This window comes from Macaca mulatta, chromosome 15 (genome assembly GCF_049350105.2).
Source record: "Macaca mulatta isolate MMU2019108-1 chromosome 15, T2T-MMU8v2.0, whole genome shotgun sequence".
NCBI classification, from domain to species: domain Eukaryota; kingdom Metazoa; phylum Chordata; class Mammalia; order Primates; family Cercopithecidae; genus Macaca; species Macaca mulatta.
The window spans coordinates 115,202,929-115,347,107 of NC_133420.1; the positions used below are offsets into that span (position 1 = coordinate 115,202,929).

Here is a 144,179-nt window from a genome sequence, read left to right on the forward strand (position 1 = left end):
TATTCAGAATGACTGGCTATTCTGAAGATATCCACGCATCCCTCTACTTCACCAGTGTAAGTCCAGTATTTGCATCATGAAAATAAGTAATGCTCAAGGTAAAAAACAAACAAAAATTGGCATAGACTTCTTTTCTCAAAGCCAGTGTTGGGTTATAGGAAAGAATATGTTAGCAAAACCTAGTCATAAGTTATAAAGGAACCATGTTGGATGCAAAGTGTGTAATTGTCTGCCATAGGTGGTACAAGTTCCCCACTCATTCCCCACACAGTGTGTTCATGAATCATCCCACCAACAGGTTAAGGCAAGAAAGAGACCCAGGTTTAACCAGCGAATCTTTGTGGTAGGGTCCTGCTTGAAATGCTCTAGAATCGATGGAGCAAATATGAGGATCTATATCAGCAAGTGTCTCACTTAAGTGCTTAAATTTGCTGAAAATGTATCCCGTGGCTTCAGGGATGCCTGTCACTGCCTCTGGGTTGGAATCCATTCTGGTTTCCTTTATGAGACATAAATTGCCAATGTTTGCCACTTTGTATTCACAGTTGAGGTGCATGACTCCTAAGTTAAATATTTATATTTTTTGTTTCCTATGCCTTATGTATCTGAGTTTTGTTCATATCTATCTGTATTTTATATTTAGAAATATGCAGAGAGCAGAAGTAAAATATCACACATTGAGTTTCTTCTCCTACTACATGCATGTGCATGCAAAGACACATGCTTTTATTTTTATTCATTTATTTTTTTTAAGACAGAGTCTCACTCTCTTGCCTAGGCTGGAGTGCAGTCGCAGGATCTCAGCTCACTCCAACCTCCACCTTCTGGGTTCAAGCAATTCTCCTGCCTCAGCCTCCTGAGTTGCTGGGATTACAGGCGCCCACCACCATGCCCAGCTAATTATTTTATTTTTAGTGGAGAAGAGGTTTCACCATGTTAGCCAGATTGGTCTCGAACTCCCAGCCTCAGGTGATCTGCTCGCCTCGGCCTCTCAAAGTGCTGGGATTACAGGCATGAGCCACCGTGCCTAGCCTACGTGGCTTTTAATACATTTAAAATAACCTAGAAAATTTAAACGTAAGTAACATTGAATGTATTAAAGGAGAAAATAAGCCAAAAATGGAAAGGTTGAATGGGGTACCCTTTGTGCAAGGGAGGACATGGCTATTCTATCCTTTTCTCATTGGTGATGCTGGTGCTGGAGCTGGTGGTAGACAACACGGATGTGGGTTGATTCTATAACAATTTGGCTTCTGTAGTCACTTTCTTATCCTCCCACCAGTTACCTCTGAAAGTCACTGCCTAGCTAGTGTTTGCAAGGGATGAAGCAAGCAAGCATTCAATTTAGCGTAGCACATGGACAACTACACGGGGCAATTTCAAATCATCTACACTTTGATTCTCCTGACCTGTGCTGAAGAACATCATGAAACACGTTGTTTCTAATATAAGGAAGTAGTTTCAGTTGTTGTTAATTACAGCAAATGATAGATGCCCTCTTTATAAAGATTCAGAATAAATTTATTTGTTTTTAACATCAGAAACAGTAGTATTTCTTTTGAGAAATTTAAAAAATAAGCATATGATCCCAAGAGCTGTGTTCTTAAAAAGTTTTACAGCCATGTCAACCTCTGGAAAGTTCTCATCTAAATTTGCAACTCATTAATAGCAAATATATATGGTTTTTATGTTATATATTCTTGTGTTGTTTATTTCTTATTCTATTATGTGTTGCCATTTTCTTTTTTTATCTCACTTGCATTAGCAGTGAGGATTAAGCTTGGCTGTGGGGAATGGAAAACGCAAAATACCAGTAGCTTAAATAAGAGAGAAGTTTCTTTTTTTCTCGGGTAAGATTCTGAGTAGGGGTCCAAGTTTAGAATGGCAGCTCCAGGATTATTAGGAACCCAGACCTCTTACGTGTTGCACTGCCATCCTCAATACCCAGCTTTCAACTCATGGTACAAGATGGGCTGCTGTGGCTCCAGTTATCATGTCCATCATCCAGCCAGTAGGAAGGAGAATGGGAGAGAAGAGGGTCACAATTAATCCTCCTTTTAAGGGATGCTGTCTAGAAGTTGCACATGCAACTGACATTTACATCCCATTGACCAGACCTTAGTCACCTGAGTACACCTAGCTATGAGAACAGCTGGGAAAGATGGTCAACCATGTATTTTGGCTGAAAACGAGCAGTCTCAATACTGCAGAGGAAATGGAGATGGGCTATTAGGAGACAAGTAGCAGGCTGTGCTATATCAATTGGTAATTCAGATTATTTTATGGATCTTTGCAAATCACTTTAAATTCTGTCCACACTGGGGGAAGGGTGGTTATAAGTAAATGAATGAATAAATGAGTTTAAATTCCTTAGGAGGAGGATGGATCCTGTTACTGCTTCTGTTTTACGTGAGTCTGCAGAATCTCAGAACAGGCTCTCTGATGCAATGGAGTTATTGAACAGTTTTTGTAGATCACAATTTGAGATTCCCAGATCACTTGGTCTCCAAAAAGACAGTGGCAGTGAGCTTGAGCTGCTTTCTTTAGCTCTGAAACTCTAATGAGCAATATACATACACCTGAGCTGAATCTGCAGAGGAAGATAAACTTTCCTTGGTTTGAAGTAAATTTTTGTCAATATAATATCTTAATACTGCCTCTCTCATCCAATCAGGCTGGCAGTTACGTAAGTCTTCGATTTAAAAATGGGGAAAATGATTTCTCTTTCTTTCTTTCTTTCTTTCTTTCTTTCTTTCTTTCTTTCTTTCTTTCTTTCTTTCTTTCCTTTCTTTCCTTTCTTTCCTTTCTTTCCTTTCTTTCTTTCTTTCGAGACAGAGTTTCACTCTTGTTGCCCAGACTGGAGTGCAATGGCGTGATCTCGGCTCACTGCAACCTTTGCCTCCTGGGTTCAAGCGATTCTCCTGCCTCAGCCTACCAAGTAGCTGGGATTACAGGCATGTGCCATCACACCTGGCTAATTTTGTATTTTTAGTAGAGACGGGGTTTCTCCATGTTAGTCAGGCTGGTCTTGAACTCCTGACCTTGGGTGATCTGCCTGCCTTGGCCTCCCAAAGTGCTGGGATTACAGGCATGAGCCACCGTGCCTGGCCGATCTCTTCAGTATACACATTTTGTTTGGCAGACAAACACCTCTCAAAGAATGGGACTCTTGAGGTGCCTTGGGGATGGAGGGACATGACAAAAGATATGGGGCAGTGAAAAGTTTGGGTGCTACTGACTAGAGTTATTTTGCTCGGAGATTTTAAAGTTAGATAGCTAGACTAGAGCAGTACTTGTCACACATCAGTTAGCCTAGGAATGTAGTTAAAACTGCAGATGCCTGGGCTCCACCCCCCAGATATTCTGATTCAACAGATGGCTTGGGAACAGCATTTTGACAAATATTGAACTAGCGGATGCTGATTGCCCAAAGTTGAACAACATTTCAAAGGAGTAAACCTTCCTTTGACAAAAGAATATGAACAAGTCATTAAAAAATACAGGGTTTGGTTTAGATACTTTATTTGTCTAGGATGCTGAAATGTCCGGCATTTCTGTTCTCCCCCAACAATCTCTCATGAAGCTGGGCCTGCAGACCCATTGCACACAATTGAATGTGAACTTACAGGTTAATGATTTGATGAGGGGCTTTTAGCACTTTCTGGCAGCTCTGGTCACCTGATATGCCAGGCACCAATGGGCATGGAGAAAACATCCTTAGTTTCCTCCTCACCATGGCAACCAGTGCATCCTGATCCCTGTCTGTCAGTTTCCAGGCTAGCGACTCTACGGTCACCTGTGTCATAGCAACAGGAGAAAACTGCAGTTGACTTTCGCTTTCCAAATGTCTTGGAAACGGGGCTTTCAATTCTAAACCCTAACTTCCACTCCGCGGTTTCCTGGGTACGAAGCTGTTTGGACTCTGGGAGTTGGTGGCTTGAGAGAAACAGGAGGGAGGGGAGATTCTGGGACATTAGTATATTGATGGCAGGTGTGCGTAAATTGGAGCTGTCAGTTGGACCAGCAGGAAATAAGAAGTATGAATCTTAGGGGAAGGGAATGAATCACATTCACAAAGACAGCTTGAAAAATTGGCGAGGAGGCAAATGACAAGTTCTCCACTCTATATGAAATATCAAGATTCAAGGAAAATCAATCATCCTTTACCTTTAGGCGTTTTGGGGGTTATGACGAAATTAGGACTAGAGGGAGTAAGCAATGGAAGCCTTTAATTTTTCCTAATATTTTACCGTAACAAATTTCAAACATACAGCAAATTTGAAGGCAATTTATAGTGTAAATTTAGATTCTGTCATTAACATTTTACCTGACTTATCACTTATTGTTTATCGTTGTTGTATATTCATCTATCCTTCTATCAATACACCTTAGTTTTGGAAGTAGCTTTGATTTTAATATTCTGATTTTTCTTTCTTTCCCTCCCTCCCTCCCTCCCTCCCTCCCTCCCTCCCTCCCTTCCTTCCTTCCTTCCTTCCTTCCTTCCTTTCGTTTTAGTGTTTATTACCCTCCTTTTGTCTTCATCCACCCAAAGCCATAATCTTTAATGATTACAACAAAGAACATGATAGTGATAACAAAAATTTGTTAAAGCTACATTTGCTGAACATATACTATATGACAAGCACAGTACTAGCTACTTATATTATTATCTCAATATTTGTCAGAATAGGAGATATAATTATCCCTCTTTTGATAATAAGGAAGCAGAATCTCAGAGATGAGTGGCTAAACCAGGATTCAAACCCAGTCTTGTCTGGTAATTTGCTTTGGCAAACAAATTTCAGGGGATTAATGGCCCTAGGAATTTCATTTCAAAGTAGGTTAGTGAAAAACTCACTAAAACCACCTCAAACCTATTATGGAGATCATTGATAAAATCATTTTCTGCCTTTAGTTTATGTAAAGGAGCCTTTAGTTCAGAGTGGAATGAAAAGGCTAATCTTTGAACCATGATTATCTGTGAACACTCTGGGTATCTGCATTTCTTTGTACGAGAGTGAAGTAGGCAAAAATTTCCTCCTTTTTGTTGTCATTGCAGAAACTTATTGAACTCTTCTATGGGCCAAACATTACACATTCATTTAATTCTTTCTTTCTTTCTCTTTCTTTCTTTCTTTCTTTCTTTCTTTCTTTCTTTCTTTCTTTCTTTCTTTCTTTCTTTCTTTCTTTCTCTCTCTCTCTCTCTCTCTCTCTCTCTCATTCTTTCTTTCTTTCTTTCTCTTTCTTTTTTTTTTTTTTTTGGAGACGGAGTTTTGCTCTTTTTGCCCAGGCTGGAGTGCAATGGCACGATCTCAGCTCACCACAACCTCTGCCTCCTGGGTTTAAGCGATTCTCCTGCTTCAGCCTCCTGAATAGCTGGGATTACAGGCATGCGCCACCACGGCTGGCTAACTTTTGTATTTTTAGTAGAGATGGGGTTTCTCCATGTTGGTCAGGCTGGTCTTGAACTCCCGACCTCAGGTGATCTGTCCGCCTTGGCCTCCCAAAGTCCTGGGATTACAGGCGTGAGCTGCCATGCCTGGCCTCATTTAATTCTTAAGGCTAGTTCTCTGAGGCAGATATTATAATCTTCATTTTAAAGATCAAACAGTTAATGTTCACTGGAGCAAACAGACAGACCAATAGAACAGAGCAGAAAGTCCGCATAATCCCAATACAGGGGACTTTATGATAAAAGGGATGACAGTCATCCCTTGGTATTCCTGGGGGATTGGTTCCAGGATCCCCTCAGATACCAAAACCCTAGGATGCCATAAAATGGGATAGTATTTGCATGTAATGTAGGCACATCCTCCTGTAAATCATCTCTAGATTACTTATAATACCTAATACAATGTAAATGCTATGTAAATAGTTGTTGTAGTGTATCATTTAGGGAACAATGACAAGAAAAAAAGTCTGTACATGTTCAGTACAGACATAACCATTGCAGGCCTAGCTACATTTTCTATTCAAGGTTGGATCCAAGGATGCATAATCTATGGATACTGAGGCCAGCTGTACCAGTATTCAATAAGTGATATTGGGACAACCATCTAGGAAAAAATGTAAAAAAAAAAAAAAAAAAAAAAATCTGAAGCCATATCTCACACCATTTAGGAGGACAAATCCCAAATGAATCAAAGACAAATACAAGTGAAGCCACAAAAGTTCTACTAGAAAAGATGAGAAAATTTCTTTATGACTTTAGAGTGGGGATGGCTTTCCTATGACACCAACTCTAGAAGCCATAATAAAAGAGATTGATATATTTAAGTATGGAATTTTTTTTGTTTGAGTCAGAGTCTTGCTGTGTCTCCCAGGCTAGAGTGCAGTGGTGGGGTCATGGCTCACTGCAACCTCCACCTCCCAGGCTCTAGCCATCCTCCCATCTCAGCCTCCTGAGTAGCTGGCACTATAGGCGCATGCCACCACACCTGGCTATTTTTTTTGTAGAGATGGATGGTCTCAAACTCCTGGGCTCAAGCGATCCTCCCACCTCTGCCTCCCAAAGTGCTAGGATTACAGGTGTAAGCCACTGCTCCTGGCCTAAGTATATAAATTTACTTTACATGTGGAAACTTCTTCATGGCAAAAAAAAAAAACACAAAAAAGTAAAAGTACAGATGGCGATATGGAGAAAATATGTGCAATTCATGCCACAGATAAAGTGTTGTGCTTCCTAACAGATAAATAGCACCTATTAATGTCTGAGGAAAAGACAACCTTACCAATGCAGAAATGAATAAGGGTAGCAATAGACTGTTCAAAGAAGAGGACATGCAAATGGCTCTTAAACATACAAAAAGATGCCCAACCTTATTAAACAAGAGAAATGTAAATTAAAACAACACTGGGGTACCATTTCCTTCGCATTTTATAAACTAAAAGTTGAGTTAAATACTGCACTGTGTATGGTTGGTGGAAATATCAATTAGTCAAATCTTCATGGAGGACAATCTATTTCAAAATTACAAATGTACACGCACTAAGTTTCAGAAGTTCCATTTCTAGCAATTTCTCCCTTATAGGAGAAAATTTTGCCTACTTCACTCTCGTGCAATATTCTCGTATAGTCACACCTGTGGGAAGCGACATAGGTAGAGGGTATAAAGTGCAGCATTTTGTTGTTGTTGTTGTTGTTGTTGTTTTGTAAAATATGGGACGCTAAATAAATAGAAGACTATTAAATAAATTATAATAGAGGCATGTGATGTATACAAAAGAATGAAGAAAGTTTCTATGTAGTGATTTGGAAAAAGCCCTAGGATACGTTAAGCAAAAAAAAAAAAAAAAACATTAAAAAAAAAAAGAGCAAGGAACAGAACCATGTATAGAGTATGCTGCTGTCTGTGAACCATGAGTATAGCGAGTTTACCCTCCTCCCCACAAAGGAGAATCTGTGGTTGCCCCTGTGGGTAAGCTGATGGTGTAGGACACACAGTTCTGGATTCTGCTTTTGCTGGTGAAATTGCTGGCTATCCTCTGACTGGGTAAACAAACCCAGTTCCTCAGAGATCAACACAGTGCTCACCCCTCCCCAGCTGTCAGCCTTGTATCCAACTGTACTGGTACCATAATTTTTGATTCTCTGAGGGCTGGGACTTCTCTTTTCTTCCTGGACTCAGGGCAAGGATGGTTGGGCAAACTTACTTTTGTCTTATTCATACCCGATGTATCTGTGTTGTCAGTGTAAAAGTCCACTGAAGACATAAACTGTTTATAGTTCCAACACTTAAACTAGAAAATTCATCTTTAATCCAGTGAAGATAACCTGGTATGTCATTTGCCAAAGGTTGTTACTAATACAAAGAGGTTGTCAGTGGTGAGTGTATGAAATCACACATAAGCCCAGGCTTGCTGACTTGTTTCAACTACCTTCTTTTTATTGGATTTGATTTAAGTGGACAGATATCACTGGATGTCTTTGTTGTGTACAGCGTCAATGACTTTCTTCCTTGCTAGCAGAATCTGAGCTTTTGATTACTAGAAGTAGACTGACTTTATATTGGAAATATGTTATCTATTCCATGACTGATTATTTGGTTTTGTCCAGAGGCCTGGCACAAGGTATGAAACATGCTGTTGGCAGACAAATCTCTATGTGTCTCTGTACTTTTTGTGTTTTGCAAGAAAAAAAAATCACTAGTCATGAATTTGTGCAAATATTTGACTACATTTATTGCCCGTTTGTTAATAATCATAAAATATAGGAAATATCCATGATGGCCAATCATAGGGGATAAGTTAAATTATGGTACCTCATATAATGGACTGCCCTTCAGTTATTTTAAAATGATGATGTAAAAGAATATTTAACGTGGGAAAATGTTCTTGACATATTAAGGGGGAGAGGGGAAAAGCTTCCTCAAAATAAATCACAACAGTGTGATCTCTTTTAAAAAGTGTTACACATACACGCGCGCACACACACACAGACATCGAATGGCGATACATCATGGATTATTAGCACTCGACATATTTTTTGTAATGGGACATGGGTAAAGTTCTGATTTTCTTCTTAAGATTATGAATTTTTCTACAAAAATATGATTACGTTTGCAATGAAGCATTTTGCAAAAGCTATTATAAAAAGAGGAAGAGATAAAATGCCTTCCTGAGTGCCTCTACTAATCTAGTTCGCGGGACAACACAGGATATTACGGAGTCACCTCCAGATTCCAAATCTCTGCCTTTGTCCTCTCAGGCCCATGCAGACTCCCAGCCAGTTGCTGGGGAGACTATCCGGATCTGAGCGTTTCCTTGCTATTCAGTTCTGGCCGCTGTTGTGCTCATACACCTCAGCAGAGGCACAGGTAAAAACCTTTAATCTGATTAAAATTTCCCTCAAGCATATTCCTGGTATTGCTGGTAAGAGGAAGGAGAACGCATTTCAGAAATTAATTTCATCCTCATGTCATCTGAAAGGCCAAAAAAAAGCAACTCCTCCACCCATTTTAAATGCAATTTTGATTGGATTCTTTCTGAATACTTCAGTAGCTTCTGAGAAACAAAACAAAACAGCGTTCCTGAGCGTCCAGCTGCAGCCTCCTGCGAGCACATCATGTTCCGCACGTCTCGCTGGTTCGAGGACGCCTCGTCTGTTGCTATGGAAACAGAGTAGTCAAATCAGACTGCGACGGAGGACTCTCCCGAGTCCCCGAGAACAAATTGTTTCCTTCTGTTTGGTTCCATTTGGTTTAAGTAGCGGCGGAGACCCTCGCTTTCTGGATAAACTATTTTCCCGGGCCGGACACTGATAAATGGACGGTTAAAGACAGCAAATAATCCTCAACTCTAGATGTCCTTGTCAAAACGGGCTGCGGGATTGAGTTTTGATGGGTGAATTCTAATGAGAATTAGGGTCTTTGTTTCGCACAAGTGCTTTCAAGAACCGGCCAGCCTTTTCCATAAATGGGATTACATTTATTGTAGCCACTGAATAACAAAATTTTCAGCCCACAGACGCTTCTGTAACTTGCACGCTGCTTGAGGCAAAATCGGTTTCAGAGCGAGCAGCGCGCAACGCTCACATACGTCAGGCTTTATTGGACTACTTTCAAACTTCCAAGTGTTTTTCACATTTCTTTTTCTTATGTTTTCATTCACGTTCCTGTACTTTAAACATATGAAGTCAAATGTGAATGTAACTCTTGCTTTTATTGGAGTCTAAGAAAAACCAAGTGATTCTTCTCAAAATGCAGCAACGGGCTGTTATGTGGCACAGGGCCCGGCTAATCAAATCCTATTCAACCACCAATGACCTCATGGTACTCTGGTTGCCCTGTTATTCCCTTTTGAGACTCATCACTGGTCTCCCATTTTGTGGCCTGAAGCCAACAATTTTCTCAATCCCTGTGAAGAACAGCAGATAAGTAAAGAGGCTCTGAAGATTAGGAGGGAGAGAAAGGGACATAGGAAACAAACTACCATGTGGGTAAATCACACCTGCACATCCTAATTCATATTTCCAGAGCATAAAATATTCTGAAACACCTAACAAATGTGTGGAAAATAAAAGTTCTTCAAAAACAAATATTCTGCAAAAACTAAAAGCAACCTAAATGTCCATCAAGAGTAGAATGGATATTGTGGTCTAAAATTGTGGTCTACAGTGAACTACTACTTAGCAATAAAGATAGAACGACCTACTGGATAAAACGTATACATTATGTTGGGTGAGAAAAACAAGGAACAAAAGAACATGCGTTGTATAATTCCATCTATATGAAATTCTTTCTAATCTATAGGGGAAAGAAAAGTAATCAGGCTTGCCTGGAGGGATAGGGGTGAGTTTGGGATACTAGGGAACTTTCTGAGAAAGTCAATGAGCTACATTTGACTGGGGTGATTGTTATGTGAGTGTACACATTTGTCAAGATGCATCAAACTGTTTACATAAAATCTGTGCATTTACATACATAAATTGTATCTCAATGAATAAAAAGAATGTATCTTATAGCCTTTCTCTGTGGGGTATTCTTTTACGTGTTTTACATGCAAATATATTTAATCCTCACAAAAATATGAGGGAGAAGTATATTTATTTGCATTTTACACATGGGGAAACTGAGACAGAGTGGTTACATAAATTTCCAAGGTAATGGATCTAGTGACTGGTGGGACCAAGATTTGAGACCTGGCAGTCCGGCTCCAGAGCTGGGCTTTTGGCTGCTGAATCACATTTCCATACCTGCTAGAAGTGGCAACCAGCTTGTTCTCTGTTTCCTAGAAGCGCTTTTCCAAATATGATAGCAGAACAATTGCTCATATACACAGAGAGAATCCAGCTACCCTTATTTTTGCATTTATTTATGTTGGGTATTGGGATACTTCTAATAATTCCATTTAGCTTCAACATAGTCAACACTACTAAACTATAGGCTTGCATTGCACATGATCAAGAAGGCCAATCTCCTGAACTTTGTTTGCTAATCATTGTACAACACAGTTGATGTTATAACACAAGCAAAATTATTTACCTGATTTTGCTAAGAGGAACTGGGAAATGTGAAAGTGATTCAGGCATTGGGCTAGAAAGAAGATTCATCCACTCCATTTTGATATTATAACTTACTGTATTGTTTATCATATAGAGAGGAAAATTCACAGGGACATCAAAATATTAACTGTGACCGACTATAGGAAATGAGATTAAGATGAGAGGAAGATTTTCAGTCTCTCAGTTTGCAATGTTTACGACAAGTATGCATTTTTAATGAGATTCTATAAGTTAGACAGTCAACTGTTCTTGCTTGTGTGAAGGTTAGCTATTTTGTAGTCCTCATTCATTCACTCATTCGTTTGTTAAACAAATATTTACTGAATGTCTACTGAATGCCAGGTACTAGGTACTGAAGAGACATAAGAACTAGTATTCTAGAGGTTAGACATATGGACAAATCATCATGGAATGAGATAGGCACCCTGCAGTTGTAAGGATTTAGTTTAGACCAAGGAATACTGCCCCAACTCTGTTCTTGTCCATAGTGATCTGTGGGTTTGCCAGTTCTGCATGACCAGAAGGTGGAAGGAGAGATGAAGCATTTCTGAATGACCTAAGGTTTTCCTATCCTCTTATTTTATGAATATTATTGGAAGTATGGCCAGTACTTGGAAGAGGTAGGCTTTAATTCTTACATGTTAATATGGCTTGTAAGACTTCAGTTTTTTCCTAATTCTAGTTTCTCATGGCAAAGTTGTTGGTTGTCAGTGGCCAGAGGACTAAATTTAAAGGTTGTCATTTGAGTACTTTTCTCTGTTCTGTGGCTATAGGCTATCTTCCTAATACCAGCCACTGTCCTTCCATTTTGCAAAATGCATAATGGTTAGGAAGGGCTAACTTGATGTAGGTTCACTGTTTAATCTCCAGAGTTTCCTGGAATGAAAATGCAAAGTAGCCCACTAATAACCAGGTTGAAACTACTCATTCTATAACCAATGGGCAGTCACATTGCCTTTGTGATATAAAGGAAAATATCATTGTTATAACAAGGTTGTGTAGTTTTTAGTGCCAGAAAAAGAAAAGTCTATGCTTTTCTTCCTGCTTGAGCTTAAAACAAAATTAAGTAACAGGCTGTAAAGAGCAGCCTTTCTTAGGACCATATGGTTCATTAGCACCACATGGTGTACCTGTACCAGAGACAGTTATTGAGTCCTGCGCTCCTGCCTGTTTAGAATGTGAATGATTGGCTCCCCTTGCCCCACTCCAGTACAGTCAGGGCAGCTTAATCCTTCCTGGCACACTGTGTCCTTGTTGGCTTATAATACCTTCTTTATAAGCGTACTTGATTTTTGGAATTGTTCTGTAACTGGAAATCAGTCTCATTGGACAAGTGCACGTCTTAAGCTCTTCGCAGTGCCCTACCAGCCTAATTAAACTACAGAAATATGAAAGTAATCAAGTGGGAACATTTGCAAAATGAATGCCTGTTAGTAATCTGCATAGTTACAGAGACTGTCACTTAGACCTAACTGCTGGGATATGTTGACTTTACCAATGGGGAGAAAAAAAAATCAATGTTCCATATCCCATGACTCCAATCTATTTTTGGCTGAGACCCAAAGGCCTCTCCAGGGTCAGAAAATTTGTTTATAACCAGTTTCTGGATTGCGAAGAGAAATATCATTTCTGCCCCCTCCCCTTTTTTGCAAACCAATAGAGAACAACATGGAGAATAAGCAGCAGTAAAGTAAACTTCCATCTTCATTGAAACGAGAAAACACTGATATCTGGAACCATAATACTGTATACAAAAGGGGCTTTCAGGTTAGGGAAGATTACCAGTGGGAAGACACACAGGAGGCTAGGGGCTTTGGAGTTCATGGGTGGACTGGATAAAGTAGGAAGTTCTCCCAAGGAGATGTTGCAGCCCTGGCTTGAAGCAAGGTCGGGGAGCACAGACCAAGAGCAACAATCTGTCAGCAGTGAGTGGGCTCGAACAGCTGAAAAACGTAGGCACGCCGTCTTTGCCTACTATACGTATGTGGGTGAAGGAGAAACTGGGGAAAACAAGCAGCCTTCCACTTCTATGTCTGCTAAAGGGAAACAAAAGCATCACCATGTACCGGCCGGGCGCGGGGGCTCACGCCTGTAATCCCAGCACTTTGGGAGGCGGAGGAGGGCGGATCACGAGGTCAGAAGATAGAGACCATCCTAGATAACACGGTGAAACCCCGTCTCTATTAAAAATACAAAAAATTAGCCTGGCGCGGTGGCGGGCGCCTGTAGTCCCAGTTACTCGGGAGGCTGAGGCAGGAGAATGGCGTGAATCTGGGAGGCGGAGCTTGCAGTGAGCCGAGATCGTGCCACTGCACTCCAGCCTGGGCGACAGAGCGAGACTCCGTCTCAAAAAAAGAAAAAAAAATCACCATGCACCAAAAACCTCCATTAGGTTGTTTCACTGGGAGAAGGGCCACCTATAACTTTCACAGGGTATTGGTGAGGTTTCTGGAGGCAATAAGCTCAAGAGGCTTAAAACAAGCTCAAGAGGCTTAACCAGCTCATTTTGCTGGTCCTTGGCCTTTACTATCCTCCATAATATAGCTCAGGAATAATACCCACTTTCTCAGTTCAAGGATGCACAGTATTAATAAGGAATCAGCGTAGGACCTGTGCGAACATATTGCATTTATAAAGGAATGTCACACATATACACAGAGGTAGATGAAAAAACACATCAGAAAGGTCACATCAAAGCAGGTAAAAATTAAGATATTTCTCCAAAAACTAATCTGACATCTTATAATACCAGAAATATACACACACTTCAAATCTAGGAAATCATCCTATGAAACTGCTCTGACCAATATGGTAGCCACTAATACTTGAAATATGGAGTAATCGAGTAACAAAATTTTAAATTTTAAACTGCTAGTCATTTCAGTTATTGGAAAACTTTTAAGCACATTTAAACCAACATGGGTATGTAAATTTACTTTGCAAATTTAGATATTGTGAAATCTAAACATGGATTAAGTATTATCAGTAAAACTTTAGTGTCTCAACTGAGATATACAAACCAGACTGAGACTTAGTTTGATAAGAATGAAAAATATCTCACTGAAATAATATCTCCAATGTATTGGGTTAAATATATTAAAATTAATTTTACCTGTTGTTTAGTGTGGCTACGAGATCTTAAATTACATGTAACTTGCATATGTCTATCAGACACCATTGCTATAGAAAAAAAAGCACCAGCATGCAAAGTAAATGTACATGCACTGTCCAGAGTAGGAAAAAGAGAACCCCCAAACTGTAAACAAAGTAAACGCATGTCCACAGAGGAATGGTATAATACATATACATAACATTCTGTAGGGTATGATCAACTAGGACACCAAACATTGAGAATGGGGGGAAAACATGCAAATATATTTTCCTAAAATTAAGTCTGAAGACTGCAAGGGCACATTGAACTCCAAGGAAAATTGATACAAATAATGATAAATATTTTAGTATATCACACTTCAGGGATAAACAGTCCTCTGGACATTTAGGCTCCTCCTTCACCACCACAAAAAACAAAACACACAAAAAACCACAACTATTTACACATAGATTTTTCTTTTAAGTTACTCTTGTACACAAACAGAAGGAAAAATAGAAACAAAATAAATTACTTAAGGTATTTCAAAACCTTTTTCACATTCAGTGTCTGTTTCTTGACTTGGTAATTGACGTTTGTGTTTTCTCACAGCATGTGGTCTTTATGCTATTAAGAGCAGTGGTGATGGGCATTTCATTAAAGAGCACACCACCGTTGTCTCTGGAATTTTCTTCTTAGACACTGACACCCATTCTTCAAGTTTGATACTGATGCCTTCCTGGTCAGTGAAATTATCAACGCAAGGTTTTCAGAGCTCAACCAGGACTTTTTTTCCTCAACTGCTTCTTACACGGCTTTTGACTGAAGAGTAACTGCTTTGTCACCAGGAATACATTACCAAATGTGCACATGAATAGGCCTACCATTATGGCCTACAACAGGATGGCTCCTTGAAGGGAGACAAGGATGTCATATACCCTTGTGGTGTATCATATTACTTCTGCAAAATATTCACTATCCCTCCCTATGACAGAATAATTTAACTGTGGTGACTGACATCGTGCCTGTCACAGGACTTGTCTTGGCTAATGGAATGTCATGGAAATAAAGGGTATCATTTCCTAGCGGAAGATGAAAGAGCCATCACGTGGTTCCCACCTTTCTTTTCCCTCTTAAGACCAAAATGCCCCCGCTTAGAGGCTGCTCCTTTAGACTGGGTCCTGAAGCAATATGCATTACAACCAACATGGATCGTTACAAACATGTGAGTGAAAAATAAATCTGTAAGCCACTGAGGTTTTTAGGGTTGTTTGCTAGTGCAGCATAACTTATGCTTAAACTGACTGATAGAACTCTTAAGCAGAATGGATTTAAACCCTGGTTTTGGTATGGTCCACGTGTTCTCCTCAAGGACTCTTGATTTCTGCAGGACTTCCTGAGGGTAGTCAATGAGTTGGTGATTGATGACTAGTTTCCCCTTATGTGAGATTCAAGTTCAGGCTATTTCAGGTAAGCCAAGGTGTATGCAGAGTGACCTCATCTGAGATGTGCTTAAACTGAGTCACCCTGAACTACTTAGTGGACACTAAGTGGGTGTGGGTGAGTCAGAGCCCAGTTGTTGGGAGCTGCCATTTATAGCTGTATTCTGGTGAAATGCCTTGGAAACATTAAAGTCAGAAAATACCTTTGAGACTGGAAACTACACCACCTCACTTTGGGACATCACAGAAGTTCTCCGTGGGAAAGGGGCTGGTGGGGAGGGGAGGGGAGGAGGAAGATGTTGTAGCTCTGAAGGTCCACTCTTGTTTTTCTTCATTTCTTGCCATTAAAGCTGATTCCATGATGGAAGTATCAATCTGTGGGCAGTAGTTTTTTTTTTTTTTTTCTTTCCAAAGTAGAAAATTCAGCATCCGTACTTAAGAGTTCCACTGGAGAAGTGGCTGACCTCAAAATATATTAGGGATCCAACTGCAGTTAAATGTTGATGGATTCAACAATGTGCAGCAGCCCTTCAAAGAATACAGGCTGTGGTTTCCTCCTGGGAAGACTTCACCAGGACCCTTGGCAACAGTGCTGGTAGAAAGTGGAAACAAACAGTTAGATGAGCCATAGATGGCAGAAACAGTAGGTGAGCAGACAGTGACATTAAAAATAGTTCAGGGCAGGAAGCTGATTTTCTCGCCCACATTCTGGTTAGGGTGGATTAAAGGACAGAGGCACTGGGGAATTCATTTTGGCTCCTAAATTCTGGGTGTCCTCAAGAACTTTCCCTATTTCCTCCATAACAAGCAAAGATAGGATAGAATCAATCGTTATAAAACACTTGCACATTAAGGATGGCATCTTGGGTGGGAACATTGATTTTGCAAACAGAAACTGTACGGGGTAGGGGTGGCTGCCATGGGTCACTGGTGGTTTCTTGTTCACCATAGACGATCATCATGTTGTCTGGACAGTCTGGATCCCCTTGAAGGGGAGCCAGCAGAAGGCGGCAGTTAAGGGCATAAGCTTAGCAGGCAGATAGACCTGAATTTTGTATCTCACTTGTGCTTGTGCTAATTTTGCTGGAGTAGGCATAGCTTCCCTAAGCCTTAATTTTAAGGAATGCAAAAAAAAAAAAAAAAAAAAAAAAGAGAGAGAGAGAGATAGTTCCCAACGTACATAGTGGTTGCAAAGTTTAAGTGAGCTAATTCATACAAAGTGCCTAACACACAGCTGGGTGCATATTAAACGCTTGAGTAGCACTAGCTAGTGTTATAGTTGCTGGTCTTATCTGAGGAAAGTCAAAGTGAAAGGTGGTTGGAATCACTGCATAAGTTCTTACTTTTTTTTTTTTTTTGAGATGGAGTCTTGCTCTGTTGCCAGGTTGGAGTGCAGTGGCATGATCTGGGCCCACTGCAACCTCCGCCTCCCGGGTTCAAGCGATTCTCCTACCTCAGCCTCCCGAGTAGCTGGGACTACAGGCGCCCACCACCACGCCCGGCTAATTTTTTGTATGTTTAGTAGAGACGGGGTTTCACCATGTTGGCCAGGATGGTCTCGAACTCCAGACCTCGTGATCCGCCTGCCTCAGCCTCCCAAAGTGCTGGGATTACAGGCGTCAGCCACCGCGCCTGGCCACTTTTAAATAGAGTCATAAAGTTATAAAATTAAGTGGATGGGGTATTTAGGTCTGATTTGATTATTAATAATGGAGTATAAAGAAATTATAATCAAGAATACAATACCTGTTCAACAGACTTTGGCAACAAGATATCACCTTGGTTGTGTTTCCAGGGAAACTGGAGGTGAAGGCATTCTCTAAAACGTGATGGCAGTTGATGTCCACAGGAGTGCTGGAGAGTATGCCTAGAAGCAGAACAGAGTCCCATTTATTTTATTATTTGTTTATTTTTTAGTTTTATTTATGTATTTGTATATTTATTTATTTATTTTGAGACAGAGTCTTGCTCTTTTGCCCAGGCTAGAGTGCAGTGGCATGATCTCAACTCACTGCAACCTCCGCTTCCCGGGTTCAAGAGATTCAAGTGCTTCAGCCTCCCAAGTAGCTGTGATTACAGGTGCACGCCCAGCTGTTTTTTGTATTTTTAGTAGAGAGGCGGTTTCACCATGTTGGTCAGGCTGGACTCAAACTCCTGACATCAGGTGACCCACCCACCTTGGTCTCCCAATGTGCTGGGATTACAGGTGCGAGCCACTGCACCTGGCCCCATTTATTTTATTAATTAAGGAAGTCACTGAACCCTCATTCTGTTCTTAGCTTCTCCACCACACCGCACACCTTTAACTTTACAATATGCCGAAGAGCAGCTCTGACTCTCAGCTTTCCGTGGCGGTGTGTGCTGCACGTGCAAGCTGGAGGCACTGCCTGTCCTGAAAGCTGCCATTCATCCTGTGGGCACCAGGACACAAAGGACAGAGTGTAGTACCTGCGATGCAGGCTGTCATGAAGCAGGCCACGGTCCCCGCGATCAGAGCTCTCACTGCTCCCGAGGCGATGTCACGCTTTCTGGAAGGGGCCATGGATGCTGGGAAACATGGAAGGAGGGATGTGAGATCAATGTTGAAGTATTGATTAAAACCCTTAGCCTCTGAACATTGTTCTGGGGCTGGGCTCAGGTCAGCTGGCTTTTTTTTTTTTTTCTTTAACTTAACTGGGAAATTCAAGATTCAAGAACCTCGTAATAAACTCCACATACAGAGAAATTCTCTGCTGTGGGAAGAAGGGAAGAGGCTTGTTTGCCAAAAGGCTCAAAGGCTTTCATTCTCCACAGAAGAAACACCTCCTATGTTTCATCCAAAGGGCTGTTCATTGAGGGCATGGCAAGGCAAATGAGTGGCAGGAGGGATGACTAAGGAGATGATGTGTAACTCAACTGTCACCATCTACTTCTATGCCCATGGCAGACACCACTAAGAAATCACAGCCTTCTCCCACTGGACTTCCGATGGCTCTCAGAATCCTTCTCCAGGTGCCCATCATAAATATATTGGCGTCGGCATGCAAGGTGAAGCCTACAGGTCACCCCTGGGCTGGGAGAAGCACCTGTATGTTTGAGAAAATTCTTCCTGAGGTCAGCTTGGATGTGCATGGGAAAACTATATTGCAGAGTAGAGATTAAAAAAAAAAAAAGGACCCCAGAGGACTCATGATTGTTGAAAAGGCCCTTTTCTTCTCCTGACATGAATAACATTACAGAGCAAAATGGAGATCCAAGTATGTCTATGTCACATCTGTGTTGTTGAAGAATGTTCTTTTCACTTACTGAGTCCGCCGATCACAATTCCTAGGGACCCGATATTGGCAAAACCACAGAGAGCGTAAGTGGCGATTGTCTCAGAACGAATCTGTAAGCAAGCATAAACACATATGTATACACAGTCTGATCTGGCTTAATAAATCTGACATCCGACTGGGCTTCATTTTGACCATAAATTCAATATTGACAAATAAATGCACAGTCCATGGTATCAAATGCCCATTACTTCCTAGACCCCTTTTACCATCTCCACTTGAATTTTGTGGGAAAATGGAAGGGGACTGTGTGGACTCAGTGACTCTCTACAAAAGGCTTACAATTGGTAGCCTTGGCTTCTACAAATGCTGCTTTCTGGTCAATAATGCCTTCTAATATTCCATATGACCTGGCCATCTGCTACAGTGTGCCAGGGTCAGGACTAGTAGCTGGAGATACAAAATTGGTCCCAGAAAATATTCACATTACATTTACTTGACAAAGGACGTGTTCAGACTATATAAAGAACTGTTAACTCAATAAGATGATAAACAGCCAAGGAAAAATGAATAGAGATTTGGATACTTCACAAAAGCTCTGCAAATAACCAAAAAGTACATGAAAAGATGTTCAACATCATTGATCACCGGGGAAATGCAAAATAAAGCCACAATGAGATACTACTATACTTCCACTAAAGTAAAAAAACTGACAATACAAAGTGTTGACAAGGATATGAAGTGACTAGATCTCTTAGATATTGCTGGTGGGAATGTAAAATGACACAGTCTGTTTGTGAAACAGTATGGAAGTTTCTTCTTAACATGCGCTGCCTGAATGACCCAGCAATTTTTCTAGGAGAAACAAAAACACTCACCACAAAAAGATTGTACATAAATACTTATGGCAGCTTTATTAAATAGCCTCATGCTGGCAACAACTTTAATGTCATTCAGTAGGCAAATGGATAAACAATTGTGGATACCCATAAAATGAAATGCTGCTTTGCAATAAAAAGGAAATACATCCAACAACATGAAAGCTAAGTGAGCACATGTATATGAAATTCAGGGCCGGGTGCAGTGGCTCACGCCTGTAATCCCAGCACTTTGGGAGGTTGATGTGGGTAGATCATTTGAGGTCAGGAGTTCAAGACCATCCTGGCCAACATGGTGAAACTCTGCCTCTACTAAAAATAAATAAATAAATAAATAAATAAATAAATAAATAAATAAATAAGCCAGGCATGATGGTGTGTGCCTGTAATCCCAGCTACTTGGGAGGCTGAGCCAGGAGAATTGCTTGAACCCAGGAGGCAGAGGTTGCAGTGAGCTGAGATTGCACCATTGCACTATAGCCTGGGTGACAGAGTGAGACTCCATCTCAATAACAATAATAATAATAATAAATCCTAGAATAAGCAAAAATAATTTACAGTGAAAGAATGGATATTGGTTGCCTGGGACTAGGTCTTTGGGTGGGGATGGGAGTGGAGTTGTTGACTACAAATGGCCATGAGGAAAACTTTTTTTTTAAAGGTGTGATAGAGATACTCTGTATGTTGAATATGGTTGTGGTTACATAGGTGACATCAAAACTGAGTCCTTAATTTGGTATTTAAGTTATAATTCAGTGGAAAGGATATAATTTAAAAATAATTATGTTAATCAAAAGGAAATTTTTAGCTATCACAGGAGCTTCCTGATAGTCGGGCCATGGTGTGTGTACTGCAGCTCTGACCACTCCTTGGGAATGTCAGGACGCCCAGCTGGAAGTAGGAGAAGGAACATCCTTTTCACGGGGCAGTCAGAGGATGGAAGATGAATTCATGAAAGCATGGGTGTGGCCCTGTGACTCAAGAGATACTGCTTAGGCCAATTTTTTCTCAGTTTGAGGACTGATTCAAACTGAGGCTCAGAAGATCCCATCTACTCTATTGTTCCCCAGAGGCATACCCAGTCTGACAAAGGTACCCACGTGACTAAAGCAATAATTTTCCAATATCCTCAAAACTCTATGATTTTGTTCAAAGAATAAACCGAGCAATTCTACACTCATTCAAGACTCAAGTGGCCATGGTAAGATTTTTGTTGATTCCAAGGCCCCTCTTCTCTCTCATGGTTTCTGAGAACTCTCCTTTGTTGATATTTTCCATCAGCGTGCATATAGCCAGCAGGAAAAAAAAACATTTCAAGTAGGTATGCAGTCCACCGTTCCTGGAAAAGCTGTCCTTGTTCCCCACTTTTTTCTAGTGCTTTTCATTTAGTTCAGCTGGCTTCAAAACCAGGCATGCTTATTAAGAGATTGTGGGGAGAAAGATAAGGGGCTTGAAACTCCTCTTTCCCCTTTCCTGGGATAAGTGGGAAGGGGACACACAGATGTGGCCACGATGGGTTTTAGAAAAGGAAAAGGAGGCTGGGATAATTCCACGCTGACTTTGCCCACAAATGTGCAAGATGATGTGATGAAAAGAGATGCACCGTACTAGGAAAATATTAATAACACACCTTACAGCTCTCCTTGTGTCTGCACAGGATGCCATACATACAGGATGGTCATTATAGCACTATCTCTGATAGTGAAAAAACAGATAACTGCTTATCAGAATGGGACTAGTTAAGATGAATTATGGTGTGCAATACAATAGAATACTATGTCACAGGCGCTGATATGGAAAGGTACCTGAGACACGTTATTAAGTGCAAAGGACAAGGTTAAAAACAGTGAGTATATGTTACAGGGAGAAGAGCTCCAGAGAAAGAAGAAGGTTGCCTTACTTTTTCCTTTATCTTTTTTTGGACCTTTTGAATTTTATACTACGGTATGTGTTACATGTAAACAAATGAATAAAAACAGACATAGTATTGTCTTTAGGAAGGAGAAAGTGATGGAATAAAGGGCTCATCCTGGGGCATGGGGGTAGTATTCCTCTTATCTCAGATGGAGGTCAGCATGGGCATAATTCAGTGGATATCACTGGTGTTTTGCCTCACGGACCCACATAATACGTTCTGTTCTGTGGCACCTCTTCGAGGAGACTGTTGGGATGCCCTCCTCCACTTCTAGGTTGTGAGCAAAAATTGCTGAAACTCATCTGCATTTTGTTGATTGCAAATCAGAAATTTGGAGAAGCAAAATGCCTTTCCCATCGTGACTCAACAATAGCGGAGGCCACTGAGCTCCTCTTTCCAAATGTTCTCTCTGTGCCTGCCTTTGGTTGGGCTCACCCCTAAACTCAATCAGCTCTACTGTTCTGTCACTACCCTCGTAATAACCTTTCCACACAACTGCTTCGTGCTGCCAGAACACAGAGCCCGGCCTGCTCATTAACAAAACGATTCTTTCCTGGCAACTGGCAACTGGGGATAGAAAACATTTCACTTAATTTAGCCTATTGTTTACTTTTGGCAGGGAAACAAACTGGTTTTGGTGGCATCTAAACAATGAGAATAATTGGCCAAGCTTTACTGGGAGGTTAGTTGAAGAATGAACATGCGAGAACAGGGAAATCTGCAGAGCCCCCACTCATGTCAGAGGTGTGGGTCAAAATGCCCTAGCTGTAAAATATAAATCAGTGCTCCCCCCGGAGTGGGCTTTTACATTGGTGTGCTATGTGGGAGTCAATCTGCAGGCTTGTTCTTTGGGAGGCCGGGAAGGATGGTAGTGTTGTTTGTGGGTGAGCAGACTCAGAACCTTAGGCAGGCTACTTTTCCTCCCCTTTCGTTTTTAAACCAAGTACATGCCTGGAACATTAATTCCAAATGGATTGTTTCAATGAGTACTAGGGATGCTCAGGAATGTTAACCATTTCCTTAAGAGTTTCCATGAGTGACAATTCTGTTGTCCGGGGGAGAAAGTTGCAAACTCAACTACAAACATGACCTCACCTGAGTTCCTCATCCCACCAAAGCCCAGACAGATGTGAATGTCTCCTTGCAGGCTACTGACCTGAAGTCCTGATGTAATTATGGTGCTTGTCTCAAGGCTTTCAGATCACAGACTGAGTCTTTTCTCTCCCTGATCCACGTGGAGAGCAGTAATGATGCTACACTCTCTCTCAAGGATGTCCAAGCATGATGTTACTTTTAGACGGTTTCTCAGAGCTCACAGAATCCCTTAAGTTCAAAGGGAGAGGTCTTTATGATCACTAGACTGTCAGCCACTAGACTATGAGGGCAGGGGCCCCATGACTTGCTGAATGCTATGGCCTCAGTACTCAGCACATTGCACATAAAACATTTTTTATGTTTTATTCAACAAATTTTGGTTGATTGATTGCAGTCCCAGCTCATGTGACTCTGGGTCTGTGTCCACAGTCCTCAAAAGTAAATGATCACAATGGCAATGATTAGCTATGTCTACACACTCATACACATACACTCTCTCTGATTAATTCAACATAACTGAAAATTAGGAAGTTCTATGTACGTTATGAGCTCCATGAGCCATAGATTTTAGGTTGTTTTTCCCTCTGATCTATCCCAGGTGCCTGGCATAGTGCTTGACGCACAGAGTCATAAGTAATAGATGAATGCAGGTATGTGATGAAGAAATGTACCGAGAAATTAAAATAGTTACTCACTGATATATATTGCTGCACACCATTCACAAATTTGGGTCCACCTTCTTTCCTCAAGTGGATCCATTTTGAGAGGTGCTCGTAAGCCACAAATTCATTGAAGAAGGTCTTATAACCTATGAGTCTGGCAACCATAAAGCTGTCCTGCCATTCCACTCCCATTATGAAGGAAAAGGGCATGAAGATGTAGGAGCAGATTAGCTACAGAAACCAAAAGTAGACACTTGATTAGAACAGTGATTTGCTTTCAGTTCTGCCTCCTCGGTGATAACACTGTTCCTGATCCCTGTGTCTCCTTTAGGCACAGAAATTCCTTCTTCCCTTGCCCATCTTTACCCATCAGAAATCAGAACTAGAAATCGGTCATTTGAAGTAAGCTGGATTCTTGGGGAAGGGGCCAGGAGAGACTGACGGTCGTTGCGGGGAAGGAGGGTGATAGGAGACAGAGAAAAGGTGGGTGGGAAGTTGGGAGATGCATGAGAAGCTTTTATAGCATGGAAGAGTCCACTGAGGTTGTCAGGGTGGGCTGTTTACAAACCTATTTTATTTTTAAACAAAGATAGGCAGAAACAAAACAGAGGGCAGGGGTGTGATATGATTATACCTCAAAACTCAGCTGTGGGTAGTCAAACATATTTCCAAACCAGGACAAGGCTGAATTCATAAAAGACAGCAGGGCCAGGAAGGCAATCAAATTCACAGCAATGTTGGCCACCAGGGAGATGGAGGAGGAAGCTCCTTGTGTTGCAGCTTCTAGAAGATTCCCTGAATCGCTTTATCAAGAAATAGCAATTCTAGAATTACCAAAGGGTTGTTAGGGGATGGACACCATTGGTGCAGAAGTAGCACAATCAGAGCTTAGACAAGAGACAAACTATCAGGCCCCTGCCTTGCTCAAAGTACTCACCTGAATCCCATGACATCATGAAGTGGGCATATGGGTATTTAACCATGTTTGTTCTTGTTTTTAAAGAGATAGGGTCTTGTTCTGTTTCTCAGGCTGGAGTAAAGTGATGTGATCATAGCTCATTGGAGCCTCCAACTCCTAGGCTCAAGTGATCCTCCTTCCTCAGCCTCCCGAATAGCTGGGACTACAGGTGTGTGCCACCATGCTTGGCTAATTTTTTTTTTTTTTTAAGAGACGGGGTCATGCTACATGGCACGGGCTGGTCTTAAACTGCTGGGCTTAAGCGATCCTCTTACCTTAGCCTCCAGAGTCTGGGTAACTTACATTACTTTTAAAATTTGGGAACATTTATAATAAAAACTTGGAAAATGATAAAAATATTACAAGTTTAAAAATGATTTTTATTACAAGTAGCTGCCAGAGAATAGTTATAAAATATAAATGCTATAAAAACTAATGATTCAAAAACAACAATAAATCAATGATTCAAGGAAGGCTGTAAATGCATCACCTCATTTAGAGATGGAGTGCCACCATCACTTTGAATCCGCCTGTGTACTCTTCTTTGATCCCATCCTCCCCTCTAATCTCAGAGGTACCTGTCTTCCTAAAATTCACTCATCATCCCCTTTCTTTACCATTTTCCTACATGTCTGTATCCCTAAAAAATATATTGTGTGTCCGGGTACAGTGGCTCACACCCTATAATCCCAGCACTTTGGGAGGCCGATGCAGGTGGATTTCTTGAGCCCAGGAGTTTGAGACCAGTCTGGGCAACATGGCAAAATGCTGTCTCTACAAAAAGTACAAAAATTAGCTGGGTATGGTGGTGCATGCCTGTAGTCCCTGCTACTCAAGGGGCTGAGGTGGGAGGATCATTTGAGCTCAGCCTGGGTGACAGAGTGAGACCCTGTCAATAAAACAAAAAAACAAAAAAACCCAAAAACAACAACAACAAAAGAAACACACACAAAAACATTGTGCAAGTCTGCACACTGAGTAACTTTATAAGTGGAATTATGCTATATTCTTTGGCGGCTTGCTTTTTCACTCATGGTTGACTTTATCTACATACAAGTAAGGGTGAATTTCGGACACATGTTGGTTGCTGATGAATTCTGTTATTTAAGGAAATACTCTTGAACATCCTAAATTCCTTAGTCTTTTCCACTCTGTTTTTCTTTCTTTTTCACAGAGCAAAATAAAAGGAACCAGCTTTCTTATAAGAGGAACCTCCAGAAATGGTCATCCTATGACTGTCTAAACCAAGGCTCCATAAACACTCTGCTATATTTACAAAGAAATATCTTCACAACAAACAGATATGGAAATGTATTGACATTAGGTATTTAGAGAGGTTGATGTCAAGTATTAAACAAGATTTTGGCCAGGACCCGGCGCTTTGGGAGGCTGAGGCAGGAGGATCCCTTGAGCCCAGGAGCTGGAGATCAGCCTGGGCAACATAGTGAGACCCCTGTTTCTAAAAAACTTAAAAAATTGGCTGAGTGTGGTGGCACATTCCTGTAGTATCAGCTACTTAAGAGGCTGAGGTGGGAGGATAACTTGAGCCTGGGAGGTCGAGGCTGCAGTGAGCTGTGTTCATACCACTGCACTCCAGCTTGAGCGACAGAGCAAAACTTTAAAAAAAAGCCTTTTTTGAGCAAGTCTCAAAAAAAGGAAATAAAATAAGACTCTTTTTGGTGAAGTCTAAATAGTCTTTGGACTTACTTAAATATCGTAATTCACTGTGCTTTCCGGTTATCGAATTTTTGCTGTACATTGAATTTGGAGTCCCCCACCCCAGCTTGGGTAGTCATTAATTAGGTGAATGTGTCACACTTACCCACTTTCCATTTTCATGGCATTCTTGAGGGTTATTTTAGGTTTTTCTGTTTCAGGCCAAAAGAGTTTAGCAGCAGCCAATGACGCAGGTGCCGACATAACCGAGGCTGTTAACAAGTGGGAGGACGGAACCTGCAATTTCAGAAGAAAGAAGGCAAACCCAGGGTTAGCTTTTTTCTTGTGTTCAGAGGAAGGGTCCAAGAGCTCCGCAAGGGAAGAAACAGGGTAGGGGGTTGCTGCTATGACAGAAGACAATGTTTCTTTGGAGGTCTGGAAGAGCCACTCTAGCTCAGTGAGCCAAGTTGCGGGCATCGCCTTAAGAGGCTGAGGGATAAGGGAGACATTTGTGCTAACTGACCACATCCCTCGGGAGAAGCATAAAAATGAAATCTGATTGTTTCAGAAAAGAATTAATCCTATGTTGTGGAAACTTTCAAGGAAGATTCCTCAACTTCTCTGTTGCCCTTTTGAATGCTCAGACAGCCCCTAGAGAATGTATGTCATTACAATTTTTTTTTTTCTTTGAGATGGAGTCTTGCTCTATCATCCAGGCTGGAGTGCAGTGGTGCGATCTTGGCTCACTGCAACCTCCGCCTCCCCAGTCAAGTGATTCTCCTGCTTCAGCTTCTTGAGTAGCTGGGATTACAGGAGCCCACCACCACACCCAGCTAAGTTTTGTATTTTTTAGTAGAGATGGGGTTTTGCTATGTTGGCCAGGCTGGTCTTGAATTCCCAACCTCAGGTGATCCGCCCACCTTGTTCTCTCAAAGTGCTGGGATTACAGGCATGAGCCACCGCACCCAGCCTCATTACATCATTTTAGATAGGGGCTGGGGAGTGGAGAAGGGACTCGTGATTCACTTGCAGATGTGTATATTCTCCTCTCTCCATCTTCCTTTTGCTCTCCTGAGATCCTTGGTGCCTTTACACAATCTTCATTGATCTGGAGGCCCTTTAATTTGTACATGACTTCTGTTTCCTTTATCGCAGGTCGACTCGTTCCCCTTCCCGCCCCCGCTCACATGGTTTCTGGATTCTCTTCCACATATGTTCAGAATTCCAGGATCAGCACCTCCCTGCCTGTTCCTGTTCCCCCCAAAACATTTTTGAGGCAGCATTTCTGCAGTGGGGATGGCATTCCCCAGATGATCCACGCAAGCCGCTCATTCCACAGGTGTCCTTTGCTCCTTTCTTCTTGCCTCCTCCTACTAATTGGCACTCCAAGGCCTGGATGAAGGCCTAGAATGAAGCCCACTTACCTTGTAAGAAATCCTAGCCTCCTGAGTCACACAGTGACTGGGCTATATTACTCAGTTTCAATATCGGGGACTGTGCCTCTGTGTGGCTTGTAAACTCTATGGGTCGGGGTGCATGCACCAGTTATAACATTCCCTAGCCTTACACTACAGACTGCCAACTCTCAAACTTGGCTGTACATTAGAATCTGAGGAATTTTAAAAAAAATATTGATGCCTGGGTCTCATCCCAAGGAACTGTGGTTTAATTACTCAGATATGGACCTGGGCATTAGAGAATTAAAAGCTCCCAGGTGATTCTAATGTGCAGAAAAGTTTGAGAATCACTGCTCTAGACCAGGGGTCAGAAAAGTTTTTCTGTAAAGCTCCAGAAAATAATGTTGTTGGCTTTTTGGATCACAACGACTCAACTCTGTAGCACAGAAGCTGCCATAGACAAATGAATAAAAGTAGTTGCTTTCCAATAATTCATTTCCCAAAACAGGAGCAATTGGGATTCGGCCCACGGGCCGTAGTTTATTGACTCCCAGTCCAGATCACCTTGACTGAGGTAACAGTTTTTTTTTGTTTTTTTTTAACAGATTTAAATTTTCAACCAAAGCAACTTCATCATACGATTGCATTTTTCTATTTTTATTCTGCAGATAGAACTCACATTTAGACAGCAGGGATATGAAGCCCCAAAACTCCTTGGGGTCCATATGTTCAAACGCCAAAGCAACTGTGACCAACTTTTGCCATTTGGCAAAACAAAACAAAAAAACACTCTCTTGGCCTCCTTTTCCCACCAGCAATGGAAAAGAAAAAAAATAACAAGAGCAAAGAAAGAAGAGGTTGACGTTTTCATAAGTTTATTCCAAAATATTCTTACCCCAAAAGAAATGTATGCACCTAAGACGCTTCCAGCAATTGTAGAGAACCCGGCGGTCATGATGGCGTGGAGTTCAGACTTGGTGATGTAGGGTAAATATGGTCGGACCAGCAGTGGAGACTCCGTCTGGAGACAAAGAAGGGTGACCAGGTTGCTTTTTAAATCTGTGCGGGGGTGGGGCAAGGGGTGCCAATCTACTTATAATTTTATTCTTTAAAGCAGAGAGTTTCTAAGAGTGAACCCCAGACCAACTTCATAAGTGTCACCTGGAAACTCATTAGAAATGCAAATTATTTCGATTTACTAAATTAGAAACTCCAAGGGCGGGAGCTAGCAATCTGTATTTTCACAAGCTTTCCGGGTGATTCCAATGCATGCTCAAATTTGAGAACCCACACCATCGACCTGTGAGTTATTTGAACTCTAGATCAGTTTCCATATGTGGTCATGTGTAAATTTTGCAAAATTTGTGAGGCTAGACATAGAAAGCCTCCACCCAGCCTAGGAATGGATGCTGTGATGACTTGGTGCACTCCTCTAAGGGTCAACTGACTCTACCCAGTGGCCTGAACTTCTGGATGGGTGATTTCTAAGCCACTGTGGCTTCCAATCTTCCAACTTCACCTTGACAGACCCTAAACCTATTTCCTGATACCTCAGGGAAATAGAGACACAAGCATTAAAAACAAACAAACAAACAACCTCAGCAATAACAAGGACAGGTGCCTGCAGGCCCTTCTGTAATTGGGAGTCAGAGAGCCCTCTCTGATGGGTGGAAAGGAAGAAGCAGACGGACTATAGTTGGAAAGGCTTGAAACCCATTAAGGAGGACAGGCAGCCTGCGGCGTGGGGCTCTCCATAGATAATAGCTGTACTTTTAGCATATTAAGTATCAAATTGAACATCACAGAAGCTTGTGTCCAATTTTACAATTTTCTCCTCATTATCTCTAATTGTTCTATAAGATTGAATGTGTGGTGCCTCGATCTATCGACTAGGAACCCTGTGCATGAGCCCTCTTATCCTGCAGGTAGGAGCAATCAACTCAAGATGGTGCCCTAATTAGTCCTGGGAGATTTTATGACTGTAATTATAATTATTTCAACTCCTAGGGAAGGAATCGTGGGCCCCCACTCTAAAGACTATGCTCCAGGCTAGTAAGCATAGATTTTTTTTTTTTTTTTTTTGATACAGTTTTGCTCTTGTTGCCCAGGCTGGAGTGCAGTGGCATGATCTCTGCTCACTGCATACTGTACCTCCTGGGTTCAAGCGATTCTCCTGGCTCAGCCTCCTGAGTAGCTGGGATTACAGGCATGTGCCACCACGCCCAGCTAATTTTGGATTTTTAGTAGAGACAGGGTTTCTCCATGTTGGTCAGGCTGGTCTCGAACTCCCGACCTCAGGTGATCTGCCTGCCTTGGCCTCCCAAAGTGCTGGGATTACAGGCATGAGCCACTGCACTAGGCCGTAAGCATAGTCTTTAGAGTAGAGGCCCATGCTTCTTGTTGGCTTACCAACAAGAAGGTTCCGCCTGCCTGGAGCAGTTGTAAGCCTGGGATTTGGGGCTATGTGTTTTTCTGAGTGACTTGATTTTTGCTTCAAATTCAATTGCCTTGCCAGTGGTGCTGGCAAGCATTCACACCTGGTTTTCGTGGCGTGTGACTCCATTCTACCTGAAGCTGCATATCTGGAGTGATGAGGGACTTATTACAATTTCTTACTGATCCACCCCTTAGCAATGCTGCTATTTTGAGGGACACTCCTTGGCATTATAGTTATTTGCTTAAATGGGCTTCAGGCAAAAGAGCATTTCTCCATGTGATGGAATAGGGAGGTGAAAATTGCAGCCTAAAAGCTTAATTTTGATGAGAGGAGAAAAACCTGAAAGCATTTTTTTCAGGCTCAGCAAAGACAGAATATTGACCAGTTCAGACAAGCTGAGAATATGCTCAAGTGTTTACACAGTTGCATGGTTGTTGGTGGAAAGGCTGTTTGGTCTCCTCCATTGCCGCAGGCATTATAGTTTAGAATGGGAGGCTGCCTGTTCCATGTTTGCGGCTTCGAGATTTGGAAATAGTGAAATCCATCCAAGTGGAAGAGCTAACAGCCTCTGAATAGTTGACCAGAAACCTCACAATCACTAAATTCAGATTTATTGAGAATCTATATGAGAAGCTCTATGTCTATGCTTTAGTAAAATGACAACCTTCCATCCTCTTCATAATCATTCTCAAGAACCCAATTCCACAATACCATACCCAGATTGTTAAAAGGAATTTCTCTCTCTTTCTCTCGCTCTCTGCCTTCTCCCTCTGAAATCTGGACATTGCCAATACTGGGGCTTTCTTATGTTGACACCCTTCTCTCTACACTAAAATAACATTGTGCTATTTTCTAATTTGACTTTTTGGAAAGAGACGATCCATTTCAACAGATGTTTTGTTTTGTTGATATTACAACTTACTTGTCCAACAAATATATTGCCAGAAGCAACTACAGATTCAATAGGAGATGATCCTGTAGTAACTAGCATGATCCATCCAACCTAAAAGGAAGAAAGGGACAAAGTTGACAAAGAACTTTTTGTATACCCAAAACTTCAAAGTAGGGATTAAAATCCTTAAACTGGAGTAAAATGTTGAGGGCTTCAACAATTGTCAGCAGGCTAATGATGGTGCCAAAGGTAAGTTTAACTTATTGAGCCCCTAGAGCAGGCCAAGCAAATCCTCTTATTGGAGTAGTAAGTCTGAGTCATTGCATCTACTTTGAACATTATACAAATGAATTTCTATAGGTCTATTGTATACAACTAATAAATGACAATTGCTAACATGGTCATGGAAGGCTTTACTGCATTCCAGACACTGTGTTAAGCCCTTGATCCAGAAAATGCAATTAATTCTTACAATAACTCTTTGAGAGAGGTCCTATATAATTATACTCATTTTATTAAATAGGAAACCAAAGCACAGAACAGTTTAGTTGTTTTGTCAAAGGTCACCCGAATGTAGCGGGATGTATTTGAGGTTTGGTCTTTTTTACTTAATTGAAATGAACATGGTTTTTGGTTCCACTTTTGTACTGGCCTTTCAACTAGAGATGGTGGATGAGGACTTCCTGTTGCATTCTCTCTCCTTGCTTTTTAGTTTAGACAAGAGCATAGCAATTCTGAATGTTTTGGGGCTTAAACAGAAAATTATGGGCCCTGGAGTTCTTGCTGTCATTCTGAACTCTGCTGCTACCTGTATTCTGGTTCCCTCTCTCTCTTCTCTATTTTCTCTTTCTTTTTGTACGTTTTGATTTATTTATCAGGATCAAGGAGGGCTGTGGCTGTGCCCCAAGCACTGCCTGCACTGCTCTGTGCTTCGGTGAGGTGCATCCAAATTGGCTGACAGATCTCCTCGTCCTCTGATCTAACACATGAACATAGGACTCCCAGAGGCTAGGGCAGCAGGAGGGACATGAACTCTTCAGCTCTGCGTGTGTGTGCATGCATGCATGCTTATGCTAATGAAACTCTCTCAGGAGTGAAAAGCTGTTTCTCCTTTTTCCTTTAATTTCTCTAGCACCTCCAAAACAAGAAGTGTCTACTTTTGTAACCTCCTTAAGCAAGGTAGCATATAATTAAGGAGTAGCTTAAAACAGAAAAAAGCTAAGCACAGGGTGGATAACCAAGATGAAGGAACAGCATCGTTTCCCCCAGCAGTATCTGACCTCAACTCCTCAGCTAAAGAAGTAATTGCTAGAGTTTCATGAAGATATCCAGTGGTTTGCAAAGCAAAGCCCTATTAGAAGCTCCTGAGATAAAATTCCCTCTATGGACACATTTAGGATTGGGGGTTTTGAATCTAATCACTTAGGTGGTGGTGGTGGATAATGGTAGGAAGAGAAAGGCACTTCGTAAATACCTGCATAAAAGGCCTTGAGGACTTGTGTCTGAGATAATCAGCTCTACACCTGTAACCCAGTCCCTCCCAGCCCCAGTACCTTTCTAATAATCCACTGCATCAGTCCCAGGTAGTACAGCATGGACATCACCGTGCTGAAGAAAACCACGATCGGCAGGATCTGCGAGGACGGAAACAATCGTGGATTAATGATGGGTCCAGTTGCACCAGCAGGTTTTATATCAGGCCTCCTCTCTGTCTCCTTTTCTCCCTCTGAAACATCATAAAAATATGGGAAACTCCTCTTGAACTTTAATCAGGCAGCTTCCCTATCTACAGTCTTTTATTCTAATTTGTCACAGGACTTGACTTATTTCCCCTCTCTTCTATGGTGAGCTTTTTTTGCTCAAGGAATGAAGTTTGGGGGGATTTGTAATAACTAGATCAATACACTAAAGGCTGCCAGAAAATAGTCTTGTTGTTCTGATGCTAAAAAGACATGGGCTTCACCACTAGTTAGCAGAGTAACCCAAGTCAAGATACATTGTGAGCAACCTCAGAGCCTTATTCTGAGTGTGTGTAGGGATCAGGTAAGGCATGGTGGGTGCTGACACACAGTGCCTCCTACTGGATGGCAGACACACCTGACAGCAATAACTTCAGCATGTCCTGAGCATGACCCTATGGTCTAAGCATGTGTGTTTGGAGTTCTGAACTAAGGAAACTAGGAGTGACCAACCCAAAGATTCATTCCTTATCTATAAGGAATATCTGAACCCTTGGTCCATCCCGTGGAAAGCAGGCCATACAGGGGATCCAGGCCCTTTGTTTTGGGTTAAATGAAGGTTGGGAGGTGGAGGTTGCTGAGGGAGGGTGCTAAGTGAGAATGCTATATAAACTGCCTTTTACAAACGATAGCTGTTCTCCTGTCTAGCCTGCCGCCACTGGACTGCCCTGCATGTGAGTCCCCTCAATAAACCCTGTGTCTCATTTGCTGGCTCCAGGTCTTTTCTTTGGCCTCTCAAACATGGTGCCCCCCTACTGAAGTCAACAGGGATCTGTCATGACCTCTATGCAGTAAACATTCATTCTTCTAGCTTTTAAAATAATAGTGATTTTACCTATAGTTTTTCAAATTACTGAAAAGTGACTGCATTTTGGAAGCTACTTTAGTTCTGTGTTAAAGGCCTTTGTATTTTCTGGGCGGGCTCGGTGGCTCACACCTGTAATCCCGGCACCTTGGGATGCTGAGGCAGGTGGATCACCTGAGGTCAGGAGTTCAAGACCAGCCTAGACAACGTGGTGAAACCCTGTCTCTACTAAAAATACAAAAATTAGCCAGGTGTGGTGGCACACACGTGTAATCCCAGCTACTGGGGAGGCTGAGGCAGGAAGATCGCTTGAACCTGGGAGGCGGAAGTTGCAGAGCCGAGATTGCACCATTGCTCTCTAGCCTGGGTGACAGAGCAAGACTCCATCTCAAAAAAAAAAAACAAAAAAACAAAAAAAAAAAAACATTGTATTTTCCTAGATCCTATGTTCCTGACGCTCTTTGGGTGCCTTCAATATAGCCAGTGTTTCCACAGAGAGCAATTTCTATCCTGCATAGACCACACAGAGCTGTGGGCTAGGTCCTTCCTCAGCCTCATCTTACTGCACCCCTTCCCCATTGTTCCCCAGCTCACTGGCCAGAGAAAGCTGCTACCAGAGGCACAGAATGACCGAGGACAATTTGTACAGGATCCAATTTAGAAAAAATCTATTAATAATATATATTAAAAGACATTTTGTGCCAGTATTCAGAGCTCACTCACTATGAGCCTTTTATTGGCTTTAATGGGTAGGCAGTGCCTTCCTGAAAGCTTGAGGGAGTTAAACAGTCTCATCTCTGGAATGTTAGCAGAGGATTCTGTGTTGGCAGGAAAAAATAGGGGCCACTGCCCTGGAAGAGGGGAGGGGGAGGGCCTGAAAACCCCTGTGTAGTCTGGGTAGCAAGTTATTCCTTCTTTATGACCTTATTTTTTCCAATTCTGAATTCATTTCATGATATGAGCATATTTCTATCTCACTCTATAAACATTTGGCCCTTCAGAGATGGCTGAGTTATCTCAGCCCTAGAACATCAAACCAGCTAAACTGCCAGGTAGAGGCTGCTGGGGGAGGGTGCTAAGTGAACCGCTGTATAAACTGCAGGCTTTTTACAAACGTAGCGGTTCTCCTCTCCAGCCTGCCGCTAAACTGCTGGTTTGGTGTTTTAGGCTGAAAAAAGATTCAGCCTAAAAGTTGGCCTAACTGAAGCTGGGGTAATTTGGAGGTAAATTTGGAGTCTCTAGGTGAGAAAACAATTTAGAAGTGTATGAATAACAACACACCACAAGAAAAGCTGAAGGAAAACCCGAATGCATGCTTCTGACTCACTGACAAGCGTTTGTAGGGACTTCCCAGAGGAGGATGGGCTTCCTGGGGCCTGTGGGAGCCTCAAGAAGGAATTGACTGTGGCCAGCCACGGGGCCAAGCTGCCTTTGCCCTGTAAAATAATGTTCCTTCTTTCGTTAGGAGAAGGCCTATCCTCCAGTCCTGCCTCGGCAAAGGCTGTGCTGAAGGAGAGATGAGAAATGTTCAGTGCGGGGATGGCTCTAAAACAGGGGTCGATGTGGTTGACCGGCTGCCCCAGGGACTGGGACTGAGAGGCTATCCCAATACAGAGCTGGCACTGATCCTGGACCCATCAGCCATTCACTGCCACATGTCTACTTGTTGCTGGGAACATAATATTCTTTTCTCTGAAGGCCCAAGACGCTATTACCCTTTTGATTCTTCCTAAGTACCGCAGATAAAGCTACAAGCCCCACCGCCTGGTATTTGAATATGTCTAACTTCCTCTAGATGTTTCCCTTAACTCCATAGTAACAAGGTAAAATGTGTGCAGTCCACTAACTTCAGATAACATTGTCAGTGGAAAAGGGTGGTGATGTATTACACACCTCTGACCAGCCCATTAGGTATATACCTGGTTTTTGGTCAGTTAAGTTCTATGAACATCTACAAAGACTGAGAAGCTACTGAAATAGCAGCGACTACATAGAAAAAACGTTTGACTTTACCTTAAATGCAAAGAAGTGGTCTTTGTATTTCTCACCAAACACAAATGAAGCACCAGCATCTGTGTACTCCAGAAAAGTCTGAGTTAAAGAAAGAAGAAGAGATTTCATTCCAACCACATGAGTGGAAATTAGACAGTGCACAGGAACGCTAGGCTCTCAGAGGATGGACCCAGCAAATGTGTTGAATAGACTTGGGAAGTTAATGTTCTCAGCTTTGCCCCCTCTAATGAATGGCATAGTAGAAGCATATTTTTGAAATATTCCTGTATACAAATTTCCTGACATTTCTGACATTCAGTCTGATTCCAGAATGCTACAGAATGAGTTGACCATGGCAATGTGTTGGGAGCCATACATGGATTGTAGGTGGCATTAGTTAGCACTGGATGCAAAAGAAGCCTATTTCTCTGTCTGTGGAGACATCTAAGAAGTATGATAGTCCTTGGGGAGGAGGATGTGGGCAATGAATTAGGGAGTGATGATATAGGTACGGAACAGCAGTGATGTTAACAAACCAGACAGACTAACATATTCAGTATAAGCAAAACTATTTGTCTAACCCATGATGCAGAATTAAAATTTGAGACAACTCATGCAGACAGATAAACCCATTTCTGACACATCTTGAGGATTACCTCCAATGTTAAAAGCACCATAAAAGCAAGGTGTTCTTTTGAATCAAACTTACCTGAACTTGCCTGCCCAACCAATCAAAAGCTATATATCCAGGGTCAGTCCTTAGAATCAAGAGGCCAAGAAGAAACTGTAGCCCGATTCCCCATAAGACAGGTCTCCAGTAAACCTATACAGAAAGATCAAGTGATATATCTTAGAAGGAAAATTAATGCAGGCCTCAGCATAAATGTCTAATGGATCACTATTTCCTTGGACACATTCTCAGATGTGGTCTGTCACCCACCTCCTTTGGGAGGCTAAAGCTGTCATAAGCAGAGAACCCTTTGATAGAACCATACCTTAAAAAACTCAGGCCGGGCGCAGCGGCTCATACCTGTAATCCTAGCACTTTGGGAGGCCAAGGTGGGCAGATCACCTGAGCACAGGAGTTCGAGACCTGCCTGGCCAACATGGCAAAACCCCATCTCTACTAAAAATACAAAAAGAAGCCGAGCGTGGTGGTGCATGCCTATAATCCCAGCTACTCGGGTGGCTGAGGCAGGAGAATCGCTTGAACCCAGGAGGCAAAGATTGCAGTGAGCTGAGATCGCACCACTTCACTCCAGCCTGGGCAACAGAGCGAGACTCCGTCTCAAGAAAAAAACAAAAACAAACTCAGGATTGCATTCCTTCTCCCTAAAACTGAGTTTCAACTCTTCGGTCCAGGAAAGTATGTAAGTAACAATTATGTCCTGATAAATTACTTCGATAGAAACAGTAGTCTAAGAAGGACCATTAAAGGAGGCAGGATCTGGCCATCCTAGTCAAGCTGTAAGTACTGGATACTTATAATTATTTCCCCTGTCTGGAAAATGGAAAGGCAGAACATGATTTCTCTGTGTGTCTAAGGTTTGTTGATCTGACAACCTGTAAGTGAATTAAGTAAAATATTGCCCTGTCAAGAGGCTCTCATTTGATTGTAAAAGAGCCCAATAAACTCTAATGCAGACCCAGGATGTGCAGTAGGAATGGACAGTCATTTGCTTGCATCGGTGGTGCAGGGCTGAGTGGCTTCAAAAGGACTATGGCATCAGAAGCACAGACAATGGAGATGTTCCCCTCAGCAGGGCAAATAACTTAGATCATATTAGCTGACTTGGTCTCTGATTAATGTTTTTTTCCCTTGGGTCAAGCTTTTAATGGTAAAGTCTTCCAGAGTTTGCCATCATGAGTTACATATGAGAGCTTTGATGTCTCCGAATTCTTGCCCATTTCATGGGTTACCAGTGGACAGAACTAGGATAAGAGTTGAGTTCAATATTAAAAAGAAAATTGTATAAGGACAAATTTTTGGAGTATAAATGCCCAAACTGCATGGGACTTCGTCTGGGGAAATCTGGATCAAAATGCATGAATTTTCTCTGTGTTTGATGGAGGGTATGCGAGAAGAAATTAGACTTGACAGGGAGAGAACATCTCACTGGTTGTGTAACTGGAAAATTACTGAAAATGGAGCATGAGATAGTAACAAACAGTACCGTGAAAGTTCAGGAAGATAGGGCACCGTGGCCACATTAAATAATCCCATCAAGGTAAGAAAAGTACTGAACAATAGTTCAATTCTCTCACAATCAATATTTTGAGCAATTTACACATGGGGAGAAAAATAAAAAAAGAATCTAAAAGATCAGCTGGATACTTACTCTGGTTGGGTACTTGGAAAATAGAAATAACAGGACAATGTACGTTACGAGCCCACCAAAGGACACCAGCTGCTGTTGACCCAATTTGGCAGTGTCAAAGGCCAGCCAGAAAATAACTGCTAGGACCAGGGAGCTCCAGATCACCCTAAGAGAAGGGGAAGGGAGGCATTGGCATCATTTGTTGTGCTACTTGAGAATCATAATCAGGCTTAAATTTTTTTTTTTTTTTTTTTTTTTTTTTTACGAGATGGAGTCTTGCTCTGTTGCCCAGGCTGGAGTAGAGCGAAGCGATCTTGGCTCACTGCAACCTCCACTTCCCGTGTTCAAGCAATTCTCCTGCCTCAGCCTCCCCAGTAGCTGGGATTATAGGCATCTGCCACCACCCCCGGCTAATTTTTGTATTTTTAGTAGAGATGGGGTTTCACTATGTTGGCCAGGCTGGTCTTGAACTCCTGAGCTCAGGTGATCTGCCTGCCTCGGCCTCCCAAAGTGCTAGGATTACAGGTGTGAGCCACCACCCCAGCCATCAGGCTTAAATTAACAAAGAAACATAGAAACAAGATGAATACACTCTGGCACCAGTAGGTTGTGCTTTTGGAAACTGCGACAGAATCTTTTTGGTTGTGGCTATCAAGGCAAATAGCTAAAAAATTAAGTACTGGGTCTCCTTACTCTACAACTCTTGGGCCCTTCACCTGTCCAAGGATGCATGAAGGGGCCAGAGAGGAGAAAGCATGTTTGGAGAGGAACGTCTAGTGATTTCTTTGAAAGAGCTACTGGGATTCTTCACCTTCGTTTTGTGGGGTGGGTGAGGTGTTATCTGCTTCCCTTTAAGGAATAACTTGGAATATGTTATCTGCCCTTGGGGGACCTCACCAGCCGCCGAGAGGGAGATCAGACATTAGGGCGAGTTCTGGCTCCCCTGGGGAGCCCAGCAAGCCTGACAAGTCTGACTCAGGACTCACGGCTTGCACAGCAGAACCAAAAGGCCTGCTGTGTTGGGATTGCACAAGCCCAGTTTATTAGGCCAAGGATGTGTGAAGTTTCCTGGTAGATCCCATGTTAGCCTTGAGGAAGAGAAGTGGTCTGGGGTCCTGCTCAGGGGGCCACCTGAAGGGAGAGGAGGTGCCTCAGAGAGAGGCTGAGGGAAAAGCTCTGAGCAGTTGCTGCAGGACACAGGGTCCTATGGGAAAGGGTCGCTCTAACACTTCACAGGCCCTTCCTCCCAAGAAGGCCAGCTTCATATCCAGAGCAGGTAGCCAGGCTGATCCTGGCTTTGAGACTGGCAGGGGAGCAAGTAACAAGGAGAAAGGGGACACTCAGGCCCAGGCTAGGGAGGAAAGCTAGGGCACTGGGTCAAGTTCACAGTTCTCATTACTGGAGGGGACAGCATATTCTGATGTTAAAAAATGTCCATGATGCCTGTATCAAACCTACGACATACCCACAACAATTAAAAATTTAAAAAATAGGCTGGGCACAGGGCTGACACCTATAATCCCAGCACTTTGAGAGGCCAAGGCAGGAACACTGGAAGCCAGGAGTTCAAGACCAGCCTGAGCAATATGGTGAAACCCCCGCCTCTACTAAAAATACAAAAAAATTAGCTGGGTATGGCAGCACATGGGAGGCTGAGCTACTTGGGAGGCTGAGGCATGAGAATCATTTGAACCCAGGAGGCAGAGGTTACAGTGAGCCAAGATGGCGCCACTGCACTCCAGCCTGGGTGACAGAGCAAGACTCTGTCTCAAAAAAAAAAAAAAAAAAAGAAAAAAGACAAGGCTATGAACTTTGGACTATTACTAAGAGTGTTCAGAAGGGTCATGGGCTTTTGGCATTTTTGTAAAATATAGGGTAGATATCTCCCATTGAATAAAATTGGAAGAATGATGAATGAAAAAAATTGTTTTATTTTGACCATAGCCCCATGGGTCATGAAAAAAAGTGCTAGCAGTCTTCAACATCCCTAAACAATTTTAAAAGCCCTACATTTTTTATGAGTAAAAGGCATGGGAAGAAATTAGAGGAAAAGAAAACCTGATAGAAAAATTATTTGGGGCCAGGCGTGGTGGCTCATGCCTGTAATCTCAGCACTTTGAGAGGCCGAGGCAGGTGGATCATCCAAGGTCAGGAGTTTGAGACCATCCTGGCCAACAAGGTGAAACCCTATCTCTACTAAAAATAAAAGAATCAGCTGGGCGTGGTGGCGGGCAGCTGTAGTCCCAGCTATTCAGGACGCTGAGGCAGGAGAATCGCTTGAACCCGGGAGATGGAGGATGCAGTGAGAGGAGATCGCGCCACTGCACTCCAGCCTGGGCGACAAAAATGAGACTCCTTCTCAATAAATAAATAAATAAATAAATAATAAATAGATATAAAGATTTGTGTTCATCATAATAATTAAAATAGCAAAGATTTTGTAGGCAAAATAAATGGTCAACCATACAGGAACTATAATCAAATTCAAGATTGAATATGTTCTACGATCCTCATTTTGTAAATAAATTGTAAAGAGAATAGGTATAACTCGTAAAAGAAAAAACGTTGGTAAAAATGAAAGCTCTTTAAAGACACGTCATCAGCAATCTCCATCAGTTTGTACTTATAACCCAATTCTTTATTTACAGGTACTGAGATTAGATGGCATTTGTGCTGTTCCCTATCTAGTGCCAGGACAGACATTACTGATTGATCACGGTGCGCTTCCACTGACAGGTCGGAGGGAGAGCGAAGCCATCCTGTTATGACAAAACTTTCACTCTTTTCTATTTTTCTAACTACTTCCTAATACGTAGGCACAGAGATGTCTCTCGCTAATATAGCACATGGAGTGTAATATGCTCATCATCTTTTGGACAACATTTTATCATTTAATACACTTGACATTAAGGCAGTGTGTGAGGACATTTGCACAGGTTTCAAATGAGCCATTGCCTCATCTAGGCTTTGATTTCCTGTTTGTAAACTGAAGACATTGTAACAGATTACTCCCTAGGGTGTTTCTAGCTTCCATATCCCATAAACGAGGAAGTAATTTCAGAACAAATTTTTGAAATGGTGTTGGAAAAGACTCTCTCTCTTAACTGAAGTAAGAGAACCGATTGCATTTACCACTTCAGCCAGAACCAATGGCCGTTTAGAAGCCTTCTGCCAGGAGACAGCATCTCATAAATTCGCTGTTCGTATTTGGCCATCAGGTGATCCCAGACAACAAAGAAGATGGCAGCCACGGTGATCCCAAAAAGAGGAAGGGCTCTGTGAAAGTTCAGCACACAGGCCGCAATCACCATAACCAGATAACCTGTCCAGGAAGCAAAAACAGACATTGAACATCACTAACTACTGGGATACGCCTCCAGCCTCCAGCCTTCATTTGGCTCAGGTGAGGGGAAGTTTAATCAAGATATCATTGAATGCAGGAGTGCTCTTGATATGGCTACTGGCTTCTTTGATGGGGGCTTTTGATATTTTTCAAAGCAAGTCTGGAAAATTATCGCCATGAATGCTAGGAGGACAGGGTGCTAGGTCTTTTTATTCTTACAGGACCTTCTGAGTTCTTGAATCTTGATGCTCGATCATTGGGCCTCTAGGTACTGGCCATTTTTATCCCTGGCATTCAGTCTCGGCAGGTGAGCTACTATCAGAGAAAGGCTGAGTGTTGAAGCGACCACGGGCAAAGAGGTACTGATTCTTGTGGTTTGCATTTCAGATTCGGTCTAAACTGGCGTGAAGGCACAGACCTACCAACAACAGACTACTTATCTAAGTGACACAGAGTCTCTAAGGAAAAGAGGTAGGGGCAATTACCAAGGTGGCTGCTTTCGAAGAGCAGATTCTGGGATAAGAATAAGGTTTCCTATTCCTAAAGGTCTGCAGAGGTGGTCTGCAGGTTAAATCTGGCCTGCTACTTGTTTTTGCAGGTGGCAAGTACATTTGTATTTGTGTGTTTTGAGAAATAAAAATAAAGTCCTAACTCACCCAACCAACTCAACTGACCCTTTAACCAGAATTCCTTCCTAAGGAGTAAGCAGAAACCAGCTCTGGAAAACAAGAAATGGAAGGCTCATTTCTCTATCGCCTTTAGCCAATCATCTGAGGTGGTAACCAAACTCCCCCTCCCTCTTAGAGTTTTTGTTTGTTTGATACGGAGTCTCACTCTGTTGCACAGGATGGAGTGCAGTGGTGCGATCTCGGCTCACTTCAACCTCCGCCTCCCAGGTTCAAGCGATTCTCCTACCTCAGCCTCCCAAGTAGCTGGGATTGCAGGTATGTGCTACCATGCCCGGCTAATTTTGTATTTTTAGTAGAGATGGGGTTTCACCATGTTGGTCAGGCTGGTCTCGAACTCCTGACCTCAGGTGATCCACCCGCCTCGGCCTCCAAAAGTGCTGGGATTATAGACGTGAGCCACTGTGCCCGGCCTCTTTAGAATTTTGATGTGACAGCTCACCAGTTTCACAAGGCATTTCTTCCTGATAAGAGACTGCTGACCATGGAGTGGTTCTGGCCAGTCTTGGAGGATGCACAGTGAGGGTTTCTGTGTCCTTTGCTTTACCTTTTGACTTCACAGGGCTGATAACTCCACCCTCAGATCATGGTAACACTGCTATTTTTTATACACATGCTCCATAAAGAGGCATAGATCTCAGTTGTGCATGTGAATGTGTCTCCTTTCATAAATATTCATGACTCCCCCTATAGCTTATTGAATATTTATGCTTAGCCAATCCTTTCAGCATAAATTCCTGTCTTATTCTTCCCTCCCTCAAAGTACTTGTTTCTGGCTTCTGTTGGAGACTATACTTCCCAGCCTGTCAGAATAGCCACCTTGCAGGCTGCAACCCTTTATGAGAAACAGAACTTTGCTTTCCAAATGTTTGAATCTCATGATTGATTCTTCAGTTGACAGTTTGTATGTGTGTTCTAGAAATAAAGTTGTGTTGGAATACAGCCATGTCTGTCCACTTACAGATTGTTTACGGTTGCTTTGTTACTACAGTGGCAGAATGGCATGGTTTTGACCTTACGTATGAAATACTGAAAAGCCTAAAATATTATCTGGCCCAGTATTCAGAAAGCTCACCAACCCTACTGTTTCCTATTCCAACTGTCTGAGCACCGCAAAACCACTGACCTTGGCGGTGCAGCAGCCTTGGATTGATGCCTGTAGGCTTGGATGCGGGTGCTTATGTTTTACAGACAGGAGTGTTCTTTAAAATGGGCCAAGTTCAGTGTGCTGAGCTTCAAGAAAAAAAATAACAATACAACAAGACAAAAACAAAAACAAACCAAAACAAAAAACAAACAAAGTGAGCCAAGGAGTTCTTTGTTTTGGAGGGAGTAAAAACAGGAGACATTTTTGTCCTGCCTTCAGGCAAGCGGAATGGGCTAGATGGCCCTAGGCTACTCATGTCGTATTCATATAAAGAATTAATCACTTGTGTTTTCTGGATTTGTGTGAACCAATGCACCCCTCAAATCCACATGACAGTAACAAAGGCTATAAGAGTGAGGAGAGTAACTGACTCCGAAAATTAGCTTCCCGGCCGGGCACAGTGGCTCACACCTGTAATCCCAGCACTTTGGGAGACTGAGGTGGGCAGATCACAAAGTCAGGAGTTCGAGACCAGCCTTGCCAACACAGTGAAACCCTGTCTGTACTAAAAATACAAAAATTAGCCAGGCATGGTGGCAGGTGCCTGTAATTCCAGCTACTTGGGAGGCTGAGGCAGGAGAATCACTTGAACCTGGGAGGCGGAGGTTGCAGTGAGCCGAGATGGCGCCATTGCACTCCAGCCTGGGTAACAGAGCTAGGCTCCATCTCAAAAAAAGAAAGGAAGGAAGGACAGAAGGAAGGATGGAAGGAAGGCAGGCAGGCAGGAAGGAAGGCAGGCAGGCAGGCAGGCAGGCATGCAGGAAGGAAGGAAGGAAGGAAGGAAGGAAAGGAAGGAAGGAAGGAGCTTCTGGCCTCATAAATGGGGTAGGGAAGAAATTTGCAAAGGCTTCACCTATTAAGGGCTTTTTGATTACTTCTCTGCCTCCCTGGATGATTCAGTAAAGGTTTAATCTCTTCCCACCTAAAGTTAATATTTGTGGGAACCCCTGCAAAAAAGACTGTGGTATCTCTATCCCTCTTTGTTATTTACCTGCTAATAAAATGCCCCAGATGATGTGCCGAAGAGTGGTTTTGTGTTTCCTACAGAAACCACATACTGTGTCATATCTCCTTTCCAAACACCTGCAACACAAAAGCAAAAAGGCAGGGAGAAGTAAATACCAAAAACATGAAATACATTGTATGCTGAGGGTAGATTAGGCTTTGTAAACCAAGAAAGCAAACAAATACATGTGTGAGGCATATGTCTTACAAAATAGAAAGGGGAAACTCATTTCATTTTAGACTAGAGTCAGCCATGATCGTGACCATTCATTGATCACCATCACTGAATAAGTGTGCCAACCCCTGAGGGATTAGAGAGGTGCAGACAACATGCTCCTGGGAACAGAGCAGGGGAGATGGATAACTAACCAAAGCTGAAATAGTCACAGGAAGAGAGTGTTTCTGGCACACTGCAAGATCCTCTGTTAGCTTCTAACCAATGGTTATTATGTATTTGTTGTTAGAAAATAAAAAGCCAAGGAACTCTGTCATCCCTCTTGGTTTGGCAGAATCTGAACAAGTTGGTGGTGCTCTGTCCCCCATCACCATCCCCATTAGTCCAAGACTGATGGGCTTCATGGGGTGTGCTTAAAATGCAAAGTAGGATTTCCTGGATGTTAGGGCTATTAACCAATGGGTTGTCACAGCTTTCTCAGAAAGCTCTGGAAGTGTTGGACTGTCTTTATTTCCATCCAGGGCTTTGTTATGGGGTGGGTGGGTAGTGTGTGAGCAATGTGTAGGTTGTCTTCGGAGGAGGATCGTGTCCAGCAGTTCCCCAGGAGTGAGCTGGGAGGCCAGGGTGATAGTCACATGGCTCTCTTCTCCTTATCTGGGGATCGTCTTGTTCCCATGTAGATGCCTCTTTCTTTGGAGGCCTCTCCTTCTCCCACTTGAGTCTGGGTGGAAGGAACTTCTTGCATATTTCCCCATTGTCCCCTCCAGGTCACGGGACAGCACTTCTAAAAATGACCACTTCTCATCCCATATAGATGATTTCCAAACTCCAGGACCTCAAAGGACGTGGCCCCGAGCTGGGAGACCTGCACTCCCCTTGGTCAGTGCCTTCACTTTCCCGGCTTCCAGCAGTCTCGCCCGCACCTCCAGGTGAGCCACCTCCCAAGCTTTGGGGCACAGCTCAAGCTTTTGGCTTCTAAAAAGTCTTCTTGCATCTCCTCAGACAGATAGATGCCTCTGAAGTTTATTCTTACTGTCTTCTTTGATTGTGTTTATTTCAAGTAGCAGGAAATATTGGTTATTTGGTTAATAACCAGTCATTTGGTTATCTAGGCTGAATAATTTCCAACCCATTAACCCTAGTGAAACCTGAGTGCCTCTGACCACACAAGAGAATTTCTCAGTCCCCCAGGGCCAGAGACCCCTGGAGAACAGATGCCTATGAGCCATACAGCACCATGAGTAGAACCTTGGATATTAAGGATGTTCAACAGACACGTATTGGTTGATAGATGAATGAAATGGGAGTAAATATTGCTTATCTGAAACAGTATTTTATGGCTCTGAGTTGGAGATCCATTCGTGGGTTATAAAGTCCACATAGTAACCACTATTAAAATAGAAGGAGGCCAGGTATGGTGGCCTGTAATCCCAGCACTTTGAGAGGACAAAGTAGAAGGATTATTTGAGCCCAGGAGTTTAAGACCAGCCTGGGAAACACAGTGAGACCTTGTCTCTACAAAAAAAAAAAAAAAAAAAAAAAAAGCTCGGTGTGATGGCACAAACCTGTGGTCCCAGCTGCATGAGAAAATCACTTGAGCCTGAGAGGTCAAGGCTGCAGTGAGCTGTGATTGTGCCACTGCACCCCTGTATCAAAACAAAACAAAACAAAACAAAAAAAAGGGCCAGGTGCAGTGGTTCAAGCCTGTAATCTGGGAGGCCAAGGCGGGTGGATTGATTGAGGTCAGGAGTTTGAGACCAGCCTGACCAACATGGTGAAACCCCATCTCTACTAAAACTACAAAAATTAGCTGGGTGTGGTGGCACATGCCTCTAATCCCAGCTACTCGGGAGGCTGACGCAGGAGAATCACTTGAACCCGGGAGGCAGAGGTTGCAGTGAGTCAAAATTGCGCCATTGGATTCCAGCCGGGAGTCAGAGCGAGAATCCATCACAAAAAAAGAAAAAAAAAAAGACAAGAAAGAATAAAAGTATCAAAAGTATCATAGTGTATCATTCATACATAAGAATGATAGGTATCACTTCATGAAACGTTCATCATTATGTATGTGTGTGAATATGTGTACTGAGAATTAGAAACAGTGCTCTAGAAAATATTGGGTGAATAAAAGTGTAGTGAAGACATTTTTTCATGGTCTGATTTAGGAAAGGCTAATGATGTATTATTCTCAGTTGAATATATGTTAAAAAGCAGCAGCAGAGGGTGACATTTAATAGGATACATTCACATACTGCAGGTTGACTCCATCAGGTTCTTTAATTGCAGGGAATGTGTGTAGTCCATTACGGCAATCTGACTTCTGCATAAAGCAGAGTACCCACAAGTAGACACTTGGGTCATTTGGTTATCTAGGCTGAGTAATTCCCAACCTCCTGACGGCTGTTTCACTCTCATTGACATTAGTGAAACCTGAGTACCTCTGACGACCCAAGAGAATTTCTCAGTACCTCCGGGTCAGAGACTCATAAAGTAAAATGAAGGATAAAACTTTGCTATGTTTCTGATATGGTAAATATTTGGGATGATGTATATGTGACAAGAGCTGCCAACCCTAATTCTGGCCAACTCCAGAGGTATCATCTGATACATAAAAACAAAGTTCCTCCCGTAGTCCCAGCTACTTGTGAGGCTGAGGTGGGAGGATCACCTGAGCCCAGGAGGTCGAGGCTGCAGTGAGCTTGACAGATCTCACGACAGGGTCTTGCTCTGTTGCCCAGGCTGGACAGAATAGATTTAAATTAAAATATATTTCTGGCCAGGCATGGTGGCTCACACCTGTAATCCCAGCACTTTGGGAGGCTGAGGCAAGCAGACCACCTGAGGTCAGGAGTTCAAGACCAGCCTGGCCAACATGGTGAAACCCTGTCTCTACTAAAAATGCAAAAATTAGGTAGGTACGATGGTGCATGCCTGTAATCCCAGCTACTCAGGAGGCTGAGGCAGGGAGGTAGAGGTTTCATTCAGCCGAGATTGTGCCACTGTGCTCCAGCCTGGGCAACAGAGCGAGACTCCGCCTCAAAAAAAAAAATTAAAATCTATTTCTAGATTTAAAATTAGCACCACTGAACTCCAGCCTGTGCAACAGAGTGAACCCCTGCCTCTAAAAAAAGAAGAAAAATTTCCTCAGAGACATAGGAATGCAAATCAAATTTAGGAATAGAGAAGATGGACAAATACTGTAGTGTTATGACAGAGTAGCAGACAATCCTGGACTAGGAATCAGAAGCTGAAATTGTGACCTAGCTCTCTTCGTCTCCTAGCTCACTTGGGGAAGTCAGTTCTCTGAGGTTCATTTTTCTGGTCCAAAAAATACAGATACTAATCTTGTGTCTCCTACCTTACGGAGTTGGTTTTAAGAACTTGGAATACTTTGAGGCTATTACAAGGTAAGAGTAACAGTTTGTTGGGATTTAAAGTGGATTGGGTTTTGAGCAATCAATTGCTATTGATTGACATTGAGAAGATGAATTAACTGCATTCGTATGGACTGGAGCAATTAGTTGGTGATTTACACTTTTAATTAGAAGACTATCCTGGGTGAATTTAAATCTGCATATTGGGTTCCCAGAACATCAGCAGTTTGAATTGGCCACATTGATCATCTTAGAGCTTCATTAATTTTTCTGGAAAGGATGTCGGGTAGGGAGGGTAGATGGATGAGTGGTGACAATCTCTAATAAATTACAATAAATGTTAAAATTCAAATGGGAGGTCCGGCGCTGTGGCTCATGCTTGTAATCCCAACACTTTGGGAGGTCGAGGTGGGTGATCATTTGAGGTCAGGAGTTCAAGACCAGACTGGCCAACATGGTGAAACCCCGCCTCTACTAAAAATACAAAAATTAGCCAGGCATGGTGGCATGCGCCTGTAGTCCCAGCTACTCCGGAGGCTGAAACAGGAGAATCACTTGAACTTGGGAGGCGGAGGTTGCAATGAGCCTAGAGTGAGTCACTGCACTCCAGCCTGGGCGACAAAGTAAGACTCTGTCTGGGGAAAAAAAAAAAAAATCAAAGTAATAAAACCAAATGGGAGGTAGGCTTGGTTATTTCCCTGTTTTAAAGACTGTACCCTTTTTGTTGCACCTCCTCTTCATCATCCTCCATGTCTTCTTTGTTTCTTGGAGAATCCTGCTCAACTGTGCCCTGTTCTTCATCCTGGAAATCAAACATTGGAGCAGAGATGGAATAATGAGCATCCTGGGCATAATGGACCCTGGTTTCATTGCTCAGAACTCGGGCAAAGAACTTTCAATAGGTTCTTTTAAATTATTATGCAAGAAGACGGCTCCTATTATCTACTGCACAGACATTTTCTTCCCTGCTTATAATCTCACACAAAAAAAGGCAGGATCACATTGAACTCTTCCTTTCCTTCCAAACGAGCGGTTGGTATTTTCTCCTTTTCTTAAGGGAACAGGCTCATATTTGTGCTTTTCACTCCTGTCTCTCCCGTAATCATTCAACCCCAGCTCTGTTTTCAGCCAAGTGCTAAATGAAGTTAATACCAGGAGCTGCATAAATCTCCCCTAGTACTCTGCCAGCCCCGGTTTCCAAAGGACTGAGACCAAAGCTGGATTTATTTCCCCGGCAGCCCAGGGCTTGGTCTGCGAATATGAACACTAGCTTGGCACCTTCAAGAGCCGATAAACCTCCCCTTGGGAACGAGGATCCTTTTATCAGTTGGGCGAACAAGGACTGTTTCCCTTAGTCAGCTAGCCCTTGCTCTAATTAATTGAGTGTAGGATATCTCTGGTCCATTTTTTTCAGGGACCCAATCTTTCTAGGTACAGTTTGAGCTCTCAAATATCCATGACCCATCCTATTTCCAGGATGGCAGAGGATTTCCTACCTGTCTTCAGTCTCCAAGAATGTCTCAAATAATAAGCCTGGCTCTTGTAACCAATGGTACAGAAGCTGGTGGGGGAGGAAATAGATGGAGGTGGAGCAGTTTGAGTGTGCTCTAAGAAGTATAATGTCAAATCTCAGCACTTGTCTTCTGTCATATCCAATGTGGCCTTTGATTCTCTTTAACAGAAATCATAGAAATAAATCATTAGTGTGTGTCTGAGCTGAAAGGATTCTCAAAAATCCTGTAATTCCACGAGGCCAAACTCCATTTCTCTCCTGATTCAGATTACCTTTGGGCTGGACCCCAGGAACTAGGAAGGTGTGAGGATAATTGTAAGAGAGACCAGCTGAGTCCAAGCTGCAGCTTCTTTGGAGGGGCTGGGGTTGAGTCTTATTCATTTATTTCTGTCTAATTCCCAGCTTAGCCAATAGTCAATGTTTGGTAAATATTTGATTGAAATGATCATCATTATTATTGTCTTGTGGTGAAAGTACCCCAAATTACCTCCTATCTATGGTATGTCTAGCATTACTACTGTTGTCCTTTATTTTTCTGTCTTTACTCATATTTTAAAATCAACAACTACAAATCTCCCTTGGCTCCCACAATCATGGGACAACTGCCCCCTCTTTCCTTGCACAGTCAGGCCACTGGAGAGAGTGGCGTTTACTCTTTGGAGGTCACTTCCTCACCCCCTGCCCACTTCTCCACCCACTGTGATTGTGCTTCTGCTGAATGTGTCCTGCCAATGTCACCCAAGGCCCATTGCTATCAAATCCAGTAGCTACTCCTCAGCCTTCACATCCCCGTTTATAACTGTAAAATATCTAAATTTTTGTTTTTATGAAAAAATATTTTAAAAATATTTTTAAAAGAGCAGTTTCAAGTTCATAGCAACATGGAGCTGAAAGTATACAGATTTTTCATGTATTGTCTACCCACCCTCATCTTCCCTACTATCAAATGAACCTGGAGAAGTACGTTTGTTACAACTGAGGAGCCTCCATGGACACATCATCATCACCCAAAGTCTGCAGTGAGACTCCCTTGGTCTTGTACATTCTATGGATTTGGACACATGTATGATGACATGTATCCACCATTGCAGTATCAGGCATACTAGTTTCACGGCCCTAAAAATCTTCTTATAGCCGGGGGCGGTGGCTCATGCCTGTAATCCCAACACTTTGGGAGCCCGAGGCGGGTGGATCATGAGGTCAGGAGATCAAGACCATCCTGGCCAACATGGTAAAACTCTGTCTCTACTGAAAATACCAAAAAAATTAGCCGGGCGTGGTAGCGGGTGCCTGTATCCCAGCTACGCTGGAGGCTGAGGCAGGAGAATTGCCTGAACCTGGGAGGTGGAGACTACAGTGAGCCGAGATTGTGCCACTGTACTCCAGCCTGGGTGAAAGAGTGAGACTCCGTCTCAAAAAACAAAAAAAGCCCACACTTCTTATTTGTCCCCACCTCCCCCGATGCCTTGAAAGCGCTATTTACTGTCTCCATAGTTTTGCATTTTCCAGAATGTTGTACGGTTGAGATCGCACAATATGTAGCCAGTTTAGATTGGTTTCTTTCACCCAGTAATGTACATTTAAGGTTACTTCGTGTCTTTCCATGGCTTGATAGTTCATTTCTTTTTAGTGCTGAAAAACGCTGCATGTCTGGATGTACCACGTTTATTTATTCATTCACCTACTGAAGGACATTTAGGTTGCTTCCAAGTGTTGGCAATTACAAATAAAGCTGCTCTCAACATCCATGTGTGGGTTTTTATGCGGACATAAGTATTGTTTTATTTTTTTGTTTGCTGAAGAATACTTAGTGGAGTGAACATTTTTTTTACAATCAATTAAGCAAAATAGACAGTTACCAAACACTGTACTATGCATGGTGTGATTCCAATACAGATGACATATGCATGTGGGCGTATGTTTGCATTAAAAAAGGCTGTGTTCCAAAATGTTAGGCACTGACTTTTTTTCTTGAATTATGAGCCTTTTTTGGTCTTCCAGATTTTGCTACAATAAGTTTTCCAAATTGTCTGCTTTTTAAAAAGTGATTATTTTACCACGAGAAAACTCCTCACAAAATGACACACTAGTGGGCACCCTGAGTTCCTTTTTTTTTTTTTTTTGAGAGTCTCCCTCTGTCGCCCAGGCTGGAGTGCAGTGGTGTGATCTTGGCTCACTGCAACCTCCACCTACCTGATTCAAGCGATTCTCCTGCCTCAGGCTCCCAAGTAGCTGGGATTACAGGCACACGCCGCCATGCCCAGCTAATTTTTGTATTTTTAGTAGATATGAGGTTTCACCATGCTGGCCAGGCTGGTCTCGAACTCCTGACCTCAAGTGATCCACCCTCCTCAGCCTCCCAAAGTGCTGGGATTATAGGCATGAGCCACTGTGCCCGGCCCTGAATTACTTTTTAAGGGATGACCTATGTGGGTAATCTGTTCACCTTTTTTGCAATAGGAAGCCATCTTTAAATAAACTCCTGTCCAGAATTCCATATGTAAGTGAAATTAAGCAAGAGTCCCTCGGACTGGTATAAAGCTACTAAGGAATGCTAGGGGCCGATGGACACAGATTTAGAACCATAGAGACCGTTCCTCTTATTTCTGTCGTTTACCTTAAAGCTCAGGTGCTTTTGTCTAAGCCAATGCCTTTTTCCTTGAAATGGAGCTTGGAACTCCTAATAGTGAAGCGTCAGTGAAAACCTGCATACGCTTCCCATCAGGGAACTCTGAGGACAGGTGGATAGAAACAAAATCTGTTTGTTTGGGCATGTGTGTTTTCTTTACGACTGTGCCCCACACACTTTAATTACCACTTAATCTGTTCCTCTGCGTGCCAGCGGGGCGCCATGCTTTCTGTGCCCACTGTTCTCAGGTGCCTGTTGCGCAGCGGTTGCCATGGCACCAGAGTTACGCACCACAGTCTTGCCGTACCTGTTTGGTGTCTGTGTGCTCCCTGCTTTGCACAGCTCTGCTCCTTACTGAGTTCTTGTTTCCTGATGTGTTCTCGTTCTCAAGAAAGTTTTCTTCATTCTAAGAAAAAAGTACAGATTGAAAAAATAAAAAGTTACAGCCAAAAAACAGATGTTCTTTCATGAATAATACCTAGAAGAATTTGGAGGATGAGAAAAGCAAAGAATAGGTGTTCAGGTGAAGCATCTGATTCAACGAACAGCTGATAAATCCTGGGCTTGTAAAGAAACAGATGATGGGCTGGGCACAGTGGTTTGTGCTTGTAATCCCAGCACCATGGGAGGCTGAAGTGGGAGGGGAGACCAGCCTGGGCAAAATCTCAGTAAAAATATAAAAATTAGCTGGGCATGGTGTTGTGCACCTGTAATGCCAGCTACTTGGGAGGCTGAGGTGGGAGAATCGCTTGAGCCCCGGAGGTAGAGGTTGCAGTGAGCGGAGATTATGCCACTGCATTCCAGCTTGGGCGACAGAGCAAGACTCCACTTGAAAAAAAAAAAAGAAAGAAAGTAAAGAAACAGATGACTTTTGCTTTGTTTTGTTCTGATACAAAGGTGGTCCGGTGGAAGAGAGGAATGAGGACAATTGCCCTTATGTAGGCCAGATAACTTTCCAATAGGCAGAGCTGGGACTGGGGGCAGGTTTCCACTCTCCTTTCTATCACATCACACTGATTTTCACCTTATAAAATGAAATAAAATGTGGTAAACCATAGGCTGGATAACCTTATTCTTAGACGTTTGATTTATGAAATGCTGAAACGGGTTTTATTTGGTTTAAAGCAATCTCTGGGAGTAATGATCACAAGAAAAATGCCCTTTTTGGTGTGTGTGAGGCTGTCTTGATTTTACTTTAAGGAACTGAATGAGATTTGCTCTCGTAGGGCTGTCGGGACCCCTCAGCTGCTGTTTCCGGAAGTGACAGACACCGGACCTGTCTCCTGTCTCTTTTATCTTTTTGGGGTATCTAATATTTCTCCCATCTCATTTCAACTTGCCCTTTTCCAGAGTGAGGTAATGGATAAACGGTGTCAGGAAATGCCTTCTGTTAGCCCAGGTGCTATGACTGCGTCTTCAAAGACCAGGTGCATGACTTTGATTTTAACTTATATCTCTGACAGGCCCCAGGAATCCAGCAAATATTGCAATTCCGAGTTGTATTGCATTTTCCACTTACAGAAACACAAGAATGAGTAAACATGAAAAAAAGACAAAACCTTACAGCACAAGATTCATGCATCAAAGTATTGTGCCATACTTCCTCTTTTGTTACAGTTGCTTATATTCTACAGTTCTTTGCATAGAGCAGACACTAACAATTTTTTGAATTAATGACCTACAGTGATTTTAATGTTGCATTAGCACAGGAGTGTAGTACCCCTGGGTTCTTGGTATAAAAATACGGCATGGGCTGAGCATCGTGGCTCACGCCTGTAATCCCAGAACTTTGGGAGGCCAAGGCGGGCAGATCACGAGGTCAGTAGATTGAGACCATCCTGGCTAACATGGTGAAACCCCATCTCTACTAAAAATACAAAAATTAGCTGGGCGTGGTGGCATGTGCTTGTAATCCCAACTACTTGGGAAGCTGAGGCAGGCGAATTGCTTGAACCCGGGAGGTAGAGATTGCAGTGAGCTGAGATCGCACCACTCTGCACTCCAGCCTGGGCGACAGAGCGAGACTCAGTCTCAAAACAAACAAACAAAAAAGCATGAAAGGAAAAAATATACATAGTATGGGAAGATGACAGAATGTTGCTAATTGCTGAAGTTGGCTGACAGTTACCTAGAGAATCATTTTATTATTCTCCTACTTTGGTGGATGCTAAAATTTTCCTTAATAATAAGTTAAAAAAAAAAAAACCAAGCATAAGTTGGTGGAGTAACAGGACACAGGTCACTGAGGGGCTAGTCCTTAGGGTCCCTACTGAGCAGGTCACACTCTCTCAAGCCTCAACTCCCTTATTCATACAACACAGTTTGGATTTGGAGTTCTTGTGGATCCTTCCGGAATCCTGACATTTTCCGAGATTCAGCTTCTTGACGTTGATTCCTCCTGCCCCCTGGTGGCAGGATCTGAAAATTACTGGTGGAATACAGGGATGGATCCTTTGTTTTTAAAGTTAATGAAAGTGGAAGGTGTGTGTGTGTTGAGGGATAGAGTGGGCACTTCTTTAAGTGGCAACAAGGGCACCTGTGGTTTTGTTTTTCACTGTGTAATAGTCTTATTTTTGCTGCCAGCAGAGTATACGCCTTGGCCTTTTAGTATTTTCTGGAAGAACAATGCCCCCACTTGAGGATTCCCAACAGAATTAATGGGGTTATTGTGGATATTGACTGGTACCTGGAAAATGACCATTAAGACAACTGTCTTTCTACTTCTTTTCAAATTAGAGTCATGGGGCAGTGATATGGGGCCCCAGATAATGTCTTAGCCCATTGTTTCTTTCTATTTATTTAGCAACTCACATTACTAAATACCTTTGCACACTTAACACCCTACAACCATGACTGCATTCTCATGGTAAAATCTATCCCTCTGTTCAATGTGTAAGAAAGGTGAGGGAATTGTGTTGTGAGTATGTCTAGGCCGTTTACAGCTTATCACGTTTAATTTCTCCAGTTAACTTCAGTTGTTAGGTGTGCTAAACGATGAGGGTCCTGATTGAGCCCCCTTTGAAGGGACAGCCTAGTAACCAGGAGTCCATTGTGCCTGGGGTTTGTTTCCCACCATCTCTTTGATCTTGCACTTTCTATGTGGCTATTACAGGGAGCCACAGATGGACAGAGGCATTTTCATTGTCTTCCTTTCATTCACTTTCTAAACCTATGATAACTTCTAGAACACTGGAGATTTCTAAAATTACTCCCCTTTCTATTTGTGGCATCCCTTTTCAAAGAATGTTAGTTGACACATAGTCACCTAGGCAAAAGGCTACATTTCCAAGCTTCCCTTGCAACTAGGTTCTGACAGTGAAATGAAAGTAGAAAGGGTGCCCTGTGGGGGACAGCTCAGGGAATGTTCTGCCAGGGATGGCTGGCAGGTGCACTTGGTCCTTTTTGTGCTTTCCTCTGTCTTGCTGCCCAGTGTAAGGCTGATTCCAACTGAACCATGGATACAAGGGCCACATCCTCATGATGTCAAGGTGCTGAGTTGGGAGGAACGTGGGTCCCTGGAAGCCTTGAGCAGGAGGCTCACCGCAGCTCTGTACCACCCACCTCATCTTTAGTGGGATGAAACTAACTTTTCCCTTGTTACTTTTGGTTTCTGCTTTTATTTTGCACCAAATGATACAGTATTTAGCAGATAGGAGACCCTGTGTAAAACTCTTATCTGGGCCTGGTGGCTCACACCTGTAATCCCAGCACTTTGGGATGCCGAGGCAGGCGGATCATGAGGTCAGGAGTTCAAGACCGGCCTGGCCAATATGGTGACACCTCATCTCTACTAAAAATACAAGAATTAGCCAGGCGTGGTGGTGCACGCCTGTAGTCCCAGCTACTTGGGAGGCTGAGGCAGAAGAATCGTTTGAACTGGGGAGGCAGAGGTTACAGTGAGCCAAGATCTTGCCACTGCACTCCAGCCTGGGTGACAGAGTGAGACTCCGTCTCAGAACAACAACAACAAAAACTCCAAGAAGCCTGTGAGGTGGGTACCATGATCCACATTTTCACAGACGAGGAAACTGAGGCAAAGATAAGTAAATCACTTGACTTGGGTTGTATAGCCAGAAATGGCTGGGGTAGGATCTCAACCCAGACTGTCCCTCCCCAGATCATCTTGTGCCTATAGACGGGTGATTCTTTGGGCCTGGCGAAGATCACAAGACATAGTAGTCTGCCTAGGAATTAAATTCCTTTTGGAAATTAGGATTGGAAAGCCTGATTTGACCTCCAAATATTAAAAGGCAAAGGTAGAAATTATAGAAATGTTGAATTAGAGAAGCTTGTGGCCACTTTTAGCTACACCTAGGCTCTGTGGTCATTTCTCAAGCCACAGTAGTGGCCCTCCTGCCCTGTACGCTGGTTTTAAGTGGAAGATATCCTTTGAGTAACATGGGTGGGGACTCCTGCCTCTGTGGACACATCTTGTCATCATGGCTGGTTTCACGTTCTTCAGCCTCTCCCCTGCACTGTGTGTAATCACACAGCCTGGCTTCCATTTCTCAGTTCTTGTGGCAGGGGATTTTCTGCTGCAGAGGCACCACCATTGTGCTGGGAGAGCCTTTCTTCACTACAGAATTTGCTCTGGCCTGGTTGCTCTGACTGCATGAGTGGTCTTGCGCTCACTCAGTGGTCTTTCTTCTTGTGGGAATGGAGGTAGGACCTACCTAACAAAGTTGGGTGGCTCCGTCTAGTGGCACACATAGTAAGTACTCGTTGCCTATTAAGTTAATTTCATGGTTTAGTTTGCTTCTCGCTTGTTCTGGGGCGTTTACAGTCATGTTGTCCTCTGTATTTGAACTTAGACTTATCAAAATCAACATCTGTTTGGTGAATCTGATCTCTCAAAATTGTTTGGGGTCATCCCCCACCTCAACTCTTTTTTTACTCTTACCGTCTACCAATGTCAAATGTTTTAAGTCCCTTTCTCTAAATGTTATTCTTTGACTGCATGGATTTTGCCTAGGAATGACTGCATTTTCAAAGATTGTATTTTAGAAGTCTTTGATCTTTATCTATTGGTCTTGACTCACTTGGTTCATGTAACTTTCTGGCTCAAGTCTTGGGTGTGCATAATCCTTAGTGTGAGTTAATGGGCACTAGCTAGACCATTCCCCAGAGATGTTCTTGTTTCACCTGCCTGCCTGTGTGGGTTTAGAGGCCAGGTAAGGAGCAGCAGTACCTGTGGCAAGAGACACACGTGGGCAGCCTGGGGCTCACTGTTACCTCTTAATGCTGAGGGATCTTTGGATTGGGTGCAAGAAGTCAAGTCTCTGTATGTTGCTGTGAGTGGCTGTAACACTAGCAACGTCTATGGCTTCAGAACACTGTTAACATTCTCCCCCTGGGAACTTTGTGAGCCAGGAGGCAGAGGAAACCCCTATGTATGGGAATGTCAGGGAAAGGGGAGAGAGAGCGCCGTACCCGAAGGAGAAAACTTACCGGAAGATGTATAATAAGAGTTTTAAGAAAGTTTAAACATGCGAGTACTCATAGAATATGGTTTCCAGGCTGGGTGCAGTGACTCACCCCTGTAATCCCAGCACTTTGGGAGGCTGAGGAGGGTGGATCACCTGAGGTCAGGAGTTCGAGACCAGCCTGACCAATATGATGAAACCCTGTCTCTACTAAAAATACAAAAACTAGCCGGGCATGGTGGCAGGCACCTATAATCCCACTTACTCAGGAGGCTGAGACAGGAGAATCTCTTGAACCCGGGAGGCGGAGGTTGCAGTGAGCTGAGATTGTGCCATTGCACTCCAGCCTGGGCAACAAAAGTGAAACTCCATTTCAGGAAAAAAAAAAAAAAAAAAGAAGAAGAGGAAGAAAAAAGAATATGGTTTCCATGAGCTTTCTTGAAGCAATTGCTAGAGGAAGAAGCCATACAAATGATAAATGGAGAAATTATGACAAAAAGAGGGTTAGTACATTTTGAATCTATTTCATAATAAAATCTAAGACGATTCCGGGGATTATGATTCTGGAACAAATTATAAACATTATATCCTCTGCCAATGTAGAAAAAATCATTAGAAGGCTACTTGAAGGGGAAGGATAAGAAAAGGTAGGAGGTAGGATAAGCAGGCCAATTTCCTACTTCAGGTCACGCTGGACCCTCTTCCCTACTGCGACAGTTTATTACTCACTGAAATCCGTCTTCACCACTTTAACGAGTGTTCAGCTTTATTTATCTATGACATTAACCATATCAAGAATAAGACCAAAAGGCCTGAGTTAAATTGTTCCAAATGCATTGATGTATATTTTTATTTCTTCCTTAAATACAGTGTCTCCAGAGCTGGGGGCTAGTGAAAAGTCATCATGAACTGGGCATGGGTGGCTCACACCTGTAATCCCAGCACTTTGGGGGCTGAGGCAGGCAGATCACTTGGACTCAGGAGTTTGAGACCAGCTTGGGCAACATGGTGAAGCCTTGTCACTCTATTTTTTAAAATAAAAATATAAAAATTATTTTGTAAAAGGTCACAAATGCAGAATTGTCCACTCCAAGACACCATTACCCTTGCGGCTGCTGGGTGATCTTTCGCTCTTATTGTTGCTTTGATATTTGTGTTGACTGTTTGTTTGTTAATGTGTGACTATTTCAAACTGGCTCTAGTTTCCCGTTACTGTTCCTTACTGACTTAGGCTGATTTGTTTGAGCAGAGAAAGACACTGCCATAAGAACTTCCTATGCATTTGGCAGGGAGACCAGAGAAGTCTAAAGTCACCCGTGGAGAAGCTGGTCCTGAGAGCAATGTGACCACGCCTTCACTCACGACTCTGCCAGCCACGGTGCTGTGCTTCCCATGCATGATATGACTTAATCCCTGACCCCCTTGAACGCTAATATTTGTACCTTTATTAGTTTTTTATTACCCTGCAGCCAATAATTCATAGATAAGTATCCTTTCTCCATCTTCTAGCTGTACTTTTTACTTATGTTTACTCTTGAACTCATTCCAGCCTGGCTTGCACTTTTTTGAGACAGTCTTGCTCTGTTGCCCAGGCTGGAGTGCAGTGGCATGATCTTGGCTCACTGCAACCTCAACCTCCTGGGTCAAGCGATTCTCATGCCTCAGTCTCCTGAGTAGCTGGGACTACAGGCACACGCCACCACACCCTGCTCATTTTTTATTTTTTATTTTTAGTAGATACAGGATTCTGCCATGTTGGTCAGGCTGGTCTCGAACCCCTGGCCTCAAATAATCCACCTGCCTTGGCCTCCCAAAGTGCTGGGATTATAGGCATGAGCCACCATGCCTGGTCTGGCCTGCACATTTACTACTCCATGGAAATAGCCCTTGCCAAAGACAATGATTTCCACATCCCTAAATTCAGTTTTCATCATGCACCATAGATAACTTCCTCTTTAAAATGATCTGTCCCTGACTTTCATGATATCACACTTTACTAGTTTTCTCCTTCCACTTAAACTGTTCCTCCTCCCTTTCCTGTGCTGTATCAGCCTTTTATACTTAACTCTGAATGTTACATGTGCTTCCCTGGGGCTCTGTACGACAAATATTTATTGTGCACTTACTATGGGACAGACACTGCTTTGGGTGTGGGGGATTGCATACTGGTCCCTATTCTCAGGGAGTTTCGAAGAAAAGCTGTCGGCTGGGCGTGGTGGCTCACACCTGTAATCCTAGCACTTTAGGAGGCTAAGGAGGGTGGAACACTTGAGGTCAGGAGTTTGAGACCAGCCTGGCCAACATGGCGAAACCCCGTCTTTACTCGAAATACAAAAATTAGCCAGGCGTGCTGGCTCACGCCTGTAATCCCAGCGACTAGGGAGGCTGAGGAAGGAGAATCGCTTGAACCCAGGAGGCAGAGGTTGCAGTGAGCTGATATCATGCCACTGCACTTCAGCCTGGGCGACAAGAGCAAGACTCCACCTCAAAAGAAAAAAAAAAAGAAAGAAAGGAAGAAAGAAAGAAAAGCTTTCAACCATGAGTTACACAATTGATTACTTAATTATAGTTGTGATAAAAGACTACTAAAAAGTTGAAGATGCTACTTCTAGGAATTAATTGGAACAAAGTCCACTGTGTTTGAAGTTCTAAAGATGTGACCTGTTAAGTCACGGTGAACTGGAAATCTTCTCACCAGCACAACACCTTCCAGTAGATGAGAAAGAAGATGAACAAGGATATAATCTCGTTGAATCTATCAGTTGAAACCAAGATTGATCTTACTCTCATTTGCTTCTTTGATTTTTTTTTAATAGGCAAACTCCTAGTCTGTCTGAAGGGATCAACATTCAGACTGCAAGGTGATTATAGATTGTTTTTTGTTTATAAAAATGCTTTCACCAGGGGCACACTAGACCAACAGTGGGAAGTCTTTTTCCTTTAGGGTTCCTGATCCTCAAAATTTGTGAGATTAAGAAACATTATATACTTCTGGGCGTGGTGGCTCACGCCTATAATCCCAGCACTTTGGGAGGCCGAGTCACGAGTTCAGGAGTTCGAGACCAGCCTGGCAAACATGGTGAAACCCCATTTCTACTAAAAACACAAAAATTAACCGGGTGTGGTGGCGAGGGCCTGTAATCACAGCTACTCAGGAGGCTGAGGCAGGAGAATCGCTTGAACCCAAGAGGTGGAAGTTGCAGTGAGTTGAGATTGCGCCACTGCACCCCAGCCTAGGAGACAGTGCGAGACTCTGTCTGAACAACAGCAACGACAACAACAAAAAGAAAAATTATATACTACATATTATTTACAGCACAGAAAAAGATACGAAGAGGATAACAACACCTGTCTGTGAAGCAATTTGGTTAGAGTGGTCATGAAATGATTGACTTCTAAATTCAAGAGCAGGAAATATGGCTTCAGCTCTTTATTAAATTCTATTGTTAGAATAAGATAGAATAAGAAGAAAAAGAGAGGGAGAGATAAAGGTAGTGTCAAGAGACATCGGACTTCATTAATGATACCATCATCTTGGAATATCTTGAATAGTCCCTAAGCTAATTCAAAGACATGTTTTGCTTCTGCTATCATTGGTTTATGCAGCACGTATCACAACTTGGGATCTTCCTTCATGTTCAATGAAATCGAACTCAAGTCTACATTTGGAAAAAAGTTACTTTTTGGTGATTTCTAAAATCACCTTGACCATTAAGCTCTTCTTTCCAAAGAGTGCTAAGTAAATAAATGTAAATTACTCAAATCAGAAACACAGAGAATGAGGCCCAGCGCAGTGGCTGATTGATGTCTGTAATCCCAGCAATTTGGGAGGCTGAGGTGGGAGGATCATTTGAGGTCAGGAGTTCCAGACCAGCCTGGCCACCATGGAGAAACCCTGTTTTTATTAAAAATACAAAAATTAGCCCAGTGTGGTGGTGCATGCTTGTAATCCCAGCTACTTGGGAGACATGAGAATTGCTTGAGCCCAGGAGGGGGACATTGCAGTGAGCCAAGATTGTCCACTGCACTCCAGCCTGGGCAACAGAGCAAGACTCTGTCTCAAGAAAAAAAAAAAAAAAAAGGAAAAAAAAAACCGAATGAATTCACAGTATATAAAACATTTAAGAAATGCATTTGACTAAATAGGAAACAGATCAGAATGACTCAAGATGCTAGAAAAATAACTTTAGAAAGTCCTTTGATGAGACACGACAAGGAGAGCCAAGCTCTCCTGGGCTGGCAGGGACCTAAGGAATTTGAGGGTTTTTTTGTTTGTTTTTGTTTTTGAATTTATTTATTTATTTATTTTTTATTTTACTGACATGATGACAACTCAGAGCGGCATGTTGGCAACTTCCACAGGCCTCACATAAATGAATTGCAGTATTTGCTATAGGAAAAGGCAGATTTTACATCTAGGTTTCAAGATATGGTTTGGCCTGTACCAGCATCCGCAACTAAATGGTTGATTAATAGCTGATATTTGAACATTTGCTAGGCACCAGTATATTACCTTAATTTCCCAGCAATTATATGATGTGGAGTATTAGTATACCTATTTTTAGATGAGCAAACAGGTATAGAGAAATAGATGAGTTGCCTAAATGGTGGGCCTGGAAAATCCAGGCAGACTGACTGAAGCCTCTTCACCTGAAGAACCTATGTTTTGTGATTTTTATGATTCAGTACATGAATTTTTTTTTTTTTTTTTTTTTTTTTTTGAGTACAGTGGCCTGATCTCAGCTTACCACAACCTCCAACTCCTGGGTTCAAGCAATTCTCCTGCCTCAGCCTCCCTAGTAGCTGGGACTACAGGCATGTGCCACTGTGTCCAGCTAATTTTTGTATTTTTAGTAGCGATGGGGTTTCATCATGTTGGCCAGGCTTGTCTCAAACTCCTTGTGATCCCCCCACTTCGGCCTCCCAAAGTGCTGGGATTACGGTTGTGAGCCACTGTGCCCAGCCCCAGTGCTTGATTTTTAACATCCCTCATCTATCACCCTCCCTTGACCTTCCCCACTGACATCCCCCGCCCCTCCAAATCTGGCTTTTTTTAGAAGCTCATCACTTTCCTCCCTCTCCCATGTCCTCCTTAATGACAGGCTATTGATCTCTCGCCAAGGTCTAGGCCATGTAGAGTACAGTCAGTACTAGAAGCATTACAAGCTACCTCTCCTACCCACTCCTGTGCTTTCTCAATCCTTCCTCCCTTACTTCTTTCTTCCTCTTCTTTGACCTAAAGGACCTCATGCCTTGCAGGGGAACAAGGAAGTGATGATATGGGCCAACAGGAAGCCTAACATTTGCTGGCTCCTAAACATGTCACTGTGAGAACCTTTGTCTCTCTATCCCCTCCTTGCTGGAGCCAGCACATCATGTAAATAGACCTGTGCTTGCCACTTGTTTTATCTGTATGGGTCAGATCCTTGATTAAGCAATTTTTCTTTCAAACCTCCCTGGCTGCACAAATCAGGCCAGTACTCTCTAACCAACTTCCTTCTTGCAGATGTTTCTCAACTAATGGAGTCTGGTAGATGTGAAAATCAGGTTCAGTACATTAAATTAGAAAAATAAAAAAGCTTTTTGCTGGGTGCGGTGACTCATACCTGTAATCCCAGCATTTTGGGAGGCCAAGGTGGGTGGATTGCTTGCGCTTAGGAGTTCAAGACCAGCCTGGGTAACGCGGTGAGACCCTGTGTCTACTAAAAATACAAAAATTAGCCAGACATGGTGGCATGCACCTGTAGTCCCAGCTACTCAGGAGGCTGAGGTGGGAGGATTGCTTGAGCTCCAGAGGCGGAGGTTGCAGTGAGCTGAGATCACACCACTGCACTCCACCTCCAGCCTAGGTGACACAGTGAGACCCTGTCTTCAAACAAACAAACAAACAAACAAACAAACAAACAGCAGTCTTAAAAGCTAGTGAAACTGTAAAGTGATGCGATTGAAAGGCAGGGATACTGACAGGACCCATCACTAGTGACTACTAGGACCCATCACTCAGTGACTGTGCAGCTTCATAGGTTGTGCTGTTCAGAACCTTTGGTATTCTGTCAGAGTTGAGCAGGTCAGGAGAGTAAGGCAACTGGATCATTAAATAAGCAGATTTGCCTGTCTTGGCCCCTTTTGGACTATAGCTGACCTCTCCCATGGTGTAAAGCAACCTTGCCTCACATTAATGGCTTGCTTTAGGGCCATGTTTTATGGAGGAATGTTTACCATCACTTTACTTACAACCCCTTGTGAGGTTGCTGGCTAGTTTATTCTGGAATGTTCCTGAGTCCACATAATTTACAAATTTAGTTTTAAGCTTATCATTGGTTTTGGATTTGAGGGACCAAGATTTTGCAATCAATGAGGATCCCTGAGGTAAATCAGGAGAACTGGTGTCTATTCCTTTTTGCCTTTCTTTACTACTCTTTCTATCTCCCAGCTCATGCCTCTCCTACCTTTTATTTTATTTTATTTTAAATGGAGTCCTAACTTGGAATCCTACTTTCCCATTCTGGGCCTTGATTTCTCCACATAATGTAACATGAAAAAAAAATAGTGTTTGACATGGTAGCTTGGGGAATTATATCTTTAGTGCCCCACCTAGTATTTTCCTTCCATCTAGCACAGAGCAGTTGCTCAATATACTTTGTTGAATGAATGAATGAAATAATAAAAGCGTACAAAATAAATGTTCATTTGGAATATTTGGAAAATGGAGTGACTCCCTGACCGTCAAAGTAGGTGAGGTCACCTTTTGCCATGAATGGGACTTTTCACAGACTGTGCTGTGCTGGTTTGCCATTGTTTAATTAATTTTAACCAAACTAGCTTTCTGTTTCCAGCTCCTAGCGTAATGCCTGGCACAAGGTCAGAGCTCAGTAAATTTTTTGTTGAATCAATAATTGCCGTAATTTATGTCAAAGAGTTTTGGCTTTCAGAGAAAATGTAAACAAAAACAAAATTTTGAAGCAGGATATTAGAAGGAAGATTGAGAAGTCTTCAGGTGCATTTCCTGGCTTCCTGACTCACCTATTCCTGGTAATCATCCCCTTCATTACTGAAAACTGACCGGTGACTCCTTAGGCAGGTGACTCAGCATTTTGCTAAGAAATCGCTATCTCCGGCTGGGCGCAGTTAAATACCTAGTCCTTGTGTGGGGTAGAAGTAGCAGCTATTCAAAGATCCAGAATCGTGGCTTTAAGTGGAAATTGTGTTGTGCTTTTGTCTGCCTATATCTGCAATCAAGTTCCAAACTTCTGTGGAATAATACAGATTTGGAGTTCATGCTTAATCATTTCTATTCTATGTAAAATTCCAGATACCCTCACCTTTGAACTTTTTTTTTCCTAATTTGACAAATAAGAGCTCAGGAAGTATCCTGGCCCAGCTTCTCCATTCAACATCAACAGTGTCTGAATGAGATGGTTCGGCAGGGATCACCACCATCGTTTTAAAGTAATTAACTAGAGTGGAGGTTTTATCATCAGTAATAAAAAGTAAAACTGGAGACTATTGGTACCAAGGTTATCAAAAGAAAAATACAAAAACAAAACCCAGAGCTTGGGAACTAGTCTTAGTTCTATCCTAACTGAAGCAAGAGCATTTTTCTGAAACCTCCCTGCAGCCTACTCTCTGAAGGCTGGGGATATGCTTGCAGGACACATTGTCTTGTGAGCCAATTAAAGCCTGTGTCTTCATGGCTGAATCAGGGATTTTCCAATCATTCCTGACATGACATCCTTGTGGCAATCCGTCTAGGCCTACAGATGGATTAAAAAAAACCAAACCAAACAAAAAACAAGTCTTACTCTCTAGTCAATCAAAACATAACACCTCAGGCTGGGTGTGGTGGCTCACACCGGTAATCCCAGCCCTTTGGGAGGCCAGTGTGGGCAGATCACTTGAGGTCAGGAGTTTGAGACCAGCCTGGCCAACATGGTGAAACCCCATCTCTACTAAAAATACCAAAAATTTTAGCCGGGCATGGTGGTGCATGCCTGTAATCCCAGCTACTCAGGAGGCTGAGGCAGGAGAATCACTTGAACCCAGGAGGCGGAGGTTGCAGTGAGCCGAGATAGATCGCGCCACTGCACTCCAGCCTGGGTGACAGAGCAAGACTCTGTCTCAAAAAACAAAAACAAAACCCCCCTAAAAACATATCACCTCAAAAGAACTCTCTTAAAATCAAGAGGGCAAAAATAAAATAAGATAAAATAAAATTAGGAGGGCATCTCTCTTGGGACACTTATGGTAGAAATAATACAGTCCAATCTCTTTCTCCTTTCCTTTTTCTGTGACCATTAGGTGCCTCAAGTTTTTCCCCAGTTTTGGTAAAAGGCAGTAGAGATGGCTGTAATCTTGAAAACCTCAGTCCTTGTTCTACTCCTGACTGATTATCCAATGCATTCTAGTCTAGAAATGTGGCTGGTACCATTCACCACACTGACAAAACTCTCAAAATTACTTTTTCAGAACTCTGAAAAAAAAAAAAAAAAAAAAAAAAAAAAGACTTGCAGCACTCCAGAGAATGCTTTTCAAATAAAATGACTCAGAATCTCAGAACATCGTGCTTTGTGGTGTCTTAAATTATCCTAGTTCTGTTTCCCTCTCCACAGACTCATGATAGCCTCAACAACCCTGAAATCATGAAAACTAGCAGTATAGCCATTTTGAAGGGGGTAAAACGAGATTGGAGTTACCCAAAGTCCAACTCTCAGATAACTGCCATTATCTGATCTATTTTGAAGTTCCTTAGAAAATCCTCTGTGTCTTGGCTGGGTGCGGTGGCTCATGCCTGTAATCCCAGCACTTTGGGAGGCTGAGGCAGGTGAATCACCTGCGGTCAGGAGTTTGAGACCAGCCTGACCAATATGGTGAAACTCCATCTTTACAAAAAATACAAAAATTAGGCGGGTGTGGTGGCAGGCACCTGTAATCCCAGCTTCTCGGGAGGTTGAAACAGGAGAATTGTTTAAACCTGGGAGGTGGAGGTTGCAGTGAATCAAGATCATGCTACTGCACTTTAGCCTGGGTGACAGAGCGAGACTCTGTCTAAAAATGAAAAACAAAAAACAAAAAAACAAAAATTAGCCAGGCACGGTGACATGTGCCTGTAGTCCCAGGTAATCAGGAGGCTGAGGTGAGAGGATTGCTTGAGCTCCAGAGGTTGAGGGTTCAGTGAGCCACGCACGACTGCCCTACTGCACTCCAGCCTGGGTGACAGAACGAGACCCTATGTCCAACAAACAAACAAACAAACCAAAATAAAACAAAACCCCTTGATCCAAATATATGCTGTCTAAAGGAGACATACTTTGCATTCAAAGACCTAAATAAGTTGAAAGAAAAGGATGGGGAAGATACAGCATGCGAATAGTACCCAAAGAGAGCTTGAGTGGCAATAATATCAGCTGAAATAGGTTTTAAGACAACAATTGTTATTAGAGACAAAAGACATTTTAAAATGGCAAAAGGGTCAATTTATCAAAGAGCTATTTTAACATATATGTACATAATAAAAGAGCTCTAAAACACATGAAGCAAAAACTGACAGAATTCATGGGAGAAGTAGACAATTAATCAATAGCTGGCTATTTCATTACTCCATCTTCAGTAATGAATAGAACTAGAGAGATGGTCAGTAAGAAAACAGAAGAATTGAACAGTGGTATATAAACCAACTAGACCTTATAGACATATACAGAACACTCCACCAACAGAAGTAGAATACACATTCTTCTCAAGGGCACATAGAACATTCTCCAGGCTAGATCACATGTTAGGCCCAAACAAATCTTAATAAATTTAAAAATATTGAAAGATAATGTATCTTCCCCAACCATAATTTGGGGGAAACTTAGAAATTATGTGGAAATTAAGCACACTCCTAAATAACCAATGGATTAAAGAAGAAATCATAAGGGAAGTTAGAAAATAGTTTGATAAGAGTTAAAATGCAGCCTGGGTGACAGAGTGAGAGTCTGTCTTATAAAAAAAAATTAATACAAATAAAGCTCAGGGTGAGACTCTGTCTCATGAAAAATAGAAGAAGAAAGAAAAATAAAGCTGAGCACAGTGATGCATGCCTGTAGTCCCAGCTACTTGGAAGGGTGGGGTGGGTGAATTGCTTGCACCCAGGAGTTTGAGGCCAGCCTAAGCAACATAGCGTGATCCTCATCACAAATAAATAAATAAATAAGAAAAATGAAAATATACCAAAATTTATAAATATGGCTAAAGCAGTGCCTACAGGGAATTTTATAATTGTAATTGTTTATGTTATCAAGAAGTAAGATCTCAAATCAATAACCCAATCTGTTACTGTAACAAACTAGAAAAAGAACAAATGAAACCCAAAGTTAGCAGAAGGAAAGAAATAATGAAGATTATAGTGGAGACAAATGAAATAAAGACTAGAAAAACAAAAGAGAGAATCAATGAAACCAAAAGTTGGTTCTTAACTTACTTAAAAAGGGGAAAAAAGAAAGCTTAAAAAACTAATAACAAGTGAAGAGATTGAATTACTAACCATAAACTTCCCAACGAGGAAACATCCAGGAAAAAAGAAACCAAGAAAAAAAAAAAGAGAGAGAGAAGACAAATAACTAAAATCATGAATGCAAGAGGAGATGTTACTACTGATATTACAGAAATAAATGTCAAGTTGTTGCTTTAATTTTTTGGCATAAATCTGGTGGTCAGGTCCTTAAAGAGGAAGGATAACCAGATTTGTGTGTGTGTATGAACTCCAAAACCAAAAACATACAGCTTATGTGAGTGATCCAATAGAATAATCACCAGCGATAAGTAGTTACTGAGTACTTGAAATGGGACTAATATGACTAAGGACCTGAATTTAATTTTAACCAATTTAAATTTAAATTTAAAACTGAACATTAGATCCATGTATTGAAAAACACTTAAGCATGTTTGGAACAACTTGTTTATGAATCTACTTTTTACAACTATACATTTTATGAAATCTAAAAACAGATGAAGTATTTCTGATACAAATGTAGCATTAGAGTTGACATGTACTATATGTTTAAAATATACACTGGATGTTCATAGACTTGGTATGAAACAAATTTAAATTATTTCATTAATTTCAATATATGAGGTTCCATAAAATATAGTTAAAATATAGTGAAGAGTTATATCTACTTTATTTTGGATTTTTAATGGGCTTGCAGAAAAGTTTTAAATTGCTTATCTGGCTTGTGCTGTATATTAGATAGTTCTGCTTTAGCCCTCAGCAAAAATGTATCTTTACATTATTTATTATTTCCTGTTTTCTTTCCAATGCCTCAACCACTGATGAGTAAGTGGCTCCTCAGTTTTAAGGGGAACCTCTTCAGGAATGTTTGAATGAGGAAAAAATAAATCGTTATACCCTCTCTCTGAGATGCCATGGAAGTGATTTGGTTTATAATCCCCTACACTGTTTTCCCCTAAAAGTAAGTCGAGGTGTGATCATGCAAATTTGAAGAAAGAGTAGAGAATATGCTTTTTTTTTTTTTTAACCTCCTTCCCCAAAGCAAATTATTGTCATGTGTTTGTGTGTGTGTGTGTGTGTGTGTGTGTGTGTGTGTGTTTTAATTGAATCTAGGAAGCTCCAGCCAAGCACCTCTTGAGCAATGTGAAAAAGTACTCGATGTGATTCATGTTGACCTCCCAGGCTAGTGGGTTAAGGAGAAACAATATTCTTCCTCCCTACATAACATAGTTACTTCCCACCTCAGAACGTTTCTATTCAAAGTACCTGCTTGACAAGAAGTCTCCGCCCATACTCCAGCAGGTTTGGGTCCCTAATGGGACTTGCACTTACATGATCTCCCAAACTATGACCTCCATTTAACAAACTCTCCAAACCTGCTTGACTGGCTTTCTCATGGAGTAACTCAGCCTTTCCTGTGTGTTCGTGCAGAGTGAGGCCCATTTCCCCAGCCTAGTCCTCTCCCAGGACTTTCAGGACTTTGGTAAGTGGGTTCCACCCAACTGATTTCAGAGCAATCCTGGGCTCTGTGCCTCTGAGAGCACCTGTGGCAAGGCTGGTTGCTTATTTCACAGGGAGGAGGAAACTTGAGTTGGGATTCCAAGAGATGCCCTTTAATAAATGTGTTAAAACAAATTCCTGCATTTTCCTCTTAGAAATTCTCAACTGTATTTGACCTCTCTTGCTGTTAACTTCCATCTCTTTGGATTCCTCCCCATCTCCTCTGAGTTTGGAAACATCTTTCAGTTGCCCTGTTCCAAAAAGCCTCTCCCAAATATGGACACGTGGCAAAATATTTGTGGAATGGGGAAAATACATTTTTTTTAAAGCAATGTTGATCACTGAGTGGTGTTAAAAGTAAATAAAAAAAATAGTAATGCCGTCTGGGCGCGGTGGTTTACCCCTGTAATCCCAGCACTTTGGGAGGCCGAGGCGGGTGGATCACGAGGTCAGGTCAGGAGATCGAGACCATCCTGACTAACACGGTGAAACCGCGTCTCTACTTAAAAAAAAAAAAAAAAAAAAAAAAAAATTAGCCGGACTTGGTGGCGGGCGCCTATAGTACCAGCTACTCGGGAGGCTGACGCAGGAGAATGGCGTGATCCCGGGAGGCGGAGCTTGCAGTGAGCCGAGATCGCGCCACCGCACTCCAGCCTGGGTGACAGAGCGAGACCCCGTCTCAAAATAAATAAATAAATAAATAATAATAATAATAATAACAATAATGCCAAAATAAGTGGATGTTCATGTGGAAAGCAAACTTGACTCCTACCTTACACTATACCTTAAACTCAATTTCAAGGGGAATAGAGATCCTTAATGTGAATGAAAGAGTAAGCTTTTAGAAAATATCTTCAGGATTTTAGAGCATAATACGCTGTTTTTCTCAACAATGAGCAATATATACATTGTCATAATGATGTGGTGACTGCTTAGCCCCTAAATCTGGTAACTACTTTGGGACAATATGGGAGGAAAAGTGAAGACACTGATGGTGTAAGAGATAAATCCTCATCTGTCATATCAAGAAGTCACTATATAATGTATAAAACAATCAAGAAATGACTAAGTAGTTATGTGAGGAAAAAAATAGAAGACATTGCTAAAAGAGTTAAAAGTCATTGCTCTGGAGGATTAGGAGGGATGGCGCAGGGGACTGTTAGGATGCATTATAAACTGAATAGGCTTTTAAAAATGTCATGTATTAATATATGCGTTCACTTGAAAAACTAAAAAATAATAATTTGGAAAAACCCATGAAGGTAACTACCAGAAGGAAAAACTAAGAGAATGAAAAGTGCTTGCCTCTGGAAAGAACAACTGGCAGGACTGTTGTTTTCATTGTAAGACTTTTGGAGCCATTTAATTGTACTTAACCATTTTTATCTATTTCTTTAATAAAAGCAATTTCATCGTAATAAAGAGTTACACTTGTTCGAAAAAAGACTTCATGATTTTGCAGGTTGGAAAAGAGATTTTAGACAAGATGCAGGAAAGAGAAGCAATGTTTCCTAAACGGGACCATATATAATTAACTTTTGTCCTAATGTTTCCTAAATGGGACCAATATAATTAACTTTTGTTCCTCAAAATATTTCATTAGAGTAAAAGATGGCTTCACAGTGGTAGAAGATATTTACAAATCATAACTGACAAAGGGCTTGTCAATTGAGGAAAATGACAAGACAAGTCTCAATCATTTTAGCAGATTTATTTGCCAAAGTTAAGGAACTGCCTGGGAGACAGGTCTATGCCTTTCTCCAAAGATGATTTTGAGGGCTCCAAATTTAAAGGAGAAAGGGAGGGATATTGAGAAGCACACAGTTTTCACGTAAACAAAGAGGGCAAAGGAAAAATGTGGAGCATCTGCATTTTATGTAAATAATACAGACGAAATGGGGTAGGGGAGCAATCAGATATGCATTTGTATCTGGGGTGACTGCACCTGTAAAGATAAGTTATCAATTTACATTGCCATGGTGAAGTTTTAACAACTCACCAGGAATTTCCTTGTGGGCAAAACATGGGGAAGTGTGTAGCTTTTCATCTTGTAGCCATCTTATTTCGGAACCAAAAGGGGGAAACAGGTTTGTGTGACCCAGTTCCCAGCTTGACTTTTCCCTTTGGTTAAATGAGTTTGGCGTCCCAAAATTTAATTTCCTTTCATAGGCTTGTAACCAGAATATCTAAGGAACTCTTTCAAATAAAAATGGAAAAAAAATCCAGTAGAGAAGGGCAAGAAAGTTGAGCAGGTATTTAAAAAGTTGGCATCTAACAACCAATAAAAGGAAAATTTTAACTAAACTCAATGACATACTGCTACACACCCACCGGAATGGTTGACATTAAAAGGCCAGCTGAATAATGATGAGAAATGGGAATACTCACTCTGCTGATGGACATGTAAATTGGTAAAATCACTTAGGAAACCAATTTGACACTATCAGTAAAGTTGAAAGCATATGTTTATTCCAGTGGCCTAGCGATTCTGCTCCTAAGTACAACCCCAGAGTAAATTTGTTACAGATACTCCCCCTGGCATGGATAACAGTGTCCCTAGCTGCAATGTTTTTAGAAGCTCCAAAATCCCCAAACTTAATAACACAAATGTCCACTAGCAGCAAAATGTATCAGTTGTGGAATATTTACATGACAGAATCCTATGCATTAATGAAATGGGATGAGCTGCAGTTACACGCAACACCATGTGAATCTCAGATTGCTGATGGCCAGGCATGGTGGCTCACGCCTGTAATCCCAACACTTTGGGGGCCAAGGTGGGTGGATCATGTGAGGTCAGGAGTTTGAGACCATCCTGGCCAGCAGGGTGAAGCCCCGTCTCTACTAAAACTACAAGCAGAGCCTGGTGGCTCATGCCTGTATTCCCAGCTACTCAGGAGGCTGAGGCAGGAGAATTGCTTGAACTGGGGAGGCAGAGGTTGCAGTGAGACAAGATTGCGCCACTCCAGCCTGGGCAACAGAGCGAGACTCCGTCTCCAAAAAAAAAAACAACAAAAAAAAGTTTCAATATGAGCAAAGAATACATTTTGTGTGTTTCTATTACATAAAGTTCAAAACCAGGCAAAAGTACTGCTTGGGGATTCATAATTAGAAGTTAAGGTGTAAAGAAAAGCAAGGAAGTAATTGCCCCACATTTGGGTCAGTGGTCACCCCCGGTTGGGTTTACCCCAGGGAAGGGAGGCAGCAGTGATGAAATGTGTAGGGCTGGACCCTGAGGGATGGCAATATCCTGTTTCTTGACTTGAGTGACAGTTCGTCTTACAAGTTGTATATTTGTTTTTCTGTATGTTGTATTTCACAGTGAATTTTTTTTTCTTTTTACATAAAAACACCTCCCCGTAACTGCCTTCGCCTGCCCTGCCCTAGGTACTCCCCTTCCCCGCCCCTCCCTAGCACCACCACTGCACCAGAAGAGCGTTCACTCTGCTCCCATTTTTCCTAGCCTAACTCTCACTCACAACACAAACTTCTCCTCCTTCCCCAACTCTAGCGTCACCAGTAACCTCGTAGCTGGCAAGTCAAGTGAACCCATGACCTCATTCTATAGACTCCTCTGTCCTGTCGGGGTCTTTTCTGTTGACTTGTGGTTCTACTTTTCCTTGACTTCTCCAGATCACCCCTCTCCTGGTTCTGCTGCTCTTTCTCTCCCTGCAGCTCCCTGCTTCATTCTCTGACATCTCTAACTTCCCCACTCCATAAGCGCTGCTGTTTCCCAGGCTTCCCTCACAGTGGTCTTATCCATGCTCATATTGCTCATATCTATGCTAACAGCTCCCAAATGTGTGTCCTCTTCTGAGCTCCGGTTGAAGGTTGAACGTATGCCACAAGCTTCCTACTTCATCTCCTTCTTCATGAAGATGCTTGGAGTCAACTTAATTTCAACCAACAGGCCCCAAAGAGAACTCACTCTCCTTTTTGCTCTAACTTTATTCCAAGATTTTCTACCTAAATAAAGCCTTGTGCAGGCTGGACGAGGTGGCTCACACCTGTAATCCCAGCACTTTGGGAAGTCCAGGAAGAGGTGGGAAGATCTCTTGAGGTCAGCCTGGGCAACATAGCCAAACCCTGTCTCTACAAATATAAAAAAATAAAAAAACTTAGCCAGTTGTGGTGGCGTGTGCCTGTAGCCCCAGCTACTCAGGAGGCTGAGGTCGAAGGACCGCCTGAACTCAGGAGTTGGAGGCTGCAATAAACTATAATTGTGCCACTGCACTTCAGCGTGGGTGACAGAGTGAAGCCTGTCTCTATTTAAAACAATAGCAATAAATAAATAAGGGGAATCACTTCCAAGTTGACATCCCAAGCTGGAAGCATTGACTCCACACTATCCTTAAACTACTCAGCATCAAAAGCTACTATTATTATGTTCATACTATGTGCCAGGCACTGTTTTCACAAGTATGTATATACATATGTGTGTGTGTGTGTATATATATAATGTCCATCATACATACATAATATTAGCTTATTTAATTATTTCAACAATCCCAAGATAGGTACCATTATTATGCTATTTTACAGAGGAGAAAACAGAAATCGTCAGAGCCAGAGCAGCATTTACAGCCTCATCTTTACTCCTGAATTTCATTGTGGAGGGGCCACCTCATCAGTATTACTACCTCCACCCCAGTGTCTGCATCCACTGCCTTTAACCTTGTTTTGGATTATGACAGTAACTTCCCAACAGATGTCCCAGCTACACACAAATCTCTCTCCATTTGCAAGCACTTTCAATGTGACCACTAAAGTAATATTAAAAAAAAAAAAAAAAAATCAGCCTGGCGTGTTGGTTCACACCTGTAATCCCCAGCACTTTGGAAGCCTGAAGCAGGCAGATCGCTTGAGCTCAGGAGTTTGAAACCAGCCTGGGCAACATGGTGAAACCTCATTTCTACAAAAAAATACAAAAATTAGATCAGGCACCGTGGCTCACACCTGTAATTCCAGCACTTTGGGAGGCTGAGGCGGGTGGATCATTTGAGGTCAGGAGTTTGAGACCAGCCTGACCAACATTGTGAAACCCTGTTTCTACTAAAAATACAAAATATTAGCCAGGTGTGGTGGCACATGCCTGTAGTCTCAGCTACTCAGGAGGCTGAGACAGTAGAACTGCTTGAACTCAGGAGGTGGAGGTTGCAGTGAGCCAAGATCGTGCCACTGCACTCCAGCCTGGGCAACAGGGTGAGACTTCATCTCTAAAACACAAAACAAAACAAAACAAAAGCTAGCCAAGTGTTGTGGTGCATGTCTGTAGTCCTAGCTATTCAGGAGGCTGAGGTGGGAGGATTGCTTTAGCCTGGGAGGTCGAGGCTGCAGTGAGCTGAGATCATACCACAGCACTCCAGCATGGGTGACAGAGTGAGACCCTGTCTCAAAAAAAGTCACAATTTGACTGTGTAAATTCTGAGCGATTCCTTCTAAAATGCCTTAGCACACACAGAGGCCACTTGACCTGATGCCAGCCTGCCCTCTTTCCCTATACCGTGTTCCCTTCCTCCATCCCAGGCTCATGTGCTCTTCTCCTTTAGGGCTCTGAATCTGTGTACAGATAGTTCTCTCTGCTTGCGGTGCTCTGCCCACCCTGACTCCTACTGTGACCTGATCATCCTCAAATCCTCCCTCCTTTGGTGATGCTGTCACAGACTCCTCAGTTAACCCAGCTCCAACTACATATTATTTACAATGCACTTGGTGCTGGCTGGGTGTTGTGGCTCATGACTTTAATCCCAGCACTTTGGAAGTCCAAGGCAGGAGGATTGCTTGAGGCCAGGGTTTGAGACCAGCCCTGGTAAAACAAAATATAAAAAATAATAAATATAAGAATACAATGCACTTGGTGCAAACCTCCACCATTTTCCTTAACATCAATTATATTGTAATTGTATGTTTATTTCTGCCTGTCCTTCTCCTTGAGGGCAAGAAGAGCATATTATTCTTTCTTAAGTTGGTATCCCTTCTTAGAGGCGGCCATATCTAGGGGGCAGTTGATGATTCTGCTGAATAAATACATGCCTCCAAAAATTCTTGTTGAAAAGCAAGCATTGGAAGAAATAACCCAGTCACTGTTTTTAGGTGTGGGAGTCGTTGGTATGATACTCTGTTGTGTTTGAGATGCCCTGCTTAGAACCTTGAGGCCTGGGGATGCTAGCCTGTGTGTGTGTGTATGTGTGTGTGTGCATGTGTGGGTGTGTGCACACACGTGTATGTATTTTGTCCTTTCAGGCAGTTATTTTTCCTGGACTGATGGGAACATCTTGCACAAAATCAAGAGCCAGTTTGTTGACTGTTTTAAGGTTTAAAAAATATTTTAAAATAAAATAAGAAATCCTTAGATATTCTACATACACACAATACTTCAAATGCCAATCCGAATTTCTTTCATAAATAGCAAATGTCTTATTTGCAACTGCTGTTGAATGAAGTCATTTCCATCCTCAGCCATATGAGAAATAAGTTACTTATTCATAGAAAACATTTGGAGGTGCAATAAAATGAGATTTGAAAACAAAACAAAACCCCAAACATTCTTTTCTATTGTTGGTTACAAAATCCTCTCTCATGTACGAAATGTGCTCTAGCTGTGAAATCCTTTCTTGGATGTGAGATCATTTCTCTCCTATAACCCGTATCACTGACTTTGTGCTCCTGTTTAACCCTTCCCCCCGGAGTACTGGCTCCATGAAAACAGCAATTGGTGCTCACTTCTTTGAGAAACAGTCCAGATGAGAGCCTGTCCCGGTAATCCATAGACAGATGTAATCATTGTACCTGCACCAAGTCTGACAGGCACAGGCCTTTTGGGAACCCACATCAGCATTTCAAGCTATGAAGGTAATTCTACTCAGTAAAATTAGAACTTTGGTCTACCAAGGGCACTCTTAACCTCTGAAGAAGAAAAATGAATTTCTAGAACAATTCACAGACTAGGACAAGCTGAATAAGTAAGTATCCTAACTTCTTTGGAAGCCCTGGTGGTATGTGAATGCATATTTAATAATGTGAGTGAAGTAGCACATATTTTACAATCAATTAATTTTCCTTCAAGAAGATAATGTAGCCAGAGAGCTGAATGTCAAACAAGGCTAGACTCATACTTATTAACTTGGTAGGAGTTATGAAGCCTCCGATTCTCTTGAAAGACAAATTGTCTTCACTGTGTTGATTTTGAAATGTAGAAATTCAAATTTAAATCAATCCAGTGAGTAAGGATGACAGGAAATTTTACAGGACTAGGAGGAATCTTCCTTTCATTTTTCCTTCCTTTTACTGGGGCAGGTGTAAGGGGATGTTTCCCCCACAAAACAGCAGTTTTGCTAGAAGACAGTGAGCGATCACCAGTGTTGTTTGCCTTCCTCCCTGGGAGCAGCCAGTTGCTGTGACATGGACCCTCTCTATTGCAGATATCTTTTCTTGCTGCCATACTTCCTCTGACTCTATCCCATTCCATCCCTTCCATTCTCTGCAATCAGAATGGGCCCCATGCTTTATACTTTTCCCCCTCACTTAGCCCTTAGAGAAGAGATCAGGATGTGCCACCCTCCAAATGCCCCTATTTTGGCACAAGAATATTTTGAACTGAAGGCTATGAAAAAGAAAGCAGACACAGAAAGAGCTCTCTGCCCTCCCCCATCCCCCATCTTCCTAAAAGCAGCACATTTATTGCTATTTCCCTTGCACAGGTGTCCGGCTCCCTCACGCAAGGAAGAGAGCGAACCTTATCGCCAGAGACAGAGATGCCACTGAGATGAATCTGCACAAACAAATCTCGATAAAATAACCCTTATCTTCCATTAGTTCAACCCTACACCCCCAGTTTATTGCCCCTAAAAGCCTAACCCTCCTTTCCTTTGTCCAGTCATTTCACTATTTGCTGCCCTTTGTTATAATGGTGTATAAGCTCCTGAGTCTATTAGGTTTTTCCACTTCTTTTCTGTGAGATTTTATTTTATTATTTTATTTTATTTTATTTTATTTTATTTTATTTTATTTTATTTTATTTTTTTGAGACTGAGCCTCCCTCTGTTGCCCAGGCTGGAGTGCAGTGGCACGATCTAGGCTCACTGCAACCTCTGCCTCCCAGGTTCAAGCAATTCTCCTGCCTCAGCCTCCCGAGTAGCTGGGACTATAGGCGTGTGCCACCACACCCGGCTAATTTTTGTATTTTCAGTAGGGATGGGGTTTCACCATGTTGGCCAGGCTGATCTCAAATTCCTGACCTCAAATGATCAGCCCGCCTCAGCCTCCCAAAGTGCTAGGATTACAGGCATGAGGCCCCGTTGCCGGCCACATGTGAGATTTTAAATATGAATAAAATTTGTGTGCCTTTTCTCCTGCTAATCTGTTTTATGTCGGTTTAATTCGCAGGCCTCAGGCACTCAACCTAAGAGGGTAGAGGAAGTTGTTTCCTCTCCTACACTTGTGACCTGTAAATGGTAACCCAATGCCTACTCATGGAGATGAGCATCACTGTGACCATGGGACAGAGGATCAAACTGGGGCTCTGGGAAGTTACAGGAACTTGTGGGTGCTGGAGTCCGGACTCCTGTCCGAGTCCTTTTACCTCCCTCTTTCCTTTCTTGGTTAGCACCTCAAAGTTTCCTTTTGCCCATCTAGCAGACCATAAAGCCCAAGGGATTGTTCGCACTTGCTCATGCAGGCTTCCCATCTTCTGCAGAGTGCCCATGCTGAGTGTCAGCTCAGGAAAGGAACCACACCTAAAAACAGCCCTGGAAATCCCCATCCCAGGTGTTTCCGACAGGTCTCCTTCTGGGTCTCTGCGGGCACCTAGCCTTGGGCTGAGCAGCATTAATCACTCAGTGAGTTTTGGTTGATGAAGTGAGACTGATTTGCGTAATCCAGCTGCTCTGGGGCAGGTACCTGGGCCATCTGACAGGGGCTCCGGGACTTGGCTTGAGTAAAAGGAACCCTGAAGCACTACCCCAGCCAGGATCTAAATCCCCCATTCTTCCCTTCTCACTAGTTCTTTGGGAAGGTGCCCGAAGATAAATAATGTACCCTTCCTGTGAGCCAGAAGGGAAAAAAGGCAGGAGAAGAAGGCTGTCTTTTTTCTAAGTGACCATAGGGATCACAACACATCGATTGAAAGAGACTTTTCAGGTTTGTCAACCCAGAAGAGCCCAAGAAGAAAAAATAATGGGCTTAAAGTGTGCCGTTAAAAATCTTATTGTCCTGATAATCTCCCTGCTTAGGTAAGAAACTTGCCAAGGCGCTAAGGAAAGGGCAGCATTTCCACTGACTTGGCCTTAAACATAAGAGGAAAGCTCTGCTCACCTGGAAACCCGTGTTGCTGTAGCCTTCAGCTCTGGGGGCTGCCGTACTCCTCAGCTCCATGCTGTTTTTGCTGCTGGCTGGCTCTGGTCTGGAGGTCCTTTGTACCTGGGAAAAAGCACCAGTCTCTGCTGATGTCAGAAAGCCACCTGCTGTTATAGGAACTTTGGCATTGCTTGCTTCAGTTTGGAAACTTCTGCAATAACCTCCTGAATGACTAGGGCTGACACCTGGTTGGGGTGGGGCAGAGAGGCAGGCGGGTTGGCGGGGTGGAGGCATCTAGTGCTGGCCCGCCCACTTTATTACTCTTTTCCTTTATCCCTATTTTTGGCATCCTATTTGCACTCCTGGGGAGAAAACTCTTGTGGTGCACAAAACAGAAAAGGACCCTTGCCCTTCCCTTCCCTTCCCTTCCCTGACCTGCCCTTGCCCTTCCTCCCTCCTTCCCTCCCTCTCTCCCTCCCTCCCTCCTTCCTTCCTTCGTTTCTTTTTTCTTCTTCTTCTTTTTTTTTTTTTTAAATGGAGTCTTGATCTGTTGCCCAGGCTGGAGTGCAGTGACACAATCTCGGTTCACTGCAACCTCTGCCTCCCAGGTTCAAGCAATTCTCCTGCCTCAGCCTCCCAAGTAGCTGGGATTACAGGTGCATGCCACCACACCTGGCTGACTTTTGTATTTTTAGTAGAGACAGGGTTTCACCATGTTGGCCAGGCTGGTCTCGAACTCCTGACCTCAAGTGATCCACCTGCCTTGACCTGCCTAAAGTGCTGGGATTATAGGCATGAGCCACCGTGCCCAGCCAGAAAAGGACATGTTCTCTATAGTCTTTAGTGAAATCCTCTGTTTTCCTGTGGGTGGTGTTAAAGACTAGGAGTGGTGGTGGGGTGGAGGGTGGGCGAACACAGGACATAAGGTCATGCTGACCTCGGTGATGACCTACTGTATACCAGGGATGGATGGATAGATAGATACATAGACAGATAGGTAGGTAAGTAAGGGTCTTGGCTCTTCAGAACAACTCCAGATTCTATACTGAAGTACAGAAAAGTTAACAATTTGTTTAGTGTCATTTAGCTAATAAAGGGATAATGAGAATTCAAATTCAAGTTTGGTTCATTCTGAAACCTTTTATTACATCCCTGCTTCAGACTGGGCTGCTTTCAAAAATCCAGCTTACAGAAATGCAGATATGTGACAAGTAAATGAAAGGTGACCAACTATTCACCTACCAAAAGTCAATAAAAGTGCTTTGTTTTCATAAAGCAATTCACTTTGCTTTATGAAAATATTAGCTGTAGAATTCTTTTAAAATAGGGATTTTCCTCCCAGTACAATTTAAAATACTGCAAAACTGTGGACAAAAGAATGGAAAGGGCCTGGTGTGGTGGCTCACGCCTGTAATCAATCCCAGCACTTTGGGAGCCCGAGGCGGGTGGATCCCTTTAGGCCAGGAGTTTGAGACCAGCCTGGCCAACATGGCGAAACTCCATCTTTACTAAAAATACAAAAATTAGCCAGGAGTGATAACGCACACCTATAGTCCAAGCTACTCGGGAGGCTAAGGCAGGAGAATTGCTTGAACCCGGGAGACACAGATTGCAGTGAACTGAAGACACACCACTGCACTCCCATCTGGGTGACAGAGTGAGACCCTGTCAAAAAAAAAGAAAAAAAAAAAGAAAAAGAAAAAGTAAGAAAATACCAAGTATTACGAGTGGTTATTTCTTGGTTGTTAATTTTATGGGAAGTTGGTGTTTTGTTTCTCCCTTAAATGTTGTTGAGTTTTCTATAAAGAGAATGATTTACTTTTGTTATTGTTAACCTAAAGGAAAAACCTGAGACAAACTTAATGTAAGTATAGAGTTTATTTGGGCTAAGTTTGAGATTGCAACTTGGGAGCACACATTCAAGTTGCTCTGAATATACACTTAGTAGCAGTTACAAGTAGATTCTTTTGTGTGTGCATGTGTGTGTGCGTGTGTGTGTGTGTCCTGTTGCCCAGGCTGGAGTACAATGGCATAATCATGGCTCACTACAGCCTTGACCTCCTGGGCTGAAGCTATCCTCCTATCTCAGCCTCCCGAGTAGCTGAGACTACAGACATGTGCCACCACCCATGGCTAAATTTTTTTTTTTTGGTGGAGATGGGGGTCTCACTATGTTGCCCAGACTTATCTTGAACTCCTGGGCTCAAGCACTCTTCCCACCTGCCTTGGCTTCCAAAAGTGCTGGGATTACAGGCACTGTGCCTGGCCACAAGTGAATTTTAAAGGAAAAGAAGGAGTTTCTGAGTTGTTTACCAATTATTTACATTAAAATAACATAAGTTATTGATTGGCTATACATTGTTATTTGTATCACACATTCTAGGAACAGAAAGGCAGCCAGTCAGAAACAAAATGCCTTTAAAACAATTGCCCCTGGCCGGGCGCGGTGGCTCATGCATGTAATCCCAGCACTTTGGGAGGCAGAGGCGGGCGGATCACGAGGTCAGGAATTTGAGACCAGTCTGGCCAACATAGTGAAACCCCGTCTCTACTAAAAAACTACAAAAATTAGCCAGGCATGGTGGCGCATGCCTGTAGTCCCAACTACTTGGGAGGCTGAAGCAGGAGAAATGCTTGAACCCGGGAGGCAGAGGTTGCGGTGAGGCGAGACCATGCCACTGCACTCCTGCCTGGGTGACAGAGCGAGACGACATCTCAAAAAAAAAAAAAAAAATTGCCCCTTGGCACAGAGTTGGGTGGTGACTAAAGTCCAACCTTCTGTCTCTCTGGGCCTGATAGATTTTGCATTGCTCACATAGCTGGGACTGTGTGAGTTATTTTTGTTTTCTCTTTATCAGTGACTGAGGCCCAGTCTCTCTGGGCCTGATCGATTTTGCGTATCTCACACAGCTCAGACTGTGGCAGTTATTTTTCTTTTCTTGTTATCATGATACAGACTGTACAGTGTATACATAATGATTAAAGGCTTGCAGGAACCTGTGGTCTGGGTTCAAATCCTGGACTCTACCTCATAACTGTAGTCAACCACAGCTTGAGGGTCACACCTAGCCTTCTGGTGTTTTCATATGGCCCAAGAGCTAAGAATGGGTTTCAGATTTTTAAATGGTTGAAAAAAATTAAAAGGAAAAATATTTCATGACACATTCAAGTTATATGAAATTCAAATTCAGTGTCTGTAAGTAAAGTTTTGTCAGAACAGAAACATGGCCATTGATTTAGGTATTGTCTAAGGCTACTATCATCCCATAAGGCCAGAACTGAGTAGATGTGACGAATACCACACGGCTCAAAGACAAATATCCACTACCTGGCTGATGCCTGTAATCCCAGCACTTTGGGAGGCCAAGGCAGGAGAATCGCTTGAGCCCAGGAGTTTGAGATCAGTCTGGGCAATGTAGGGAGACCCTGTCTCTACAAAAAATACAACCATTAGCCAGGTGTAGTGGTGCGTGCCTGTAGTTCCAGCTACTTGGGAGGCTGAGGTGGGAAGACTTTGGCCATGGAAATTTGGGCAAGTAACTTTGTTCTCTGTATCTCAGATTCTTCTTCCATAAAATGGAGATAATAGTACCTGAGGACTAAGCTCTGATTTTTTTTTTTTTTTTATCTTGCCCAAATTACTATCTAAGGGGTCTGGGGAGTCATGCCCTACAAATCATAAATTCTCATGAGCTGGGTTTTTTTTTTTTTTTTTTTCCCCCAGACGGAGTCTTCCTCTGTCACCCAGGCTGGAGTGCAGTGGCAGATCTCGGCTCACTGCAACCTCTGACTTCCGGGTTCAAGCGATTCTCCTGTCTCAGCTTCCCGAATAGCTGGGACTGCAGGCGTGTGCCACCATGCCCAGCTAATTTTTACATTTTTAGTAGAAACAAAGTTTCACCATGTTGGCTAGGCCAGTCTTGAACTCCTGACCTCAAGTGATCCACCTGCCTTGGCCTCCCAAAGTGCTGGGATTACAGGCGTGAGCCACCGCATCCAGCCCAGATGGGTTTTATTTAACCCTATGTATCACAACTTACTTTCCAACCTGACTCTGGCAGAACATTATGAGACAAGGAAGAAAATCAAAATATTTTACCCCAAAACATGTTTCTTTGCCATATTTTGAAAAGAAAACATTGTCATCCTTTGTCTCTAAGGGCAGCCACTATAAAACTTCAAAAGAACTTTAGTTTCCACAATCTTTGTCTTAACTTGAATCTTCCCTTTCTATTAATCCCAGGTCTTTAGACAAACTCAACCAATTGTCAACCGGAAAATGTTTAAATTCACCTATAGCCTGGAAGCCCAACCCCCTCCTCCCCTTGCTTTGAGTTGTCCTGCCTTTCTGGACCAAGCCAATGTATTTCTTAAATGTATTTGACGTCTCATCCCTCTTTAAAATGTATAAAACCAGGCTGTGCCCTGACCGCCTTGGGCACATGTTCTCAGGGCCTCCCAAGTATTGTGTCATGGGCCGTGGTCACTCATATTTGGCTCAGAATAAGTATCTTCAAATATTTAACAGAGTTCAACTCTTTTCATTGACATACCCATTTAGAAACACTGCTGAGATGATAAAATGGGTTAATATATGCAGGGAATATTATGTGCCTGACACATAATTCAGCATCACCCAAATTTTATGATTTAGCTCTTTAGTGCTTCTTATTGATAAGACTTGAGGATTTTCATTAGTTCTTCCCCATCATTGCAGTGTGCCATAATTAGTAGTCATTGTGTTACCAAAGGCAAAAAAAAATATATATATATATAAATATATATATATATATATATCTCCAAGTGGAAGGGAGCAAGAGGAGTACAGATAAATAGACAGCAAATATTTGGGAAACTTTCCTTGAGAAATTGTTAGTTGGAAGAAACCAGTTGGTGCAACCTGATATTAAAACCTTCACCAACTCAAGACTCAATCTAGTTGAAGGTTATGGACGATCCTTACTTTCTGGAGCAAAAGACAGAAATCTTCATCCTATCATTTAAAGCTTCTAATTGCAGAAACGTGACTCCAATGCCTGACAGTCTTGCAGATACTGCTTTAGGAACTTTTAAAAATGCAAGGATGTGTTTTCTTCTCCTTGGCTACAGACAAAATGTGAAAAGAATGCAACAACGTTTGGGAGCATATCATTGTGCAAGCCACAGTACTAGACAGTGTTGATTAAAAGATACAGTGACGATTAAAAGATACAGTGACCTCCCTCATCCATCTTCCAACTGTACCTGCCAGCAGGAAAAATTGACACCTAATTAGAGTAAATTGTATATACAACCATGATACTAAAATGCCAAAACAATGGTCATATCCAGAGAACTTGTCATTTAAAATTGTATGTTTCTGAAGCCTATCTTTAAAGAGGTTTCACAACCGATAAAAATTCTGACTCCTTGCAGCACCAGAATTAGTTTGATTTATGGGGCTATCATTTAAAGTGGTAATACCTTGGTAGAAGCTATGGTTCATTTTGTCCAATTAGGAAATAGAAATTGTGATCAGAAAATGAGGTGAAAGGCCTTTTCAGTTTTACAAGACTACATTTTAAACAATTCCCCAGTCATACAGAGTCATTATTTGTGAGAAATAGCTTGTACCAAGAACTAAAAATCTGTCTCTTAACTCCTCAGAATTATTTTCATCACATTGTCACTCAAACTCAATTTTAAACTTTGAAGCCATTGTGTAGCAACCAAGTCACTAGACTTTTCAGTCAAATAATTCCTATATGCCATTCTGTTCTCTAAAACTCAGCTTATAAAAATTTGTAAACTTGGCCGGGCGCGGTGGCTCAAGCCTGTAATCCCAGCACTTTGGGAGGCCGAGACGGGCGGATGACGAGGTCAGGAGATCGAGACCATCCTGGCTAACCCGGTGAAACCCCGTCTCTACCAAAAAATACAAAAAACTAGCCAGGCGAGGTGGCGGGCGCCTGTAGTCCCAGCTACTCGGGAGGCTGAGGCAGGAGAATGGCGTAAACCCGGGAGGCGGAACTTGCAGTGAGCTGAGATCCGGCCACTGCACTCCAGCCTGGGTGACAGAGCGAGACTCCATCTCAAAAAAAAAAAAAAAAAAAAAAAAAAAAGAATTTGTAAACTTATGGACTATCTATACACAAGCTCATTAAAGAAAACCAAAACATAAAAGCCCTCCATTTTTATCAAAATGTGAAAGAAAAACAGTAATTACATGGCAATAGATTGTTTTTCTTGCCTTATGCATGCAGTTCTATAGTGAAGTCACTCTTGATGATGGTATTTCCAAAAGGAGTCAAGTGAAAATTTTTTAAAATTGTGTATAACGCTTGTCCTATTTTGAGCATGATGTGTTATGTGTTACAGACTCCTGCTGTCTTCCTCCCTGAAGAACATTTCATGTAGTGCAGATTAACCTTTGTCTATACAACTTGAAGTAGTTAAATAAATCAAATAATGTTAATGTTAATAATAAAAATGTAATCCTGGGAGGTTTACAAGGCTTAATCTAATTAACTGTCAATTGTTCAGATCATCCAAGAGGGAAAAAAGGAAAGTAATGAAAATGTGTATTTGACATAGGAAATGCTTCAGGATTTGTTTTTCAACAAAATTCTCCTTGCAGTTAGGTTTCTTCCCCCGACATTTATACTATATACCAGGTACTAGGAACGGCCAGCCGGAGCACTTAACCCAGCCAAAGACTGGCCATAGAATCTGCCACATGGGTCATACCTGTCTGCAATTAAAGGATGATTTGGCTGTCTGTATCACTTTAGTGAGAATCTTGGGAAGGGCGGGACACAGTGGTTCATGTCTATAATCCCAGCATTTTGGGAGGTTGAGGTGGGTGGATTACTTGAGGTAAGGAGTTCAAGACCAGCCTGGCCAACATGGTGAAACACCTGTAGTTGCAGCTACTTGGGAGGCTGAATCAGGAGAATCACTTGAACCCGGGAGGTGGAGCTTGCAGTGAGCCGAGATCACACCACTGCACTCCAGCCTGAGCGACAGCGCAAAACTCCATCTCAAAAAAAAAAAAAAAAAAAAAAAAAAAAAAAAGTGCAGGCTCTGAACTCAAATCAGCTTCCAAGTCAGGCTTTACTTCTACACTCACTAGCTGCAAGCTTGGGCTAGTTACCAGTAACCTCTGAAATCATCTACTGCTGCCTGAAAAATGAGGTTTGTGTTTACAGCTATCTCATGGGTCTGCCAGGAGGATAAACTGAGGTGCCACAAGGAGAGTGTCTAGCATCATGTCATAAGCATCTGCGGTAGATTAAATATGTCCCCCAAAGTCCATATGTTACAATCTTTATCACTGATGTGACAGTATAAAGAGATAGGATCTTTAAGAGGTGATTAGGCCATGACAGCTCTGCCCTCATAAATGGATTAATGTGGTTATCTGAGGAGTGGGTTCCTGATAAAAAGGATGAGTTTCTCCTGAATTTCGCTCTCTCTCCTGTGCTCACTTGCCTTTCCACTGTGTTATGATGCAGTGAGCTGAGATCACTGCATCTCAGCTCAGAGGCACAAAGGCCCTCTCCAGCTGCTGGTCCCATGCTCTTGGACTTCCCAGTCTCCAGAACTGTGAGCTAAATAAACTTGTTTTTTTTTTGTTTTTTGTTTTTGAGACGGAGTTTCACTCTTGTTGCCCAGGCTCAAATACAGTGGGACAATCTCGGCTCACTGCGAACTCTGCCTCCCGAGTTCAAGGGATCCTCCTGCTTTAGCCTCCTAAGTAGCTGGGATTACAGGTGCCTGCTACCACGCCTGGCTAATTTTTGTATTTTTGGTAGAGATGGGGTTTCACCATGTTGGCCAGGCTGATCTTGAACTTCTGACTTCAAGTGATCTGTCTGCCTTGGCCTCCCAAAATGTTGGGATTACAGGCATGAGCCACCATGCCCGGCTTACTTGTTTTTTATAAATTACCCACTTTTAGTATTCTGTTATGACAGCAGAAAACAGACTAAGACAGCATCCATACACTCACGTGTCTGTGGGATACCTGTCAGTAGCCAGTTTTTTGAAAACCTTGAGTTGAGCCTCTAGGGCTCTGTCAGTGTTTAGTAGGGTAAGTGTGTTACCATTACATGTGGTTGAATGAGGTTAACTAAGGGAGCAAGAACAAACATTGATATAGGTTATAGTAATGGCAACATACAACTTACAGATAAACAAGAATCTTCCAGGAAGTGCATTCTTGAGTCTAGAAGATTTCCAGAGATGAGAATCTTTTTTAATAACACAGTCATGTGTTACTTAACAATGGGGATATATTCTGAGAAATGTGTCCTTAGGCAATTTTGTCGTTGTGCAAACAGCACAGAGTGTATATGCACAAATCCAGATGGTATAGCCTACAACACACCTAGGTTATATGGTATAGTCCATTGCCCCTAGACTACAAACGTGTACAGCAAGTTACTGTACTGAATACTATAGGCAATTATAACAAAATGTTAAGTATTTGTGTATTTAAATGTATCTAAACATAGAAAAGGTATAGTAAAAAAATATGGTAGATGCGACACGGTGGCTCACACCTGTAATCCTGGCAACTTTGGGAGGCTGGGGTGGGTGGATTACTTGAGGTCAGGATATACCAGCCTGGCCAGGAGGGTGAAACTGCCTCTACTAAAAATGCAAAAATCAGCCAGACATGGTGGTGTGCTTCTGTAGTTCCAGCTACCCGGGAGGCTGAGGCCCAAGAATCGCTTGAACCCGGGAGGTGGAGATTGTAGTGAACCGAGATTGCACAACTGCACTCCAACCTAGGTTACAGAGCGAGACTCTGTCTCAAAAAAAAAAGTTATGGTGAGCTAAGAATAATTTATTATTGAATAAAGAAAATTTTTAAATAAATTTGGTGTAACCTAAGTGTACAATGTTTATATAAAGTCTACATCAATGAACAGTAATGCCCTAGGCCTTAATATTAACTCACCACTAACTCACTGACTCACCTAGAACCTAGTTCTGTAAGTGCCATCCATGGTAAGTGCCCTATAGAGGTGTACCATTATTTTTTTATTTATTTGTTTATTGTTTTTCATTTATTTTTTATACCTTTATTGTTATTATTTATTTATTTATTTATTTTTGAGACCTAATTTCACTCTTACTGCCCAGGCTGGAGTGCAATGGCGTGATCTTGGCTCACTGCAACCTCTGCCTCCTGGTTCAAGCGATTCTCCTGCCTCAGCCCCTCCAGTAGCTGGGATTACAGGCGCCTGCCACCATGCCTGGCTAATTTTTTGTATTTTTAGTAGAGACAGAGTTTCACTATGTTGGCCAGGCTGATCTTGAACTCCTGACCTCATGATCTGCTTGCCTCAGCCTCCCAAAGTGCTGGGATTACCAGCGTGAGCCACTGCACCCGGCCAAAATGTTGCTATTTCAGTTCAGAGTTGAGATGGATTTATTTAACCACACACACACACTTCTGCTATTGATAAGGATTAAAAGTTTTGGTATATTAAGATTATTAAATTTATTAAGATTATGGCCAGATGTGGTGGCTGACACCTGTAATCCCAGCACTTTGGGAGGCTGAGGGGGGCAGATCACTTGAGGCCAGGAGTTTGAGACCAGTCTGGCCAACATGGTGAAACCCTGTCTCTACTAAAAAAAAAAAAAAAAAAAAAATTAGCAGGGCATGGTGGCAGTCTCCTGCAATCCCAGCTACCCCGGTGGCTTAGGTACAATGATTGCTTGAACCTGGGAAGTGGAGGTTGCAATGAGCCAAAAAGATCGCACCACTGCACTGCAACCTGGGTGACAGAGTGAGATTCTGTCTCCAAAAAAAAAAAAACTTATTAAGATTATTAGTTTATTAAGATTTTTAGTATGAAGATTAAGGTTTAGATATTTAATTCTGCTACTGATGAGGATTAAGATTATTAGGATTAAGATTTTTTAGTATTTAGGGGTTTCTTCTTATTTATTGACACAACAATGAGATTTATTATTAGGTCAAGTTATTGGGTCAGAATTATAAAAATGCTGAGTAATTATTAGTGACATTAAATTTAAAGATTGTCAATGTCTGAGATTATTAAAAAAAAAAGAACTTAGGTATGTACCCCAAATATGTATCTCAAATGTAAGTTGTCCTTAACATTTGCTGTAAGTCTAAAAGTAAATGTTTCAAATCGCATCTTAAGTTTACATATTTTAAGCCTCACTCATGTCTAGTCAATTATTTCATATACCAGTGGAAGCTCGAGGTGTCTTGGCTCTTAAACTACATGGTAAAACATCTGTAAGTTGAAGTATAACTTGGGAACACAGGGAAATACTGATATTGAATTCTATTCCATCTACTGCACTAAAAACAATTTATAGGCCGGGCATGGTGGCTCACTCCTGTAATCCCAGCACTTTAGGAGGCCGAGGTGGGCTGATCACTTGAGGTCAGGAGTTTGAGGCCAGCCTGGCCAACATGTTGAAACCCTGTCTCTGCTAAAAATACAAAAATTAGCCAGGCGTGGTGATAAGCGCCTATAATCCCAGCTACTCAGGAGGCTGAGGCAGGAGAATTGCTTGAACTCGAGAGGTAGAGGTTGCAGCGAGCTGAGATTGAGCCACTGTACTCCAGCCTGGGTGACAGAGCAAGACTCTGTCTCCAAAAAAAAAAAAAAAAAAAAATTATAAACAGAAAAGGACTATGTCCTACATATGTAATGTAACAGTCACAATCACAAATACACCAAACTGTGTAAACCTATGTAAGAAAACCTCAGTTTATATGCTTTCCTGTTAATTTTAGTTTTACTTATTTGCCTTGTTAGCATTCATTAGCATGATTGAAAAATTATCAAAACCAATCATTCCAAGTAAATCCCATTCATTCACTCAAAATATAAATTGTAATTACTGAAAGAAAAAAAATCCAACTTCTTGGCTTCCTCTTATGATGGTTGTACACACTGAGATATTGGTGTCATTGTTCTTTGTTAGTATAGGGATGTGGCTCAACGCCTGGCTCTCACTTCATCTTGTTCTCTTTGTTCTTGGCTCACAAATCTTCCAAGTTCTCCAGACCTGTTCTGGCCATAGGCATTTTCACTTGAATTTGGACTGGCCCCTGGGCTGGCTCTTTCTCTTTGCTCAGATCTTAGCTCCTCAGTGAGGCTGTCCCAGACCACACTGTCCTGTTGCCAGGCCAACCCTCATAGAGCACACTGTTTTGTGAACCATGGGCTCTCCTGCACGGGCATAGGGCTGGGCATGGAGGCAATACAGAGGGTAGGTATCTAAGAGCTCTGAAGGCCTGGCTGGTGAATACCATCCCCTCTAAAAGGAACCCCACAGGTTACACCTAGGACTTCTTGTGCTAGAAACAAGGAAGTTTTTAAACCTACCTAAGGTCATAGCCAAAGGATGTGGGAGTGGCCTGGGAAAGAACAATGTTTATAATCGATTGAAACACATAAAACCTTCAACAATTCATGAGTCTATAATGATACTTAAAAACAGAATCTCTAGGCCAGGCACTGCGGCTCACGCCAGTAATCCCAGCACTTTAGGAGGTCATGGCAGGCAGATGGCTTGAGCCCAGCAGTTCGAGACCAGCCTGGGCAACATGACGAAACCCCGTCTCTACTAAAAATACAAAAATTAGCTGGGTATGGTGGCATGTGCCTGTAATCCCAGCTACTCAAGAGGCTGAGGTGGGAGGATGGCTTGAGCCCCGGAGGTAGAGGTTGCAGTGAGTCTAGATTGTGCCACTGCGCTCCAGCCTGGGCAATAGAGTGAGACCCTGTCTCAAAAAGAGAAAAAAAGAAAAAAAAGAAAGAAAGAAAAAAGGAAACTGCAAAAAGCCTAAAAAGGGAGAAAATAAGCATTTCTGTTGTTCATGAGGAATTGAATTTAGGGTAACTAAATAGCCCCAGTTGTTAAGAAGAAGCTATACCTTATATATCATTGCCAGCAACAAATATAAAAATGATAGAATTTGAAAAGCATGATTTTGTGATCCTTTGAGCAGGGATAATCAGTTGGAAGTAAATCACTGGTTGGGTAGCTTATGGGGTGCTGGACATCGTATGGAGCCAAATTCACAGTGTGCAGATGACATATTGCCACAGGGGAAACAGGAAAACAGCATCATAAAGATGTCACGGCTGAGGCAGGAGAATCACTTGAGGTCAGGAGTTGGAGATCAGCCTGGGCAACATGGCAATACCCCTGCCTTTGAAAAAAGAAATAGCCAGGCACAGTGGTGCATGCCTGTAGTCCCAGCTAACTGGGAGGCTGGGATGGGAGGACTGCTTAAGCCCAGGAGTCCAAGATTACAATGAGCTATGATCGTGCTACTATAGTCCAGCCTGGGTGATGGGGTGAGACCATGTCTGTGGGGGAAGGAAAGACATCAGGCCAATACTAATCCAAATCAACTATTTACTATACATGGGTCCACCAGATATCATGAACTTCTGATGTGGGGTAATATAAAGTACATAGTGTCATTTCTGGTTTTGTCTCTATATATTTTGATTTCTTTTTTTTGGTAAGAGCTCTGAAGTCAGACTTCCTGGTTCTGATCTTAATTCCCCTATTTCTAGATTGGGATCTTGAGCAGTTTATGCAAACTCTCAGAGCCTCTTAGGGTTTTGTGAGGATCTAACGAGAATACTTGTGCAATTGTTGGAATGGGGCTGGGTACTTAAAACACTCAATAGTCAATACATTAGCTATTATCACTGTAAGTGCCCTATTCTTCCTTTTCTTATTTTATTTTATTTTAGAAAGGTTCTTGCTCTGTCACGCAGGCTGGATTGCAGTGGTGCAATCATGGCTCACTGCAGCCTTGACCTCCCTGGTCTCAGGTGATCCTTCCACCTCAGCCTCCCAAGTAGCTGGGACTACAGGTGCACCCCACCACACCCAGCTAATTAAAAAAAAAATTGCAGAGATGGGGTTTCACCATATTGTCTAAGCTGGTCTCAAACTCCTGGGCTCAAGCAATCTGCCCGCCTCGGCCTCCCAAAGTGCTAGGATTATAGGTGGGAGCCACCTCACCCAGCACCTATTATTTCTTGAATAAATGCATACTATTGTCGTAATAGCCATAGATAGCTATATAGCTGTCCTCCCCCTTCCACCCAGTTCAGCCTATGGGATTCTAGACTTTCAGCATGGGATAATTTGAGAACCATCAAGGCATCAGGACCCAAGTTTCAGGCTCTCCTCCCATCATTAACCCATCCTGAAGGCCTGAGGAAGTCAGTTAAGGGCTCTGAACCTGGGCTTCCTCATGAACCTGGAAGAAAAGTGGGCAGGGCCTCCAATCTGTGGCCTATGGGGAGAAAGGTGATACACACTTGGGCAGGAAGGTATTGTTCAGTGTGACTATCTGCTAAATCCCTGGGGCACCATCCAGCTAAGATAAAATGTGATGGTTCCCACTCTCAGTAGACAATACACCAATCCTATTTTTCTTAAATTTACAGAAATGAGGTTAGGTGAGGTGGCTCAAGCCTGTAATCCCAGCACTTTGGGAGGCCAAGGCGGGCGGATCACAAGGTCAGAAGTTCGAGACCAGCCAGGTCAATATGGTGAAACCCCGTCTCTACTAAAAATACAAAAAATTAGCTGAGCCTAGTGGTGTGCACCTGTAATCCCAGCTACTCGGGAGGCTGAGGCAGGAGAATTGCTTGAACCCGGGAAGTGGAGGTTGCAGTGAGCCGAGACTGCGCCACTGCACTCCAGCCTGGGCAACAGAGTGAGACTGTTACAAAAATAAATAAAATAAAATAAAATAAAATAAATTTACCAGAGTGAAACTGAGACCCACCCTGATTCTGTTTCCCGGAATTAGTGAACAAATATTTGTTTACTGAATCCTATAAAGAATAAATATAATTTTTTCATTTTTTATTATCATAATTCTTCCAGAATAGATTCCATAGCACATATCCCCTTGTAAAACACTATAGAGGATTCATTTATGCCATTGGTTGCCTGTCTCCCCTTCTAGACTGTCAGCTTCATGAAGGCTGGGAACTTTGTTTTGTTCCTTAACACTGCTCAAACATGTATAGCAGTCCTGGTACATGGCAGGGTTGATAGATGTCAGTTTAATTGTTCAAAAATCAAGCTTGGGTTTTGATTTGTTCACTGAATGCAGATTTACTCTAAGCTTGATTTCACAATCTTGATCCACAAGAAGTAAAAATATGGGGTTTAGGTGCACAGCCTGTGAAATGAATACCATTTTTCTCCTTCCAAGACTGTTTTGAGACAGGGAAGTGTCACAGCTGTCAAAAGCCTGGGTGAGAGGACTGATGTAATAATGTGTGATGTGTCACTTGGCACAGCAAGGTCAGGGGTTTCCCCATAATTCTTCTGCTTGTGTTAATTACAGGAAGTAAGGCGGAATCTGGATTCCCAGGCATGCCTCTCTTGTTGGTCTAAATGGGCATGGCTGATCACAAAGGAGCCGACCAAGGCTGAGAGCCTCAATCCTTGGGAGTGGACTGGGGAAGAGGGCAGGAAGTGGAGACTATGTTTAGCACAGTCTCGGCGAGAGATAGGCAGCACCGCCTCCTCAAAAGGCTTGTCCCACTCGGTGGGAGTCACATTCAGTGAACAGCAATGTGACACCTACTCTGTCAGGGCCTAGAATAGCCCATGAGACTCAGAAGTCGAACACCGAGCTGTGGGTCACACAGCTAGAAACTATGGCAGTGAGATAACCCAATCTAGGGCTTTCTGCCTTGAAGATGTGGACTTTTCCCACTGCTGTCTGCCTTTGGCATCTTCAGCTCCCAAACAAATATGTACAGAGAGCTTATTATGAGCCAAGCACCATTCTAGGCGCCTGGAAGTCATAAGTGAACAAAGCAAAGATTTCTGACCTGATGGATGGGATGCAGAATGCGAGAGAAAGAGCCGAAGGTCATGTCGGGAGTTTTGTCCTGAACTCCAGGATGGAACTGCCGTCATGTGAGATGGGGAATCTATGGATGGGGCAACTTTAGGAGCAGAGGGGAAGTCCTGCTCTTTAAATATTTGTAGAAGCACGCTTTGCCTTTTCTGCCCACCTTATTTTCTTCCACACAGTCCTGCCTCAGCATTAACACCTGTTCTCCAGACAGAACCCTATTAGCCCTTACATCTTTATCTCTATCCCTGGTTCAAGGAATGGGATTTCAAACGAATAAGACATACTATTCTTTTTTTCAAGGCTAGTCATAGATATTTTCAAAGATGTTTTACCAACGTTAATTCTCATCACCAGTATGTGACCTTACTGAACTTGTTTTAATTTAATTCGATTTTATTTTTTGAGACAGGCTGGTCTTGAACTCCTGGCCTCGAATTATCCACCCACCTTGGCCTCCCAAAGTGCTGGGATAACAGGTGTGAGCCACCATGCCCAGCCAGACATACTATTTGATAGCGCAATTGGTGACTAGAGTCAATAGTAACTTAATAGTACAATTTGAAATAGCTGAAAGAGTGTAATTGGATTGTTTGTAACTCAAAGGATAAACGCTTGAAGGGATGGATGCCCCATTCTCCATGATGTGATTATTATGCATTGCACGCCTGTATCAAAACATCCTATGGCCGGGCGCAGCGGCTCACAGCGGATTCCCAGGCATGCCTCTCTTGTTGGTCTAAATGGGCATGGCTGATCACAAAGGAGCCGACCAAGGCTGAGAGCCTCAATCCTTGGGAGTGGACTGGGGAAGTGGGCAGGAAGTGGAGACTATGCTTAGCACAGTCTCGGCAAGAGATGGGGTGAGCCCCAAGCAGCACTGCCTCCTCAAAAGAGTTGTCCCACTCGGTGGGAGTCACATTCAGTTAACAGTGATGTGACACATACTCTGTAGGTGTAGTCCCAACACTTCGGGAGGCCGAGGTGTGCGGATCCCTTGAACTCAGGAGTTTGAAACCAGCCTGGCCAACATGGTGGAACCCTGTCTCTACTAAAAATACAAAAATCAGCTGGTATGGTGGTGGGTGCCTATAATCCCAGCTACTAGGGAGGCTGAGGCAGGAGAATCGCTTGAACCTGGGAGGTGGAGGTTGCAGTGAGCTGAGATTGTACCACTGCACTCCAACCTGAGCGACAGAGAGAGATACTGTTTCAAAAAAAAAAAAAAATGTACTCCATAAATATATACACCTTATATGTGCCTACAAAAATTAAAAACTATTATTTTTTGAGATGGAATTTCACTGTTGAAGGAAGGCTGGGGCAGCGGTCAAAGGGCACTTGATAGAGTTGTTTATCTGTGTGCACTGTTTAGCTTTTTTTTTTTGAGACAGTATAATTGCTCTGTTGCCCAGGCCGGAGTACAGTGGCACAATCATGGCTCACTGCAACATCCAACTCCCTGGTTCAAGGGATTCTCCTGCCTCAGTCTCTCGAGTAGCTGGGATTACAGGCACGTGCAATTTTTGTATTTTTAGTAGAGGCAGGGTTTCACCATGTTGGTCAGGATGGTCTCGATCTCCTGACCTCGTGATCCGCCTGCCTTGGCCTCCCAAAGTGCTGGGATTACAGGCTTGAACCACCTCGCCAGCCTACTGTAGGCCTGTAATCCTAGCACTTTGGGAGACCGAGGAGGGTGCATCATGAGGTCAGGAGATCGATACCATCCTGGCCAACATGGTGAAACCCCGTCTCTACTAAAAATACAAAAAAAAATTAGCCAGGCACAGTGGCTGGTGCCTGTAGTCCCAGCTACTAGGGAGGCTGAGACAGGAGAATGGTGTGAACCTGGGAGGTGGGAGCTTGCAGTGAGCCAAGATCATGCCACTGCACTCTAGCCTGGGCGACAGAGGGAGACTCCATCTCAAGAAAAAAAAAAAAAAGGAATTAGTTACAAATTCATCAACAAAAAGATTCAGAAGATTTTGATAACTGCATAGAAATCTGATCAGTCAGATCAAGTACTATCAAGTAAGTTCTGCTAAGACCCCAGGACTCCCTCAACGTGCCTTGTGTGTGGAGGCACCATGAGAAGAGGAGGAAGCCCTACCATGTGGACCCCTAAGATATTTGCTTGAGTCCACGCACCAGGACACCCCAGAACAAAAGACACTTTCTTGTGGTTCCAGGAAGAATTATTTCTATTCAGGAAGCACAAATTCCAAGAAGCAAGACACAAGGCCATTTTTATCCCCTTTCATACAATAGAAATTTTTTTTTGAGATGGAGTCTTGCTCTGTCACCCAGGCTGGAGTGCAATGGCGTGATCTTGGCTCACTGCAACCTCCGTCTCCCGCATTCAAGCGATTCTCGTGCCTCAGTCTCCTGAGTAGCTGGGATTACAGGCATGTGCCACCACACTCAGCTAATTTTTATATTTTTAGTAGAGATGGGTTTTTACCATGTTGGCCAGGCTGGTCTTGAACTCCTGAGCTCAGGTGATTCTCCCACCTTGGTCTCCCAAAGTGCTGGATTACAGGCGAGAGTCATCACACCTGGCCCCAAAATTTTGTTTTTTAAAAAAGGTTTCTTTGCTGCCCTTATCATCTACTTACATGTGCCATGGATTAGCCATATTGTGAATGTGGATTATTTAAATGTATGCATATCTTTAAAGTTGAGCAACAGTTACTTTCTCCTTTAATTAATTTATAAACCACATGCTTTCTGCTATCTTTGCTGAGAGAAAATACTTTATTTGTATATGGCCTCTAAGTGAGATGACTTTTTCCCTCCCCAAGATGATTAATTTCTGATTTCACTTGCATAGGAAAACAAATAGCTCAGATTCTAGTTGTTAAAGGAAAACATTTCAAGAGTCCACACAGATGAAGTAATAATTCTCTTTGTAATTCACATCTCTATCCAAACCTTTGGTTTTTCTTCTCTACTCCCCTCCTGGATTTCCTCAACCCGTTATCCAAAGTACAAGACAGTCCCTGACACACTATGGCTCCATTTAACAATTTTTCAGCTTTATGAAGGTGTGAAAGTCATACACATTCAGTAGAAACCATACTGTGAGTATCCATACAATCATTGTGTTTTTCATTTTTAGTACGGTATTCAATAAATGACATGAAATATTCAACACTTAGTTAGAAAGTAGGCTTTGTGTTAGATGATTTTGCCCAACTATTGGCTAGGCATGGTGCACACCTGTAGTCCTAGCTACTCAGGAGGCTGAAGCAAGAGGATAACTTGAGCCCAGGAGTTCAAGGCTGCAGTGAGTTACAATTGCGTCACTGCACTGCAGCCTGGGAGACAGAGAGAGATCCTGTCTCTATGGAAATATATATATCATTTTGCCCAACTGTAGGGTAATATAAGTGTTCTGACCATGTTTCAGGTAGGCTAGACTAAGCTATGATGTTTGGTAGGTTAGGTGTCTTAAGCAAATTTTCTTTCTTAAATTTTTTTTTTTTTTGGTAGCGATGGGATCTCACTGTGTTGCTCAGACTGGTCTAAAATAGCTGGCTCCAAGTGATCCTCCTGCCTTAGCCTCCCAAAATGCCAGGATTACAGGTGGCCTCCTTGCCCAGTTGTGCATTTTCAACATATGGTGTTTTCAACTGACAATGAGTTTATCAGTATATATCTACGTTCTAGTCTGAAACCTGATTTTCGCTTTTAAAGGGGCTTTAACTGTCTAAAATTAGTGACTGGTTATTTATAATGGGCAGAAGCAGTTACAGTGCAGGGGGCTGTGAATAATGACTGCAGATCTATCTATTAGGTTGGTGCAAAAAGTATTGCCATTACTTTCAACAGCAAAAACCTCAGTTACTTTTGCACCAACCTATAATCGGACACTTGCTAAATCCACTTCATCAGGATTCACTTGCAGAGTCACCTGCTGGACCCTGATGTCTCCATGGAGCCACCACCCATTAAAGTCACCGGCGACTTCTCGCCAATCCATGAGCCTTCGGCAGTCCTTATTCTGGTCCTGAGTCTTGACCCTGCCTTGGTTGCAGTGACCCCACACTTACCCACCCTTTCCTGCCACTCCTCCTCTCTCTGGCCACTCCCTCTGAGTTGCCCTCATGGTTCCCTTTCCTCTGCCCACCTGTGAAGTATTAGTGTCCCTGAGGGTGTCCTCTTGCTCTAACAGGGGTTTGTGACTTAGAGTTTCTCACATAAGGTCCATGAATGGAATCCCCTAAAATGATGCAAACATTCCACATTCCCGTCCATGTTTTCTGAAGACAGGGTCCTGAGTTTTCATGATCATTAAGTATCCACGACCCCGTAAGAACCAGTGGAGAGAAGGTAGGAGATGAGGAAAGGATGCAGATGCTCTACAGCTGTATTTGGAAACTGCCCATTGGACATCTCCAGCTGGATATCACACAGGCACCTCTGATTCAATGTGGCTACAATGAAAACAAACTCCTCAAGCAGTTTCCCATCCCTGTGTTTCTTCTGTATGTGGCATCGTCATTCACTCTGCTTCCCAAGTCAGAACCCTGGGGAGAGTCTCACTTGTTAATTTACCCTCATCTCTTATACCCAACCGATCACCAGTTTGTACCTCTTCATCCCTGGCTTCCTCTCCATCCCTTTAGAGCCTGCCCAGTTCAGGCACTCACCTCCTCTCACCTTAACCATTGCCATAGTTTCCTTGCCAACTTCTTGCCTATTGTTCTTATACTTCCATTTCTTCTTCCCATGACTGCTCAAAAGGTATGTCACACATGATGGACATTTGATCACGCCACTCCCCTGCTCAACATTGCTTAATGGCTCCCTATTGCTCACAGAAGAAAAACCCACCTCATTACTTCATTCTTCAACATGATTTGGTCAGTGTACAGAACTCCCTGTGGCCTCTGGATAATGCGAGGGTGTGCACATGCTGTTTCTCTGCATGGGACATTGCCTCCACGACTCCTTCCTCCTCCTTCATTCTCCACATGCAGGCCACCGGGCAAATCCCCTCATCCCTCTAAGGCTGCCTCCTCTTCGTGGTCTTCCTGGTTGCCCCAGGTGACAGAGGCCAGGTTGTTGGAATCTGCCTACTTACTGGGAGCACCCACCCAGAGACACACCTCCAACCTTCACACCCCCATTTATGCTGTGTTTTCTTTTTTTTTTTTTTCTTGAGATGGAGTCTTGCTCTGTTGCCCAGGCTGGAGTGCAGTGGTGCGATCTTGGCTCACTGCAACCTCAGCCACCCTAGTTCAAGCGATTCTCCTGCCTCAGCCTCCCAAGTAGCTGGGATTACAGGCACGGGCCACCATGCCTGGCTAATTTTTGTATTCTTAGTAGAGATGGGGTTTCACTGTGTTAGCCAGGCTGGTCTCAAACTCTTGACCTCGTGATCCATCCGCCTCGGCCTCCCAAAGTGCTGGGATTACAGGCATAAGCCACCTCACCCAGCCCTATGCTGCATTTTCATTTTATGCTGGAGTGAGGCTTGAAACCCGAAATGGCTTATGCAAGGCAGTATTGATGTATAGAGAACCAAAAACTAGATTAACAGAAGGAACAAAAGGCAGGTCTAGATGCAGAGGTCTGAGCATCCAAATCTTTCCAAGCTAAAGGGGAATGAGGCAGAGGTACAGAGAATCCTAAAACTCACATGGGGGCTCACTCCATTTCATCCCCTCATCGATTCCACTATCACATGCTGAGATATAGTTGTGGCTTTGAGGATTAAACCAGATAGCAAGGTGGAATTGTTCCTAGATCTAAATGCACTTCACAGCAATTATCTACTTTCTGTTGTGTTGAACCCCGATTAGCCTCGGTAGGGAAGGCACCAGGTTCAGAGGCCAGAGGAGACTCAGAGCCAGCGAATGAGGCATGGGGTTCTATTAGGGGCTTCCATAAACGGGAGACAGTCCAGTGGCCATGGGCTGCACAGCCTTACATACAGTCCAGTGGAAGCAGCTGGACAAGAGAGCCACAACTGCTTGCAAACAGCATGCAGTTCATACAGTATTTTCACTTAACACCCTCCTCCTAACGACCCCCAGCTGGCAGCCTTCATGTAACCCAAAACTCAGGACCTCAGTCTCCTGTATGACCTGTGTTCCACGGGGTGGGCTGAAGGCTCAGTGGTTCCTCAGAGGCAAGGAATGAATCTTCAGGTGATTCCCTAGCTCAGAACACACTCGGGTGCATCTGCCATACAGGGTCATTCTAAGGGTATGTCTAAGCTATTGCTATCACGTGCATTTACCATAGACTTAATTTCCTCTGATGGTCTATGAAATTCTTGAAAGCAAATACTCTTCAAATTTTTCTCCTCAGGGCCTAGCACTATGCAGAAAACTATACAAGTCCACCCTCACGATGAGGGAGAACAACTTTTGTTGTTAAGAATAAGTTTTTCGAATGATTCAGCGAAATACTGAACTAGAAAGAAGACATTTTCTAATAATTATTTTTGTTGTTATTTTTGAGACAGAGTCTCACTCTCACCCAGGTTGGAGTGCAGTGGCGCGATCTCAGCTCACTGCAACCTCTGCCTTCCAGGCTCAAGTGATCCTCCCACCTCAGCCTCCCAAGTAGCTGGGACCACAAGTGAGCACCACCACGCCTGGCTAAGTTTTTGTATTTTTGGTAGAGATGGAGTTTTGCCACATTGGCCAGCTGGTCTCGAACTCCTGACTTCAAGTGATCTGCCTGCCTCAGCCTCCCAAAGTGCTGGAATGACAGCATCTTCTGTTTCCAGGTCAGCATCTCTAGCCCCGTCCTCTCGTCCTTGCTCTGTTTTGATCTCTGGTTGCCACCTAGGCATTGTTGCTCCAAACCTTCCTCTCCTGTTATGGAGCACATTGGGCCATGAGCCCTCTAATACCTCTCCCAAATCTAGGATTTGGTTTAGGGCAACCGCACCTGACAAACCGATGATCTTAGAAAAATGCACGACTTGTACCATCTAAGATTTCACTTCTAGAAATCTGTCTTATAGAAATACACAAATCCTAAACACACAGCTACAAAGGTGTTCATTATAGTATTAATAAAAGAAAAACATTAGAATAGCTTATAGAGAAAGTGTTGAATTATGGTATATTCACACCATGAGGGAATAAGTAACAGAATAAGGCACATCTGTAAGAATTGACCCAAAAGTATTTTGGAAAGTATTGAGGCAATAAAAGGTACAGACCAGTATTTATACTATTATCCCATTTGTGGGCATATTAGGGAGAAAGCATGCATACATATAAATCAAAGTTTAAAGAAGGATTACCAAATTTAAACATCTTTGGGACTAAACTGAAAGCTACAAGACAGGTATGAGCCTGAGAAAAGATAAAGTATTAAATATCAAGAAAGTTTTACGACTAGGCTGTGTGGTGACTCACGGCTGTAATCCCAGTACTTTGGGAGGCTGAGGCTGGCAGGTTGCTTTGAGTCCAGGAGTTCGAGACCAGCCTGGGCAATGTGGTGAAGCCCTGTTTCTACAAAAAATATGAAAATGAGCTGGGCATGGTGGCACGTGCCTGTATTCCCAGCTATTTGGGAGCTGAAGCCGGAGAATTGCTTGAGCCAGGAGAGTGGAGGTTTGCAATGAGCTGAGATGGTGCCACTGCACTCCAGCCTGGACAACAAGAGTGGAACTCTTTGTCTCAAAAAAAAAAAAAAAAAAAAAAATCTTAGGACTAATCTTGTTAAATCTCTGTGGGTGTGGAGGAGACCCTGATGTGGGAAGGAACCTTGAACCTATAAGGCTTTGTGGCCAGACAGACCGGCAGAAAATAAAGTAAAAGTGCCAGGGGTGTCCCTTAGGGCATTTGCATTCTAGGAGCCATGGGAAGCCACTGGGAGGTTTTGAACAGGGGAGGACGGATATGGTCAAGGGTCAGATTGGTTGGGATGCCAGTTAGAAGGATTTTTGCAGGAGTCCAGACCAGCGATTTTAATAACTAGGCCAGGGGCTATGGCAACATGGAAAGGAAGATAGGGACAGATGGAGAGACAGAGCCACTGAAGATAACCTGGCTATCACTTACTGAGATAAGCAACCATACAGATTGGCTGTTGGGTGTCCATAGGGAGCCCTGGAGATGTTTGAGGTTCTCATGGGGTCATTCAAGCATTGAGAAGATAATTGGAATTAGAAGCCAAGCGGGAGATAAAAATGTGAGTTGGCAGGAAGCTAGATATGTAGAGTCAATAAGAGAAAAACGTCCAGGATTAATAAGAGCTCCAACATTTCATTACAAGGATTTAATGAGATAAGACATTTAAAATACCGACACAGGCTGGGTGCGGTGGCTCACAATTGTAATCCCAGCACTTTGGGAGGCTGAGGCAGGAGGATTGCTTGAACCCAGGAGTTTGAGACCAGTCTGGGCAACATAGTGAGACCTTGTGTCTACTAAAAATAAAAAATTAGCCAGGCATGGTGGTGCGCACCTGTAGTCTCGCTAATCAGGAGGCTGAGGTGGGAGGATCGCTTAAGCCCAGGAGGTCAGGGCTGCAGTGAGCTGTGATGGCCTCACTGCACTCCAGCTTTGGTGACAGAGCAAGACCTTGTCTCAAAATAAATAATAATAATAAAAAACCAACACAGTGCCTGGAATATAGTAGGTACTTCATAAATGCTAGTTTTCTTCCCCTCAAGAAACACTTGCTAAATGAGCTGATTGTCAACAATTAATCCCAAACCAGAACGATTTTTAGGGTTAAACATGCAGGCCGGGTGCTGTGGCTCAGGCCTGTAATCCCAGCACTTTGGGAGGCCGAGGCGGGCGGATCACGAGGTCAGGAGATAGAGACCAGCCTGGCCAACATGGTGAAACCCCGTCTCTACTAAAATACAAAAAATTAGCTGGGTGTGGTGGTGGGCGCCTGTAGTCCCAGCTACTCTGGAGGCTGAGGCAAGAGAATCGCTTGAACCCGGGAGGCGGAGGTTGCAGTGAACCGAGATCACACCACTGCACCCCGGCCTGGTGACAGAGCCAGACTCCGTCTCAAAAAAAGGTTAAACATGCAAATAGGGTTACAGGCTATTTCAGAATATGAGCCGTCATATGCTTATTGAGTTACGCAAAGAAGACAGGAAACAAGATTGCCAACTTAAAATGCCTTTCTTGTTTTCAGAAAAAGAACTGCGGTTCTCTGTACCTACCGTTAAGCCATAGATGATCTCTGTGCTCCCTCATGCCCCCGCTCTGATTTGTCAGTGAAAGGCTCCCGGGATGACAGATTCAGGCCCAGCTCTCCATCCAGAGTGCTCTGTCCCCTGTGAGGATGTTTGTGAGTCCTACCGCCTGGGCGTGATAAACCCGTCTTAGAGGATCTGCCTATCCTACCCTGATCTGTCCCACCCTAGGGTAGAGTCCCCCCAAAAGAGGCAATACGAACTTCTGAGTTTTCAGCTATGGAAAAAAGTAAGAAGAAGCTGCACAATGGCTGACATCTGTAGTCCCAGCTACTCAGAAAGCTGAGGCGGGAGGATCGTTTGAGCCGGGAATTTGAGGTTGCAGTGAGCAATTGTGCCATTGCACTGCAGCCTGGGTGACAGAGCAAGAGTCTGTCTCTAAAAAATAATAAATAAATAAATACAATTAATTTCTAGTAACAACTAAGGGAAAGGGTTTGGAGGTTTGCTGAGTAGATGCATCTTAGCGATTCCAGTACTTTGTGTCCCTTATTTTAATTAAAAGAACCAAATTGACTTTTCCCGGGACAACTTGACTTATTAGTGTTTTTTGTGTTACTAAAGCTTGTCGACTAGAGAATTTCAGATGCTGTTCTGAAGGTGAGTGAAAGTGGAGTGCAGTAACTTGGATCTAGAGTTTGAGCTTTAACAATTGGGAGGCTGATATGAGGCAGAGACTGGGAAAGGGACAAGTCTGGGGGAGAGCCCCAGGGCTGCATCTGTTAATATTGAGATGCTACTGGACACCCAAGTGGAGATGCCAAGGAGGCTGGAGCTAGAATAAAGTCAGAGCTAAAGATAGAAATTTAGGACTTGGCTGGGCACAGTGGCTCACACCAGTAATCCCAGCACTTTGGGAAGTTGAGGCAGGCAGATTGCCTGAGGTCAAGGGTTCAAGACCAGCCTGGCCAACATGGTGAAACCCTGTCTCTGCTAAAAATACAAAAATTAGCCGAGTGTGGTGGTGCCTACCTGTAGTCCCAGCTACTTGGGAGGCTGAGGCAGGAGAATTGCTTGAACTCGGGAGGTGGAGTTGCAGTGAGCCGAGATTGGGCCACTGCCCTTATAGCCTGGGTGACAGAGTGAGACTCTGTATTTAAAAAAAAAAAAAAATTAAAATAAATAAATAAATAAATTTAGGACTGATTGTCATTTAAATCAAAGGTGATGAACTTTTTAAATACCATGGACCCTTTTGGCAGTCTGGTGAAGCCTACAGCCCCCTTCTCAGAATGATGCTTTTAAATGCATAAAATAAAATACGTAAGATTGCAAAGGAAAACTATATTAAAATATAGGTAGGTATTAAAAAATTGTGATAAAGTAATATAATAACTCTTGTATTAATACATTAAATAACAGATTTATATATCTAATAACTAACATAATTGCAAGTAGTAAAAAAGATAAAAATATTTTTCGATGTCTGGAAGAACTGTAATATAATATGAACACGTTCGTGCTTGGTGACAGAGCCCCAGATATGGCAGTACCACTGCTTTATTTATGAATGAAAGAAATATTAACTTTCAGATATAGATTAGTGAAGATAGAATATTTTTTCCCATTCAACTTCATGGATCCCTTAAATGATATTTAAAGCTATGGAACACGATGAAATCTACTAGTATGTAGATAAAGAAGAACAAGCGTTCCTAGGACTAATCTGGGATGTTCTTTTTTTTTTTTTTTTTTTTTTTTTTGAGACGGAGTCTCGCTCTGTCGCCCAGGTTGGAGTGCAGTGGCCGGATCTCAGCTCACTGCAAGCTCCACCTCCCAGGTTTACGCCATTCTCCTGCCTCAGCCTCCTGAGTAGCTGGGACTACAGGCGCCCGCCACCTCGCCCGGCTAGTTTTTTTGTATTTTTAGTAGAGACGGGGTTTCACCGTGTTAGCCAGGATGGTCTCGATCTCCTGACCTTGTGATCCGCCCGTCTCGGCCTCCCAAAGTGCTGGGATTACAGGCTTGAGCCACCGCGCCCGGCCTGGGATGTTCTTATATTAGGAGATTGAACGAAGGTAGAGGAGCTTAAAAGAGACCGAGAAGGCACAGGCAGTGAGGTAGGAGAGGAACCAAGAGGGGAGAAGTTGGTAAGTCAAGACAAGAAAATGTCTATGGGAAGGACTCAAGGATCTGTATTCTTCATAACCTTCAAGGATTTATTGTGTGCACGGATGATTTAGATTCCTCTTTACTGGACTATTCCCATTGTTCATTCAGCTACTATTTTTCAACCAAAACAATATAGCAAGCAAGGTGTTCTAGGGCTGGGAATACAGAAATAATGATCACTTCCTCTGTGCCAGGCACTCAGTATTCAAGAATTGAATCCTGTCACATCCATATTATTGTTACTTTCACCAGTAGGTGGGATTAGGGCATTTATCAGAATCATCTAAGCATTTTGCTAACAAAAGAAAAGAAAAAAGATGGCCGTGGCCCACCCCAGACATTCTGAGTCAGAATGGGAAGTTGGGATACCCATGTCCCACCCACTGTGTTTCTAATAAATTGCACAGGTGATTTACATTTGTTTATTTGTTTATTTTTGTAGAGATGGGGTCTCACTATGTTGCCCAGGCTGGTCTTGAACCCTTGGGCTCAAATTATCCTCCTGCTTTGGCTTCTCAAAGCAATGGGATTATAGGCGTAAGCCACCAAGACTGGCCTGATTTCCATACTGACCAAAGTTTGTCTTTGATTTTTAAAATTATCTCTTTTTGTAGATTTAAAAAAATTTATCTTTAATTTTTGTGGGTACATAGTAGGTGTACATATTTATGGGGTACATGAGATTGTTTTGATACAGGCATGCAATATGTAATAATCACATCATGGAGAATAGGCTATTCATCCCCTCAAGGATTTATCCTTTGTGTTACAAAAAAATCCAATTACACTCTTTTTTTTTGAGATGGAGTCTCACTCTGTTACCAAGGCTGGAGTGCAATGGTGCGATCTCGGCTCACTTCAACCTCTGCCTGCCGGATTCAGGCAATTCTCCTGCCTCAGCCTCCCGAGTGGCTGGGATTATAGGCATGAACCCTTGATGGCCGGCTAATTTTTGTATTTTTTCAGTAGAGACGGGATTTCGCCCCGTTGGCAGGTGATCCACTCGCCTCGGCCTCCCAAAGTGCTGGGATTACAGGTGTGAGCCACCATGCCTGACCTTTGTTTTGTAGAGACAAGGTCTTGCTATGTTGCCCAGCCTGGTCTTGAACTCTTGGCCTCAAGTGATCCTCCTGTTTTCACCTCTCAAAGTGTTGGGATTACAGTCGTGAGCAACTGTGCCTGGCCAATTACACTTTTTTAGTTATTTTGAAAGGTACAATTAAGTAATTATTGACTATAGTCAATCTGTTGTGTGATGAAATAGTAGGTTTTATTAATTCTTTCTGGTTTTTTTTTTGTACCCATTAACCATCTCTACCTCCCCTGCAGATCCCCACTACCCTCCCCAGCCTCTGGTCACCATACTCTACTCTCCATGTCCATGAATTCAATTGTTTCAATTTTTAGATTCCACAAATAAGTGATAACATGCGATGTTTGTCTTTCTGTGCCTAGCTTATTTCACTTAATGTAATGCTCTCCAGTTCCATCTTTGCTGTTGCAAATGACTGAATCTCATTGTTTTTTAAGACTGAATAGTATTCCATTGTGTATATGTGCCACATTTTCTTTATCCATTCATCTGTTGATGGACACTTAGGTTGCTTCTAAATCTTAGCTATTGTGAACAGTGCTGCAGCAAACATGGGAGTGCCGGTATCTCTTCGATACACTGACTTCCTTTCTTTTGGGTGTATACCCAGCAGTGGGATTGGGGGATCATATGGTAGCTCTATTTTTAGTTTTTTGAGGAACCTCCAAACTATTCTCCAGAGTGACTGTACTAATTTACATTCCTACCAACAGTGTACGAGGGTTCCCTTTTCTCTTCGTTCTCACCAGCATTTGTTATTGCCTATCTTTGGATATAGCCCATTATAACTGGGGTGAGATGCTATCTCCCTGTAGTTTTGGTTTGCATTTCTCTGATGATCAATGATGTTGAGAACCTTTTCGTATGCCTGTTTGCCATTTGTATGTCATCTTTTGAGAAATGTCTATTCAAATCTTTTGCCCAGTTTTAAATTGGATTATTAGATTTTTTTCCTATAGAGTTGTTTGAGCTCCTTATATATGCTGATTATAATCCTTTGTCAAATGAGTAGATTGCAAATTATTTTCTACCATTCTATGGGTTGTCTCTTTGTTGATATTTTTCCTTTGCTGTGAGGAAGTTTTTTTTTTAACTTGATATAACCTCATTTGTACACTTTTGCTTTGGTTGCCTGTGCTTGTAGGGTATTGCTCAAGAAATTTTTGCCCATACCAATGTCCTGGAGATTTACCCCAAAGTTTTCTTGTAGTACTTTCATAGATTTAAGTCTAATCCATTTTGATTTATTTTTGTATATGGGGAGAGATAGGGTTCTAGTTTAATTCTTCTGCATATGGATATCCAGTTTCTTATTCTTTTATTGTCTCTGTGTATTTTCAGACAAGACTGGGTGTGTTTGAAGGCTGGGCACGGTGGCTCACTCCTATAATCCCAGCACTTTGGGAGGCTGAGGTGGGAAGATCACCTGAGGTCGGGAGTTTGAGATCAGCCTGACCAACATGGAGAAACCCTGTCTTTACTAAAAAAAATAAAATTAACTGGGCATGGTGGCACATGCCTATAATCCCAGCTACTTGGGAGGCTGAGGCGAGAGAATCGCTTGAACCCGGGAGGCAGAGGTTGTGGTGAACCAAGATCACGCCATTGCACTCCAGCCTGGGCAATAAGAGAGAAACTCCATTTCAAAACAAACAAACAATAAAAAGATTGGGCGCATTCAGGGTGGTATGGCTGTAGACTGACTGTATTTTCAAATAGCCTGTCTTCAAGCTCACTAATTCTTTCTTCTGCTTGATCAATTCTGCTATTAAGATTCTGATGCATTCTTCAATATGCCAATTGCATTTTTCAGCTCCAGAATTTCTGCTTGATTATTTTAAATTATTTCAGTCTCTGTGTTAAATTTGTCTCATAGAGTTCTGAATTCCTTCTGTGTTATCTGGAATCTCTCTTAGTTTCCTCCACACAGCTGTTTTGATTTCTCTGTCTGAAAGGTCACATATCTCTGTTTCTCCAGAATTGGTCCATGTTGGCTTACTTAGTTCGTTTGGTGAAGTCTTGTTTTCCTGGATGATGTTGATGCTAGTAGATGTTCTTTGGTGTTTGGGCATGGAAAAGTTAGGTGTTTATTGTAGTCTTCACAGTCTAGGCTTGTTTGTACCTGTCCTTCCCGGGAAGGGTTTCCAGATATTTGACAGGTCTCGAGTGTTGTAATCTAAGCTATCTGCTTTGGGGGATACCAAAGCTCAGCAACACTGTGGTTCTTGCAGACTTGTAGAGGTACTTCCTTGATGGTCTTGGACAAGATCTAGAAGAATTCTTTGAATTACCAGACAGAGACTCTTGTTCTCTTCCCTTACTTCCTCCCAAACAAACAGAATCTCTCTGTTCTGAGCCACCTAAAGCTGGGGGTGGAGTGACACAAGCACTTCTGTGGCCACCACCACTCTGCCTGTGCTGGGTCAGACCTGAAGCCAGCACAGCCCTGGCTCTCACCCAAGACCTGCTGTAACCACTTCCTGGCTACTGCCTATGTTCTCTCAAGGCCCTGGGGCTCTACCATCAATAGGTGATGAGGCCAGTCAGGCCTGTGTCCTTCCCTTCAGGTCAGCAAGCTCCCCTAGGCCTTTGGTGGGTCCAGAGGTGCTGTCTAGGCATCAGGGAGTAGAATTGAAAACCTTAGACGTCTACCTGGTGTTCTATTGCACTGTGGCTGAGCTGGCACTCAAACCATAAGACACAGTTCTTCCCACGTTTCCCTCCCCTTTCCAAAGGCAGAGGAGCTTCACTTCATAGCCACCACCACCACAGGCCACAGGGAGTACTCCACAGGAAGTACTGCCATACTAACGCCAGTGTTCTCTTAAGACCCAAAGTCTCTTAAGTCAGCTGGTGGTGAATGCTGCCTGGCCTGGGACTCAATGCTTCAGGGCAATGGGCTCCCTTCTGGCCCAGGGCAGGTCCAGAGATGTCATCCACGAGCCAGGGCCTGAAATTTGTGACCCCAAGAGCCTGCCTGGTGCTTTGCCCATTTGTGGCTGTGCTGGTATCTGAGGCCAGCAAGTTCCAGAGGCTCACCCTAAGCCCTCGATTGAAGGGGGCCTGCCCCTCCACACCTGTGGTTATTTCTTGCCAGGTGGAGACAAGAGACTGAAAAAAGAAATAAGACACAGAGACAAAGTACAGAGAGAGAACAGTGGGCCCAGGGGACCGGCACACTCAGCATGCGAGGACCTGCACTGGCACTGGTCTCTGAGTTCCCTCAGTATTTATTGATTACTGTTTTTACTATCTCAGCAAGCAGAGTGTGGCAGGAGAACAGAGTGATGGTGGGGAGAAGGTCAGCAGGAAAACATATGAGCAAAGTAATCTGCGTCATAAATAAGTTCAAGGGAAGGTACTGTGCCCGGATGTGCATGTAGGCTAGATTTATGTTTCTTTACCCAAACATCTCAGTGTAGCAAAGGGTAACAGAGCAGTATCGCCACCAGCATATCTTGCCTCCAGCCATAGGACGGTTTTCTCCTATCTCAGAATAGAATGAATGATTGGCTTTACACGGAGACATTCCATCAAGCGGAAAACTAGAGGCCTTTCTCTTATCTCAACCGCAAAGAGGCCTTCCTCTTTTACTAATCCTCGTCAGCACAGACCCTTTACGAGTGTTGGGCTGGGGGACAGTAAGATCTTTCCCTTCCCACGAGGTTATATCTCAGGCCATCTCAGTGGGGGGAAACTTTGGACAATACCCAGGCTTTCTCGGGCAGAGGTCCCTGGGGCTTTCTGCAGTGCATGGTGTCCCTGGTTAATGGAGAATGGAAAATGGCGATGACTTTTACCAAGCATGCTGCCTGCAAACATATTGTTAACAAGGCACATCCTGCACAGCCCTAAATCCATTAAACTTTGATTCAATACAGCACATGTTTCTGTGAGCACAGGGTTGGGGCTAAAGTGACATGTTAACAGCATCTCAAAGCAGAGCAATCCTTCTTAATAGAGATCAAAATGGAGTTTCTTATGCCTTCCTTTTTCTACATAGACACAGTAACAGTCTGATCTCTCTTCCTTTCCCCCACACGTGATATAGTACCTGGGTATCGCTGCTGGTTGTTCAGGCCCCAAAGGCTCTTCATCTAGCAGATGATGCATGCTGGCCGGACTGGGTCCTTCCCTTCAAGGTGGCAGGTTCGCTCCTGACTCAGGGTGTATCTGGAAATGTTGTCTGGGAGCTGGGGCCTGGAATAGGGGCCTGGAATGGGGGCCTCACAACTCTGACCAGTGCCCTGTCTTGCTGTGGTTGAGCTGGTATCCAAGATGCAAGACAAAGTCCTCCCCACTCTTCCTTCTCCTCTCCTCAAGAGGAAGGAAGGAGTGTCTTATGGAGCTAAGGGCTTTGCAGCCTGGAGTTAGGGGAGGGACGCCCCAGCTGGTGTCTCAGTATGTCACATACCCTCCCACCAAGTCTACTGTCTCTGGGCCCAGTTCAGCCCACAACCCATGAAGTTGTGTCAGAAGAACTGCAGGCTGGTCAGGGTTGAGGAGCTGGGGAGAGTGGGTAGAAGATGAAGTCATGCCGGCTGTGGTGGCTCACACCTGTAATCCCAGCACTTTGAGAGGCCAAGGCAGGTGGAACACTTGAGGTCAGGAGTTTGAGACCAGCCTGTCCAACATGATGAAACCCTGTCTCTACTAAAAATACAAAAATTAGCTGGGCTTGGTGGTGGGTGCCTATAATCCCAGCTACTCGGGAAGCTGAGGAAGGAGAATTGCTTGAACCCGGGGGGTGGAGGTTGCAGTGAGCAAAGATCACGCCACTGCACTCCAGCCTGGGCGACAGAGCAAAACTCCATCTTAAAAAAAAAAGAAGATGAAGTCAGATGAAGATGGACTCTGTAGGGCATGGTATGATGAAATTTACTTCTTTTTTTTTGCCTAAGAGTTGTAGTCCTTATGGCCTAGACTGTGGTCCCAGAGCACTGTAGGCCTCAGTGGTGAGGTTTGTGGGAACTCAAGTTCAGACAGCTGGGATAGGCGATTCCCCTCTGGCTAGGGCTGGTTTAAATGCTCCCCCAATAGGTGGGTGTTAGCTGAGTTTGGTTTAGTTTTCCTTTCTGCTCTAACAGAACAGCACTGAGTTCAATGCCTTACAACTGCTGTGTACTCCCTCCCTCCGTGCCCAGAGATGTGCTCTGCACCATGCTACTGCTGGAGTCAAGGGTGGAATGGAGGGGTGGGGGTACTATGAGAGCTCATGTGATTCTTTGGTTCTTTTTTTTTTTTAAGTTCAGGGTTACATGTGCAGGTTTGTTATATAGGTAAACTTGTGTCACAGCGGTTTGTTGTACAGATTGTTTCATCACCCAAATATTAAGCCTATTATCCATTTGTTATTTTTCCTGATCCTCTCCTTCCTCCAGCCCTCCACCCTCCGGGTAAGCCCTGGTGTCTGTTGTTCCCCTCTTTGTGTCCATATGTTGTCATCATTTAGTTCCCACTTATAAGTGAGAACATGTAGTATTTGGTTTTCTGTTCCTGCAATAGTTTGCTAAGGATAATGACCTCCAGCTCCATCCATGTTCCTGCAAAGGATATGATGTCATTCTTTTTTATGGATGCATAGTATGCTACAGTGTATAGATATTGTATTTTTTAAAATCCAGTCTACTATTCATGGGCATTTAGGTTGAGTACATATCTTTGCTGTTGTTAACAGTGCTGCAATGAACATATGTGTGCATGTGTCTTTATGATAGAAGGTTTATATTCCTTTGGGTATATACCCAGAAATGGGATTGCTGCATCAAACGGTAGTTCTGTTTTTAGATCTTTGAAGAATTGCCACACTGTTTTCCACAATGGCTGAACTAATTACATACACACCAGCAGTGTATAAGCATTCCTTTTTCTCTACAACTTCACCAACACCTGTTACTTTTTGAGTTTTTAATAATAGCCACTCTGATTGGTGTGAGATGGTATCTCATTGTGGTTTTGATTTGCATTTCTCTACTGGTCAGCAACGTTGAGCTTTTTTTTCACATGCTTGTTGGCCACATGTACGTTTCTTTTGAAAACTCTCTGTCTGTTCATGTCCTTTGCCCAATCTTTAATGGGGTTGTTTTCTTCTAAAAATTAAGTACCTTATAGATGCTGGATAATAGACTTTTGCCAGATGCATAGTTTGCAAAATGTTTCTCCCATTCTGTAGGTTGTCTGTTTACTCTGTTGCTAGTTTATTTTGCTGTGGAGAAGCTCTTTAGTTTAATTAGATCTCATTTATCAATTTTTGCTGTTGTTGCAATTGCTTTGGGCATTTTCATCATGAAATTTTTGCCTGCTCCTGTGTCCAGAACGGTATTGTCTAGGTTGTCTTCCAGGGTTTTTATAGTTCTTAGTTTTACATTTAAGGCTTTAATTCATCTTGAGTTAATTTTTGTATGTGGTATAAGGAAGAGGTCCAGTTTCAATAGTTTACACATGGCTAGCCAGTTATTCTAGCACCGTTTATTGAATAGGGAGTCATTTCCCCAATGCTTGTTTTTGTTGACTTTGTCGAAAATTAGATGGTTGTAGATGTGTTGCCTTATTTCTGAGCTCTATATTCTGTCCCATTGGTCTATCTGTCTTTGCACAAGTACCATGCTATTTGGTTACTGATGTATAGTTTGTAGTTTGTAGTAGTATAGCTTGAAGTTGGGTAGCGTGATGCCTCCAGCTTTATTCTTTTTGCTTAGAATTGTTTTATTCTTTTTGGTTAGAATTGCCTTGGTTATTTGAGCTCTTTTTTTGGTTCCCTTTGTTTTTTTTTTTTTTTTTTTTTTGTAAATGAAGTTTTACTCTTGTAGCCCAGGCTGGAGCACAATGGTGTGATCTTGGCTCACTGCAACCTCCGCCTCCTGGGTTCAAGCGATTCTCCTGCCTCAGCCTCCTGAGTAGCTGGGATTACAGGAGCCGGCCACCACTCCCAGCTAATTTTTGTATTTTTAATAGAGATGGGGTTTCACTGTGTTGGCCAGGATGGTCTCAAACTCCTGACCTCAGATAATCACCTGTCTTGGCCTCCCAAAGTGCTGGGATTAAAGTTGTGACCCACAGTGCCCAGCCCATATGAATTTTAAAATAGTGTTTTTCTAGTTCTGTAAAGAATGTCATTGGTCATTCAATAGGAATAGCACTAAATCTATAAATTCAGTGAGCAGTATGGCCATTTTAGCAATATTGATTCTTCCTATGAATAAGCATGGAATGTTTTCCCATTTAAGGAGCTTTTTTTTCTGTGTAGATAGTTATTAAACTGGTGTCCTTGCAGTGAGGGGGATGATTGGTGGAGCCTTTTATTCTGCCATCTTGCTCTTCTTCCTTCATAGATTTTTTAAAAATTAAAATTTATAAAAGAAACTACAAAAATTACTATTAAGAGAGAAAAGAAACAGCAAATATGATAAATGGGTTCACTGTATTACGCTGAAAGTGGTAAGTGCTATGGAAAAGAAGGAAAAAGCTGGGTAGAGGAAGGGGCTTTGAAATGCCAGGGGGCAGGAAAGCTCATATTTCTGAGTATTCATAGGGTGAACTCACTGAGGCTGTGCGATTAGATATCTGTGGTTAAAGTACTGGCAAGAGCTATTAAAAATGCCCTAACGCGGGAGCATGAAGTTGTGTCAGAAGAACTGCAGCCTGGTCACGGTGGAGGAGCTGGGGAGAGGGAGTAGAAGATGAAGTCAGGTGAAGATGGACACTATAGGGCATGGCATGATGAAATTTACTTTTTTTTTTTTGAGACAGAGTCCCACTCCGTTGCCGGGACTAGAGTACGTGGCTGTGATCTCGGGTCACTGCAACCTCCGCCTCTTGGGTTCCAGAGATTCTCCTGCCTCAGCCTTCCAAGTAGCTGGAATTACAGTCGCACTCTATCACGTCTGGCTAATTTTTGTAGTTTTAGTAGAGAAGGGGTTTTGCCATGTTGGCCAGGCTGGTCTCAAATCCCTGACCTCAAGTGATCCGCCTGCCTTGGCCTCCCAAAGTGCTGGGATTACAGGTATGAGCCACTGCTCCCCGCCCCCAAATTTACATTTTAAAAGCAGCACTCAGCTGCTGTACTGAGAGTAAACTAACTGAACCCATGTCTTCTTGGGCCACCTTCTGCTTCGGATTAGTTTAAGCAAAACTAATGAGTTCTAAATACAATCCCTGTCTGGCCTGGTTATAGGTGATGTCAGATCTTTAGTTTCCCGTAGTAGCCCTAATTTATCTTTATTTTTGCCCATGACACTCTCAGTTTTCAACTTAGCATTGCTGGTGGGTTATAGTTAGGGTTTGTCGTTTTCAGAAAACTCTTCATTCTAATTAGTTACGGTACATCTGTTTCTTATGAAAGATGAATTTTATGCATCTTTAAATCTTTGAAAACATAGCCTTGCCTCATGTTGGTTCTCTTCCACCCCTGTAGGCCTGATAAATGTTGTAGAAAAACTGCACTTTGACAGCATAATTAAGGTATAATTTTATTCTATTTTCTTAACCTCTGTCACTCAAAAAAAAAATGTGAAATAGAATTTATATGGCTGGAAGAACAAGGTAGCAGTGATTTATTTATGTCAGACTGGAGGAGGATATTGATATTTATTGAAATAAAATGTAAAGATGGTAAATGGTCTAATAATCAGAACCTGGTTAACATCATGGCCTAAGCAGGTAGAGTAGTGACCGGCAGAGCCCTGGAGACTGCTCTTATTTCAAATACGAGGGATACAGTGTCAGAGGGAAGGGATTACATTGGAAAAAGAGAACGCTCACATTTACTTAGAGCAGACTGTTTGCTGAGCTCTCTGGCTGGACCCAGGAGCTAATGCCTTGTCTATGGAATTGTGGCTGAATTCCTACCCACAGCCTTCTTTCTTGGTCCTCTCTGGTCTTCTACTGCCTTTACAGTGGACACTTTAGCACTTCGGAATTCTCTTAACCCACCCTGTACTGTCTCCAAATGGTTGCCTTTACCCGAGTCTCCAGTGTTGTAAAACTTTTGTCCTCAAAGGCACAAGATGTTCTGAATTGGCCCCTTCAGTGTATTTCCAGGGTACTTTGTAGTGACAGAAATGGTTCATCATTGAGTGGTAAGGTCCTGTAGTATACTCCTTATATGTATGTTTCATTCATTCCTCTCAGTAATGATATGAGACTCCTTCCTTCCCTCCCTCCTTCCTTCCTTCCTTCCTTCCTTCCTTCCTTCCTTCCTTCCTTCCTTCCTTCCTTCCCTCCTCCCTCTTTCTCTTTCTCTCTCTCTCCCTTTCTCCCTTTCTCTGTCCCTCTCCCTTTCTCCCTTTCTCTCTCCCCCTCTTCCTTTCCTTTCCTTTCCTTTCCTTTCCTTTCCTTTCCTTTCCTTTCCTTTCTCTCCTCTCCTCTCCTCTCCTCTCCTCTCCTCTCCTCTCCTCTCCTCTCCTCTCCTCCCTTCTCCTCTCCTCTCCTCTCCTCTTTTGTTTTCTTTTCTTTTCTTTTCTTTTCTTTTCTTTCTGACAGAGTCTTTCTCCATTGCCCAGGCTGGAGTGCAGAGAAACAATTTTGGCTCATTGCAGCTTCAGCCTCCCAGATGATCCTCCCACCTCAGCCTCCTGAGTAGCGGGGACTACAGGTACATGCCACCATGCCCAGCTAAGTTTTTCAATTTTTTGTCAAGATGGAGTTTCACTGTGTTGCCCAGGCTGGTCTCGAACTTGGGCTCAAGTGGTCCACTGTCCACCTGCCTAGGCTTCCCAAAGTGCTGGGATTATAGGTGTGAGCCATGACACTTGGCCTATTTCATTTTCTAGATAAGAAAAGTGAAGCCCAGGCCAGGTGTGGTGGCTCACGCTTGTAATCCCAGTACTTTGGGAGGCTGAGGCTGGTGGATCACTTGAGGTCAGGAGTTTGAGAACAGCCTGGCCAACTAAAAATACAAAAATTAGCCAGGTGTGGTGACGGGTGCCTGTAATCTCAGCAACTTAGGAGGCTGAGGCAGGAGAATTGCTTGAACCAGGGAGGCAGAGGTTGCAGTGAGCCAAGATTGCACCATTGCACTCCAGCCTGGGCAACAAAGTGAGACTCCAGCTCAAAAAAAAAAAAAAAAAAAAAAAAAGAGAAGCCCAGAAACATTAGGTCACCTGCCCAAGTTTACACAGAATGACTACGAGCCAGACTCCTAGCCCCTGTGTGAATGGTTATATTATGCCTTGTACTATGGCAAGTTATTAATATTTACATGTCTGTTCCTTAAAAACTCTTTGAAAAATTGGACAATGTCACGTTTGTCTTTGTGTTCTCCATAGTTCCCCACATAGCTCCTTACACGTAGTAGCGGGGAGATAACACTGTGATGAGTGAATGAATTGCACTCAGATGCCTAACACTAGTACTTTGAATTTTCAAGCTTATTCACCTCTCCTGTCTCCCAATAAAGACGGATATTTTAATAAGAGTTGTGGGAGAAATGAACAGAAAGCAAACATTGCCAAGAAAAACCCCTTTTTGAGACTGGTTCTGAAAGTCACATGGCAAGGGAAGAAGAAAATGGTTCTGTAGGGGAGGAACCTCGGAAGGGGTTCTCTAACGTCTGATTCAAAGCAGAGTTCTTTGCTTGTGAAGTCTTGTTCCCATGCAGTTGAGATCTGAATCTCTGTTTATAGATTAAAATACTGCTAATGCTGGCAAGTTGCAGCAAATTGGTTGCCTGGAGATGATAATACTTTGTTAATCCAGTATCCAGCTGTGCCGGGCATTATTGAAACCCAATCGAGGAAGGACTTTCTGATCGTTGAGAATTAGGAGAAGGCTGGGGCAATTCCAGGTGGCATTTGCATCATGCATTTAGGAACAGTTGTAAGTAATCAACTTAGGGTGCTTGGGGTACCATTCCTTAAGGTGACCTCCTAAACTTGTCAGAAAGTTATCTCTGCTTTCCTTTATAGATTTGACACCTATATATGTATGCTTAGAAAATATATTTTTTGTTTTACTTATTTTTGAACTTTATAAAAAAATAGTATCATACTATGTGTATTCTGAAACTTGTTAACTCACTTTTTTCTCCACATTATTTCCTAAGATTCAGTTCATCCATGTTGAAGCTTGTAGCTATGGTTCACTTATTTTTATTTTTTTAACTTTTTTCTGAGATGGAGTTTTGCTCTTGTTACCCAGGCTGGAGTGCAGTGGCATGATCTTGACTCACTGCAACCTCCGCCTCCCGTGTTAAAGTGATTCTCCTGCCTCAGCCTCCAGAATAGCTGGGATTACAGGTGTGTGTCACCATGCCCAGCTAGTTTTCGTATTTTAGTAGAGATAGGGTTTCACCATGTTGGCCAGGCTGGTCTCGAACTTCTGACCTCAGGTGATCCAGCTGCCTCAGCCTCCCAGAGTGCTGGGAATGCAGGCGTGAGCCACTGTGCCCTGCCGGTTTACTTATTTTTATTGCTATATATTATTCCATTGTATCAATACTGCCATTTGCTTATCCAATCTTCCATTGATGAATACTTGAATTGTTCTAGTTCTTTTTATCATGAACAATGCTAAGAACATTCTTGAATGTGTTTTTGTGCACATGTGCAATGATTCTTGGGGTATACAATTAAGCCTGATATTGACATGAGTGTTCAATTTCTCAAGATAGCGCACAGCTATTTTGCACTGATGTTGAACCATGGTTGCTGGCAATTAGGGAGGGAGCACTGTATTTGGGACATGGGGAAGGGATGAGGCTGGGGCTGGGGGCTTGGTCGATGGGAGGGCAGGGAAAGAATTCCAGGCATAGAAAAGTGGTAGTTGCAGGCATTCTTGGGCGGGCCTGAGCTTAGCTGGTGAAAAACAGAAAGGCTGGAGCACAGAAGTGGGGGAACATTGGCACTGAGGTGGGAGAGGAAATCAGAGTTAAGTTCTGAAAGCCAGGTTAAAGAATTTGATTTTTTTCAATGTGAGGATTTTAAGATGGGGAGTAGATGTGATTTTATTTACATTTCTAAATAACATTCTGGCTGCTCTGTAGAGAATGGATTAGGGTTGCAAGCAAGAAGAACATTAGAAGCCAATCATAACAGTCTGAGAGCCTGGGGCTGAGCAGTGCAGAGCTGGTTGTGTTGTGGTAGGGGAGGTAAGACCTGCTGTCAGAGCAGATGTGGACTGTGAAGGAGAGACAAGAAGCATGGCTGACTCTGAGTCCCCAAAACTTGTCCCATCTACCTCTTAAGTTTTTCTCAAATGTATGTGTCCCTTCTTTTTTGCATTCCATTACCTCAGGTCTTACTGTCTCTCATTTGACTACTGCAAGAAGCTGTCAACGAACTCTTCCCAGGGCCTCAAGCTGGCCCTCTGGTCCTTCATCCGTCTCCATATAGCTGATGAAATTACTTTTCTAATCAATGATTTTTCTAAATAAAGCAAGTCACATCATTTTCTTCATTAAAATTCTTAGGTGAGTCCCTAAATGCCCTTGGACCAAAACCCTATTCCTCAGGGATAGGAAAAGGAATTACAATGTTAAGTACTTTACATACTTTGAATCCACATTTAATCCCTCCTAGAATCCCATGAAGAAGCGATTATCCTTGTTTTATGGGTAATACAACTGAGGCCAGAGTGAAGGAACTTTCCCAACATCATAGGGTCACAGAGATATTAAATGGCAGGGGTCTGTTCACATAAGCCTGTTCCCAAACATGGGTGCAAGAGGGTCTTTTTTGGGGGTGAGAAGGCCCCCCAGGGCAATGATATCTGAATATCCTGGGGAGGGACCTGAGTTAATTCTCTCTCTCCCTCCTTCCCTCCCTCCCTCCCTTCTTTCTTTTTTTTAATTTCTTGACTTTACTTATTTATTTTTTGAGTAGAGTCTCACTCTGTCACCCAGGCTATAGTACAGTAGCGCTATCTCAGCTCACTGCAACCTCCAACTCCTGGGTTCAAGCAATCCTCCCACCTCAGCCTCCCGAGTAGCTGGAACTACAGGAGTGCGACACTATGCCTCGCTAATTTTTCTATTTTTTGGAGAGACGAAGTTTCACCATGCTGCCCAGGCTGGGTTCAAACTCCTGAGCTCAAATGTACACCCACCTTGGCCTCCCAAAATGTTGAGATTATAGGCGTGACCCACCATGCCGAGCCTGACTTTGGTTTTTGAAGGCAGTTTTAGGTTCTCAGCAAAATTGAGTGGAAAGTAGAGATTACTCATATGCTTTCTGCCCCAACACATGCTCATTATCAACATCCCCTACCAGGGTGGTACATTTGTTACAATCTATGGACTGTACTGTCTCTGCAGTGTTGCCTTGTCCAGAATGTCATATAATTGGAATCAAATAGTATGTAGGCTTTTCAGATTGGTTTCTTTCACTTAGTAATGTGCATTTAAGAAGCCAAAATGCACAGTAAGAAGGTTAATGTCTTTTCATGGCTTGATAGCTCATTTCTTCTTAGTGCTAAATAATATTTCATTGTCTGAATGTACCACATTTTATTCATTCACCTACTGAAAGGCATCTTGGTTGCTTCTAAGTTTGGGCAATTATGAATAGAGCTGCTATAAACATCTGTGTGCAGGTTTTTGTGTAGATATACATTTTTAGCTCTTCTGGGTAAATATGAAGGAGCTCAATTGCTGGGCTTCAAGCGATCCTCCTGCCTCAGCCTCCCAAAGTGCTGGGATTATAGGAATGAGCCCCTGTACCTGGCTGAACATGAGATTTGGAAGGGGAAAAACATCCAACCTGTATCACTGGTATATAGAAAAGTGATTAACTTTTGTGTATTAGCCTTGTATCCTATAACTTTGCTGTGATTGCTAATTAGTTCTAGGAGTTTTTTGGTTGATCCTTTCAGATTTTCTACGTAGATGATCTACAAACAAAGAAAGATGGATTTCTTCCTTACCAAATCTGCATACCTTTTATTTCCTTTTCTTGTCTTATTGCTAGGTAGGACTTACAATACAATGCTGAAAAGCAGTGGTGAGAAGGGAAATCCTTGCCTCATTTTTAATTTTAGTGGGAAAGCTTCAAGTTTGTCACCGCTAACTGGGTTTTTTATAGATACTCTTCATCAAGTTGAGGAAGTTCCCTTCCATTGTTAGTTTACTGGGAGTTTTTATTATGAATAGGTATTGGATTTTATCAAATGATTTTTCTGCATCTATTGATATGATCATATGATTTTTCTCTTTTATCTTGTTTATGTGATTAATTACATTAATTTATTTTTGTATGCTGAACCAGCTTTGCATACCTGGGATAAATCTCATGTGGTTGTGGTGTATTTTGTTGAAGATTTTTGCATCTATGTTCATGAGATATATTGTTCTGTAGTGTTCTTTGTCATGTCTTTGTTTGGTTTTGATATTAGGGTAAATCTGGCTTCATAGAATGAGGTAGAAAGCATTCCCTCTGTTTCTAATTCTGAACAAGATTATAGAGAATTGGTATACTTTCTTCCTTAAATGTTTGGTAGAATTCACCAGTGAACCCATTAGGACTTGGTACTTTCTGTTTTGGAAGGTTATTAATTATTGAGTAAATTTCTTTGACAGATATAGGCCTATTCAGGTAGTCTATTTCTTCTTGGTGAGTGTTGGAAGATTGTCTTTCAAGAAATTGGTTCATTTCATCTAGGTTACCAAATTTGTGGGTGCTATGGTTTGAATGCATTCCCGAAATTTTATATGTTGGAAACTAAATCTGCATTGTAATAGGATTAAGAGGTGGGGCTTTTTAGAGGTAATTAGATAATGAGTAAGTTAATGCCATTATTGTGAAAGTAGGTTAGTTATCTTGGGAATGGGGCTCCTGAAAAAAAGATGATTATAGCCCAATTTTCTCTCTGTGTCTTTCATACTCATTTACCCTTCTGCATATGGCCCTTGTAGTCTTTCAATGAGTCTGTGTCTCTGGACTGTGAACCTCATGTGTGTTTCTCAGTGCCCTCTAGCCCCCCACCCCCTTAGGTGGACAGGGTGGCTAGGTTGGGTATTTCCCTTCCCCTAGGTAGGTTAGGCTCTGATAAAACCCCAGCAGGTTAGACACTGGTAAGATAGTTTAGCAAGGTATTCTTGTTAAGAATAGAATGCTCTGGCGTATTTCAAAATGTTTTCTTTTTTCTTCGCTTTGCTGGAAGCACGAGGGAATTTTTCTTCTGTATTCAGTAAGACAGCCTGGTAGAGCTCCAGGAGGTGAAACTCACAAAAGTTCCCCACTTCCCCAGACTGGGTCTCCCTGGAGTTTTTATCTCTCAGACTTGTCCACACTGATCTTCCAGCAATTCGTCAGTTTCAGTTTAGGTATCCTGACCCAGGACCTGGAGATTTCTTTTCCGCTCTAGTAAGTTGTGATCCTCTGTATTCACCTGTCTCTTTAATTTTGGGGGTAGCCATTTGCCTTGTGACCTCATTTCTCTTAAGGGTCTAAGAAGAGTTGTTAATTTTTCAGTTTATTCAACTTTTTACTAGCTGGGGTGGAGTGGCAACTTACAAGCATATTTCTCTCTTTTCTTCTTTCTCTCATTCTTTTCTTTCTGTCTATTTTTCATTCTCTCTGTCTCTCTATTTTTCATTCTCTCTCTTTCTCTCCATCTCTCTTTCCTTTCTTTTTCTCTCTCTTTCTTTCCCTCCTTCTCTCTCTTTCCTTCCTTCTTCCTTTCTTTTTTCTTTTCTGTATTTTTGACATGTACTTCAGGTGATTCTGAGGACCTGTTCATCCGGGAAACTGACAAGAACTATGGATCAGGAGTTTCCCTCTGACCATTCCTGAATTCCTGAGCCCATTCCAACTCTTCCTGCTTTTCTGCTGTCTTTGTCACCAAAAGAACATTTGGAAGCCAGTACTGAGGGCTTGGGGGAGCTGCTAGTTTTAGCTTCTAGATTCTTTCAAACAGATTGCTAAATTTTTAGGAATCTCACGCACTGATTGTTAAGCTGCCATTTGCCAAATCAGAGTCATATTACAGCCACCGGTTGCCTATGGAGAGGAGTTTGGCAAAAATAAATGAAAGCCTTCTGTGAGAATCAATTGACTATATAGCAATTGCAATAAAGAGTATGTATATTTTAATGCCTGGGCGCAGTGGCTCACGCCTGTAATCCCAGCACTTTGGGAGGCCAGGTCTGGTGGATTACCTGAGGTCAGGAGTTTGAGACCAGCCTGGGCAACACGGTGAAAGCCTATCTCTACTAAGAATATAAAAAGTAGTCTGGTGTTGTGGCAGGTGCCTGTAATCCCAGCTACTTGGGAGTTCTGAGGCAGGAGAATTGCTTGAACCCTTGAACCCGGGAGGCAGAGGTTGCAGTGAGCCGAGATCGTGCCATTACACTCCAGCCTGGGTGACCAGAGCGAGACTCCATCTCAAAAACAAACAAACAAACAAAGAGTATGCATATTTTAAGAAGAAAACTAAAAAATAAAGATTATGTATATTTTATTATTTTATGTAAATTGTGTGCCACATATCTATTAGTGAGTTTATAATAATCTTAGGTATATACATATGTTTATGTGTGCATACACATAGGGACTTATTTTGGGAGAATCAGTTGTTAAACATTTACCAGCACTAGTTTTTGTTGTTGTTGCTGAGACAGAGTTTTGCTCTTGTCACCCAGGCTGGAGTGCAATGGCGGGATCTTGGCTCACTGCAACCTCTGCCTCCTGGGTTCAGGCAATTCTCCTGACTCAGCCTCCAGAGTAGCTGGGACTACAGGCATGCACCACCATGCCCAGCTAATTTTGTACTTTTAGTAGACATGGGGTTTTGCCATGTTGGCCAGGCTGGTCTCGAACTCCTGACCTCAGGTGATCCATCTGCCTCACCCTTCTAAAGTGCTGGGATTACAGGCATAAGCCACCATGCCTGGCCTAGCAGCACTAGTTTAATAGGAAAAACAATATGGCGGCAAATGTCAGCATCAAGATGCATGATACTTTCTTGGATGTGGTTATAAGAAATTCTTCCCAATAAACAATCCTGGAGAGTAAACTCTTTCTTTGATCTTTGTTTCTAGAACAGTGTCTTTCTATAAATAAGACCTGAGATTGTGGGTCACATATGTAACCTGTGTCTACTCAGGCCACCTCACACCAGGGCACAGGTGACATTTTGCTCAGTGACGTTTTGCTGATCTTGTTCCTACTTACTGTTTCAGGTCTTCCAGCCTCCCCCCTTGACATTTCTGTGACTTCCCAGGGATGTGTCACCAATCCCATCCTCTTGTGAAGGACCTTCTATGACTTTCCCTTGCTTTTAGGGACTCTCAGGCCCTCATGAGCTCCTTTTAGGGCCTGTGTGATTTGGCTCATGCCTCCTCCCCTCAGGACCTTTGCACATTCCATTTCTTCTGGCCAAGGGACGCCCGTCCTGCTCCTGGTCAATGTCAACCATGGGCCTTTCCAGTCTCAGCAAGGCCATTCCTGACCTCCTCCCCAAATTTATTTCAGAGCAGCCTGTGCTCTGCCACCCTGCTCACCACTGTTGTGCACATATACTTTGGTGAGGTTGTTTAATATCAGCTCATCTTTGAACTCCCAGTGACTTTAGAACAGGGACCCACTTGACTTTGTCATCACTGCTTACCTGGCACCTAATGCAGTGCCTGGCATTGATAAATACGTGTGTGTTATTTTGACCACAGCCAGGCACAACCTTAACTATTGCCAAGAGGCCAGGCCCAGGCATCCCTGCAGAGGTTCCTTGAGTGTGTGTGTGTGTGTGTGTGTGTGTGTGTGTGTGTTTTTTTTTTTTTTTGTGAGACAGTCTCACTCTGAGCCCAGGCTGGAGTGCAGTGGCACAGTCTTGGCTCACTGCAACCTCTGCATCCTGGGATGAAGAGATTCTCGTGCCTCAGCTTCCCGAGTAGCTGGGACTACAGGCACATGTCAACACGCCTGGCTGATTTTTGTATTTTTAGTAGAGATGGGGTTCACCACGTTGGCTGGGCTGGTCTTGAACTCTTGGCCTCAAGTGATCCACCTGCCTTGGCCTCCCAAAGTGCTGGGATTACAGGCGTGAGCCACCGCGCCCAGCTGAGCATGTGGTTTAAAGCCCATTTTAACTGGTGCCTGCTCGAGTACCTTGCAGTCTGCTGAAGGACGAGAAAGAACACAATAGTGTCAGGAGGCAGGAGGGTGGCTGTCCTGGAAGGAAGCCCACAGGGGGCTTCTAGGGCTACGGAAATGTTCTGTCCCTGGATTTGGGTGATAGTGACATGTAAAAATTTGTATACTATGTGGATGTTATGTCTCAATTACAAAAATAATAGAGGGAGGTAGAAGAGTGTACAGATTGCCTGGGCTCTGGACTTGGGCAGGTCTGGGTGTGAATCCACAGCTAAATGACATGTCCAGGTCCCTTCTCTAGACCTCAGTTTTCTCATTTACAAAATGGGTATTATAGTTTTACCCTTATGGTTATGTGTAAGGCTTAGCAAATTTTAGGATTAGAAATTCAGTAACCTGTAAAGGCAATTCTTTGCCTACTTTATTACTGTGGAAGTTGTCAAACAAACAAACAAACAAACACCCTGACAGACAGCTGGGGAAGGCCAAAACAGAGCTCTCAGGCTTGTACACCTGATAGCAAAAATGATCACAAAAGGCTTTGAAAAACCACAACATTGCACAAAGGCCATCTCAACTTTACACAAAAAGTACTTCTGCAAGGACATCTGCCCAGTACCTGCCTGTCCAGCCTCGGACTGGTGCCACCCTTGTTATTGAGCTTTATAGCCAAGGATAATTATTTCAAAACGATCAGGTAATCCTTCTCACTATTTTTCTTTAAAAACCTTTGTCTTTTCTTACCTCCCTAAATATGCACACAATTTGGTATGACACGTGTATCTCCATTGCAACGCTCTGTTCCAAGTAAACATCTTTTCTTTTAGAGAGTGTTTCTCTACTTGTTATTTAGGTGGATATTGCCAAAGACAGGGTAGGGAAATGCATTTTAGCAGGAACATTTCAGGTAGATATTACCAAAATGTTTCTTAGGAAGTACAGTTCTTTCTTGGAAGTCTGTGAGAGGATCTCCCTAGCCAGCCAGGAGAAAGGAGACTTTTCTAGTGGCCACATTCACTAATCACATGACTGCTGGGACAAGGCAGTTCACCTGTTTTTAGCTCGGTCTTCCTTATCTATAAGATGGGAGGGAATAACCTTTGCAGCTGCTGCTGGTGAGATGCTCAATGCAAAATGGAAACAATCCAACTGGTGATTCAAAGTTGCGATACTGGGACTGCTATCTGCAGGACCTTGCGTGAGAGGGGCGGGAATTGCGGAATCCTGGTGGTGCCTTCCGGCAGGTGTCTGTTCTAATACCCTCCAGGGAAGGCGATGGAATTCGACAATGTGCAGGGACATACTGGACCCTCTCTCTTCTAATTACATGGGGTTCACTCAGACTGGAGCTGAAGAGCTCATCTGAAAGCATTGTATTTCACACAACTCTGGGGTCAAATCTCTCCCTCTGAAGGGCTTAAGCACCTTATTGAAGCAGTCAGTGGAGTCTGAGAGCAAATCATGCCTTATTATTTTCATTTGGTGCAGAGCATTAAGGGACTGTGTTCATTGTAAATTGGTCAAAAACAGTCCGGGAAATAATTTTCGAGCACGTCCTGATTTTGATTATGTTCCGAGAAGTAGCAGTATTAGGGTGCAGACAAAAGGCAATCAGCTGAAAGGAGTTTTGGACTTTAAAAGCATCATTAGGTGATACGTTGTGCCAGAAATAACAAGTGCAATAGTGGCTCTTTAAGGAGTGAGAATCTGTCACTTACAGATTAAAGCTTCTCTTGTTACTCACATTCCCAACCCTGACAGCTGCTAATTCTTTATCAGGAGAAAGTAACCTCATTCAATTATTTCCACTGAGGTTGAAGGACTGTAACTTAACCAAATACACAATTATTTTTCCTAGTTTTTAGTTACAGTTAGTTTATAGTTGGTTGTAGTTAAGTTTCAAAAATAACTTAGGGCTGGGCGTGGTGGCTCATGCCTGTAATCCCAGCACTTTGGGAGGCTGAGGCGCACGGATTGCTTGAGGCCCAGAGTACGAGACCAGCCTGGCCATCATGGCGAAACCCCATCTGTACTAAAAATACAAAAATTATCCGGGCATGGTGGCCCACGCCTGCAATCCCAGCTACTCAGGAGGCTGTGGCAGGAGAATCGCTTGAACCCAGCAGGCAGAGAATGTAGTGAGCTGGGACTGAGCCACTGCACTCCAGCCTGGGCAACAGAGCAATACTCCGTCTCAAAAGAAACAAAACAGCAATAACAAAAAACTTAATTGAAATCTTACTTTAGGAAAAAAATCAGGATATTGGAACAATGGTTTAGGGCAGGATTAAGCTTTGTGGTAGATTCCAGTAGCCAAAAATGCTACGGATCACATACTTTTAGAGTTGCCAGGAATCCATACATCTGACCTGAACTATGTTTGAAAGCAGGTCCCACATTTACTCCTTCGTTCCTGGATGTCAAAGCCTTGGAAAATCAAGCTATCCATGTGAACTGCACTTTTAGGAGAAACCAGACTTTCTCAGCTTTGGCACCAGGGACATTAGATAATCATTGATCCCAGATAGTAGCTGTACTTTTTCACTCATTACATATTTCCCTTTGCTTGTCCTTAAAAGGGACATTCTCCTGATTGCAGAAAATCCAATTTCAATATCTACTTTGTCCTGAAAATGCATGTAGATTACTGGTGGGCTTAGTGGCCACTCAAGAAGATCCCCCATATTAAAGTGATCTTATTTATTTATTTTTATTTTTTAGAGATGGAGTCTCGCTCTGATGCCCAGGCTGGAGTGCAGTGGCATGATCTTGGCTGACTGCAACCTCCACCTCCCGGGTTCAAGCAATTCTCCTGCCTCAGGCCTCAGCCTCTTGAGTAGCTGGGACTACAGGTGGGTGCCACCATGTCTGGCTATTTTTTTTTTTTTTTAATGTATTTTTAGTAGAGACAGGGTTTTGCCATGTTGGCCAGGCTGGTCTCGAACTCCCGACCTCAAGTGATCCACCTGCCTTGGCCTCCCAAAGTTCTAGGATCACAGGTGTGAGCCACCACGCCTGGCCTAAAGTGATCTGATTTAGACTGAATCCTGTAGAAGACACAAATGAATTACAAAGCCTTTTGGGAGACACCTGAGTGTACGGGACTGAAGAAATAAGAAGAAAACCAAACAGGTCTGTTCTGAGAAAGCCAGGACTGGATTGACTTCTTTTTTCTTTTATTCCTTGGTTTAATTTGTAACTTCAAGAAAACATACTTGCCGCAAGTGCTTTCAGATCATTTAAACCGTTCAGGTAACGGGACTGGTCACATTCTCATAACTTTTTGTTTGAGTAATTCATTGATTCACAGAGTGTTTGAAATTTTGCCTTTTTTTTTTTTTTAAACCCAGCTTTTGAGGTTTAATCTCTAGTAAGGGAAAGAACATCTCTTTGATAACCAGGGCAATGAGGAAGGATAAGAAGAGCCTCCTGCATCCTTTTCTTCCTGCTGCAGACACCACCACAGGCTCATCTGCATCTGCAGAGAAAATCTGCATGAAGGCAGCCAGGGTTTCTCTGAGGCCAGATCTAGGCCTTTTCCCCTTGTCCAGATCTAGGAAAGATCAGCTGAGAGTCTGACACCTTTAAATGTCTGAATGGAGTATTTACCATCTATTCTCTCTGAGGGCTGCTACCTGTGAGGTTTCATCTGTATAATAAGACCCCCTTCGGTCACCAGGCCTCTTCTTTTCCCCGTCTTAATCTGTTTTGGCACCACGATCTGTTCTGCCAAGCACCAAGCCCCCATTCTTTCTGAAAGCTCAAGATGGTATAAAAGCAGCCAGGCACAGTGGCTCTCACCTGTAATCCCAGCACTTTGGGAGGCCAAGGTGGGCAGATCACCTGAGGTCAGGAGTTCGATACCAGCCTGGCCAACATGGTAAAACTCTGTCTCTACTAAAAATACAAAAATTAGCTGGGTGTGGTAGCGAGTGCCTGTAACCCCAGCTACTGGGAAGGCTGAGGTAGGAGAATCACTTGAACCTGGGAGATAGAAGCTGTGGCCAGCTGAGATCGCACCATTGCACTCCAGCCTGGGTGACAAAGGGAGACTTGGTCTCAAAATAAATAAATAAATAAATAAATAAATAAATAAATAAAAGCATCAACCACCTATTTCTCTGAGTTTTTAAATTTTGTAATATTCCTGTGCACATTCATACATTTGTATGCCTTTTTCTCTTATTAATCTGCTGTCAGTTGATTTTTTTAGTGAACTACCAGAGGTGGAAGGGGAGGTTTTCCCCTCACATGCAGTGACATCATCTGTTAGATAAAAATCACAGGAGGCCATTGTTTTGGGCTAAGTTCCTGCACTAGGCCCCAGACGACCAGATTAAAAATAAAAATGGATGAGGCACGGTGGCTCATGCCTGTAATCCCAGCACTTTGGGAGGCTGAGGTGGGAGGATTGCTGGAGCCCGGGAGTTCAAGATCAGTCTGGGCAACATAGCAAAGACCCCATCTCTTAAAAAAATTAAAAAAATAAAAACTAAAAATAAAAACAGAGTAATTCATGCTAAAGTTGCACATCACCCAACCTAAATTAATTTATCTGAGCTTCCATAAAATCAGTACAGATAATAGTCAGTTTCCCAAATGGGCCAGTTTAAAATTTCAGTTGCATAACAATGAAGCTCCCTCTGCCTAACCCTTACATGGTAAAGGCTGTTTAGAGTGACCTGATGTCAGCTAATTAGTTATTTTTCTATTGTTCTGTTTCTCTCTCCTGCCTTATAAGAAAAGTAGCTTTGAAACAACGAATACATGCTCTGTTTTTTGCTTCTGCTTTTTTCAGCCCGTCTCTGTCTTTAAAGCAAATCTCTTTCACTCAGCTCATCGGAACACTTATTCTATTTTATGGAATGAAGTGTTGCCTGATTCTATGATCACAATAAAGCCATTAGCCAGGCTTGGTGGCTCACACTGGTAGCCCCAGCTACTGGGGGAGCTGAGGCAGGAGGATAAATAAATAAATTTATTTAAATAAATAAATAAATAACAAGCCAATTGAGATCATTAAAGTAAATTGGTTGTAATTTTGTCGTTTGACACACCTTTAAGTCTTGTCCCTAATAAGGGTAAATCTGTAAATTTAAGGCTCTGTAAATCTGGAATTAGAAAACATTTTGCATTTCCAGGACAAAATCACATAACTTTTAAGTAACTTTGACTACGTTTTTTTTTTTTTTTTTCTAAGACGGATTCTTACTCTGTCACCTAGGCTGGAGTGCAGTGGTGTGATCTCGGCTCACTGCAACCTCTGTTTCCTGGGTTCAAGCAATTCTCCTGCCTCAGCCTCCAAAGAAGCTGGGATTACAGGCATGCGCCACCACACCTGGCTAATTTTTGTATTTTTAAAAGAGACAGGGTTTTGCATGTTGTCTAGGCTAGTCTTGAACTCCTGACCTCAAGTGATCTGCCCACCTTGGCCTCCAAAGTGCTGGGATTACAGGCATGAGCCACTGTGACTGGCCTAAGTTTTTTTATTATTATTATTATTATTATTATTATTATTATTATTATTATGTTTTGAGACAAGGTCTCACTATGTTGTGCAGGTTGGAGTGCAGTAGTGCGATATCAGCTTACTGTGGCCTCCACATCTGAGGCTCAAACAATCCTCCTGCTTCAGCCTCCTGAGTAGCTGGGACTACTGGTGTGCACCACCACATCTGGCTAATTTTTTTTTGTATTTTTAGTAGAAATGTGGTTTTGCCATGTTGCCTAGCTAGTCTTGAACTCCTGGGCTTGAGCAATCAGCCTGCTGCAACCTCCCAAATGCTGAGATTAATGCCCAGCTGAGGATTATCTTTCAAGCTGTTTTTTTTTTTTTTCCCGTATAATCTTGCTCCTTCTAAATCTTTCAAGAGGTTGACTTAATCACTACACGGCCACTATTATTTTAGTAGAATTATTTGGTAGAAGTATTATCTTAGTAGGAGGTTTTCTTGTTTTCTACAGAGAGTTATTTTATTTTATTTATATTTAGAGACAAGTTCTCACTCTGTGCTCAGGTTGGAGTGTAATGGTGAGATTATAGCTCACTGTAACCTCAACTTCTGAGCCCAAGTGATCCTCCTGCCTCAGCCTCAGGAGATGCTGGAACTACAGATATGTACTACCATGCCCAGCTAATTTTTAAAATTTTTGTAGAGACAGAGTCTCGCTATGTTGCCCAGGCTGGTCTGGAACTCCTGACCTCAAGCAATTTTCCAGCCTTGGCCCCCCCAGAATGCTGGGATTACAGGTGTGAGCCGCTGCACCCAGCCTCTACAGTATGTTTTATCGTGGAATAGGAATTATCTCCCATAGAGAAGTTGTCACTTACAGAGAAAGTCCAAGGGGGCGCGTGTATAGAAGCTGGCACTTGGAGAGGATAGATGCCCCTTTATCAACTAAGATGGACCCTAAGCTTATGGAAACAAAGTTACCTATTGCTCAAGGGCACGGGGCCTGGCTGGCATGGTAAATTTCTAAATTCCTACAGCTCTAAACTCCCTAACAATAGGAGCTTTCAGATCCCTCCTAACTCTGATTTACGATCCGACCACTACAGTTCTGATCGGACGAAGAACAGGCCTTACAAACATTATTTTCTGATAAGCTACTGCAGACTTTAAGCCAGTTTCAGCCAGCGTCTAGAGGCCAGGCACAAATTGTGTTTGTGTCCTATAGTTCTTTTGATATAAAGAGCCAAACCCCACCTCATTGTAAAGCTAAAGCCCTGGCCCAAAGTGAACATGGGATGTATGTTACATGCATGTTAACCCATTGTGCTTGTGCTCAGCCTCCCTCATAAATATGTATAGCTTTCCCCGCAAACCTGCTGAATATGTATGACTCTATTGTGTGACATGGACCCTGTGAGGCATAAAACGCAAGCTGTGCTTCCCCTCCTGGAAGAGAGAGCAACTTTGTCCATGCTGGAGACATCCTCTTCCCAGTTTTCAAACTGGCATCGCCAGTAAAGCTCTCCTACCACTATTTAGCCATCCTGGTGGTCTTTTAGATGGCAGTAAGGTGCATAGCATTACATTGAAATGAACAATTTATAGTTAGCAAAATGCATTATTTAGAAAAGATTGTCAAGGTATTCTGACCTGAAAAGCCAAAAAAAAAAAAAAAAAAAAAATGAGAGAGAAAATCTAAGTCAGGATGAGTGGAATATGGGTGGGGTTACAGTCTAATTACTGTCAGCCCTCAGTATTAGTGGGTTCCGCATCCATGGGTCTCACCAACCTCAGACCAAAAATATTTTAAAAACAAAAATTCTAGTACAACAATAAAGACAATACAAATAAATAATACAGTATAACAACTCTTTATACAGCATTTACATGATATCAGGTATCATAAATAATGTAGAGATGATTTAAAGTATACAGGAGGATGTTCTTAGGTTATATGCAAATACTAGGCCATTTTATATCAGGGACCTGAGCATTCTTGGAGTTTGGTTTTGAGGGGATCCTGGAACCAATCCTCCACAGATATTGAGGGACAACTGTACTGTATGAGAAAGAGTGACCTTCACACCTAAACACCCTCCTCCCCCTTTTTGCATCCCACAACAGCCTTATGAGAAAAAAAGTAACTTCCCTAAAGTCAAATGGGTAGTAGAGTAGAACTTAAAATCCCCCCTTGGGCCTTGGAGAACACATGCATCTTGAATGAGGTGTGAAAAGATATTAGCTATGACAATGGGTTATGGCCCTGCAAGGGGCCACAGGAGGTGATTGGTTATGATAGTACATCTGTTGTATTAAAATTTCAGGGGAAGGAGGGTGGTTGGGGAAGAAATGTCTAAAAGGGCTCTTTAAAGGGTGCAATAATACTAAAAATGGTTGAAAACCGCTGCCAATCACATTTCTTGGGCAGCACTTTTTCATCCATGGACACATGATTTCAAACATCTCCTATGTGAAACTGTAACCCCGCAAGGGGTTGACCTTGCCTGCTGCCTAGACAGAGCCGATTCATCAAGACAGGGGCATTGCAGTAGGGAAGGAGTAACTCACGCGGTGCTGGCTGTGTGGGAGAATGGAGTTGTATTATTACTCAAATCAGTCTCCCTGAGCATTTGGGGAGCAGAGTTTTTAAGAACAACGTGGTGGGTGGGGGGAAGCCAGTGAGCCAGGAGTGCTGATCAGTCAGGGATGAAATCACAGGCAGGCAGAGCTGCCTTCTTGCATTGAGTCAGTTCCTGGGTGGGGGCCACAAGATCAGAGGAGCCCGTTTATCAATCTGGGTGGTGCCAGCTGATCCTTCAAGTGCAGAGTCTGCAAAATACCTCAAGCACTGATCTTAGGAACAGTTTAGGGAGGGTCAGAATCTTGTAGCCCCTAGGTGCATGACTTCTAAACCATAATTTCTTTTCTTTTCTTCTTCTTCTTCTTTTTTTTTTTTTTTAGAAGGAGTTTTCATTCTTGTTGCCCAGGCTGGAGGGCAGTGGTGTTATCTTGGCTCACTGCAACCTCTGCCTCCCAGGTTCAAGTGATTCTCCTGCCTCAGCCTGCCCAATAACTGGGATTACAGGTACATGGCACCATGCCTGGCAATTTTTTTTTTTTTTTTTTTTTTAGTAGAGACAGGGTTTCACCATGTTGGCTAGGCTCATCTCGAACTCCTGACCTCAGGTCATCTGCCTGCCTTGGTCTTCCAAAGTGCTGGGATTACAGGCATGAGTCACTGAGCCCGGTCATAAACCATAATTTCTAATCTTGTATCTAATCTTAGTCCTACAAAGACAATCTAGTCCCTGGGCAAGAAGGAGGTCTGCTTTGGAAAAGACTGTTATCATCTTTGTTTTAAACTATAAACTGTAAACTAAGTTTCTCCCAAAGTCATTTCAGCCTATGCCCAGGAATGAACAAGGACAGCTTGGAGATTACAAGCAAGATGGAGTTGATTAAGTTAGATCTCTTTCACTGTCTCAGTCATAAATTTCAAGGTGGTTTTAAAATTCGAACCTCCTGGTGCACATTTAGCTACCAGCATTTGAAGTTCTTGACAGGGCTCCCTCTGGAGTGTTAGAAGCGTAGTTCTCCCACAGACAGTCAGTCACCAGGCATCAAGGTTTGATTTAATTCTTTAATGAGGGAACCAGCCGGGAAACAAAGCACTGGTTCAGAGAGCACTGGAAGGAGAGGGATTTGTGTAGTCCATGGGAAATAGGTGTTCCGTGTTCCATCTGATTGTCAGGTTAGATGTACGACTTTAACTTGCTAAGGTGCAGGGAAGCCACCATGGCTTTGAGGTTTGCTTTTCTACCATGTCACAAAGTCAAAACAATGTGTCAGTTTCTGCAGGTTAACTTCTAACCTTATAGGGCTAAAAACTACTACTGGCAATTTTCTCCTGAATTGTTAGTGACAGCCTTTGGGGGAGCCCCATGAGGGTAGGGGGGCTTCTCCGGGGTGCTCCAGCATACCACAGAACAAGGGGAGACCACCAGTCTAACTTTCTCAAGCCTGGTGCACAGGATTTCTTTAAGAGAAATATGGATTTACGATGGCCATTCTTCTGATTATGGCTGAGCAAACACCCCTGGAGTGTGGATTCTTAATTAGGGGACTTCAAATGATAATCACCCTTCCAAATGGAGAATATTCTTTTTTTAAACAAATATTTGAGATGGAGTTTCACTCTTTCGCCCAGGCCAGAGTGCAGTGGCACGATCTTGGCTCATTGCAACCTACGCCTCCCAGGTTCAAGTGATTCTCATGCCTCAGCTTCCTGAATAGCTGGGATTACAGGCATCCACCACTATGCCTAGCTAATTTTTATATTTTTAGTAAAGATGGGGTTTCACCATGTTGGCCAGGCTGGTCTCGAACTCCTGACCTCAGGTGATCCACCCACCTTGGCCTCCCAAAGTGCTGGGATTACAGGGGTGAGCTGTCACGCCGGGCCTCTTTCCTCTTTATTTATTTAATTAATTTATTTGTAGATACAGGAGTCTCACTGTGACACCCAGGCTAGTCTTGAACTCTTGGCCTCAAGCAATCCTGCTGCCTTGGCCTCCCCAAGTGCTGGGTTTACAGACATGCACCACTTGGCCAAGCCTTTTCTTTTATTTTGTATTGCCTTTATTAATTATCACAACTTAATTAATCCTTGGCATTATCTTTCTTTTATAGCAAAAGGACGTTTGTTGAGCACCTGCAATGTGCCAGGTATTGGGATAGGTATTTTCAGACATACCTATTTCATGTAACTTCGCAATGACTCTGAGAGGTAAACAGCATGTGTATTGGTTTATATATATGTTTGCTTCTGAAGAGGACACTACGTCCTCCAAGCAAGAGATGTTGGTAGCTCGGACCGTGGTGGTGGTGGAGGTAGCAAAAGAACAGGAAGAGGTGGACTAGTGGGAAGGTCGGACCAACATAACCTGCAGATGGGGTGGGAACGGAGAGGGAGGCAGAAACCTGCCCCTCACTCCCGTTTTCAGCCTACATCCTGTTACCTGCAAAGCAGATTTCATAGCCCTCATTGGAACATCACATTGCACCAGGAAAGGCAGGTGTGGAGGTGGAGTACTGGAGTTCAGGTCCCACCAAGGCCACCAACTGCCTTTGCAGCCTGGCGACGTGTCCGTTCCTGGTCTTTATTTTTTATTTTATTTTATTTATTATTATTTTTTGAGATGGAGTCTCGCTCTGTTGCCCAGGTTGGAGTGCAATGGCACAATCTCAGCTCACTGCAACCTCCACCTCCCGGGTTCAAGCTATTCTCCCGCCTCAGTCGCCCGAGTAGCTGGGATTACAGGCATGCGCCACCACGCCCAGCCAATTTTTGTATTTTTAGTAGAGACTGGGTTTTACCATGTTGACCAGGTTGGTCTCGAACTCCTGACCTTGTGATATGTGCACTTCAGTCTTCCAAAGTACTGGGATTACAGGCGTGAGACACCGCGCCCGGCCAGTTCCGGGTCTTTAAGACCTGGGAAGGGGCTCACCTCTCAGAAACCGGCGATGCCCTCGTGGTCAACTGGGGTAGGGGTGGGGGCTCCGTGTGCTGTGGGACACCTCCCAGGGTCAGGGCTTTGAGGTCTCTGTTTGGCACTTCCCTGCGCCTGGTTCTGTGCCTGCGAGAAGGGCAGGAGCGGTCCCACCTCCGCAAGGTCTGCAGGGGGCAAAGGCGCAGGGAGCACAGGGAGCTCGGCGCCCACGGGGAGGCTGCGGGGGTCGGGGCGGGCGGGGCACCAGGGAGCCAGCGCCCTGCTGGCTTTCACGTGTGCATTTGGGAGACAGCGTCCCTTTGGATAGACACATTTGGAAAGGTCAGCTGCAGCCCTGGCTCCTGCGGCTTTGGAGTCGAGCTGTCTTTGGAGCAGAAGAGAAGCTGCTTTCTTCCGGGAAGGCCTCCCTCTCCTGGCGGGCCACAGGGCTTGGACTCAGTGGGGCTGTGGCGGACTTCCGCTCCCCCGTGCTGTGTGCTCATACTCTGTGGGACACTGTTCTTCCCTTTTCCCACCTCCTAACCGTCCATCCACTGATGGCGAAAGTCTGCAGGCAGCAGGGACCTGCTCCCTGCTTTGGGTGGGGTCGCAGATGTGCTGGGCCCATTCAGACCTTGGGGAGAGGACTCAGCACTTCTAGCTCCCAGTTTCCCAGGGAAGCGTTGGCTCTGGTGACAGAGAGGGGACTCCTTCTGAAGCATTCTGTTTCGTCTTTTCCATTTGCTTTCCTAACCCATGTCGCGCAGACTCTGATTAGTAAAAGCTGGCACTTACGGGTTTCAACTATCCATAGGCAATTTAAGCAAAAATCCCAGGACGTGGGGCCAGTGGGTCAAACCTGGGAGAAAGGTGTGGCTGGTAGAACCTGAAGAGAAGTGACAGAGATTCTCCTTTGACCAACACTTTGTTTAGCCTTTTGAGTCCTTTCTGACTAGGCCGACCTCAAGCTTCCCTTTCTGTCTTTTTAGAATCCAGTTTGAGCAAGAACCTGCTCAGTGAATTAAGCAACAATCCCCTACCCTTGGTATCTGTCCTTATCCCTTACCCTCCGTATCTTATCACCCTGGACTGCCTTCAGCAATCATCCTATGAAGACAATGTAGCCAGAAATCCCCTTTCCTTGATGTTTCTTCATACTTTTTTTTTTTTTTTTTTTTTTTTTTTGAGACGGAGGGCGCGGTGGCTCAAGCCTGTAATCCCAGCACTTTGGGAGGCCGAGACGGGCGGATCACGAGGTCAGGAGATCGAGACCATCCTGGCTAACACAGTGAAACCCCGTCTCTACTAAAAAATACAAAAAACTAGCCGGGCGAGGTGGCGGACGCCTGTAGTCCCAGCTACTTGGGAGGCTGAGGCAGGAGAATGGCGTACTTTTCATACACTTGTATTTTGGCTATAAATCCCCACTTGTCCTTGTTAGAATCAGGTTCGAGCTCAGTCTCTTTCCTCTACTGCAAGACCCCATTGCAGTGGTCCTTATATAACATCCTAGACAACTGGTAAAGACACTTATCTAGGATATTATATATTACATTTTTTTTTTTTTTTTTGAGACGGAGTCTCACTCTGTCACCCAGGCTGGAGTGCAGTGGTTCACTGCAACCTCCACCTCCCGAGTTCAAGTGATTATCCTGCCTCAGCCTCATGAGTAGCTGGGACTATAGGCACCCACCACCATTCCTGGCTAATTTTTGTACTTTTAGTAGAGATGGGGTTTTACCATGTTGGCCAGGCTGGCCTCGAACTCCTGCCTTCAAGTGATGCGCTCACCTCGGCCTCCCAAGGTGCTGGGATTATAGGCGTGAGCTGAGGTGCCCAGCCAAACTTTTTCTTTTACTCTTTCTTCTCTTTCTTCCTTCCTTCCTCCCTCCCTTCTTTTTTTTTTTTTTCAGATGAATTCTCGCTCTGTTACCCAGGCTGGAGTACAGTGGCGTGATCTTGGCTCACTGCAGCCTCTGCCTCCCGTGTTCAAGTGATTCTCCCGCCTCAGCCTCCCAAGTAGCTGGGATTACAGGCACCCGCCATCATGCCCGGCTAATTTTTTGGTATTTTTGTAGAAATGGGATTTCATGATGTTGGTCAGACTGGTCTTGAATTCCTGACCTCAGGTGATCCGCTTGCCTCGGCCTCCCAAAGTGCCAGGATTATAGGCGTGAGCCAACGCACCTGGCCCCAGTTTTTTCTTTCACAGTGGAAGCTGGGAGGAAGGTGGGGAGAGGTGGAGTGAAGCCGAGTGGAATTGTGGGGTAGGTTGATCTTGACCAATGGAGCTAGGACTGCTGAATGATACCCCTTGGAGTTCTTTTGTGAACCTACGTTCTGCCTGGCTCTCCTGCCCACTCTGATGGAGGCACCTGTGGTTCCCAGGATAGGTTATTCTTTCCACTTGAACGTATTAGCTGTGAATGTGTTTGCACATATCTCCAGAAACAAATAACTTGGGAAAGAAGCCTCAGTCAGCTGCAGAGAATTTTGCTTCTTACCATTGACCTGGACTTGCAGGTAGGAAGGTGGCCTGGGGTCAAGCTCAGCTGTGGAGGAAATTGCAGTACAGCTGCAGCCCAATCGGATTGATGAAACTACAGACCATGTTGGATGACAGGGTCTCACTGAAAACCAATGTTGACAGGGTGTGGCTAGTTTGTGTTTAACAGATAGTGTTGCAAATCTGTGTGCATCGATTGATTCATGCACATTTAATGTTGAATGTTATGAGTATGGAAGAGTTTCTTTTGGAAATTGGTGCATCACAGATGTTGTATCGTCCAATCTCTTCATTTTGCTGGTGAGGAAATTGAGGCTCGGAGAGAGTCGGATGATGTCTTGGAGTTTCACAGCCAGGTAGTTGCTGAGTTACTCAGAGACCCGGAACTCTCGGTCAGTAGCCCTAGGAGGGAGCATGTGGCAGATATGAGACATGAGTGAAGGGCCATGGCCGAGCCTCTTCAGTTTCCTGTGCCTCAGGTTCCCATCTTATAAAATAAAGGAGTTGTGCTAGGGTTTCATCTCTTAGACATCAGCTCTAACATTCCACGATCCTGTTCACATTCTGGCTTTTCCATTTTCAATTACTCTAAATCACGATTGTTTGATTCCTTAAAATCAAATACTGCTGAGTGGCATTACTTTCATTTGCCCATCATTAAAAACTAAAGGACAGTTTCTTAGTTGATTTCAAAATGATCCATTATGTAACAAGGACAAAAGTTAAAACTTGCCATGCGTCCAATTAATTATGTAAACTATCAGTTGACAAAACAGCAGCTATTGGAAATATTTTGCCTAATAATCTCTAAGATACCATTATGTTAAGAGCAGTAGAAAGTGTGGCATATGTGGCTCACCTAAATAGGTGTATAATATACACACCTTATATGAATGAATTAAATAGTCATAGCAAAACACAAACAATGTACATTGGAAAGTGAGTTTCGAATGCAAGGCAGTCCTCAGACTCCCATATTAATTAGTTTTGCTTTGTCTTTTATGGCATTTGAGATTCACTATGATACATGGCATACTTTTGTAACTTAATCCAATTGCTAAGATCTTGAGAGGAGATTCTATTGGCTCCCTTGATCACGCATTTCAGGATTGTAACAGTTTTGCTTATCTGGGATCTCAGGACAACTGAAGCTCATTTGGTTATCACTCTACCCGTGGGCGGATGCTCCGGATTGTTCAGAACCAGGAAGGCTTGTAGGAGTTGCAGAATTTATTTAGTCTCAGGTCTTTGGTGCTGCTGAAACAACCCAGATTTGTAGTAAATGCTAAGAGGGAGATTAGCACTGGGCACTTGGGAACAGAACCCCTATGGACAAGGAGCAACAGACGATACTGGTGAGATGGCAGGCATGACAGGGTTAAAGGCCTAATGCAGACCCCTAACTAGGCATTCAGCTGGATCCACATTAGCTCTGGAGGCAATCACCAGGACCACTTTGGACCTTATGAGTTTTATACCATGTGAATGTATTTCTATTAATATAAGTAAAATAATTTTAGAAAAAGAAGGGAAGGGCATGCCCACCTGCTCTATCATGCTTTTTGTCTCTGGCAGAGGCAGGTGTTCTGGAAGGAGCTGGTAGCCCGTGATGACCTAAAGCGGCCACTTGGTGGCAGTGTTTCACTTTAATTGGCCCAGGGCATCCTGTTCTGGTTTTATGAACTTCTCGCTGCGGATTTCTGGGGGCCCCTCCCTCAAGATTCAATTTACGGGCCTCAAGTGAAGATGCAAAATAGGATCCTGAGCGGAAAGTAATGGCTGTAACAGATATCTTCTGGCTCCTCCCTGTCTTCTTTCCCATTAGAACATCTCCCATCCAAGAGCTGCTTAGCGGGAGGCAGGGGTCAATATCAAGGAGGCCGGATCAGAGGGAGAAGCTGGGCTGCTTCGGGCCTAATACCATGTGAGGGACCTGGAGGCAAGGAGCCTGGCTGTGTCTGCCAGGCACGGGTGCTCGGGGGTGCTGCGAGTCCCCCAGGCCAAGGATGGAACGTGCATTCATGGAGAGTTTGGCTGTCTTCTTTCCCGTGCTGGCGCATTTCCAGGGGCCCACTCTTTCTGAGGGGTCTCTCGGAGGGCATGGCTGTGAAAAGAGAAAGGAAGTCGCAGGGATGTCACCTTCGGCCGGTTACAAAGCCCTTCTGGGCCACGTTCTCCTTTGTGGGATTGGGACGTTGATCCACTTCAGAGGCTCCCAGGCCTCCAGTTCAGGGCTGTCCCAGAATCACCAGAGAAATAAATTAACACAGATTCCGGGGTCCTGCCACACAGCTCGGTCTATTCTATGGGTCTAGCTGAGAGCCCCGGAATCTGTGGGTTTAATACACCTCAGACGAACCCAATGAAGTTTGGAATCCAAGGGTTAGGGGTGCTTTTTTTGGTTCCTTCCAAGTGAGAGATTGTGATTGTGGAAGTGATGACTCAGTGTGAAGCACACGGGCCCTGAAATCCACCCGTTCAAGCTGTTGATCTTTGTATGCATTTATTTCTTCAAGATGTTGCTGGCTTTTCCTGGGCCGGGAAGCAGATGCTGTGCCCGGTAAGGCCCCTCCTTCTTCCAGTCCAGCTTTTACCACCCATGTGGAGTGAGGGTGAGGGCTCCGAAGGTGCTTTTGACCCTAATGTCATAACCATGGGGAGCAGACACAGATGTAAACTCGAAACTCTTCTTATTATTGAAAAATGTAAATATATACAAAAGTAAAGAGGATAGTATAATGAATCCTTATTTATCCACTACTTAGAGTCAACAATTATCAAGATTTTGCCACATAGCTCTTACTTCACATGCCAAGGGGGAGAAAAGATTTTGCTATAGAAAAATTATCATACTTTCGTTTTTTGTCTTTGTCTTTGCTGAAATTTTAGCTTGAAAAAGGCAAATATTCAGGTTTCTAGTCATTTCCCCCTACATGGGGCGTTTCTTCTGTGCCTTTATTACATGTTAATAATAACTTCTCAGGCCGGGCATGGTGGCTCATACCTGCAATCCCAGGATTTTGGGAGGCTGAGGCTGGAGGATCTCTTAAGCCCAGGAGTTCAAGACCAGCCTGGGCAACATAGCAAAACCCCATCTCAATAAAAATAAAATATTTTAAAAATATTAAAATTGTTTTAAAAAAAGAAAAAAATAATAACTTCTCAATATCATATAATTCTGATTCATACTCAAATTTCTTTAGAATTAGCTCAAAAATGTCTTTTGACCTTTGATTTGAGGTCTAGGCTTCTGAGGTTATCTCCTAATGTCTCCCAATACATGCATTTGCAAAGATGCATTGAAGGGACATTTAAAACGCAGCACAACTTTTTAGCCCCAAACAAACACAGAGTCCTGAAGAATAGTGAAGTTGAGATCCTCACAAGTTCTTAGTCAGAGGGGCCTTGGAGATTATTCAGCTCACCTTCTCCTCAGTACTGGAGTCCTTTGACAGGATCAGGACTACTGTACATTTGGTATTGAAACTGCTCTTGCAAAATTATGACGGTAAGAAATCTGAGGCCGGGTGCGGTGGCTCACGCCTGTAATCCCAGCACTTTGGGAGGATGAGGTGGGCAGATCACCTGAGGTTGGGAGTTTGAGGCCAGCCTGACCAACATGGAGAAACCCCATCTCTACTAAAAATACAAAATTAGCCAGGCATGGTGGCGCATGCCTGTAATCCCATCTACTCAGGAGGCTGAGGCAGGAGAATTGCTTGAACCTGGGAGGCAGAGGTTGTGATGAGTCGAAATGGCACCAATGCACTTCAGCCTGGGCAACAAGAGTGAAACTCCGTCTCAAAACAAACAAACAAAAAACAACAAAAAAAGAAATCTGATACAGTTGACCCCATCTTACTTCTGACCTCCAAGCTGTCCTTGGCCATTCCTGAGCATACACCAAGCTAACTTTGGGAAGAATTTAGTTCATAGTTTAACCTTAAAGCAGAGATGATAATATCCCTTCTGCAAACTAAATCGCCTTTGTAAAACTAATGAAAGGCCACAGTGTTAGGATTATGAGAGAGGCCTGAGTTCTGATAAGAAGGGTCTAATTTCTATAATTCCTTGCTGCTCAGGGGTCATGTGGCCAGAGGTCACAAGATTTGTGACTTTCCCAATTGCTCCTGTAGATAACATCACTATTGTAGAACCTAAGGTTGGTTTTTTTTTTTTTTTTTTTTTTTTTTTGAGGCGGAGTTGCCTAGGCTGGAGTGCAATGGCTCAATCTCAGCTCTCTGCAACTTCTGCCTCCTGAGTTCAAGCCTCAGCCTCCTGCTCAGGCTCCCAGGAAGCTGGGATTACAGGCACCTGCCACCACGCCCAGCTAATTTTTGTATTTTTGGTAGACACGGGGTTTCACCATGTTGGCCAGGCTGGTCTTGAACTCTGGACCTCCGGTGATATGCCCACTTTGGCCTCCCAAAGCGCTAGGATTACAGGGTGTAAGCCACCGACCCCAGCCTGGTCTTTTAAGATATCTTCCTGACTGATCCCACCTGGACTCATGACTGATGACTCAGCTGATCCTGCGGCCCCACCCAGAGGCAGACTCAGCATACAAGGACCATTTCCCGCACCCCCATGATTGCATCCCCAACCAATCAGCAGCACCCATTCCCAAGCCCCTGCCCATCAAATTGTCCATAAAACTCCTAACTTCCAAGCCTTCAGGGAGACTAATTTGAGTGATAACTCCAGTTCTCCTGCGTGATCTGGTCTTGTGTCAATTAAACTCTCTTTACTGCAATGCTGTGGTCTCAGTGAGTTGATTTTGTCTGTGCAGCAGGCAGGAAGAAGCCATCGAGCGGTTACAGCATTTACTCAGACTCTGCAGTGGCCCAGCGGAGACAGTGTAGGTCTGGAGTGGAGAGAATCATTAGCCATCTGACCCTCAGTGAATTACTTACCTTTCCAAGGTCAGAACACTCTACCATTGAAAGGTAGAGTGGAAGCTCTCAACAGATTTCCATGGAACCATCCCTGCAGCTTGACTTGCTAGCTGTCCACCCTGTGAGCTGATGGGTGCCTGTGGCTTGCAGCACAGGGTTGGTTGGAGGCACTGTGGGAGCTACGCACGGACTTGTCCAGCAGCTGCGAGGGAACCAATCCACAGTCATGTTCTCTCCCAGGCCTGCCCAGGTCAGCTCTACCAGACAACATAATCATATAATTTAATCAAACATTATGTAAACTGAGGAAATATGAATGCCAAAAGAATGGAGTTGTCTCTACTTTTTCTCTGAAATGGTTAAATGCAATGTAAAGGCTTGAAGTTTGTGAGCTGATAAAAAACTGGCTTTTAAATTAGGAGATGATTGTAGAGGCCTGGGAAAAACAATAAAAGCCAGGTAAAAGTCTCCTCTCAGATTGCTGCATAACAGAGTTTAAATTCTTGCTCCACTTTGAAGAAATGGAAACAGCTGGGTGCGGCAGCTCATGCCTGTAATCCCAGCACTTTGGGAGGCCAAGGTGGGTGGATCATCTGAGGTCAGGAGTTCAAGACCAGCCTGGCCAATATGAGGAAACCCTGTCTCTGCTAAAAACACAAAAATTAGCCGGGTGTAGTGACTGTCACCTGTAGTCCCAGCTACTCAGAAGGTTGAGGCATGAGACTCGCTTGAACCCAGGAGGCAGAGCTTGCAGTAAGCTGAGATCCTGCCACTGCATTCCAGCCTGGGAGACAGAGTGAGAATCCGTCTCTGAAAAACAAAACAAAACAAAAAACCCCACAAACAAACAAAAAAACAAATGGAAAGTAGAAATCGTGGTTGGAGTTTATGAAAGGAGACCACGCGGACTCCAATTAGTAGGTCAATTCTCAAAGACAGGACTTGGTTCTATGTCAAGGTTGAAAAAAATGCATTCCCGAAGGTTGAGTTAAATATTTAAGGTATGTATCATCTTTTATGATTCCTTGCCTTAACTTTTTTCTCTAATTAACCACCCATCTGTCGATATGGATACAGATAGTTTTGGATGTAAGAATTCTGTATTAATAATACATGCGGGAAGAAAGAAGAAAGGAGATGATATGAATTTTCTGGTCTCGTACCATATACAGCAGGCACTTAATAAATAGAAATTCTCATTCTCCTCTCTTTTTTTTTTTTGAAAGAGAAGAAACCATAACTTTCTAACATAGCTAATACTATCTCTAAACAGTTCTAGATAATTGGAAAGTTTTTTTTTTTTTTTTTTTTTTTTTTGAGACGGAGTTTCGCTTTGTCTTCCAGGCTGGAGTGCAGTGGTGCAATCTCGGCTCACTGCACCCTCCACCTCCCAGGTTCAAGTATTTCTCCTGCCTCAGCCTCCCAAGTAGCTGGGATTACGGGCACACACCACCACTCCTGGCTAATTTTTGTAGTTTTAGTAAAGACAGGGTTTGGCCATGTTGGCCAGGCTGGACTTGAACTCCTGACCTCAAGTGATCTGCCCCCTCAGCCTCCCAAAGTGCTGGGATTATAGGTGTGAGCCATCACACCTGGCCTGGAAAGCTCTTTTAAAGCTTCCTTGTAATTTCCACATAGTATAGTCTTAGCCTTGTATTTTGGGTGTGCCCAGAACCAAGGGCAGTTACATACACACACACACACACACACACATATACACACATTTTTCTGAGAGAGGGTCTTCTTGCTCTGTTGCCCAGGCTGGAGTGCAGTGGCACAAATGCGGCTCACTGCAGTCTTGACCTTTGAGACTCAAGTGATCCTCCTGCTTGGTAGCTGGGACTACAGGCAAGTGCTAACATGCTGGGCTAATTATTTTATTTTTAGGAGAGATAGGTTCTCACTATGTTTCCCATGCTGGTCTCAAACTGTGGGGTTCAAGTGATCCTCTAGCCTTGGCCTCCCAAAGTGCTGGAATTATAGGTGTGAGCCATCGTGCCCAGCACTATACATAGTTGAAGACAACAATAAGTCATGTCCCTCTGTCAATCTCTTCTCCACAGCAACCCTTGTCCTTTTGTTTTTAGTGTCCCTCCCTTCCTTTCTGGGCCTGAGCCCTGTGACACCCCAGATGAATGTGACATTCTACAAGCAGAACAGGAGAGCTGTCCTGCCACTTTGTCCCTATTCTGGACACCCTCTTTCACTGAAGGGATCTGCCTCCATGTGAGGATTTTTCACAGCTCTGTCAAGTGCCACTAATATAGGCCTGGCTGCCAGCCTTCCAGGCCTTTCATCAGGGACTGCCACGAAGCAGGCCTTCTCCATCCTGAAACTGCACATTTGATTTTCTTTCAGTGTGTATGTGGGAATTTGTATGAATTACATTTTATCTTGTTGGTTTCAGCCAAGTTTTCCAGTTTGAG

The 144,179-nt window shown here is 43.1% G+C and overlaps 1 protein-coding gene across 3 annotated transcripts; it reads right to left on the reverse strand.

Annotated features, from left to right (window-relative positions):
• Positions 1-13,613: 13,613 nt before the first annotated feature.
• SLC28A3 (solute carrier family 28 member 3) lies at positions 13,614-78,550 on the reverse strand. 3 transcript variants are annotated; one of them, XM_077966283.1, is made up of 19 exons: positions 78,127-78,324; positions 51,710-51,808; positions 48,757-48,932; positions 47,977-48,062; positions 43,698-43,789; positions 40,663-40,852; positions 37,552-37,696; positions 35,922-36,035; positions 35,234-35,311; positions 32,230-32,310; positions 30,707-30,787; positions 28,243-28,368; positions 26,117-26,247; positions 23,971-24,139; positions 23,370-23,567; positions 18,818-18,899; positions 17,981-18,079; positions 17,279-17,399; positions 13,614-16,124 (listed from the first exon to the last, which is right to left on the reverse strand). In XM_077966283.1, exons 4-19 carry the CDS (start codon positions 48,009-48,011, stop codon positions 15,998-16,000), a joined length of 1,869 nt encoding a protein of 622 aa, XP_077822409.1. In that variant the 5' UTR covers positions 48,012-48,062; positions 48,757-48,932; positions 51,710-51,808; positions 78,127-78,324; the 3' UTR covers positions 13,614-15,997. The 3 variants fall into 3 exon arrangements, with proteins under 3 accessions (XP_077822409.1, XP_001106570.3, XP_077822408.1); XM_001106570.5 differs by lacking the exon at positions 48,757-48,932 and having other exon boundaries at positions 78,127-78,550; XM_077966282.1 differs by lacking the exons at positions 13,614-16,124; positions 48,757-48,932 and adding an exon at positions 16,905-17,171 and having other exon boundaries at positions 78,127-78,517.
• Between the last annotated feature and the right edge of the window lie 65,629 nt (positions 78,551-144,179).

Excerpts from the sequence above, each read along its gene's own strand:
- SLC28A3 (XM_001106570.5), bottom strand. The coding sequence starts at position 78,402 with ATGCCTCCACCCCGCCAACCCGCCTGCCTCTCTGCCCCACCCCAACCA. Across the intron at positions 40,853-43,697 it reads CTGGGGCATTTTATTAGCAG|GTTATCTGGTTATGGTGATT; the intron begins GTAAATAACAAA and ends CTTCCTGGACAG. Across the intron at positions 37,697-40,662 it reads CATTGGTTCTGGCTGAAGTG|GGTGATCTGGAGCTCCCTGG; the intron begins GTAAATGCAATC and ends CCCTTCTCTTAG.